General features: G+C 47.7%; 1 protein-coding gene across 1 annotated transcript; it reads right to left on the reverse strand.

The window, feature by feature from the left end:
* Positions 1-14,852: 14,852 nt before the first annotated feature.
* Positions 14,853-117,471, reverse strand: NDUFS5 (NADH:ubiquinone oxidoreductase subunit S5). Its single transcript, XM_085648364.1, has 3 exons — positions 117,174-117,471; positions 75,321-75,538; positions 14,853-15,098 (listed from the first exon to the last, which is right to left on the reverse strand). The coding sequence occupies exons 2-3, from the start codon at positions 75,534-75,536 to the stop codon at positions 14,991-14,993; spliced, it is 324 nt and encodes a 107-aa protein (XP_085504490.1). The 5' UTR covers positions 75,537-75,538; positions 117,174-117,471; the 3' UTR covers positions 14,853-14,990.
* Between the last annotated feature and the right edge of the window lie 4,425 nt (positions 117,472-121,896).

Genomic DNA, 121,896 nt, shown 5'->3' on the forward strand with positions numbered 1-121,896 from the left:
ACATACAGGCGTCACTCCCATGCATGGATGTTGATGCTGCCTGTGCCCCCAAACGCAGAATCCCTTCAAACTGGCTTTGACCAGTATGCAGATTCCTAGACTTGCGAACTTATTAGTGAAAAAGTCCAATTCACAGAACATGGAGGATGGAGGATGGGGGCAGGTGAGGAATCTGTGGTTAGCTAAGTCTCTACCAGAAAGAGCATTACCTAAGGTAAGTAACTTGTCCTTCTGATACAGACTTCTAACCATAGATTCCTCACTTTCGGACTAGATAACAGAGCAGTACATATTAGGAGGTGGGTCTGTGAATTGGCTCAAACTAAACAGTCCTGCAGAACCGAGCTGGTGAAATACCCTTCTTGGCGGACCTGGCTGTTGAGACAGTAGTGCTCTGTGAACATATGGCACAGCACCCACATAGCTGCCTAGCAGGTGCCCAGGAGAGGAACTCCGTGTGCCAAAACAATAGTAGTGGCATTGGCCCTGGTGGAATAGGCTTGCAGACCTTCTTGGGGCTGCTTTTTGGCTAGTGCGTCGCATATCTTGATGCGGAGAACAATCGAGAGAACAACCCCATCGGAAATGGTCTGCTTCTGCATAGTCTGGTCTTTCCCCCCTCCAGCAAACACCGTCAACAGCTGATCGTCCTCCTGGTGATCTCTAGCGTGGTTGATATAAAAGCTCAGTATTCTTTTGGGGCCAAGCAATGGAGTATCTCCTCTTCCTTAGAGGGGTAAGGTAGAGCATTAAACACCAGCAGGGTGATCATTTGACTAATGTGGAACGGTGTCTGTTCGCATCCACAGAACCAGTTCACTCAGCCGATGTGATGGCAACAAGTAATACAGTCTTGAAGGTGAGAAGCCACAAAGGACAACTGTGAAGCAGGTCAAGGGGAGTGCACCTTAACTATATAAGGACCAAGGTAAGGTCCCACTGTAGTATGAGAAAGGAGAGGGAGAAAACAGATGTTGTAGGCCTTTAAAAAAATAAAAACATCAAAAAGGAGATTTAAATAATGAGCTCTGGTCCAGCACCCATTAAAAAGGCTTAAAGGTACCCTTTAACTGTGCCTGGAGAGGGACAAAACAATAGAATGTCAGACACCATTGCCTGGAGTGGGCTAATCTGGCATGTGCTGCACCAAGCCAAAAATTTGTCTCAACAACTGGCGTATACTGTTTTTGTCAAGGGATGCTGTTGCTACCTGAAGCGCCTCCTGAAACTGGGCCCTGCTGCCGACGCACACGCGCTGGCCCCTGCCTCCAACTGCCAGGATACATGTCAGGGCAGAAGCTGCTTCAGTGTGCCCAGTGAGTACCTCAACATCCCTGGCTGTGTGAAAGGGGGGGAAAGAGTAGGCCCATAGCACTGTGGGCCAGAGTGATACTGCACTGAAGTGGAGCCAAGGAAGGAGGAGCCCACCTGCAACAAACATTCCTGGCCTGGATGGGGAGCATTGTGACACCTCAGGTGGTGAGAGCCCCAGGGAGGGGGAAAGCCCACATGCGCTGGAGTACTACACACGCCCCAAAAGAGGCTTTGAGGCTAGGAAGGACCCGGACATAAGGCAGGGCAGCAAAGATGGCTACAATACCACCCATAGAGCCATTCGTAGTGGAGGGGTCGCCCTCCTCGCTAGCGGCCACATTGAAGGACTGGGTGGACCACCTGCGCATCTTCTTCGAGGCTACCAAGGTCCACAAGGACCAGAAACGAGCAATGCTGATACACTTGGGAGGCAAAGTTATTCACAACATCATCAAAACGCTAGTAGAGGCCACCCCCAAGAGCCACCACACACTGATAAATGCACTCAACAAACACTTCGAACCGATGGCCAATCAAGACTACGAAAGGTTCATCTTCAGACAAGCGCGTCAGCTCCCCGAAGAATCACTAGACACGTATCACACCCGACTGAAAAACCTAGCGTCCACGTGTGGGTTTCGCGACGAAACAAAGGAAATTCGAGGGCACATAATCCAAGGCTGTGCGTCGGCCAAGCTCCGAGAACGCATATTAGAAGAGTCTGGAAAATCCCTGGTGGAAATACTAACTATGGGGTGGACCAAAGAACTGTCGAAAGCACGAGCGGCACACATGGAGGCAGCCCTCCAAGCACCAGTAATAACCGAGCCGGTAAACGCGGTAATGACCAAACCCCCACAGAGATGGGGCAAGAAAGGATCAGGGACGTCCTTCTCGGGACAATCCAAATCGTGTGGATACTGCGGAGGAGCACCACATCCGGCGGTCGAGTGCCCCGCAAAAGGCAAGAGGTGCTCGGGGTGCGGACAGTTTAACCACTTTGAGAAAGTGTGCCGGGCCAAGAAGTATCGCAAGCCCCGCCAAGTGGCGAACACCCTCACAGAAGAGGAACGAGGGCCCAGCGACATGGACGATGACGAGGAGGAAGAGAGGATAGTGCACAAAGTTCACATGATTGGCACCACAACCCGAAAAGCGAGGCGCCTACCCCAATGCAGCATTCGCGTGGGATCCCAGGATGTCACCGCAGTCGTGCAGGTGCCACAATCAACATCATGGCATCAACTCTACACAGCACCATGAATCCAAGGCCAGTCCTCCACCCCTCGACCATAACCGTCTTTGCATATGGTCAAGACTCTCCTCTGAAAATACGAGGCCGTTTCCGCACGACTGTATCCCACGGTGCACATTCCATCACCACCAACGTCTATGTCACCGAAGATGGCCAAGGATGCTCTTGGGGTGCCGAGCGGCCGAAGACCTGGGGGTAGTGACATTTGGTTTCGGGGTACACCAGGAATCCATTCAACACCTTCTCGCTGAATTCGCGGAAGTATTTCAGGGAATCGGAAGATTCAGAGGAAAAGAGATCCACCTCCACATTTACCCCACTGTCCAGCCCGTCGCATTGCGTCATTGGCGAATAGCGTTCCACATGCGGCCCCTGGTCGAGGAGGAGCTCAAGAAACTGAAGGCCGCCGGGATAATTGAGAAAGTGTCCGGCCCCACCCCGTGGGTGTCCCCGATCGTCGTCACTCAGAAACCCAAACAGCCGGGCGCGGGGAGGATCTGTGTTGACATGAGGCTGCCCAACGTCGCAATCAAGCGGGAAGGTCACATCACCCCCGCGATAGACGACCTAATCGGAGAGATGGCCGGAGCCGGTTGGTTCTCCAAGTTGGATCTGAGGTCCGGATACCATCAGCTGGTGCTGGATGAGGCGTCCCGCAATATCACAACATTCTCAACACATGTGGGGCTCCGGAGGTACACCCGGTTGAGTTTTGGGGTGTCCAGCGCGGCGGAAGTTTTCCAGAACATCATACAGGAGCTGATTGCGGACATCCCCGGGGTCATCAATGTCAGAGATGACATTATGATACACGCCAGAACCATCCAAGAACACAACAAACGCCTCCTCCAAGTATTACGCCGCCTGCGGGATGCTGGCCTCACTCCATCGAGAAAAGTGTGAATTCTTACGCCGGAAGCTACAATTCTTTGGCTACACATTCTCCACGGAGGGGGTCAATTCAGACCCAGACAATGTTCGGGATATAAAAGAGGCCATCGCCCCCACCAACGTCACCGAGGTCCGCAGTTTCCTCGGTATGGTAAATCACTGTGGGAGGTTCATTCGGGATCTAGCCAACCTAACCCTGCCACTGAGGGAACTTACCAAAGAGTCCACCGCCTGGAAGTGGAGCCCAGGCATTCGAGAAAATCAAGGAGGCTCTTTCGGAGGCCACCACGCTTGCCTTCTTTGACCCCAGGAAACTGACACTAGTCGCAGTGGATGCTGGCCCTGTGGGATTAGGGGCGGTGCTGTTGCAGGGAAGGAACTCGAATGAGGATTGGGCTCCCGTAGCGTTTGCCAGCAGATCCCTCACCGAAACAGAGCAAAGGTATTCCCAAATCGAATAGGAAGCCATCGCCATTCACTGGGGGTGCCGCCATTTTCACCTGTATGTCTACGGGAAGCCATTCGTGGTAGCGACAGACCACAAGCCGCTGGTAGCTCTCTTCTCAGGAACCTCGACCAAACCACCTCCAAGGATTGAGAAGTGGATGCTACAGTTCCAGAACTATAATTGCAAAGTAGAGTACCAGCCTGGTTCTCGGAACCCGGCTGACTACCTATCGCGACATCCCCGGGCCGCCACCGATCAGGAGATGGAAGATGCGGCTGACACCGAAGAGTACGTCCAGTGCGTAACAGCTCGCTCTTGCCCCATACCAATCTCCATGGAGAGCTTACATGAAGCAACGAGCCAAGACGACTGTCTGCAACGGGCCATGGTTGCTCTACGGAACGGCAACTGGCACAAAGCCAGGGAAGAATGGAGAGGTCTGACGGTCAACGAGCAACGGATTATGGACAGTCTGTATCATGTCCGAGATGAGATCACCGAAGATGACACGGGGTGTTTGTTGAGAGGACATCGGCTGGTGATTACGACGGCACTAACCCAATGAGTAGTTGACCTTGCCCACATTGGGCACCAAGGAATGGTCAAAACAAAGTCGCGACTTCGCACAAAGGTTTGGTTCCCGCCGATGGACGAACTCGTGGAGGCCACGGTCCGGGCCTGTGCAGCCTGCCAAGTAACCGGGGAAACACCCCAACCCGCTCCCGTCATTGTGGAGCCCAGACCGCGAGCCCCCTGGTCACGAGTGAGCTTAGACTTCGGCAGCCTTCCGGACGGTCGCCATACCCTCGTGGCCATTGATGACCACTCCAAGTACCCCGAAGTTGAAATAATATCCGTGCCCAGCGCTGCGGAAGTCATACCGAAACTTGAGAAAATCATGGCTGCTCATGGACTAATGCAAGAACTGAGAACGGCTAATGGGTCCCCATTTCAAAGCCAAGAATTTGCCTCGTACTTGCAAGCTTTAGGCATTCACCATCGCAGAATCACCCCTCGGTGGCCCCAGGCGAATGAAGAATGAAGATTCATGCGGACACTCAATAAAGTAATCCGGATTGCGCATGATAAAGCCCAGTCCCTGGAACTAGCTATATTTACGTTTCTCAGGAGCTACCGCCAAACGCCACACACCACCACTGGCATAGCCCCAGCTCACCTTCTAATGGGGCGAGTAGTCACTGACTCAATTCCTCATCACCCGGAGTGGCAGCCGGAAACCCCTAAGGACAGCCTAATTGATGCCTGGCGCCGGAAATCACATGCTCACGTCAGCCTCCGGCGGAGAGTCACGGTGCCACACATCCAAAGAGGGGATGCTGTGCTGCTCAAGAACCGAGTCACCCCACTCCACCCTGCCTGTTGCAATACCACAGGGCGATATTATTGTCCGTAAACACGTGAACCAGCCTCCCCTTAATAGATGGAAAGAAGGCTTTCAACGCCAAGTGGATGGCCCTCAGCTCCTAGAGATTGATATGGAGCCAGGACTCTGCTGGAGACCACAAACCTCTGCTCTCCACCTCTACCCTATGTTCTCCCCAACCCAGAAGTGACATCTTGGTCACCACTGACAACCCTGGGTGGAGTAGGGAGACGAGTCTGTTGCTGACCCAATCGCGATCCAGGAATCATCTCTGCAGATCGTTCGCAGTCTCTTCCAACATATGGATGTGGTGAGAGAGATCCCATTGATGTTTGAGCCCACTAAGACTTCAGATCCCATTGCACACCCTTCACATGTCACCTGGCATGCTTGACCAGGAGGAGGCCATGAGTCCCATCTGCCTCAGAGTCGAATTTGTTGAAATCTAGGGCAGAGACTGAAAGATCAGGTTTACAGCCTAAATGTCCTGGAGTATCCTTTCCAGAGGAAAAGCACAAAACAGAACCGTGTTCAGAATGGCTCCGATGAAGGGAAGTGTCTGAGGAGTCAGGTGTGACTTTAGCAATTTGATAGTGAACCCCAAAGATAACAGGAGGTTCGTCATAGTCTGGAGGTGGTTGACGACTGTCTGGGGAGAGCCAGCCTTCAACAACCTTTTGTCAAAATAGAGGCAGGCTGGAACCCCTGACCTCTGAAGATATGCTCCCCCACAGCCATCCCTTTGGTGCGACACCCACAGGCCACTGGTGAGACCAAAAAGGAACAAAGCAAATTGAAAATGTTCCTCTCGTACCATGAATCGCAGGTAGCGCCTGTGGACCCGCAAGATGGGTATATGCAAATACATGTCCCATAGACACACCACCATCCAGTCTCTAGGGCAGACAAGATGTGGGCCAGGGTGAGGATTTTGAATTTGTCCTTCTTGAAGAAGGTGTTGTGAGGATGGAAGTCTCAAATAGGATGAAAGAAGCCTCCATCATACATTGGCACCAGGAAGTAGTGGGAGTATCAACCTCAACCTAGTTCTAATGCTGCCACTCTCTCAATAGCCTTTTAGGTCAAAAGGGCCTGCAACTCCTGCCATAAAGCAGACAGATGGTCCTCCACCAGTTGGTTTGGGGATGGTGGAAGGTTCAGCGGAGCAGTCAGGGAGAGTCATCAGAGTGCAGCTTGGTTGCCCGAAGGAGCTTTATCACCAAAAGAAGGTAACTGCTGAGCTTGTTCTGCCCGGTTGCCAGTAGTCCAGTGGCAACTGGACATTTGCTGGACCAAAGAGGACTTGAGGAAAGTCAACCCCTGTGGCCAAAGTCGCTCCACCAGGACCGTTGACCAAGGAGTGGCCCCAGGAAGACACTGCTTGACTGCACAGCATCTTTGAGCATCATCAGCATCCTGTATCACTTGGATCAATATTACCTCATAGAAGTCAATGGCAAAGGACAAAGGGACCACTGAAACTGGAAACGGAGTGAAGACTGCTTTTCTTGTTTAATAAACTGTTTCTTTAGACCTTGATGGTCCTCATGACTGGCTCCCTGTCAGTGTTGGTCACCAAAATGAACTCTAAGTAACAGCATTCCACTCTGACCAAAGTTTTCTTAAAAACGTTTCTAAGTTTCAAATTGAGCGAATTTGCCAATGCTTGTTCACCCTTAAATGAAAGTCTTGATTCACTGTTTGTTGTAAAATTCATAACTCGTTAACCCTCCAATGGATTGTATTAGATCTCAGTGCCACTTTCGACACAGTATCCCATCATATTTTGGGGAAAGCCTTACAATCATTAGCCTTGGAGGGAATGGCACTAGAATGGTTTCACTCCTTTCTCAGTGATTGGACTTTCCAGGTCTCTTCAGGTATGGCCTTTTCGAATTCCCACACATCCCCATATTGTGTTCCCCAGGGCTCCGTGCTGAGTCCACTGCTAATTAACATATACATCGGCCCATTAGCGGAGGTGGTTGAAAAAGCAGGATTGTCCCCATTTTCCTACGCTGACAACACACAGATTATCTTTTCTCTCTCCACATCACAAGGACATGTGCACTCGGATCTTAATCAAGGACTGAGCAAAGTGGCCGCGTGGATGCAAAATAACCTGCTTAAATTAAATGGCGACAAGACAGAAGTCATTATCTTAGGCAAAAGACATGAGCTCTGGGGTCCTCAACACTGGCCCCATGAATTAGGCTAACAGTGATTAATGTAGGGGGATCTGAAAAGGAGGATATCAGGTCAGTGTGAAGAAAACGTGCACCTCTGGGAAGTGATAATTGTGAAAATTAGAGTGTTTTTTCACATGGGACCCAGCTGGGCACCATGGAGGGGAAGTGGGGGCCGACACTGGCTGTTGCACAGGTTGCAGAATATAGTGAAGGAATGTATTCATTCGGATCACAACAATCCACGTTGTATAATATGGCCTCAGGAGCAGGACGAAATTGTTCTGCCCTCTGTATTGGGAGATGAAGAATTGTGGCACTGAAGTACACGTCGATCTGTGTATCTGCCAATTGAGGCCTCCGAAAGATAACACTTGCGTCCGCTACGCGTGGTGCAGAACCGTCTGAGTCCATCTGCACGCGTGTAAAACGGACTCAAATGGTTCTTCTCTATATTCTGCAACCTGTGCAACAGCCAGTGTCGGCCCCTCCATGGGTGCCCGGCTGGGTCCCATGTGAGTAAACACCCTTCTTTTCACAATTATCACTTCCCAGAGGTGCACGTTTTCTTCACACTGACCTGATATCCTCCTTTTCAGATGCCCCTACATTAATAGGTCCTGAAGAGACCTCTCATTGCACTAGAGTACGAAACGCTAATAACAAAAGCAAAGCGAAACAATTTTTTCTAGCTCCTATTATTTAATAAGGATGCTGTGGTAATTATTCATTTCCTCTAACGGTCGACTTTACAAATGTTGAAAAACGATTGTATAAGTCACTAATATGTCACCACTGTATTTTTAGGTTCCATGTTCACTGGGGACACTTAATCACTGTTCTTTTGAAAGATTTGGAAAATTGTATTTATACTTATATAAATAATTACTATTGAATATTGAGCTGTGTATGTTTTTTTTTCTCCTTCTGACATCGATGTAACCCATAGACATTGCAATTGCGCATATTAGTACCACATCCTTTGTCATTTTTCCACACGAACCGCTGTTTCAATTTATAAAATATTTACCCTGGTTCCATGTGAGTAGGATTCCCTTGTTTCTTGTTTTCAACTTAAAGAAGATCTTATTGTAGATTCCTACGGCATTGCCCTCTATCTGGGAGCAGATGAGTAAACCATGCAGAGTCTGCAATTAGTTCAGAATGCAGCTGCAAGACTACTGTTCCAATTGCCTAAATTCTCTTCTATATCTGGGCATCTCCAGGAGTTACACTGTTTATCAGTGTCAAATCGGGTCAAATTTAAAGCGCTGTGTTACATGTTTAAAATCAAAATAGGGTTGGCCCCATAATATCTACAACACTTGATGAAACGACATAGGCCGCTTCGCCCCTGCGCTCTGCACAGTAAATTAGTTTTGTTGTCCACAAAATCTGACGGACCCGTATAAAAGGCCGGTCATTAGCCTATCTAGGACCAACCCTATGGAATTCTTTACCCGCTATTCTACGAGATGAGCCCTCTCTGCTCGCCTTCCGTAAAGGTCTGTAAACATGGCTGCACTTAAATTAGCTTGATTTACCTTCTCTGCTAGCCTATCTTGCTTGGCGCCGGAAAACTCTTTGGGGTAGCTGTGCGCCTTACAAATTCTAAAGAAATAAATCTTTTTCATTTTGGTTTCCATAAATTCACAAAAACATTATCTATTTTAATAAATCGGTGTTGGATTTCTTGAGTTTCTTTCTTCAATTGTTTTGGTACTGTTTAAATGCTTTACACTTGTTCCTTTGTCGAAATCTGACTGCTCGAAGCCACAGCTACCCAGGGTCGAGCTAAGGTTTGACAAACAAAATCTGACTGGTCCTGGAAAGGTTGGTAGTGTATTACACATTAAAGTCTCACAGCCATACCATATAATACACCCCAATCCCTCGCATAAAAAGCCCGTGCCTTGTGACTGAATGTGAATCAGCCCTAGCAGTCTATCATGGGCAAATCTCTCTTGTGCTGTCCCTTACCCATCACCTCTGGCATTTTGCAGATGATTGTGACATGTGACCGAACTACTGCGCAGTCATCTGAAACCCACTCTCTTATGCGGGGAGGGGTGAGAGATCTCCTATGTGCATATTCTAGGGGAAACGCAGGATACTGCCTCCTTACATAAATTTGTTGAACACTAAGGTATCCTACCACCCTTATTACGAGCCTTAGCTCAGTTAAGAACTTATTCCTTTGGAATGCGGAGAAGCCAAAAGGGTTTTTTATGGAACCTCACACTATAAACCAGGGTGGGTGCGGCAATATTCCAGGGAGCATTTTGAATGTTCCTTCTAACAGTCTTTAAAGATTAAAAATACCTAAGGGACAGACACTGGTTTCCCCTTATTGTTAGGTGCCTCTTGTATAATTAAAAACCTATACTTTGGGTATATATGGCGGGTGTGAGGGGACGTTGGGGGTGGGGGAAGGTTACTACCCCTGCACCCTAGTTTCATAATCAACATGTTTCAGCCCTTTTAACAGCCTTTCAAAGGTCCTGAGCTTTCATCAGGAAGATTCTTTTCAGTGCACTGTTATTGTAATTTTGTATTTTTAATCTTTAGACCCTGTTAGAGGGGATATTCAAAGTACTTCCTGGAATATGGTCGAGCCTACTCTGGTTTGTGAAACAGGACACCAACAGGGTGTGTGAAGTTCCAGGGTCCATAAAAAAACATTTTCAGGTTTCTTCCCATTCCGAAGAAATAAGTACTTAATGAGCTACGGCTCAGTCATTAGGGTGGTAGGATACCTTAGTGTTCATGAAACTAGTGCTCAAACCTACCAGCCTGCTGATGACAGTGCAGACATGCAATAGACCCTGCTCGCCTTTCAGCTATGATCTAGACAGGCGACTACAGTGCTGCTAAGTTCCCCTAGAAGTTGTGTGACACCATTAACTAGTCTCGCCATAGTCAGCAGCACATAGCCTTATGTGATTTGTAGTTTTGCTTTTTTAATTTATAGGAGTGGGCTGTCAGTCTCAGCATATGAAGTGCTTTTGATTAGCAAGCCAGAAACGGCTGGGGTTTTATTTAGCACATGACATGGGGCCAATAAACAGACGTGTGACTGACTCCACCACAGCCTCTTCAACCTTCCAAAGGCATATAACTTAGAAGCAGTCAGGCATACTGTTGTACCTGCTGCTCAGCCAGTGTGAGTGTGGTGTGGAATGTTGGTGTGGATGATGCTGCGGAATGTTGGGTGAGTGAGGCTGGCAGTTGGAGTATGGGCTGAGCAGCAGGAAGGCTGCTCCTGGTTGGGCTCTCTGTACCTTTTATCTGGAACCATCTACTTGAATAAATACTACCTTAAGTTTATCTGGAATTGGATCCACGGTTCATTACAACATTTTGGCGACTTTACTGGAGAGAACCTGCGTGTGCCACCTGTTTGGACTGTAACTATCAAGTTTGAAGTAACTGGATATCTGTGAAGTTGAACTTGAAGAAGCTGGCAGCCCTGAGCCCCACCAGTGACCACAAGACCGGTCTGCCCCACCGTGGGCGTGCCAGTTCCTGCTGGAATTCTCCTCTTCCTGTTAACTTTAACCTTGGAAGAGGTGTCTGTGTCGTATTTCCTTGGGTGAGTGTCTCCATCAAGCGGAGTTCCCCAGAGGAGCTACCAGTTTAGACTGTCCTTCCCTCCGTCTTTGTGGGAGCTACTTTTGGAATGCTGCTGCAGGCTGAGGTGTCCCAGTCAGGAAGAGCAACATGTTCACTGGGCTCTGTGTGGAAGTGTCACTAGCTAGTGTCCCCGGAGCCCATGTCACTAGCGGCGTTGTGGCGGAGGTGTTCCCTCACTTCGTGTGGGGTAGAACTACAAGTTCCAAGAGCCCGTGTTTGGAAGTGCGGTTGAGAAGAGTCCCGTGTGGGGATGAAGGACGAGTTCCCAGAGTCTGTGTTCTGTGAAGCAACTGGTGAGAGGAGTTTCTCCATGTTTGGGTGTGTCCCTAGGAAGGGGAGTTTCCTCGTTCCACGTTGGGGAGTGCGTCAAGGAGAGGCAGTACCGCAACTTGGAGGAGGAGTTTTGTCCCCTAACAGGCTGGTTGACTTTAGGTGCCGTGTTTGTAACCTCTGCTCCGGACTAAACTGTTCATTCCTTTGCCTCACGTTTCGAAACCTCAAACTGTCAACTGTCACTAACCTGAAACCGCCACTTTGCGTTCGTTGGTGTTGGCGCGAGCTCTGTCTTCGGCTTGCGCAGCGTCCTGCAGCTTCCACTATGTGATGCACGGATGTGCCAGGAGCCACCCAGTTCTATGTCATTTTGCGTGCCTTCAATGTCCTTTCATTTTCCACAGAAAGCAAAAATCCCGCAACTACGAGACTTTGTTCCTTGTCATCGGGGTCAGCACTTGGAACATTCAGAGGGGAGCCTCGGTACCAGCAGCGCGGTCTGGTTTTACGGTGCACTGTTTTTCCAATGCACAGTTTTCCTGTGCATTTTGCTTCGTGTTTCTGGCTCTGAGTCCATTACCTGTTCACACTCCCTTATCTTGTAGGGAAGCTGGTGAGGGGTTTCCTGTTGTCTCTTCTTTCAAAACTTTAGACACCCTCGTTCCTGATGACTCTTGTCTATACCTGGAGGAAATGTAAAGATTGTTGTGGAGCTTTGATCTTAATGCAGCAAATGTTCTTATGGCATTGTAGTCTTCTTATTGCTTCAGTTTGTCATTTGTTTTGTTTCACTCTGGGTGTTGACTGCTCCATCTCTATTTTCTCACATATTGTTTCCATTGGGAGTATGTGTGTGAGGTCTCTCTGAGAAACCCCTTGCCGTTGTTGTGGGAGATTTCTTCTCTCACTGTTTGGGGGGGGGGGGGTGGGGGGTGTGTGAAGGCTCTCTATTGCAGAGTCTCTCTAGCCTACCACTATTGTTGAGGTTGTGGGTTGACAGTGTTGTCACCTTTGTGGGCTATGTCTTTGAGTTGACCCATTGTGGTTGTGGTGGGAGTATGTGTATCTCTCACTGGTGTGTGTGTGTGTGTGTGTGTGTGTGAGGGCTTTTTGATTCAGGGCCTCTCTAGCCTACCACTACTTATGTGGTTGTGGGTTGACACTGTGTTGTCTCCTTTGTGTGCTATGTCTTTTAGTTGACCCCTTGTTGTTGTTGTAGGAGTATGTGTTTCTCTCACTGTTGGGGGGGTGTGTGTGTGTGAGAAGTCTCTCTGTTGTAGAGCCTCTCTGGCCTACCACTTTTTATGGTTGTGGGTTGACATTGGTTGGCCACCCTTGTGGGCGTTGGGTACGAGTCGACTTCGTCTTGAGTCACTCATGTTTTCCACCTTTGCGTAGTTGGTAGATGAATCTCTCTTCACCTTTAGCTTTGGCGTGGTTGCCAAGGTTTTTCTGTGTGCTTATCCTATCTTCCCTTCCTCCCTTTAGCTCAGAGGTTTGTCCTAGTTTGAACATGTGTTTGCTGTGGTGTGTTTTCTTCTGCACCGTTGTGGTTCGTTCCCCTCTGCGTTCACGTCATTTCGGCCCAGGCAGCTGGCATGTTTGTGGCTCAAGGGGTTGGCAGGTTGTACGTGGTGCAATCTGCTGGTTTGTTTGTTTTGTGTGGAAAGGGAGTGGATGTGAGTAAAGGTTGTCTTTTTGCTTAAAGGTTGTTATTTTCATCTTTGTGAGTACATGGGTGGGCATTGTCCTTTTTCATTATTGCATTGCCTTGTTGACATTCATGCAATTTGCCACTTTCTCCTGTCCTTTCCTGCATTGTGATGTTAACTTGCAAGCCCATTTTACTGTGTTTTCCTTGCTTTTTATCTTTTCTGGTTTGCTCTTAACCATCTTCCGGTCGTCGCATTGGATCCTTTCAGTTTTCTGTGCATGTTATTTTTACCATTATGTGCTTTTTCCTTGGACCATTGCATTGTGTTTTTGTTCACTATGAGGAAGGGAGAAGTGTTGTACCTGCTGCTCAGCCAGTGTGAGTGTGGTGTGGATGATGCTGCGGAATGTTAGGTGAGACTAGCAGTTGGAGTATGGACTTAAGTGACGGAAAAGTATGGCACTTTTCGTCCTTATCATTGTGCCGAGGGGATGGGACCACGGCTCTGCAGCACCCCAGTCAAGAGCGTAGGAGTACCCCCACCTCCTCTAGATATGATTGGATTCTTGATGATGACACCAGTCAGAGTTTTAACCCTGTAGAGTGTGAGGTTAGAGTAAGAGCTCCCTTGAGTGATCTGGGTGAGAGCTCCAACCTTGAAGAGAGTGATACCAGGCTAAGTGACCCTACGAGTGTGTTTCCCAAAGATTACCTCACTAATGACACTCCCGATGAGGAAACCCTCGATAGCACTCCACGTGACTCCATCACTTACAGTGCTAATGACACACCTCAGGCTCGAACTTCTGACATTACACAAGGTTGGCGGGACCATGGTCAAGGGACCTGTCACAAGAAGACACGGCAGAGAAATAAGTCTACCAAAAAAGTTACAAGATTTTGCATGTGATTAACCTATTTTCTCCTTGGTACCTCCCCTTCCTCATTCCTCCCCCTTCCCTCTCCTCTTGCGTCATTATACAAATTTTTGTAAATGAGGAGATGTGTTGTGTTTACTATTGTTCTAGGTCTCGCGTCCTGCCTCGCGCTGTCCCCTTGCCGCGCACCTTCGCCCACTGTACTATGACGTTCCCCAGTTCTATTATAGAACCTTGGGCGGTTGGAGGAGGACTGCTGTTCTGATGAGACACCCATTGGTGTCAGGGCTTTACTTCTAATAAAGACTGCTTCGCTTACCTGATCCTGGTGTTGTGGTCTTTGCAGTGGTGCTCTCTGTACCTTTTATCTGGAACCATCTACTTGAATAAATACTACCTTAAGTTTATCTGGAATTGGATCCTCGTTTCATTACAACACATACCATAAAAGCAACACCATATTATTAGCCAGACAAGTCATCCAAGTACTCGAACCATGAAGTGATCCGATTCCTTCTTATCACATGAAAAGCAAATGCTTACGAGGTCACTAACAACCGCTTCTTAAAGATTTCCAGCTTAACAGTAGTTCTAGAAGTGCGAAGGGACATTGTGACTCAATAAATTTAGTAATGAAGGCATAGTAACGAGGACTAATAACTTGATGTCATTGAAAACGAAACCTATCTAACCACCCATTAATCTAATTTCTCCAGTTTGGGACAAATCCTGCCATTCTAGTTTTCTCCCTTCTAAAATATCCTCCACTCCCATGCAAGTTTATGGAGTTACTTAAATCTCAATATTTTTATCCTCCAAATGTCCCGCTTAGAAGTTCCTAAATGTTGGCATGCTTACCTCCCTCACTGGCCCTCCAAGACACTGCCCCCACTCCCCCTGTCCGCCCCCACCCCAATAAAGTCTAGTCCACAGCACTTTGCACAGGTACGCTTTATTGGCAGCTGGGGGGTGCTGGAGCCGGACAAGACCAGGAGTTATAACACAACGAGGAGCCCAGAGCTGCGTCACTAGGGCGGCGCGCGCCTGAATGTTCATGTGGCGCCTTCGCCATGGCTAGGGCCCGACGGTCGATCTGTTTTCAGCATTGGTGTAAGAGGAGGTGTACTTCCCTTCCTTCTCCAGCTTCTGCTTCTGTTGTCGAATCTCGGCGAGGCGCTGGAGCTGCGAACGGAAAACACAATAATGAGAAGAAAGAAAGCAGTGTGTGTCCGGGGTGTAGGAAGCAGCTCAGACAGAACTGGGCGCTACAATCTCTGTTAGAGTTTTTCAGAATGTGTGAAGCACACAGTCAGTGTTTAATGGTCTCATTGCACGTTTTAGGCAGGCCTCGGCCTTTCAACTTGCTCCCTAGGTTACCATATTTTTAAACATGAGTTTTCGCACAGTCTAGCAAATCTTTACTTTGTGTTAAGCATACACGCTAATCCGCATTCCTCCGCCATGGAGCAAGCATAGGGCAGTGACAGTGACCCAGAAGTAAGCAGACTCCTTAATTGCGGTGTGAACGCTTTTTCGCTGCTAACTAGTGGAGGAGGTTTCACCTCTATTTTGAGTGTTATTTTATTTTGGCTTAACAGAGCACAATCTATTTTTTTTTAAAACTCTTTTTTATTATGTTTTTTGGGGTACATGTCAAACCAGACGTAAACTGATCATCCAAGACATACAACTCTTTACATTTTCTCTCATTCGAGTATATTTATGCAATAAATGCAGCAGAACAGTTTGTTTAATATATAGCGTTCCTAGGCCCTATCATCCTGAATCCCTACCATGAGTAGCGACTGGTCATGCAGATTGCATTTAGCCATACCCACCATAGCTTTTCCAGGGGCCCCAAACAGTTTCGAACTTGTGGGTGCAGCCGCAACACTAGTGTACATTTTTTTTTCTGTGCACCACTCCAAATCTTTCTCCCACTTCCTGAGCGAGGGCAAATGGGGTAACCCCCACAGCTGAGATATATTTCTTCGTGTCACTACAAGCACCACGTTACTAAACAGCTGTTGGTACCTGCCACAAGTGTTGCCCCCCATATTCCAAGGATATATAGAACATAACCTGACACTGGTATGGCATCACTTTCAAGAGGCTGAGATCAATTTCCAGCGTATTCCGAGGCGAGCACACAACAGAACTTTTACAGAAGCAATGAACGCAAATAAATTACAGAGGATTGCAATTATTCAGTTAAAGGTATTGGGATTAGGAGCGTTAATGAGAGGTGGAGGACGAGCAGTTGAGATCTGAATATACATAGGTATTACTTGACCGGCGCACACGACTAAGGGCACGTACAAAAAGGGTGGATATGGCCATCAAAGAAGGACAGACGTAGCTTATGAACAAGTCCCATTACTTGAAGGATCTTTCCTGTCCAATACCACACTAAATATGTATACTAGGCCGCAACTGTACATAAATAGTGTGAAACGTGTAACAATACTACAGCATCCTTCTACATAGGCAAGAAGGAATGGAGTGATTTTGGGGCTCCGCATCTAGGGGCGGCAGTCTACACAATATCCCCAACATCTTCGCATACTCAAAAATATCCGTGAACGACAAAAAACCCCCAAATAAACAGTGGAAAAAATACCTCCTCATCGTTTTGGAGTGAAGTTTGAAAGCTGCATTCATTTATATAGGACCCTGTGGTGTCTAGAGCTGTGTGGGACTGATGGTGGAAACAACTTGTATGCGCACCAGAGTATCTCCGTAGGACCTCCTGACGAGTGTCAGTGGTCACAGATCGAGGAAGTGAAGGTTGCGGACTTACTTCAGGTGTGAGGGCCTACCACAGAGGTGAAAGCGTGAACAGGTGGGATGTTTGAACCGTGCAGAGCAACCTCTGGAGGAGTTTGCAAATCCACTGCGGTCATCGCTAGAAGAGATAACACGCAGAGACTGCATTGCATCAGAGTGATTTTAGACCACTCTAGGAGACCCTTGGATCCAACAATCTTCATGCCGAATCGGACAGGCTCCAAATCTGTAAGCATATTTAATGCTGAATCTTACCCTTGTTTTTCCCTGAAGAAGGCACACCTGACCTAGCAGACACGCAGATAGGGCTACAATCCGACACACACCACCTGACTTAATAAACATAAAATAACTGTTACTGGAGACAAATGACTGAATGAAAGACAACTTAGGGACTGGAACCAACTATGGAATAAAGAAGTAAAGACATTTCACTTACATATTTTGAGATGGAAGAATAGAAGCGGTTAGGATAAATGTCTGAAGATACACTGAGATAAGTTCAATACAGGAGTGCCCACTTTAGATCATGCTTGTGAGTCAATTCTAAAGCTCTTGAAGATGATCCACTCCGATTGTCCCTCACTCTCAAAATATCTAATTAAATCAGCAATAAACTGGGGGGGGGGGGGGGGGCGTGGCTAGCAGCCGAGTAGAATGGCGGCTCAATATCGAGGCTCCCAAGCTCTCGCCACTAATCTGGCACATATCCTGATTAAATATTGTGTACTGACCCTGCGTACACGGGGTGTACAGGTCCCTGCATCCATCGGACATGAAAAGCTGAGCGGCAAAACTCCGCGGTGTGCAGAAATGCAGGAGTGACGAGCGGCCGCGGCGAACCGGCAGTGAAGATGGTGGTGGCATTGTACAACGTACAGGCAGCTCCGGAGCCCTTGTGACCAACACTGTTTCCCCGCAACTCCTGAGTGGTAATCGAGGCGCAAGCGAGGCGGTGAATGACCAGACAGCGGCATGTGAGCTCAGGGCAGGCAATGCGGTGAGTGGGTAGAGGCGGAGCAGCTGAAGAGACGCAGAGGTGGGTTGAAATCGAGGCCCCAGCGGGAGCGGCCTGCAGGGCCTACTGAAGCAACCTCTGCCCGTGAGGCCAGCGAAAGGTAGCGCAGGCCTCATGAGTGCCCCCACCCCCCGCCTTGATCCTAAAGCGCCTGATGGCAAATCCGCTGCAAGCCTGAAAGCGAGAGACACTGGCTGGGCAATTGATGAGGAGCCCCAGCGGACGCCCCTTTCCTCCGAGACTGCTTCTACAAGCGCGAGTGAGGTGACGCGATGGTGGCCATTGCGGGGCTACTATCCCACAGGATACGATGAGGGGGGGCCGGGTGAAGACCGGGTGCTCCCGAACGAAGTGATGCCCTATCGATAAACTTTCTGCTGGAGATAGAATCATACTAAGGAGGTGAGAGGGGAGACTGGGAGTTTCAGGCCCCCACCTATAACACAAGAGCCCGACTAATCACCAGAGGGGTCAACTTGGACTTAACTGGACATTGGCGTGACCCTAGACCCCGCGAGCCCACCACGCAAAAGAGGGCGGGAGGTCAAAGGTGGAAATAAAAGACAAAACATAAAAATAGAACAAGCATTTGCAATGCAATAGGTCTCGCATTTACGCGAGTTTAAGCTATTGGCATTGTAAATGACGATGCCTTTTATTTATGTTTGAAAAATGAAAACACAAATAAAAGGCATTGTTATTTGCAATGTGAATAGCTCAAACTCGCGTAAATGCGAGACCTATTGCATTGTAAATGCTTGTTGTAGCAGTGACCTGGTTTGTTTTGAAAAAAATAAGACCTTTGGCCTCACGCGGTTTGTTCATTTGCTGATGCTGGGAATAAAGAGATTGCAATCTTTACTGCCGATCTTTACTGCCGTGCGGCCTGCGAAAGTGAAAGCAAACGAGTGCTTTCAGGCCTCCAAATGGTGCGCGCGCCCGGCCGGCGCACATGCACTGTATTTGGAGGCCTGAAAGCACTCGTTTGCACTTCCAGATCCCCCATTTACAAAAGCTCTCGCGAGAGCAGCGCTACAGCGCTGTCTCAGGCGAGACCTAAAAAACGCTAGAGAGTAGTCCCTGGGAAACCAGACAGACTGCCAGTGGGATTGTCCTTTTCACTGGGCAGGAGGCAGAGATTACAGGGGCAGATCTCAGCAAGTAGCCTGCATTCGCTGTACCGCAGCCTAATCATGGCAAGCGGCAAAGGACCCAAAGCGTTGGCCCACAATAAGCTGGCCAAATTTGCTTGGAATAAAGCAGGGGACAAGCAGGACAGAGTACCGATGGAAGCGCCGGACAAAAGGAGCAGCCCCCAATCGCAACAAGATCTCACGCTACACGATATAATGGAAGCCATCACGGGGGCACGTACCTCCCTGGAAGCCCACATTGACTCTGTAAATGTGGAAGTGTCCCTACTCCGCGCAGATTTCCGCAACATGGATACGAAAGTCAAGGACCTGGGGGACAAGATGGCTGCACTATAGACTGATACAGCCCAACTCCTGAAACAAGTAAGCAAATTTCATGACCAACAAGCAAAGATGGCAAAACAACTGGATGAATATGAAGGAAGGGCACATAGGAACAACATACGCATTCTAGGTGTGCTGGAACGCGCAGAGGGGCCTGCGGCGGACCTATATTTGAAAGATCTGATCCTGAAACACTTACAGCCAAAAAGGCTTTTGAGCTACTTTTCCATTGAGAAAGCCCACCAGGTCCCAGGGGGGCACCCCCCCCCCCCATGTCCGCTCATCACCCTCGTTTTCAACTATAGAGACCGAGACACAATATTACATACGGCACAAGCTAATCCTCCGCTCAAACTAGACAATAGTGTGGTCACGTTCTTCCCTGACTTCACAGCCAAGGTCCAGGCCCAATGACGTAGCTTTCTGACAGTGAAAAAGGAGCTCCGAGATCATGAAGTAAAATATGCCATGCTGTTTCCGGCGAAGTTACGGGTAGAATCTGAGGGTAAGATGTGGTTCTTCTCCTCACCGGAAGACGCCTGGGACTGGTTGGAAGGTTGGCGCAGAGTTGGCGACCCGCACAGGGTACAAAATGGTGGACTACTATCGAACAACTCCAATCAGGGGACGGAGCTGGGAGAAGGCCCATCCCTGGTAGAAACGAGAGCGATGATGCGCAGTGGATTGGGACAGACATGTACTGATCGCAGATAAGTGACCTGTAGGGGATGGGGCAGTAGGGGTGAATTCTGAAAGTTTCTCTTGACCAAGCGGCAAATGCAGGCGGGGAGAAAGACTTGAACTGTATGCATATGTATAGCAGTGCACCGCGGAGATGAGCGGGGACCTGGGTGAGGCCGGAGAACATGCCTCAGATATTATTTTGAGTAGCAATGTAGATTTCGCCTAAGGCGAGGAAGGGAGGGCTGCCAGCCAGCACCTACGAGTATTCTGGGGGGGGGGAGGAAAGAGGTACTCTGTCTAGTAGGGGTGTGGGTAGTTCTAAATCCACTGGCAGGGGGGCAGGGAGGAGGGAGGGATGGGAGTTTGGGGAGGTGGATTGGGGGATTTAAGATTGTTTGAGTATACAAGTCACAGGTCAAATAATGACATGCCTAATTTCCACCATCGACGTTACCTTAAAGGGAAGATGGACACAGGCGGTGTTGTTGTATATGCATGCCTCTGTTCTGGCAAGTATACGCATGATGGGCCACATCACGGGAAACGTCATTCTCTGTGCTTACTTGGAGTGTAAATGGAATGGGCGACAAAATTAAATGGGGCATAGTGCAGCAATACTTAAAACGACAGGCCCCTGATTTGGTGTTATTACGAGAGATGCACATGGTGGGAAATAAATGCAAAGCCCTTACACGGTGGGGATATAAACTGCTGATACAAGCTGAATATACGTCTGGATCCCATGGGACGGGTATCCTGGTCAAAAAGAACCTGGAACTCACATCGACGTGCACATTGGCGGACCCACGAGGTAGATTTGCAGTACTGGAGGCGCAATGGGAGGGGAGGGCGCTCAATGTGGTTTCGGTGTACCTCCCACCGGCACTGGGTAAGGAGTCGCTGGTAGACTTGGGGAAGATATTAGCTGACCTTCCCATGTGCACCCTAATACTGGGAGGGGATCTTTAATATGACTATGGACGATCGGAGGGATAGATATCCACAACGGCCACTGTCATGACCCCCATACATATAGGGAGGAGTTTTCCACAGCCAAGGGTCTCACTGATGTGTGGCGTACATTACAGCCAGATGGAATTCAATATACCCACTACTCCAATGCTCACAAGAGTTCATCCCGCAGTGACTATTTCCTAACACACTCGGCATCCATCGGTCACTTCCCCTATCCCCATACCCTACAAAGAAGTATCTCAGATCACTCCCCAGTGAGGGTTGAACTTACAAATTATGGCTGCCAGCCGCGGGCCACAATAACTCTCAGCCCTTGGTTGCTAACAATCCCTGCTATCAAAGAGGAACTACTCACACAGACCGTCAACTACTTCAAAGAAAATGTGGGGTCAGTAAACTCGGCACAGATAGTATGGGAAGCCTTTAAGGCGGTACTGAAGGGTCAATCCCTGGCCCTTAAGGTAGGGTATGCAAAAAAAGACAGCAACAACTAGTCCACCTAGAAGGTGAACTCCAGCAGGTAGAAGACGAAAGTATCAATACCCCCTCGGAAGAGGTCATGCATCGCCAGATTCTTAAACAAAAGGAATATAAGATCCTGGTTAGAGAACAGATGAAGGCCAAACTCCTCCGCACTAAATAGGTTGTATGAACTGGGAGAGAGGGCGGTAAAATTACTAGCATGGTTGGAGAGGAGGGAACAGGGTGAGAGATAGGTGCCCTTAGGTTGACTCTTAGAGATGGGTTGCAGATCACACACCCAAAAGACACAGCGGATGCATTCGCGGACCACCTGGAACAAATTTACACCCCATCCACCACATACACGGCGGAGGACTCCCGCCAACTCCTCGCAGATCGTGACCTGCCGACACTCTCCGATAGTGGCAGACGCTTTAGACGAGTACTTGATAGACGACGAAATCCAACAGGCTATGAGTAAAATCCAATCAGGGAAGGCAATGGGGCCTATTGGGATCCCCATAGAATTCCTGAAAAAGGTTGCCACCTAGGCGGTGCCTCATTTGCGGGCCATGTATGACGAGAGCTACGAGACCGAGATCCTGCTGGAGGATCAGCGACTAGCATCTATCATCGTGATTCGAAAGCCGGGGAAACTCGCCGACGACTTCGGCTCCTACCGGCCAATTTCTTTGATCAACGCGGAAGCGAAAATCCTTGCGAAAATGCTAGCCTTACGCTTGGTCACGGTTATTTCATCACTAGTCCACCCGGACTGATCTGGCATTATGCCAGGGAGAAATACGGTGCTTAATATCGGACGTCTTCACAACATGCTCACGTGCAGAGTTTATAGAGGGAAACGCAGTGGTACAATCTCTTGATGCCTCAATGGCGTTTGATTCTATCAAATGGCAATACTTATTCGAAGTTTTGAGACGTATGGGCTTTGGTCCGAAATTCATGGGCGGGGTGAGGCTGCTATATACGGATATTCAGGGGCAAGTTAGAGTAAATAAATAAACGTCTCAAATAATCTCATTAAAAATGGGCACTAGACAGGGCTTTCCTCTAGCCCCCTAATTTTCTCCTAAATGCTGGAACCGCTGGCCTCCTGGGTCAGGCGTGACATTGTGGTAAGAGGGTTGAAGTGGGTGGAAGGGCATGATGACCGAAGATCGTTATATGCCAATGATATATTGCTGTATCTCGCCTCCCCATATAGGTCTATACATGGGGTATTAAATATATTCATGAACATTTGGAAATACTCAGGTTATGCTATAAACTGGAGCAAGTCAATACTATTTGTCCTCAAGGGCCAGGTTCCCCAGGTCCCCCCGGGATGCAGAGTAGAGGTAATCACAGAGGGTTTTCGATACTTGGGAATTTTCATAACCCCGGACTCCCATCTCTTTTATGATCGTAATCTCGCCGCTCCTCTTGCCCGGTTACATACGGATGTTAAGCACTGGCGATCCCTGCCCCTCTCTTTAGTGGGTCGAGCGGCTCTCTTTAAGATGCTGGCCCTTCCACGATTCCTCTATATCCTTCAGAACTGTCCTCACAGGGTCCCAGACGCATACTTCTCAGGGGTGGAGAGTGAAGTCCGGACGCTACTATGGGATGGTGGATCCCCTTGCATAATTATGAACAAGTTAAACAAGGGGTGGCACGACTGAGGCATTGCCCTCCCAGACATTAGACTATACTATTGGGCATTAAAGCTAATGGTAGTGAATCATTGGATCTATCACTCCCCTGTTGACCCAGCCTACTAGTTGGACAAGTACCAAATGGGGAGCGCGGGATACTTGGGAGCACTGTACTCGAAGGCTCGGAAAGGATAGTATTTCGGCCCCATAGCCCATTCAGTGGCAATATGGCACCAGGCAAACTCCCATCTCGGCTGGTTAAATGTCCTCACAGAGCCACACCATTGTGGTTTACCCAAACACTGGGACTTCTGTGTCACCAACCCGGGTTTGACAAATGGGATATCATCGGGATTTCCACGATAGGAGACTTGGTGAAGAAGGGCACACTCATTAAGTTTGGAGAATTGAGAGAGAAATATGATATGGCCTACTGAGATGTATTTAGCTATCTACTTATCCGACATGCCCTCACCACTGCTTGTCCTGACATGACGGACATACCAGACTCATCCCCCCTGGAAGACAGGCTACTGGACGGACCCTTGCTCACCAAAGCCATATCATTAACGTACAAAAAACTATGTAACAACCTACCCGACACGTTCCACAAACTTCGAGAGAAGTGGCAGGTGGCCCTTGGGCCATTGACGACGATGACTGGCAGGCGGCACTAATGTCCCCTCGGGAAGCCGCCATCACCCTTTGTTTTCGACTCATCCAACTCAAAATCTTGCATAGATCTTATCTGACTGGACTAACCCTAGCAAGTATAGGCTCAAGGACGAGTGCGCACTGCTTTCGGGGATGCCAACAAGATGAAACTTTTTATCATATGATTTGGGACTGTCCGGGGGTGAGACCGCTATGGGAGGAGGCCACGGGTCACATTCAGGATGCCCTGGGAAAGGAGCTCACTCTAACGCCAAGATTGGGGCTACTTAACATGTAGGATTAGACTGACCTAACAGAGGTAGAACAACAACTGACCACATTGGGATACACCTTAGTCAAACGTGAGATTGCAAGGGGTGGCGGACAGACCTTCACACCGACTGTGGGTAAGAGAGTATGCATGATAGCAGAAAAGGAGATTTTTAAAGCAAGAGGGTGCCCCAAGAAACGGGACAAGAAATGGGGCAAGTGGAATGCCTACCGAGGTGACTTATGTGTTTTCCCATCAGTGGAAATGGAACTACAGCGCACTGGAGAGCGACACATGGCCATACCATGATTGTAACTGATGTATCTTCCCTAATGGCTTTAGTATACTATGTAATTTGCCAAACTGTTGACTGGAAAATGTATGTGACCTCTATTAATGCGAAAATTAATAAAAAACATTTATTTAAAAAAAATCAGCAATAAACTCATTTAAAAATCAGCTATTCTTTGAATCTACTCAAATATGCCACTAAAAACTTCAAACACAATATTTAGAGAGAATCTACAGAAACACTAATCTCTGACCATTATCACTGCACCTAAAAAACGACCCCTAAAACTGGCCTACTACCTTTTACTCTCAACACTGACATAAAGGTAAACACTTCACAAATGGGCATAAACATTTATCTCGATGACCAACATACCATATGATCGAGGTCAATGGTCTCCTCCTCCTCTCACTTAAATGGCAACAACCGTATCTTAATTTTTAACAATGCCAAGCTCAGGGTCTCAATGGAATGATGTGAATCTGGCCTTAGTCAATTGCCTATTTCAATCTCTTAACCCATTCTCTGCTGCCCCTCTGTCTTTTCCTGCACCTAATTACTCCAATTACGAAAATATCACTACTGGTGCACAACCCTTCTCATTGGTCAGGACTTTGCCCTTCTGGAACCAGTTTCCCACCAATCCTGAACCAACTTCTTCCAACCATGAAAATTTCTCCATTTACCGCCCTACTTCTACAGGGTTTACCTCCTAACCGTCAATCCTACATTAACCTGAAAACTGGTGTGTAATCCACCTTTATACAGGTTTTTGAATATCCCATCCATAGCAGTCTACTTCCCTCTCATACCTCGTCTCACTGCTCTCACTCTCCTTGCTCCCACTCAAACATCCTCCCCCTTCCTCTCATTATTCAGCCCAGTCTAACACCCATCCTAGTCTTGTAGCTTCTAATTCTCTTTTCTTTTTCTCACATTCAGTAACTGCTTTCTACAGCTCCCCTTCACCTCCGCCGTTTCCTGTCTCTCTCTTCCTACACCCTAAATTCCTACCACCTACTTCCTTTGCCAGACCTCCCTCTGAGCCCCAGTCTAAACCTCCCTTCCCTTTGACACCTTCTGGTTCTCTACAAATAATACTTGAAAGTAAACCCTACTTACCTTCTGAACCTCCAGGTTCTCTGCAGCTAATATTTGAAACTAGTACTCTAAGCCCCACCCCCAGTCTAGAAGGCTGGTCCAGGCCTCCTCCCCCTGTCTCCCTGCACAATTCTCTTATCCGCTCTAACTCAACCAGATAAGAAAATGACACTTATCAGGGGGAGTGGCTCAATGGTCATGTTTAATGTTCACTGCTTGGAGATCTCATACTACTGTAAACTGTGACTAAATGTATCCCAATTTTTATGAAAATCTGGTGAAACAAACCCTCAATGTTTTAGAGCTCCTTCTTTCTCCACATACTACATTCTAATATGTGACAGTGAAGGCGGGCATGGTGGTGAGTAGCTGTCTCCATAGGACTTTGACAGGCTGTAGAAAATGTCCTACTGTTCACAACCATCTCTTCCAATGCCTAGCAATTACAACTTCTGCTCACAAGGCCTCTATGCTCCGACTAAATGAAATCTTTTATCCGCCTAGCGTAAATAGTTCATCGAAGAATGTATGGAATTTATCAGAACCCAATGGATAATTTCTGGGGCCAGCATCTTCACTGGGGTAATGCCAATGAGAAACCTGCTATTGTTTTTTAATAGTTTTGCAGTGACAACCACCTCTTCCTACACTGCCATATTCCACATTCTGTAAAGAAACCATCCTTGATCTGATAATCTCAAAGGATACACTACTCTTCACCTATGACCACACCTCAGTGGATTGGGCTGACCACTTTCAGATCCCTTTCATGTTGACCTTTGTCCACCAGAAAACCTCAAGTCATAGAAAAAAAGAAAATATATGGTTTTGTTACATTAAAAACATTTACATTAGTGGTCTTGCTAACAAGTTCAGTGTAGCCTTCCCATTCCTGGTTCTAAGCAAGATATTAATACCACAATTGCTTAATGCAATACGTACATGGAAGACCCTATAGATGAATATGGCCTGTTGAGAAGCAAGAAGACCAGAAAAATAGAGACAAGCCCCTTAGTCTCCTCACTCTAGATTTAGGCTGCCACCAGAAGCTATAAAGCTCATATTCCCAGAGCCAAGTCCTAGCATGTTAAATCGCTTCTAGCCGCTTTTAATAATCAGCAAAAACTTCTATTCAAAGTGATTAAACAGACAAATTTCTTGTACGCTAACAGCACTGTACACACTCCTGGAACCAAATATGAAGACTTTATGAACCTATTTTCTGAGAAAATAAAATCTATTGAATGGTCGCTTCCCCCATCGTCCAATAAGCCAAATGACTAAGCTGAACCGTAAAGCATAAAGGACCTATTCTTGCTCTGACATCTCGGAGACAGTTACCTGAAACTATGATTAAGATTAAAAAATTTAACCACTACACTGACACAGTGCCTGGAACGACTAGCAAGGAACTTGCCAAACATCTGTTACCTTACTGGACCCCTGCGCGCGAAAGGGTGCTTTGAAAAGCCTGGAGCCTTGAGGACAAATAATCAGCAATGCCAACACATAATGCATTGCCATAGTCAGAATTAAAGCTTCATTATATTTCTTCTCCGAGCTACTGGGATTCATCAGAATATTTTCTGGAGAATGCGTAATAGATGGAAAAAGGTCCCTCGAACCCTGGTTATTTGTTCTTGTAGGGAACAGTGTGTTATCAACAAGAAAACCTAAATTTGTTATCACTGGTGTGGGTGCTGGGCACAACCTAGCTGCCCACCGCAGCTCATTCAAAAGTTTTTCAGCACCTCCAAACAATAACATTTAAGAATTGTCTGCATTTAGTTTCAAGCAGTGAGCATGCAGCCATTCTGCTACTTCTGACAGGCACTCAACCAAATAGTTCCTTATTTCATCGCACTTCTCAGCAATAGAGATAAGTTGAGTGTTGTCGCCATACATGAGGATTTCAAATCCTCTTTTTTTTGCGATATTAGCTAGTGGTGCCAAGGTGGCGCAGAGGCAGGTCTTACAGATGAGCATATTATTTCAGTAATGCTCTTTCTAGTGAATTCTCTGTCTAACCGCAAACACAACAACTTCCCCCACGGTGCCAAACAGGATCAGGAAAAATCTGCAACAGTGTCTACATGCCCTTAGGTGGCGCAAATGGGGCTCTGTCTCAATCACAGATCTGTTGTGGAGCTATATAAAGGCACTACCCCTACGCGCTGGTGTCAGTTTTTCCAAGCCCTTATATGTGGAAACATGACAGATAAGACAGGTATGATAACTGTCAGTCAGCAGCTCTAACCTCGTTAATCCCAAAAGTCTACTCCACAAAGTCGGGAGGCAGGTGGGCAGCAAAGAATCTACAGGTAGAGAATTCACCAAAAAGAGCATTACCAAACATATTCTTCTGATGGATACTTCTACCAGCAGATTCCTCACCTTCTGAATCAGGGGTTGGGTCTGAGGAGTCGGCTTGCACCAGGAAGTCTTGCAGAACCAAAAGGGTAAAATGCCTGTAGTTGGGAGCCTTTGCCTTTGTGGAATGCACCCCAAGGCCCTCAAGAGGCTCCTTTTTGGCCAAGCCATAATTCAGATTGATGCAGAGGATAATTCATCAGGACAAGGTTTACTTCTGGATCACATTTTGGTTCTTCACACCAATTAAACCAATGAACAGCTGATTATCAATGCAATATTTCTTTGTTCCACCATTAAAGAAACTAAGGGCATTCAGTGGGTTCAAAAGGTAGAACCTCTCCTCCTTGGATGTGGTGAAGAGAAGAAAGGGGGAAACTTAAATGACAGCCTCATATGGAAGTGTGACACTACTCTAGAAAGAAAGGATGCATGTAATCAAATAACCAGTTCATCATGAAATCCATAGAGCACTAGCAAGTGCAACAGCCTCAGCACCCCAAGACAGAGCACGTGAGCCCACGTGTACCTGCTTGCTCCAGTATGACATAGAGGTGGGGTTGTCGGTGAGCGCCTGAAATAATTTGCCCCTGGTAAATGGCAGAAACATTTGGCGGCCCACCGAATGGCACGCAGCTCTGTAACCTGGTATTTGTAAAGCGTGAACTTATCACCCCTAAGGGTCTCAAGGGGCTGGGGGCCGTTGGGGAGATTAAGCGAGCAATTGCCCAGAGTCACAGGGTGCTGGGCTGAGCTGCTGCTGGCGCCGGGAATCGAATCGAGAGTCCCGTGCTCCGGAGTCAGCTGCCCTGGCCGCTGTGCCACACCTCTCCCCGCTCTGTAGGTTTATGTGGCAAATTTGCTTGGATGGGTACCAAAGATCCTGGATCTCCTTCTCACCCAGGTGGCCACCCTAGTCGAGGGACGATGTATCCATTGCTACTATAGCCACTAGTGGTAGAATGCAGACTGGCTTTCCACAAATTAGACTGGTATCCATCATACACCACCAGGTCCCAAAATACTTTGGTGGAGATGCAGTTCTTGTTCCACAGACATCAATAATACTGGGATAATTGCAGATGCAAGTCGACTGAAAAGCCCACATACAACACTGAGCAAAATGCACTTAACAGTATACATGAGGCTAACGGGCCCAACAGCCTCAAACCTTTCAAGCCTGGATGAGCAACCTTCATGTGAAACAGCAGAAACAAAGCCTGAATGTCCCAGACTCTAAGCAGGAGCATAAAGGTCTTTAAAGTGACATTGTCCAAGATCACTCAAAGGAACGGCAATATTGGAGTAGGTTGGAGGTGAGATCTGGACATGATGGAGAACCCACCTTTAACAAAAGTGCCATTGTCCAAGACTAGATGAGGCAAGCTCGACTATTACAGCCTGATTTCAAGGTACTGTAGCAAGTGCACTCAAGACCTGCGAACAAGAGCCATGACAACCGTAATGACTTTCATAAAAACTCGAGGGGCTGTTGAAAGATCAAAAGGCAGGACAGTGAATTGAAAGCAACTGAATGCCACCACAAAAAGAAGATATTTCCTTTGGACATTGAGGATCAGGCCAAGAAAGTATACTTACTGTAGGTCCAGGGACACTATGAAATCCTCGTGATGCAAGATCAACAGAACTTGTGTGAGTCATCATTTTGAACTTCTTCTTTGGGAGAAGCAAGTAAAAAAGGGTTTATAGAGTGGGCCGTCGGCAGTCACCCTTCATGGGGACCAGTAGATAACAGATGTAACACTTGAGCATCTGCTCTGCTTAAGGCATTATTTCGACTGTGACCGTGGCGAGCATCATCAGCAACCTCCTCGTCACTATCCTCATCATGTGGAGCAACGAGAGGCACCCGAATTGCATCAGAATCCGACCCAAATGCTGGCATCTCATCTCCTCAGTGGAGCTACTGGTTTGACCACTTCAAGAAAGAGCTGCAATTAAGGGATGGTAAAGCACGAAGGATTCAAACCCAGTGTTGGCACCAGGAGCCTGTGACAGTGCTGTTGGAATAGCATCCAGTGAGGACTTCGGCAGAGGTGTAGAGGGACAGCCTTGCATGGAGGGCGGAGTGGCAGACTCCAAGTACGCCAGAAGAAACTAGAGGAGGGCCCCCCACCAGAATTGCGACTGGGCATCCGGATAGCTCTGTAAAGCTGAAAATCATGCCAGACGGCACCAAAGCCACATAAAATATTTGCAAAGTGGACACTTTAAATAGTTTTTCTGGATCCAGTCCAGGGCCTGAAATGATCTCACAGGTGTGGAATCAGCGCGCAGAAGTATCCATGAGATGTTACAAAACTGGCATCAGATGATGCAGGTGGAGAAAATATCTACTGAAGAGATTGGCAAGGTAATGGGCAGGTTGCATTGGGATAACCAAGGCAGAATGAAAGAAAGAGGTCTTGGGAGCAATTCATGAGGGAAGGTAAATTGTCTCCTTTGTTTTTGGGAGCAAGTACCTAGGTGATGATCTGGATGTACTTTACATAGAGTGGCTAATTAAAGCTGAAATCAAAGCTGAAAGCAGATGGTGTAGAGCCGAACGGGGGCAGGGCAATGAGGCATTCCTACTCGAAGAGGTGGCGAGAAGTGTGCAAACTCAAAGTTACTCTTCTGTGTCAATATTGTAGAGAGGTCCAGAAGGATCACAAAAGAGGTAAGGTGGTTGTGGTATGCAGAAGTCAGATATGTAGGCGATAGCCGTGTGCCGTCTTAAATTGTGGTCCTTTCAGGTAGGATTCTCAAATCAAGAAGGAAGAAGCACTTCCATGCCAATACAAAAATGAAGCAAAACTTTAAAATGAAAATATGATGGAACTGTAGGACCACCTTTTGTTTGTGGAAGAACAAATAATGCACTTGTAATTGGAAAGTAATAACACTTCCTGAAGGGAAAACAGATTAGCTTATGAGCATATGCTAAAAAAAAAAAGTAATATTTTCTAACAAAATCTAATCCGTCCATGTGGACACTGAGCAGATGTTTAAACCAAGAGGCAACAGACCCATTTATGTCTAAGTCTCCAGGACCACAGTTTTAAATTTGAGACGTGAAGGGTAGTTTTTTTGACAGTGGCAAGGGGTATTATTTCTCCTACAGAGACAAAGGTGCAGATGTACAACAGTCTTTTGCAGTCGCAAACGGTAATTCGGCCAGTTTCTGCCCGCAAAAAACGTCAGCCCCATGTACAAACCATATTTAGCGAGTTGCTAACCTATTAGCGACTCACAAAATATGGTTTGCGACTCGACGGGGCATGCCAAGGGCGTCCCTTCCTAATAGCGAGTGCAAATGGCATGTACCATTATTTTGCGACCGCATTTTCGGTCGCATAACACTCGCAGTGTACCACCCTTTTCAAAAGGGTGGTAAACCATTCGCAAACGGTAAGGGGTCTCCAGGGGCCCTCTTCTTCTTTGTGAATGGGTGCGAAAATATATTTTAAGAGCAGGCAGTGGTCCCATGGACCACTGCCTGCCCTCATAAAAATTTAACTGCATTAAAAAAACTGCTTTATTGAAAAAGCAAGAGACACACAATTGATGGACGGAATGCAGAACAAATCAAAACATTCACCCACAGTCGAGAGATCTGGGTTCAATCCATCATTCTTATGCTCCTGGCTGAAGAGGGGTGAAACCCCGAAACCGGTCCTAGGATGCTTGTTTCCAGTCCAGGGAGGACCTGGCTTGGCAGTTCGGGCTGGACTGCTCCCATGAGGCACAGGGTCAAGATTGATTTGCATATGGCTAGGTTCAAACTGGAATGGCATGGTGAGCAAAAACATGATGGATTTAGGCCCAGATCTCTGTACTGGGGTGAATGTATGACATTGTTCTGCATTCTGACCATCAACTGTTTTTTCATTTGTCCCCCCAAGTGGGACGGGTATACCCAGACGTGGGTCGCGTGCTCTCCATGCCACTGGAATCAAGCTATCCTGGCTGAAGAGGGGTGAAACCCCGAAACCGGTCCTAGGATGCTTGTTTCCAGTCCAGGGAGGACCTGGCTCGGCAGTTCGGGCTGGACTGTTTCCATGAGGCACAGATTCAAGACTGATTTGCATATGGCTAGGTTCAAACTGGAATGGCATGGTGAGCAAAAAAGAGGGCTATACTGTCCTTTTAATGGACAGTATAGCCCTCTATGGCAGGCTATAAGGCTACATTAGAACACTGTTGAGCGCTCCACTGAAGACAATGGAGTAGCTTATAATGGCTGGTATAAGCCTGGAGCTTCAACATTCCAAAGTTTGTCTTAGTGTTTCTCACTTTTAAATTTAGAATCTTCTACCCTTGGTGGCTATACCAGTTGTTAAAGGCACTTGCCCTCGTTATAAGACCTCGCCTGCGGCTCGGGCCAATAACTCAGGTTCAGGGCCTTTAACACCCAGTAAAGCCTTTGGCAGAGGCATATAAAGCAATATTACAACCTACCAAACATCCAGCTCCTGCGTAACTATTCCAATTAACTATTGTTCAGCAGCATCTAAAAACTTTCTATTCACAATAACAAACTGATAAAGAGCAATAGCATTAGATGTTTTTAAGACAATCTCTGGTTTAATCTTCACAACATGCATCTATTTCATTAAGGGCGCTTGCCGATCTTGGTATCAAATGGGTGTCACATCCATCAGAACATGCACTACCTCCGTATTATATGCTCACTGAAATGGTAAGATGGAGTGGTCACCAAATTTAGGAATAACCTGTACATCAGATGTGCTACTATTATAAAAGAGTGTTTTCTGTCATTTGTTGCACTGAGGCCATTTTACGACCAATCACCACCGCAAGAGAGCAGCAACAGTGAACACATCTAAACTATTTCCTTTAATTCGCCAATTGTGAACTCTTTTTTGTTTAAATCACTCTAATGTCAAAAGCTACAATATTTGTTTTCTACTCCTTAATCTGGAGACCATTCCCTGGCATTCCAGAGCACACTGTAGTATGGAAAGTGTGTGATCCATTAAAATACTGTTGTCAGCATTGTCTAGAGCAAGGATGGGTTTGTGTCCCATGCCTGGTGAAGAGGCTATTCGCCTGAAAAAGTTTAGGTAACTTCGTTACAGAGATCATAAACAAATTTAGGGCACGAAAACGTCCTTGCTTTATTCCAATGAAACACACAACTCTTTTCGCTGCAACCACCATTCCTATGAATGTACACTCTTATCCAAGGTGAACTATACAGCAATTGGTCCACAATCAACAGTGAAAACACTTATGTGCCAAAACAAGACCATAGCTTTACTCTGTTCACTGATCAGAAGCTGTGGACAAGTCGACAAAAGTGAGAATGGATTAGTCTCATTATTCCTTAAAACCTTTCTTCTTACTACGAGAAGACAGTGACATTGTGTACACTTAAAGTACTTTTTCTTGAACACAGTGAGATCCTTTACTGAAAATGAGCCCATTATTTAACATACTTTAGGCAAGGGGCTCAGCACTGATACCGATACCCTCTTCACCTGATCCATTGCTTGAACACACCGGTTAAGTTAGGCACCAGCACCTCTCAAATGTCAAGGCGAATACTCTGGGCACCAATCGTGCACTATTCTTGTGGAATGCCTTATCACCTTTTTCACTGGTTACCCCAGGAAATACATTTCAGTTTTAGGGTTTACCCCCAATTCCAAAACAGTGTCCGTACTTGCGAATGGGCTTTAGCCATGAGACAGCCAACCTACTGCAGAAATCAAAATAGCATGGCAGTAAAGGGCTGCTTAGTCCCCATCACTGGGGTCCAGTTTCTTCATATGTCTGGAATGCACACAAAGCATGCCTGCTGTGTGTATGTAGAGTTTGTGGATCATGGGCCACTGGTAAGTTTTGGGGTCTATCAGACCCCATGTGTGTGTTGCACAAGATAGTGGTTTCATTTTTATTGAGCTGGTAATGTCCACCTGGGACATGCATGTACACCTGGCCCCCCTCTTCCTCCCTGAAACTTGTACCTGGTGGTGGGGTGCCGTCCAGTCCCGTACACAAGGCTTCCCCTTTCCCACTGAAACATACCCCCCCCCCCTCCATTTCCTAATTGGAGACCATTTCCCATGGCAATTGGAACGGTATAAGCCTCCAGAGTGATGCACATACACATCACAGCAGACCAGTACGAAGTGGTCTGATCGACTGGGCAGAAAAGCCAACAATATCTGTCCAGCAACAACAAAATGATGCTGCTCAACGACTGAATTAACCCAAACACCTCTGAATGTAGCAGACAATCCAGGTGGAGCTGGTAAGCCCCTTCAGAAGCCAGAACGATACAAGTAATAAACCCATCAATGTTACAGCTGTGATACTGTAGATGCCTACACAGCATTGTAGGAAAAAAGCCAACGGGAATTGGTTTCTGGTGTAACCTGGGAACAGAGCATGTACCTACCTACATGTCAAAGAGCTGGACTGCACCTGCCTCGGTACCCAGAGAGGCTTGCACAAGGCCCACATGATTGGAGACGCGGGAGGAAAGGTTGACAAACAGACTGCCCAGAAGTAATACGTTTACCCCAGCCCAGCTGCTCAGAAGAGAAGCAAGAAGGGCTTGGTCGAAGACCTGCTCAAAAGCCTTTACACATCAACAAGAGTGATCCTGCATCGCTTCAGACACATCCTGTGCCAAAAGGTCAGGATTCTTGTACACTTCTGTCCAGAATCCCATCATTTTGACCGCCTGCGTGAACCTGAGCACTCTTTCACACCGCCTTGTAGATATACAGGCGATGAAGCTGGATGAGGCGGCAAACTATTAGGACTCCTGACACTGCAACATGATTACAACTTGAACTGATGGTGGGTGTCCTGAGTGAAAGGCGGGGGAGTGGTACATGGTGCATCATAGCCTGCTGCCAGCAGGACAGGGAGCAGTCTCTTTTGGACGCTCATGGTGTAACTTGAGCTGCTAAGGATTTCGAGTGTCAGGGCCGCGGCCTGGGTGATGAACATGCCAGAGATTACATCTAATGCACTGACTGGTAGAATGGCAGTGGTGGCCATCCTGCTGGCAGACTAATGGGGTCCATATTGTGAAGTGATTAGGAGAGCTTACAGGCTCTTTCTCAGGTCTGTGAAAAACAGTGGGGCTGGCTGTGGAAAGTTGGAAGTGATGCTTCATTCACCAGACCTCAGGCAGAAAGTCATATGGGTGGCAGTCTAGAAGAAAACTGTTTGTGGAGGGAAGCCCATTACTACTCTCTCTAGATCTGAGCCCTGGTACTTTGACAAGGGAAAGAGAACGGATGCCTATATACGAAAAGAATCGTTGGCAAGGGGGACGGGCACATCGGTAGGCCATCCTGTGAGGCTTGGATTAGAGCAGAGGGGCAAGATGTTTTTATTTTCACAGATGTACTCTGCGTATTCCTACTGCAAAGCCCGGAGAGAGATTCTAGTTGACGGTTGTATGGTATGGCAGGTCTCTATAGGCCCAAGGTGGTGCAGGGTGCTGTGTACTGCCGAGCCCACATGGGTCCAGGGGGTAGACTCTCACACTGGGAAGGGGGCACGGGGGGATAAGGCAGCGAGGGAACGCAGTTTACAATAGTTAATACAGTTGTGTTGTACATTCTTTTGTTTCTCTGGTGTCTGCCTTCTCTTCCCTGACCGCAGGGACTCACTGAATAATGTCAAGTGATTGATTTGTGCAAGGAACATATCCAATACATACGTGATTTCTGTTGGATAGTGACTTCAATAAGGTGCTAGCTTAGTGATCGATTTAGATTTGTTTTTTGTTCTCACCCGCCTGCGGTTTTTAAGTGGGACATATCTCTACATTTCAAGAAACACATATAAACATAACTATTGGCCTATTTCTCTGCTGCTTCTTCTCTACAAAATGTTGTCAAGCCAGCTATTCATTTCCACTTACATCACCTCCTCAGAGCAAAAATGCATTACATTTCCATCTGGTTTCCATCCAGGGAATTCGACGAAATGCTCTACTTGCTCTACCTAATTTGGTTTTTCCACAGCAATTACCGAAAACTTTCTTCTACCGTGGTACTTTTAGATCTTGATGCTGTATTGATCATCCTCTCACATCATCTTCACATTCTTTGAGTATCTATAGATTTGCTCACTCATGATTGTAAACATATCTATCAGATCTTGTTTTCGGTCTCTGGAAAGTTTCCTCTTCATCACGTATATCTTTAAGCATACTGTTGCAGTGTTTAGTCCTTTACATTTACTCTTTACCCTATTCCATGCCTCCCATATTTCCTCTCTCGCCGTTTATGCATTTTTCTATACCAATCATTCTTCTTTAGCTATATGAGCATTTCTGTGTCAGGAAACAACAGGGGATGAGGAAATGGAGACCGCTTGTCAGAAGATCATGGAGGTATTCTCATTTATGACTGTGGCAGACCAGCCTTTGGAGGCTGGATTACCGTAACTGCACTACAGATTGAGTTCTGGGACATCCAGGTTGAGGCAGCAAGTAGCACTATTTATAAAACACAAGTTAGGCAAATGGATGCTGTGTGGAAACTCTCTTTGTTGCACTGGCTTTTCGCTTGCCATGCAGTTTGTTCACCAGCATGTCCATCACATTTGTTATTTTCCTCCTGTTCGGCTCTCTCGCTATTACGGACCTTTGCCTGCTTTCCTAACTTGGCTCTTGGATGTCGATTTGGCTTAGCTATATTGCTGTGTTTCACTTTGCACTGTTCCTTTTCCCTTGCAGTAAATCCTTGGCTTGCACACAAGCAGTACTACTGGCTTCCTACATTTCGGCTTAGGTACACCGCGGCCCACCATCTTGAAGTCTGTAATTACTTGCGGTGTTTCTTCATCACAGCAAATTTCTTAGGTTAAATATGATTGCTAAAGTCTTACATGCTCTTTCCCTTATCAGAGAATATAGGTAAATAACTTTGCTGTAACTTGTGCTAGTTGTTTTTATTCTCTTGCTGCATCCAATTCCCCTTTTCCTTTGGTATTATCTGCCTGAAGTTCCTCTTTGATTTGGACAGTTCTACATTCTCGGGGGGGGGGGGGGGGGGGGGGGGTGGGGTGGGGGGGGGTCATCCTGACATTCTGCTTTTCTTTTCTGCTGTAATAACTTGAGTGACATCTACATTTCTATGACTAAATCATTCAAAAACACAACTTAATTTCCTTTCTGCTTCTGATTCATTTTGTGTTTCTCCTTCAATTATTCCATCGGACTCGCACTGTTGGTATTATTGTTTGTTCTCGTTTAACATTCCAAAAATAAATCTCCAAAAGATCTGTTCTAACTTTCACATCTGCTACACGTTTTATACAATCTTGGGTACTGTTATTTTGAATTACTGGTACCCACTTGATGTAGGGCTTTCATATTATGCTATGCTTCCATTACAATTTATCAATCACATATATTATTTGGACTTATGAAATCCTAGCACATTACACCTTATTTAGCTGTGATACATTGATTGCCTATTTTGTATCATCTTCAATTTCATAATCTGTGCGTTGTTTTCAAACGTGTTAAAGAACTTGCTCTGTCATACCTCATTGACTTACTCCATCTCTGGTACCCATCCAGGGACAAATAGTCAGTTGAACAAGGTCTCCTTCTTAGTCCTCATCCTCCTTGCGCCGCTTTTCAAGTCTGGTCTACTGTTTTTCTTGATCCATAGTTGTGGAATAAATGTATGATGTCCATTATCTCCATTGGCAAATGTTCAAAAAGCAATAAAAGATTTAGTACGTTTAGCTTTTCCTCGTATATCGTTTATTCTTTTGCTTTTTCTGCTGTTTTTGGTCCTTCCTCCCCTGAAAAAAAACAATTTGAATCCTTCTCGTCTGTCGAATTATCGACCTAGCTCCCATCTACCAGTGTTTTTCCAAAGTTTTGGAAAAACATGTCATCGCCCAGCTCACTGCATTTGTGGATGCCCGCCAGTGCCTCCATCCTACACAGTCCGGCTTAAGGGCTTGGCACAGCACTGGGTTCGCCCTCCTTGGCGCGATTGAACATCTAAGACAATATCTGGATGAGGTAGGTACTGCCATGCTCATTCTATTGGATTTCAGCACAGCAATCAACACTGTGTCCCATTTTACTCACAAGCTATTGGCCTTTGCGTGCGCCTTTCTAAGAAAGACAGCACGCAATTGGCCAAAGGTGGGTGCATGTTCCGCCTTGTCTCTCCCCTGGCCTAGGAAGCTCGGGAGAGAGCAGCGGCCCCGCACCGTGCCTGCTGCATTCCTTAAATTCTTTGCAGTGCACGCGCACCACTCGCAGGATTTTTTTTTAATTCCTTTTAACGCGGGCGCACCACTCCTGGGCTTGTTTTTTTGGGTGTGTGGATTAGTTTCTTTTCCTGGTGTCTGCAAAGCAATGTATTTTTCTTGAGGAATAATTCTTTACCCGCTCGCCTCGTGCCTAGTTCGCCCCGTATCTCGGCCATTCCCCTCCACCACGTGCATCGTCGTTCCCACCCCCCCCCCCAGTCATTGTCCCCCTCCCACCCGCACCCCCTCCACGGCTCCTGTCAGACTTGTGCCCCTTCTCTAGCTTTCCCCCTCCCTCCCCCCCTCCAGGTGTCTGCCACTCTGTGGTGAAACATCCCCGAGCTTTCTTTGCGCGTGCAGCTCTTTTGACATGATTCCTTCTAATCTCTTACTTATGTGCTTTTTTGGTACACACTGCATGGAGTCACACAGAAAACTATCCTGTCCGATAGTTTTTAAGAGCGAGTGATAAAAACGACAAGCTATGTAGCTGCAATAACTGTTGAATCTTTACACCTAGCGAAGACTAAAATAAAAGCAGACGCCTGCCTGGCCCTTCAGAGTTGTATTTCTCAATTCATAGACTTTTTATTGTATTTTTTTCTTTTTGTTGTACGAGGCCCATCACACCCCTGATTCCTGACTTGAAACTCTGCTTGCAAGGTACCATTTGAGCTTTCAATTGCTGCTTGTATTTTGTGTTTGTTTTTCAATAGCACAGCAAGTGGCTTTGATTGTCCTTGAGAGGCAGGCAGGCTGCTCTTAGAGTTCTTTCTGAAACAGAAGCATGGCCTGCAGTGTTTGTTTTGGAGAAGGTGGACCTTTGATTGGTGACCAGTGTCTGGTGTAACTGCCGGTGATTGATTGTTTGGGCGCATTAGTGGTGCCTCCGTTTATTTTCTTACTGCTTAGGAAGCCAAACGAAGAGTGTGCTGAAAGTGGACTGTCTGCTGGGATTTGACTTTCAAACGCGTTGTGTGTGGAAGGAAAACAAGCATTGGCATAGCCAATAGGTCTCGCCTTTGGGACCTCATATGTGTTTAACCATGCAACAGTTGATGTTGTTGCACCAAGGATATTGTGCTGCATAACTAAATACTTATAAGGTCCCAAAGGCGAGACCTATTGGCTATGCCAATGCTTGTTCAATATGACGATGATACTCAGATAATCTTTTCTCTATCTTCGACACAGAGCCATTATCCATCTTTGTTGCACTTGGGCATGATGAAAATTTCGTTATGGATAAAAACAACTCACTCAAACCTAATGGTGACAGGGCAGAGGTCATGGTTCTGGGTAAGAACACCTCCCTTTGGGGCCTGAGACACTGGCAGAAGTCCTTAGGGACTCCACCTACTACGTCTATTAAGGTGAAATATCGGGGACTATGGGAACTGCCACCTGTTTTGCAGTCCTTAAATGGTCGAAAAAGAAACTTTGGCTAATTACTTTTGCGGTTGAAAGGACTGTAATTCAGGCTCTAGTCATATCCAGATTGGATTGTGGGAATGTGTTGTACACCTTGCTGCGGAAAAGACCTCTGTCCATCGTTTACAGATTGCTCAAAATGCTGCTACTAGGATGCTCTTTCCTTTACCCAAATATGCTTCCGATTCTCACTGACTCCAGGAACTGCACTGGCTTAAGGTTTCTAAATGCATTGAGTTCAAAGCATGATGTCATATGTTCAAGGCCAAACCTGGCCTGGTGCCAAGTTACATGCAGGAACTGGTAGTTCCTTATCAGCCCACGAGGTCCTTGAGATCCTCGACTCAAGCTTTGTTTACTGTACCAAGTTTTCTTCTAACTCATATGAAAGGCCGTTCCTTCGGCTACCTAGGCCCAAAATTGTGGAATTCTTTGATGGAGATTGCAAGTCATTTCTCACCTTTTGCAAAAATCTGAAGAAGTAGCTATTTTAAGTCATTGTTCTGGGACATTTGACCTGATTCTGCCCCGTGCCGGGAAACCCTTTTGGGGTAGCGGTGTGCATATGTCACAAACTATTATTATTATTATATTGCTTGTATTTCATGATTTTATATTTTTCTGTTTAATTTTGTATCAATGTTTGCTTGTTTACAACTGGGTTTTGAATAAAAGTGCAATAGAAATCTAAGTAAATGTTTTTAAAAATTGGAGTCATATCTCAGAGTGGACATTGAGATTACTGGATGTTGTTTTTAATCTAACACTAAATCAGAGTTTCTAACTTTCGCTACCTCCTGGAGTAAGCTTTGTCTGCTGGACCCGCCCTGTGAAAATCAAGTGCCACAAGGGAATAACACTTTTGTCAAATAAAAGCATATCTGTATTCTGGACCTGCTACGCCAGTAGTTAAAAAAAAAAAAAGAAGAATACCAACTGGTGTCTGCCCCAAAACAACACTAAGAAGCCCACACCCTAAGTAAAGGAGCATAGCCCCATAGCAAGGAATATGGTAATAGAGTGTAAGAGCCAGAATAATGCACTCTTATTCAGTGATTTGTTTCATCACTGTCGACTTAATTTACCCAATATTATTCTAAGGAAATCATCTGGTTCTCCAGAACCAACAATTCGGTAATATGCCAACAATATTTTCACTTGCTGGAGCTCATATTCCCTCCAAACCGTTTAAGTTGCTAAAAGGTGTGGGTGGTTTGGTAATGCATTCTTTTTGCTCGGGGTTGCCATGAACAGCACTTAGTTTCAATCTTTCAAAGACCCAGGGGAACTGGAATTAGATCAAACCCAGAGCTATGGATCCTTTCTGAATGGCTTTTAATTAAGGCGCATATACATGCGCTGGTACACCGTACCCGGGTCATTTCAAGCTGAAAGTTGCATTTCATCTTTATAATAGACCGAGGGGATGTCCTTGGTGGTTATAACTCAAAAAGTGGGATTCATCTTTGAAAGGACAAACACGGGAACAACATACAGTGTTTAACTATCATAGTCTAGTAACATTGTGTTGCTGAATTCAAGCCTCCTTATTTGATGGAATAACAGCAACATTTGCCTTTCCCAATGCACCTGAACCAAGTTATTATATGCAATAGATTTACAACTTGAGTTGACAGGAGTTTTGGTCCTATTGTTGTGGGGTGTTCTTTGCATTTTCTCTTTTTTTCCTTAATAATGGATGCACAGGTATGTAATGTCGAAGCGTCATTACTTTTTTGCTTGAGGAATTTTCTCGCACACTGCAGATTTAGAGTTTATTGCTCAGTTACTTATAAACTAGTTATCTTATTATGCTTTCCGGGCAGCCTGCTTTTAGGTCTCGCCTAATAGCACACATGCGCTGTTGCTGCAAGGGTATTTTACACAGTAAAGGGCTTGGAGCCCATCCTTTACTTGCCATTATTTGGCTTAATTGGCATTCTTTTTGTCTGCCTCCTAATGGCGCACGTCACTTCCTTTTATTTCTCTGGAACATGGACCAAGTACTAATTGATTCAGGGTACTCTTTTTTTCTACAATTTTCTGTCCATCATTTCCACCCTTCAGTTGCTTTTAACTTTTGTCTTACAGACTTGTTTGTTGTTGCCTTAATTTGTTTTGGAATTCAGTGCTTCCTTTTACAGCACCACACAAATGGCATAGAATAGTAAAGCAGTTTGTGACTGTTTTACAGATCACCGCTTTCTTTTATAGCACCAAACAAATGGCACAAAACATTAAAGCAGTCCTTGTGACTGCATGTGTTTGTTGGCTGCGCCTCTTCTCTCCGCATACAAAGTATATGTCTGTTTAAAGCATACATTAGTCTGAAACCGGACTCCCATAGTATTTCAAGACAAGAAGTCCAGTCACATGCTTAGGGTCAGGCTGCCACTAAGCAACATAAACATTTTGGACACATTTGTTCCTTTTCAAACACAAAGTATGTGGCTTTTTAAAGGGCCTCTATTTTGGGCAGGGATGCAGTTAATACATTTATCTTTAAAACCTCTGTCCTCAGTCTCATATGTATCACACTTCTTCTCTGTACATATAAAGTATGTAGCTGTTTAAAGTGCTTCAGTTTTGTGTAGCGCAGCATCTACTCCATTTCTCCTTAAAACCTGTGCCTATGTCCTCATTCTCTTATGTATTCTACTGAAATCGCTTTTAGGTACCCTATATTCATATGCACTTCGGTGCAAGACATGTAGTCTAACGGCCACAACTACACTCCACTCCAATCCTCCCCACTCCATCCAATGTACTCCACTCCAATTCGCCCCACTCCACTCCAATCTGCCCCACCCCACTCCAATTTAACCCACTCCACCCCAATCTACCCAACTCCACCCCAATCTATTCCACTCCACTCCGACCCACCCCACTCCACCCCAAACAAACCCACTCCAATCTACCCCACTCCACCTTACACTATTCCACTCCAATATACCTACTCCATTCCAATTTTCCCAACTCCAATCAACCCCATTCTACCCCACTCCACTCCAATCTACCCCACTCCACTCTAATCTACTACAATCTACCACTCTCTACTCCACACCACTCCAATTAACACCACTCCACCCCTGTCTACCCCACTCCACCCCAGTCTACCCCACTCCACCCCAGTCTACCCCACTCCACCCCAGTCTACCCCACTCCACCCCAGTCTACCCCACTCCACCCCAGTCTACCCCACTCCCCCACGCCAAACTACCCCACTCCAACCTTCCCAAATCTAACCCATTCTACCACAAGCCAATCTACCCCAATACACCTCGCCACACTAACTTTCAGCCATGCTTAACAGCAGCCATACTTGTGTACAACATGCCTAAAAACACATTGGTTTTTGCAGTCGGTCTCACATAGGTGAGACCTATTGGCTTTGCCAAGGCTTCTTTAACTGGTGGCTATACTGGCACATTCCACGTTTAATGTTTTCCACAATCAAACATTTAATGCTAGATATACTTGGGCCACAGGGAATAATGTCTACACTCACAGTTTGGGTGTAAATTAATATCGGTTTATTCAAAGGAGGACACGCCCAGTGTGGTATGGTACGGTCAAATGAAGCAAATGTTTGGGAACCCACCAAGTGGGTTAGAAGACCCCTCACACACCAACCTGGTTGGTGTCATGCTTCATCATCGGGGCCCCAACCGGGTGGCCGAGTGCCTCCCGGTTGTGCTGCGACGCCTGACTACAGCGGAGCTGGTGTGGTGCAGAAGTGTGATGTGGTGAAAGATTAAAAAATACCGCTGAGGATCCTTACCATAGAGAAATTTATTTTGGCGGCTCAGGGTATTGGTTAAAAGGCTATGTGGTGCAACTAAATGAAGAAGTAATTATCTTATTAGTTGACTAAGTGATGGGTCTACATGTTTCAGCTCTCTAGTAAAAAATAGTGGGGAGCTTTCGTCAGGACCAGTGAGGAGTGAGTGGCAAAAAGGTGTAGTGCCACGTGGTGAATAAAATTTAAAAATAGGGTTACCTACACACTCGCTAAGGTGTGTGGAACGCGGTGTCAACACATTAGCGGACACTTGGCGCAAACCTGTGGAAGGAAAAACAAGACAGCACACAATACATATTTAACATTTGATGCACTGAGTGGCAGGCGACATACTGGTAGGTTTTATTGTGCCGTGAGATATCAAACCTGTCTTCAATAAGCGTACCATAAGTGACACACATACCTATAAGGTGTATCATGTTGCTATGCAGAGGAGCGGAGGCAAGACCATTAGTAGTGCTAGATGATGCGTATAAACGGTCTGTGGACTAAAGGTGCCAAGTGGTAAATGCCGCGGCACTATGTGGTCCTCTCTGTGAAAATCATACAAACAGCCGCCAAGTGATGATTGCGGAACCTCAGAATGAGGAATGTACAGAATATGTGGCCCAAGGTGCGCTGAAAGTGAGTGGCTGCATGGAGCCTCTGAGCGCTGTAGAAGATGACTGGGCACAGACTAAAAACAGACAGACACTGCGCAAAAAGTAACAAAGGAGAAAGTTAATTACACTATGGCTGAGTGGCTGCGCTGTGCAGGATGCGGGAGGGGGGCGCTTCTTACAAACGAACTGTAGGTAAAAGGAACAGGTTAAGAGAGCGTAGATGGCAGGAATGGGCTCGTGTCCTGCTGCAACAATTCTGAGACACCTTACTTGGTTACGAAGCTGCCATCGCCGTGCACCTACTATGGTCTCCCGTCGTCCCGGATGCTGCCGGATCCCGGGGAGGGAGGAGGTTAAGTAGGGAGGGGCGCCATTAAGTACGTGCATTTGTGCTCGCTAGCTTGGGCGTCATGGGCTGTAATGCGCATGCGTGAGGGGGAAGCGAGATGCTTCCGCGCATACGCGGATGTTACTGCTAGACAGTGCAACCATTTATGTGACGCGCATGCGTGTAAGGATGGCCCGGAGCGCAGATGGTGGGTAGTGGCGCTCGGGGAATTGAAGTATATAAGTGAATCTATGGTCGAAGCAGGTATGCTTGATAGAGCTGGGTATTGCCAGGTGAACCCGCAGAGGGAGTATATAGAGAGGAGGCACGACTATATACACTGTGCAGTGCCTGGGGGCCGCCCGGGGGGGCAGTGCATGAGCGCTGGGCAGCGAGGAAAAAGGGGGCCAGATATCAATGCTATTGATGGGTGTCTGAGAAGATGAACCAGATAAGATGTAAGGTATGGCGAGGCCTATAGATAAAGGCTAGTGGCATCATCCCAAAGGGGTCAGGGCTTATTCAGGCTGTTCCGGGGGGCACGGGGGGCAGTGAATGAGCGCTGGGCAGCGGGGAAATCAGAGCCAGATATAAATGCTATTGATGGGTGTCTGAGAGGATGAACCCAGTATGGCGGAGCCTATAGATAAAGGCTGGTGGCATCGTCCCTAGGGAGTCAGGGCTTTCTCAGGCTGTTCCAAGGGATATTATCGTTCAAGCCGGTGATGTGGCTCGAAAGACGATAAATCCATCTTTGTTCCTGTTCTAGGAGGCGGGACTGGATATTGGGGATGTTGTTGTCCAAAGCCTCAATAATCACCCATCTCATGTCGTTAGTCGTGTGGCCTTTTTCCAGGAAGTGGTTTGTCATTCTGGTGGTGTTCTTCTTGCAGCGAATGGTGCTGCGGTGTTCACAGATGCGGGTTTTGACTTTGCGTGTGGTCATTCCTATGTAAGTTAGATCACATGGACATTTGATTCGGTATACAACATTCTCCGTGTTGCAGTTGGTGTGTTTACGTAACTCCCATGTTTTCCCAGGTTCCAAGTTGAGCTGCTTGGTTGTCTCTGTGATGTGGCATACACTGCAGTTGCCACAGGGGTAGTGCCCTTTGATATTGGGGAGGCCCCAAGCGTTAAGTACCGTGTGTGGAGGTCTGGTAGGTGCCAAAGGTCTAGTAGACACAATGGTGTCCCTGATGGATCTTGCCCTTTTGGTAGAGAGAAGGGGAGGGTCCCAATTCAGGTGGCCTGTACGGAGGATCTTCCAGTTCTTTTTAATGATCTGTGCCACTTTGTTGGACACTGTGTTATACGTGGTGACACATGTGAGTGGGGGAGGGGTGGGTTCCTTTGGGTACGTTGTGAGAAGACCCTCTCGGTTTTGATTTCTGGCCCTTTTGTTGGCAGTCTTTGTTATGTGCCTTGGGTAACCGCGTTCGTGCAGTTTAAGGCAGAGGTCTTGGGCTTGTGCTTTGTAGTCCTTGGGATCGCTACAGTTTCTGCGAAGTCGCAGAAATTGGCCATACGGGAGATTCTCCCGGAGGGCACGTGGGTGGAAGCTGGAAAAATGGAGGAGGGAGTTACGTGCGGTGGGTTTGAAGTGTGTTTTACTCATGAGACCCCCTGCCACTGCATATATGTCGAGATCCAGAAATGTGGTATGGTATCTGTCAAAGCTGTGTGTGAAGCGCAAGTTTTGGTCACACGTGTTTAACCAATCACAGAAGGAAATGAGGGTTTCGCTCGAACCTTCCCAGATAAGGAGAATGTCATCAATGTAGCGTTTGTAGAACTTGATGTGTGGATTGCGTGGCTGGTTGTTGTTGAGCAGATGTTTGGTCTCAAAGCTGAAAACATACAGGCCCGCTATGCTGGGAGCGAAAACGCTCCCCATTGATGAACCGTACTTCTGTAGGTAGAGCTTGCCCTCATATTCAAAGTAATTATCCTTGAGTGCGAGGGTAGCGCATTTCAGGACAAAAGAGGGGGGCGTGTGGTATTGCCAATCTGCCTCATTGAGGGCCTGTTCAAGAACACGTAGGGTATCATCTTGGGGGAGGCTGGTGTACAGGCTCTCCACGTCCAGTGATACCAGGAAGGATTTTTCGGGGTCGTAGTGAATGTTGGCTAAGAGTCCCAGCAGATCTTTAGTGTCTTTAAGATACGTGCTTGTGGACTGGACCAAAGGTTGTAAAAAATGATCACAGAAGCGTGAGAGGGGTTCCAGAAGGGACCCAATGCCTGAAACAATCGGGCGACCTGGGGGGGGAAACTTGTTCTTGTGAATCTTAGGAACAGTATAGAAGTATGGTATTTTTCCTTTGGTGGTGGTCAGGAATTTTGCCTCACTTTTGGAGATGTGCCCGCTTTGTTCGGCTTCTCCTACAAGGGTCTCGATTTTCGCTTTTAGTGAAGAGCTGGGATCATGATCGAGCAGCTCGTAGTTCTTAATGTCGTTGAGTAGACGTAGGCACTCCTGCTGGTAATCCTTTTTATTGAGGATTACCGTGCCACCCCCTTTGTCAGCAGGTTTAATGATTATGTCAGGGTTACTCTTCAGTGTTTGTAAGGCCAGTCGTTCTTGTTTACTGGTGTTTTGAAATGTGTGGGGTTCTTCAAGGGCTTCTACTTCCTTGAACACCGCTTGCTCGTATACCAAGATTTCCGGGGGGATAGAGCTCGGCGGGGGCACAAAGGTAGACTTAACTCGGAGGGTGGTGTCCCCCTGGTCAATAGGGTCAATAGGGTCAGGAAGGATCGGTGTATTCTTAATTAATATCCCCATGCTTCATGAAGCAATACTGCTGGGCTTTCAAATCCTATTAGGAAATATGCTCACCAAAAAGGCCAGGGGAGAAGCGGTCATCCTCAAGACCTTATCAACCACCAGCTTCCAATATTTTTCAGCTGCAGAAGGTTATCATTACTCATCTTTAGTTCACCTCTTTGAATGTAATCATACTCTTCCTACAGACCAAAGTACGCCCACGGAACCCAGACTTTTCAGAAGCTTTCCTGCACTCCATAGCTGGCATCAACATCAACCATAATGACTGTAATTGGGCAACGTGGACATTTTGGTCAATACACCTGACTTGTCACAAACTAGACCCTTCCTTTCGAATATAATAGCAATTAACTTCCTTCAGCTGGTCTCATGCATTCAGATGGACACAACCATGACACAATCTCTCTGCCCACCACATTAGAATGACCAGAATTCATCACCTTCTACTTCAACCTCCTCTCTGCTCCTATTTTATGACTATTACCAAGACTCAATTCAAGCTTAACCTCAAAGATCTCCAACTACAGCTTGAAAACACATTGGCAATCGACCTCAGATTAGAATTGCAACAGTTCAACCTCTGGTTCTCTAAAGCCTTCAACAAACTACACCATCTCACTCCTAGAATACCAACAGAAGGCCAGGTGGTTCTACTATGATATAACCAATGGAATGCAGAATAGTTGAAAATCAATGCATAAAATGGAACAGCACAAAAAAACGAACTCCACTGGCACCAAGGCATGCGCATAACTGCCATGAAGAAGCCAGTCGGACTGAACTTCTTCTATCACATCTCTGAAACTTCTATAAAACCTCACAGATTCCTCTCTGAAATCTATAGCCTAAAATGCACTGCCACCATAGTATTAATAACTCCTGCACTAAACTAAAAATAACTTGTGAGTTATAGTTACTTTAGGGCACGAGTTATGATCACATCAGATATTTGGTGATTTTCAGTGGTTTGTTCTTTTAAAATGGTATGTTTTTACTGATATTTCCACCTAACCATAGCGCAACTTTACTTTGGCCTTTGGTTTTTTCAGTTTATATTATATATTTATTCACACACATTCATTCATATTTATATGCACATTTACATACGCACACTGAAGTATGTCCCTATCGAAAATCTATACTGATGTGCATAACAGTTACAAATCCTACACAAATATACATGTAATGCATAAATATTCACATGATTTTTATTTAAACATAGATAGATACATGCATATATATGCATTCACATATACATACACAACGGTGCATCCCTGTACAAAGTTTAGATCCACATACATACACAATGCAAATTAATGCCTATATACAATGGCATATATAGATGTGTAAGATATAAATAATTTTAAACATAGCAGATGTTATATATTTTTTCGTTTAGGTCTTGTTCATACTATTGCTGTAGATTATTGCGTTATGAGTATTGTGATCATGTAGGAAAGAACAAGCTTGACTAGTCTTCTGATGCTGAGAGGATTCGTTCTCCGTAGACCTTATTTTTGGCGGTAACTAATTCCATAGTTTAGCCTCTTGCACAGAGAAAGACGTGCCTCCCATGCTTTTGTTCTTGTATGATGGTATTTTGCGACGGGTGCCAGTCTAAAGCGTAGGTTCCTGTGTAGGATTTATTTTGTGATTTTCTTCCCGATGAAAAGTACTCCATTGCCATTTATTCCTTACAGGTAATACAAAGTAGCTTGAAAGAGGATCTTTGACAACTGGTACCAGTGGAGGGCCTTCAAGGCGGGTGGAGACATGGGTTTATCGCTTTACACGCAGAAGGCGTGGTTCCTGAATATCCACTACAGAATATCATGGGCCACTAATATCGTAGACAGAATATCGAGGAACAAAATATGGAAAGGTTAAAATATGTATAGGTTTTCTATACCCAACTCCACATAAACATATCTTAACTATACGTATACCTTCAAGGTACAAAGAAATGGAGTTAAGAATAGTAAATCTGTACTTCCCTTTATGCACTTACCTTTCAATATTTTATCTACGATACAAGTGTGGCACAATATTTTTGCACTCAATATTCCAGAGTACAATCCATCTAGGAGTAGTCTTGCTGCAGGGTTCTGAACTCTCTGTAATCGTCTCATGACTGATAAAGGTGATCAGTGATATAGAGCATTAGCATAGTTTAGTTTTGATACGACAAGAGAAATTGTTGCTTGGACCCTGTGGGCGAATCCTAGGTGTGGGAAGATGCGTTTAAAACAAAATGGTAATCGTCCACCTCAGGCTCGGCTACCCAAAAAACTGCACTGAAACATGGCAACAAGAGTTGTTGGACAATGAAATGATCAAGTCCAGCGACACTGGTTTCCCAGTTAATCACTTCCCACCACAGGTATCCAAGAACATCCTCCTCTCTAAACTTTCTGCCTTCTCAAACAAAGTTATCAACAAATCCTAGGGGCCCAGCTAGTATTCGAACGACCATATGACGTTCTCCGTCAACGTCATCCTAAAGAAAAGAGGCCGTGATCCAATAGACCTGTCCATCTGCTGCCTGATCTCCAATAGTTGCGGTATTTAACTAAGATGATCAAATGAGCAAAGCAAAACTATATTTTGAAATGATGTTGCAAATATTACTTTTTGTGACTTTTTTCTTCATTGTTGTATCAATGAGTTGAATGAACCTCACACTCTGCACCTTTTCCCTATCATACTGTTTAGAGGACTAGCTAAAATGTTGGGCATTTAAAGTTGTTCTAAAATAAATCTGAGGAATGAACTGCTTTTAATTAATTTACTGAGCACACAGGCTGACATAGATCACTTCTAGGCATTTTGTCATCAGCCACACAACAAACAAGCACTGGAAAAGCCAAAAGGTCTCGCCTATGCAAGAGCTATTGGCTTTGCCAATATGTTTTAGCAATGTTGTACACCTGTGTGGCTGCTGTTGAGCATGGCTAAAAGTCTGTGGGGTAAAGGAGAGTGGCGTGGAGTGGAGTGTTATGGTGTGGCATACAGTAGAGATAAGTGGCATGGAGAGGAGTGAAGTGGAGTGCTATTGAGTAGTGTACAGTGTTGTGGAGCGTCGTGGAGGGAGTAGAGTGTTGTAGAGTGAAAGGGCCTAGAGTTGAGTGTGTTAGAGTGGAGAACAGTGTCAGAGCTTAGTGGAGTGGCATAGACTGTCGTGGAGTGGTGTAGAGCAGTGGAGTGGTGTACAGGGTGCGGAGTAGAGTGTTGTAGGATAGAGTGGCCTAGAGTGGAGTAGACTGTCAGAGTGGAGTGTTGTTGAGTGGCGTCGGGTACAGTGGCAGAGAGTGTCATAGAGCAGAGTGGCATAGTGTGTCAGAGTGGAGTGAGGTAAAGTGGCATAGAGGGAGTTGCGTAGAGTGTCAAAGACTGGAATAGTGTCTTCTTAGAATGGCATAGAGTGGAGTAGAGTGCTGTAGAGGTGCATATGGTGGAGAAAAGTGTCAGTGGAGCAGAGTTTAATGGAGTAAAGCATTATAAAGCGGAGTGTCGTAGAGTGGAGTATAGTAGTCAAGTGGCATAAAGTACAGTGCTGCAGAGTAGATTGGTGTAGAGTACATTGGTTTTGGGTAAAGTATTGTAGAGTGCATTGAATTAGAGTGCGATGGCATAGAGTAGAGTGAAGTAGCATAGAGTGAAGTGACAGTGGGGTGGTGCAGGTTAGAGTGCAGAGGTGTGGTGTGGAGTAGAGTGCAGTGGTGCAGAGTGCAGTATAGTGGCACGCAGTGGTGCAGAGTAGAGTGCAGGGGCATAGAGTGCAGTGGTTTAAAGGGCAGTGACAGAGTGCAGTGGTGCAGAGTAGAATAGAGTGGTGTAGAGTGCAGTGATGTAGAGTGCAATGGTGTAGAGTGACGTAATGTGCAGTAACACAGTAGAATGTTGTATAGTATACTGGCATAAAGTGCAGTGGTGCAAAGTAGTTGGTGTAGGCGCAGTGGTGTAGGGTGCACTGGTTTTGAGTAAAGTGGTGTAGAGTGCGTTGGCATAGAGTGCAGAGGTTTAAAGGGGAGCAGAGTGGTGCAGAGTACAGTGGCGTAGAGTCGATTGTTTCAGAATAGAGTTAAGTGGAGTAGTGCAGGGAAGAGTAAGTGGTGCAGGGTAGAATGCAGTGGCATAGAGTAGTGGTGTAGAGTGCAGTGGTGTAGAGTGGCGCACCGTTTATTGCAGAGGCAAAGAGTAGATTGTTTCAGAGTGGAGTGGAATAGAGTAGTGGTGTAGAGTGCATTTGCAAAGAGTACAGTTTTGCGGAGTGGCGCAGAGTGGAGTGGTGCATGGTAGAGTACACTGGCATAGAGTAGGGTGGTACTGAGTAGAGCAGAGAGGCGAGGTGTGGAGTGGTGCAGAGGAGAGTGCACTGGCATAGAGTAAAGTGGCGGAGAGTAGAGTGGCACAGAGTAGAGTGGCAGAGAATGCAGTGCAGCAGGGTGAAGTGCAGTGGTGTAGAGTGGTGTAGAGTGCACTGGCATAGAGTGGTGCAGAGTAAAGTGACAGAGGGCAATGGTGTGGCATAGAATAGAGCACAGTAATGTAAAGTGCAGTGGTGCAGAGAAGATGGGCATAGAGTGTAGTGGAGTAGGCTGTATTGGTTTCGAGTAAAGTGGTGTAGAGCGCAGTGGCGTTGATTGCGGAGTCGTAGAATAGAATAGCCTAGTGTAGAGTGGCATAGACTGAAGCGGCATAGAGTAGCTTGTTTCAGAGTACAGTGAAGTGGCGTAGAGTGCAGTGGTGTAGAGTGTCAAAGAGTGCAGGGTTGCAGAGTAGATTAGCGTGGCTTAGAGTGAAGTACAGTGGCATAGAGTTCAGTGGCGGAGAGAGCAGGTTTGCAAAGTAGAGTGACTTCGAGTGTAGTGGCATAGAGTGGAGCGGTGCACCGTACATTGGAGTGGAGCAGAGTGGAGTGATGCAAAGTAGCGTAGAGTGCATTGGCGTAGAGTAGTGCAGAATACAGTGTAGTGGCATGGAGAGCAGCGGCATAGAGTGCACTAATGTATAGTGGTATAGAGAGTAGTGACAGAGAACAGTAGTGCAGAGTTAAACTGAGTGGCGTAGAGTGCAGTGACAGAGTGCAATGGTGTAGAGTGATGTAGAGTACAGAGGCATGGAGTAGCATGTTGTAGAGCATAGAGAGGTAAAGTGCAGTGGTGCAAAGTAGTGAGTGTAGGTGCAGTGGCACAAGGTGCATCGGTTTTTAGTAAAGTGGTGTAGAGTGCAGTGGTTTAAAGTGGAATGGCATAGCGCAGAGTGCAGTAGAGTGGTGCATCATAGAGTGATGCGGCGTGGAGGGGTACAGAGTGCAGTGGCATAGAGTAGATTGTTTCAGAGTAGAGTAGAGTGGAGTAATGTAGGGTAGAGTGGAGTGGTATAGGGTAGTGGCATAGAGTGCATTGGCTTAGAGTGCAGTGTTGCAGAGTGGAGCAGAGTGGAGTGGCGCAGAGTGGAGTGGCCTAAACTGGGGTGGTGTAGACTGCAGTTGTGCATAGTAGAGTGGGGTAGAGTGCACTGACATAGATTAGAGTTGTGCAGAGTAGAGTACAGATGTGTATAGTACCGTGTCAGGGTGCAGTGGTGCATGGTAGATTAGAGAGGCATTGTGTGTAGTTTCGCAGAGTGCATTGGTGAAGAGTGCAGTAGAGTGCCGTAGAGTGGTGCAGAGAAGAGTGCAGTGGCATACAGTAAAGTGGCACAGAGTGGCATGGAGCTCAGTGGCACAGTGTTTGGAGTACAATGCTGCAGAATAGTGAGTCGCAGAGTAGAGTGGTACAGAGTAAAGTGACGTTGAGTACAATGGTATAGAGTATAGTGGCATAGAGTGTACTGTCGTACAGTATATTGGTTTTGAGTAAAGTGGTGTAACGCGCATTGGTGCAGTGGCGTAGAACAGAATGGCGTAGTGTGGAGTGGCATGGAGTGGAGTGGCACAGAATAGAGCGGCGTGCATGCAGTGGCATACAATAGCTTGTTTCAGAGTTGAGTGAAGTGGCGTAGAATGCAGTGGTATAGAGTTCAGTGTCACAGAGTTCAACGGTACAGATTAGATTAGAGTGGATTAGCGTAGAGTGCAGTGTCGTAGAGTGGAGCGATGCAGAGTAGAGTGGTGTAGAGTTCAGTGACGTAGAGTGCAGTGCCACAGAGCAGAGTGGCAGAGAGTGCAGTGTTGCCGAGTATATGGTCGTAGAGTGCAGTGGTGCAGAGTAGAGTTGCATGGAGAGCAGTGGCGTACAATAAAGTGATTCAGAGTAGAATAGGGTGCTGTAAAGTCCAGTTAGAGTGCAATGGTGTACAGTATAGTAGCGTAGTATCGTAGAGTGTAGTGGTGCAGAGTGCACTGGTTTTGAGTTAGGTGGTGTAGAGTGCATTGGCATAGAATGCAATAGTGTAGAGTGGAGTGGTGCCGAGTACAGTGGCATAGAGTAGATTGTTTCAGAGAAGAGTGCAGTGGTGGAGAGTAGATTAAACTGGCGTAGAGGGGATTGGCAACGGGCACATTGGCGTACAATGGAGTGGTTCAGAGCAGAGTGCATTGAGGAACAGTGCTGTGTTGCAGAGTAGAGTGGCCTAGAGTGAAGTGGCATGGAGTAGTGTTGAGTGTAGTGGTGAAGAGAGCAGTAGAGCATAGTAGAGTAGTGTGGGGTAGAGAGCATTGGCACAGAGTGGAGTGGTGTAGAGTAGAGAGGCGTACAGTGTAGTGGTGGAGATAGGAGTGCAGTGACAGTGTGGAGTGGAGCGGTGTAGTGTGGGGTGGTGCAGAGGAGGTTGCAGTGGTGCAGAGTGGTGCAGAGTTAAGTGGGGTAACATGGAGTACACAGGCTATGGTAGCGTACTGCGATTAGACAACACATCTTCAATTGAAATCACAATGATGTTTCAACTCACATGCAGTTTTACTGATCAAAGCATACAGTGCACAAACGATGTGTGGAAATGTCATCATCCATTGTATTGATTTGATCGATAGCACAGTTCACTTACATTTTGTTGTGTGCCAGAAAAAAAAAGATCATTCAGCCTTCTTCGAGCAGTCCCCAGTAGCCAGCATGATTGCCACATAAATGCTCTCACTTTGAAGTCAGAGAAAGAAAAATAAACACCAAGCTTCCTGGAAGACACAGCCTGACATTTAACCGCCGTCTTTAAATGCACAGCAAATGTGACAGGATAAGAACAAGATTTAAAGGCATGTTTACAGAAAGCGAGTTCCTGGAAGAATACAGTAAACAAGGTTTGGGCGATGGGAGGGACAAAGCTGGACAGCCTAAAGCAAATAAAGGAAGCAAATAGAAAGCCAGAAAATGTGAGTTACAAACCACAAAGTCAATGGTAAGCAACGGGCAGAATGCATTCCTATGTCAACTTTCAGAATGTCCCCAAGATGTCTTTATTAAACAAGACAGCTGCACTGTCTGGTATGGTGCAACCTAAAAATGGTCAATTTGTAACACTGTGATTAAAGGCACCTTCTTAAAGTAATTAGGAGGGATCTCTTGGCCCTAGTGGCAAGTACTGGAAATTTAAGTGACAGGTTTTTACAGATTTATTTTTGGACAAGTTGGTAAATTCACAGTCATGGATCCAGTGGCATGACCACACACTCATTTATGATACTGCCAATTCTGCTGCTTAAGGACCTCGCAGTATACTTAACAAAACGCAGCACTGATGCGCCCATTGTTCCAGCTTCAATTACAGATGAAACGCTACAGATAAGACTCGGACTACATAAGAAACACATCCTCAACTCTCTCAAGATCATCCACCACTCAACCCCACACACAGCCCACAGTATCCGGTCCGAGCCGAGGACCCTGACAATCCATATGTGCTAATTTCTGTGCAGAAGTGATACATGCTGTAACAAAGAGCTCTAAAGTGGTGAAGGGGAGATGTGAGAAATCACACCCATTTTGGCTTTACCCACTCACTACCGGTTTCTTTTGACTGGACTACTGGTTTTGAGAATTCACTAATCAGGTTCTCATTGTTTGCGCTTCCCTTAAAACGTAAAGATGAGTTGGAAAGACTCATACAAGTGCTCTAGTTGGACAAGAGTGCACTGTACTTAGTTTCTCAGAGGCAGGTCCACAACCTACATTTTGTACTGAGGATACCTAACAGAATAAGGGGGAGAAAAAGTCATGCTGGTTCCTTGTGCTAGACTCAGAGACAAGACAGTAAAACAATGTGTGGGCGGAGGTTGTGCCAGCCTAGTGCTGCAGCTTCCAAAGGCTACTACCTGGAGACAAGCTTTAGAGTGCTCCCAAGGGACAGAACGCGGCTGGTAATCTGAACATATGGGTAGGGCAGCCAGAATACAACTACACATGCTGCAGAACTTCGAAGTACAAGAGAGAGCCTTCTGGAACACTGGGCAACTGTTGCGACAGCTCTGACCAAGAACTACCATCTCATGGGAGGCCCCAGGGATACAACAAGGCACAGAAGATGGGACTTCTTATGAAACAGACCAGATTTAATTGGTTTGGCACTAGTTTTTCGAACATTCTTTGTTAGAACTGGGAAGTGATTGACAAAGCCAACTTCCTCTCACTGCATTCTCCTATCTTGAAGAACTCTATGAAGTTTGGAACACGTGAACTATGTTTGCCTGCATTAGGTCTCTGGCTCATCTAGCCCCTCCGGATTGCCAGACGGAAGGAGACAGCCTGGAGATGGGAGATGTGCTGTGCTACTGGATTGGAAGGAAGCATACCATAGCCACGTGTGAATTCATGCAGAGTGGAGAAAAAGTGTGGGATAGAATTGCTACTTTGAAACTCTATAGGGCCTATTCGCAAAGTATATTTTGTAATACATTTTGTAGTACTAAAATAATACTACAAAATACTATTCACAAACATATTCGCAGAGGTTCAGTCTCTGCCCTTCCTATTCATTTCTCGTAGGAGAACTGTGCCCCGACTGCAGAGTCTACGCACACTTGAATAAACGTTTTAGTAGTAAATGGGTGAGGGACATATGGGAGAGGCTGGAAAATGGGGAAGAGATTAGGGGGGAGTAATGAGGTGTTCAAGGATGGACGTCCACTCACCCACAAAAAGGTAAGCCCATTGCTTTTCACAAACTGCACTTCTAAACTTACTACAGCCACAAAAGGACTCAAAACAGTAGCAGAATACTCCAGTTCAGAGCTGGAGTAACCCCAGCACCACACATGGCCAACCACTGGTACTGTAACGTGTTATAATAGACAATAATGGCAGAAGGAACTTAGAATTGAGTTAAAAAATATTTCCTATAGGGCTTTATTTTAGTAATTAAAATAATTATAAATATAATTTAATGTCAAATAAATCTACAAATATCATTTAATTATAAAATATTGTAATAACCTTTTTAAAATGAACATTTAATGTAGCATAATGTTTAATAACTTATTAAATTACTTTGAATTCATTCTATACATCACTTTTATGAATTATTAATGCATAATAAAATGTTTGGATTGAAGGATTTTTGCAAAGTTAAATTATATTTATTTATAACTATTTTAAATAACTTAATTTAACATTATCTCCATTATTATCAATGGAAAGGGTGTTGCAGTATCAATAATTGGACAAATGTGGTGCTGGACTTATTACTGGTTCTTTTTTTGCAGCACTAACTTACACTCTTAACTTTGGTTCCACCACTTGTTTCAGGGGTGGAGACGTAAGCCTACACATTTGAGTAACTTTACACTCAGATTTTGTGAATAGCCTACAGTAGTTAAGGTTTTTTTTGTTTAAAAAAAAAATCTTTTGTTATTAGTAGTATGCAGATCTAGATCAATGTACAGATATCATGTTATAAACATTAATGCCATATACCAGTCATGAGAGCGGCTTGGTGCGGTTCCCTGATCATAGAGCGAATCCCTTAGGGGGCACCTCACAGGAGGTAATCTTACATTGTAATCCTGGCTCTATTGCGAGTGCAACATTTTAGGGACCCTTTGTACCCCACCACCAAAATGGCACATTTGTGGTTGCATCCTGTGATCCCATTACTACTTTTTAGATTTACTTATTTTCTGAAACAAAACAAAACGTACAAACTTATTATTGCTATTTGACAGCATCTGGCGGTATATGCGTTCTCCCATAGATTGCATTAGTAAGTCTTTCTTTGATATTTAGGCAAGGTTTTTTACGTGGTGCAGCATCTCGTGTCTCTGATCTCAGTACTCCGTTGGGGTGTGACTGAGCGGGGGTGAGGAGGGGCACGCCTATGGGGGCCCACGCTTAAGACGGATCAACAGTGGGGGCCTTGCTCATCTGCAGGGCCTCCCAAGCATTGACCTGTGAGTCTGCTGGATCTGAACATATGTGTATATGTGGCTCAGGAGTGCCGCCCCAGCGTCGGTGGAATCCGGATGTTATTATCGCTATGTGACTACGGGGGAGAAGACTGTGGGGGTGCGAGAGAGGGGACCCTACTAGAGTACCGCGCCATATGGATGACCCAGTTTCGTCAGCGGAGCAGTCAGTGTTGGTCCTGTCATGGTGATTTCTCCCCTGTGCACTGTTCAACATAATACCCCAGGTCTGTGTTCTCATCTGTGCGGGCCGACCAGAGCCGGAGTTCTTCCACTACTCCCCATTCGCAAAGATCCGCCCTCCCTTTCTCCGGGAGGGGGTACATAGCAGACTTCCAGTGAATAGCTATACGGCGTTTCGCTAATAGCAGCCCGAGCATAACAAATTTATGCTGCATACGGAGTTGGGAGTAATCCCAGGAGACATCGCTTAATTGAGGATTCAATTGAGAGCTTTGTTGCTCTTCGCAGAGTGTCTAGCACTATGCTCCAGGAGGAGCAGAGCCTGGGGCAGTCCCAGGTCACATGGACGAAGTGGGCCGGGGAGGGGCCACATTGTGGGCATTTAGGTGAGAGCAATGGGCCAAACCTCGCCAGGCGATCAGGGGTCAGGTAGGTGCGGTGTAGATAATTGAACTGTGTAAGTTTGAAATGGGTATTGTTCGAAACGTCTTGAACCAGCGCCAAGGCGTGTTCCCATTCCCCGTCTGTTAATGGAGTCTGGGTCAGGTCCAGTCTGCGGTCTGTTTTTAGGGCCTTGTTCAGCCGGGATATTAATCCTCAGAAGGATTCTGGGTCTAAGATCGTGCACAATGTACTTGATTCCACGGCTCACTCAGAAACGTGGTCCAGATTTCCCGAAACGTGCGGGTTATCTTTGCATACTGGAGGAAATGGCCCTCCAGGACCCCGTAATGTTCCCTGGCATCCTCAAAGGATAAAAAGGAGTCGCTGAGGTACAGATCCCCCGCAATGGTGCAGCCTCCTGCACTCCAGCTGGCCACATCCATTACGGATTGTATCCGACAGTATCCCAGAAGCCATTCCAGTGGGAGCCGCATGCATATGGGGCCTTTCGTAACACAAGGGCCACTGCCCGTTTCCAGGCCCAAGCAACCTGTTTCACTATGAATGGGCAATTCGGGGGCGTTCTAGCTCCCATCGACAGATACCTGGGGCGGGGCTACCTCAAGGCACCAGCGGCCAGCAGTCTTTTTTCCAAGCTCATGCCCACTGTGCACCATTGCGCAGCATATTGAAGGAGACCTGCAATATAATATAAGCGTAAGTACGGAAGCCCCAGGCCACCCTGATCCATGTCCAGCTTTAGGTCAGAATGAGTTCTGGAGGGTGTATAGACATCTGGGAAGTAGGACCATCTTCGCCAGAGCCACCTGCCCCATAACTGACAATGGTAACTGGTTCCAGAAGAGTATGGACTCTTTCAGGTTGTCGAGGATTTTCCCGGTATTCAGGGCGTACTAGGATTTGGGAGAGTGAGCTATCTGCATCCCTAGATAGAGAAAATAATCGCTCTTCCATGTTACTGCTATCGGTGGGAGTGCAGCTGCCTCACGTCCCGCAAAATCCGTCAGCGGGAACGCGACCGCTTTTGTAGGGTTAATTACCAGTCTGGACACTATAGCGAAATCGTCCAAGATGGCCAAGAGGGCCAGGATGGCCTCTGCCGGCCGACGCACGTATATCAATGTGTCATCCACATAAAGGGACACAATATGGGTCCGTCGGTCTACCTCCAGGCCCCAGCACTCCATGACTCTCCAGAGACGGATGTCAAGTGGCTCCATAGCAATCGCAAATAGGAGCGGGGATAGGGGGCAGCCCTGTCTTGTGCCCCGTTCGAAGTGATCAGCTCAGAGACCCACCCGCCCGTGCGCACCCTAGCTGTGGACCTCTGGTACACAAGTGGCACCCATGCCACGAACTCCGGGCCCAGCCCTATTCTAAGTAGAACTTGCCATAGATAATCTCATTTCAGGGTGTCAAAGGCTTTTTCAATGTCTAATGAAATTATTGCTGCTAGTGTCTCCAAGCCTGCAACCGAGTGCATTACATGTGCTAGACTTCGTAGGTTCTCGTGTGTGCCTCGGCCTGGCATAAACCTGCACTGGTCCTCGTGCACCAGGTGGGTCAACACCCTATTCAGCCTTGACACCAGCACCTTAGCCAGGACTTTGGTGTCCACTCCAAGCATGGAGAGGGGGCGGTATGAGCTCGGCGACGTGGGGTCTCTACCTGGTTTGAGTATCATTACTATTTGAGCTTCTCTCAGAGTTTGCGAGTATTCCCGTCTGCCTAGCCTCCCGTAGCATCTCCAGCAGGCCCGGGAGGAGCTGGTCTGCGTATGCCCTGTAGAACTCCATAGGGAGACCATCAGGCCCAGGGGCTTTTCCCCCTGCCATGTCCCGCACAGCCTCTTGGAGGTCCTCAAAGTCAATTTCCGCCCCCAGCATCTCACCCTGCTCCTCAGTAAGTTGCGTTACAACAAACAAATGATGGACGGAATGCTGACAATGCAGACATTCTCCCCCAGTCAAGAGATCTGGGTTAAATCCATCGTTCTTTTGCCCACTACACCACCCCAGTTTAGACATGGCCATATGCAAATCAGTCTTGACCCTGTGCCTCATGGGAACAGTCCAGCCCGAACTGCCAAGCCATGTCTTCCCTGGACCGGAATCAAGCATCCTAGGACCGGTTTCTGGCTATCAGCCGTCATCAGCCAGGATAGCTTGACTCCAGTGGCGTAGTGAGCACGGGTCCCACGTCTGGGAATACCCAGCCCACTTAGGGCGAAAAGCGTTACAACAAACAAATGATGGACGGAATGCTGACAATGCAGACATTCTCCCCCAGTCAAGAGATCTGGGTTAAATCCATCGTTCTTTTGCCCACTACACCACCCCAGTTTAGACATGGCCATATGCAAATCAGTCTTGACCCTGTGCCTCATGGGAACAGTCCAGCCCGAACTGCCAAGCCATGTCTTCCCTGGACTGGAATCAAGCATCCTAGGACCGGTTTCTGGCTATCAGCCGTCATCAGCCAGGATAGCTTGACTCCAGTGGCGTAGTGAGCACGGGTCCCACGTCTGGGAATACCCATCCCACTTAGGGCGAAAAGCGTTACAACAAACAAATGATGGACGGAATGCGGACAATGCAGACATTCTCCCCCAGTCAAGAGATCTGGGTTAAATCCATCGTTCTTTTGCCCACTACACCACCCCAGTTTAGACACGGCCATATGCAAATCAGTCTTGACCCTGTGCCTCATGGGAACAGTCCAGCCCGAACTGCCAAGCCATGTCTTCCCTGGACCGGAATCAAGCATCCTAGGACCGGTTTCTGGCTATCAGCCGTCATCAGCCAGGATAGCTTGACTCCAGTGGCGTAGTGAGCACGGGTCCCACGTCTGGGAATACCCATCCCACTTAGGGCGAAAAGCGTTACAACAAACAAATGATGGACGGAATGCTGACAATGCAGACATTCTCCCCCAGTCAAGAGATCTGGGTTAAATCCATCGTTCTTTTGCCCACTACACCACCCCAGTTTAGACATGGCCATATGCAAATCAGTCTTGACCCTGTGCCTCATGGGAACAGTCCAGCCCGAACTGCCAAGCCATGTCTTCCCTGGACCGGAATCAAGCATCCTAGGACCGGTTTCTGGCTATCAGCCGTCATCAGCCAGGATAGCTTGACTCCAGTGGCGTAGTGAGCACGGGTCCCACGTCTGGGAATACCCATCCCACTTAGGGCGAAAAGCGTTACAACAAACAAATGATGGACGGAATGCTGACAATGCAGACATTCTCCCCCAGTCAAGAGATCTGGGTTAAATCCATCGTTCTTTTGCCCACTACACCACCCCAGTTTAGACATGGCCATATGCAAATCAGTCTTGACCCTGTGCCTCATGGGAACAGTCCAGCCCGAACTGCCAAGCCATGTCTTCCCTGGACCGGAATCAAGCATCGTAGGACCGGTTTCTGGCTATCAGCCGTCATCAGCCAGGATAGCTTGACTCCAGTGGCGTAGTGAGCACGGGTCCCACGTCTGGGAATACCCATCCCACTTAGGGCGAAAAGCGTTACAACAAACAAATGATGGACGGAATGCTGACAATGCAGACATTCTCCCCCAGTCAAGAGATCTGGGTTAAATCCATCGTTCTTTTGCCCACTACACCACCCCAGTTTAGACATGGCCATATGCAAATCAGTCTTGACCCTGTGCCTCATGGGAACAGTCCAGCCCGAACTGCCAAGCCATGTCTTCCCTGGACCGGAATCAAGCATCCTAGGACCGGTTTCTGGCTATCAGCCGTCATCAGCCAGGATAGCTTGACTCCAGTGGCGTAGTGAGCACGGGTCTCACGTCTGGGAATACCCATCCCACTTAGGGCGAAAAGCGTTACAACAAACAAATGATGGACGGAATGCTGACAATGCAGACATTCTCCCCCAGTCAAGAGATCTGGGTTAAATCCATCGTTCTTTTGCCCACTACACCACCCCAGTTTAGACATGGCCATATGCAAATCAGTCTTGACCCTGTGCCTCATGGGAACAGTCCAGCCCAAACTGCCAAGCCAGATCTCTGTACTGGGGTGAATGTATGACATTGTTCTGCATTCTGTCCATCTATTGTTGTTTTTGCATTTATCACCCCGAGTGGGAAGGGTATGCTCAGACGTGAGTCCGAGCTCTTCATGCCACTGGAATCAAGCTATCCTGGCTGACGAGGGCTGAAAGCCCGAAACCGGTCCTAGGATGCTTGTTTCCAGTCCAGGGAGGACCTGGCTTGGCAGTTCGGGCTGGACTGTTCCCATGGGGCACAGGGTCAAGACTGATTTGCATATGGCTGGGTTCAAACTGGAATGGCATGGTGAGCAAAAAAATGATGGATTTAGGCCCAGATCTCTGTACTGGGGTGAATGTATGACATTGTTCTGCATTCTGTCCATCTATTGTTGTTTTTGCCTCAGTAAGTTGCAGCAGGGTTATTACGTCAAGGAATAGCACTATTCAAGCATCTCCAGCCCTTAGGCCCCTACTGTATATGCCTGCTAGATGACTGCGCAGTTGTAAATTTATTGTCGATTGCGTGTGTGTGAGGGACCCGTCTGGCTGACAATGAGTATGGTCGGGTGCTCCCTCTTGAGAAGCCATGCTAGCAGCTTCCCAGTTTTATGGCCTTCTTTATGCAGGAGCTGTTGGTATTCTTGTCTGACCAGACAGTCCAACCTGTCCCTGAGTTCACCTACTTGACGATGAGCCCTCAGCCGAACTACGTCCAGCACCCTTGAATTAGGGTTTGTACTTTGCAGAACGTTCAAGTCAGTCTCGGCAGCTGCTAGGACCGCCTTCAACTGTTGTCTCAACCCCCCACCTTTGATAAGCACTCCCCGCGCAGCACCACTTTTAATGTGTCCCCCTCCGTGCCCCTGGCATCCGGGTTACTTTGTCCTTCGATGTTCCTGGCTGTAGCTGCCAGAGCTTGACCACGGCACAGGCCTAACCCTCCCTGCACCCCACTGCAGTAGGACTGGAGCGTGATCTGACAGGTACCTCCAGCGTATGCTATGTAAGGCTGCCCGGGGGGGGGGGGGGTTGCGCAGCGGCCCGCCCCTTGGAGGGCGGCCGCCTTAGTGCCACAGGAAGGCACAGGGGTGGGAGGTCGAGTCCCTGGGCTAGTCCGGGGGAGACCCCAACAGATAGCTGTTTCCGGCGAGGGCGGGGAGGAGACAGGGGTACATATACTGTCGTCGTGGTCCGTCGTGTCGCTCTACTTTTCTCGGTGAGTCTGCCGGTTACTTCCCTCTCGCCCCGGCCTTGTCCCTGGGCAGTACCAGGAGACGGGGCCCTGTGGTTGGCGTACCACAGGCGGGGGGGGGCGCCGTGCTCGGGGATCGAGGTTGTGGCGGGGCACTGGACTTGTATAGCGTGGTGTGGGGAAGGGCGCCGCTTGTACGAACTCGAAGCGACAGCAAGGGGGCAATGCCATGGGTAGGTGCCTACTTGTGGGTGCGTGAGCGGGTCAACACAACTGTTCACGGCGTTTAGGCGCGTAATGTAAGGCCGCTCGTGCTCATCCGCCTTCCCCCCCCCCCTCTCTCACCTCTATCTGTAGGGGATGCGGAGGATCGCGGCGCTGTGTGTGGTATTATTACGCACTACACACTGTTGGTGTGCGTCGGTAGGTTGTGGTTGCTTACGATGTTTACCCCCTCACCCCCTCTCGGATTGCTTTGTCCACTCCCGGCCCGTTGGGGGCCTCGGGCGTGCTATTGCGATCGTCCGGGTGACCGCGGGGGGGGGGGGGGGGGGGGGGGGAGGGAAGGTGCGTCGCTGGGTCGGCCCCCATCAGGCCACAGTTGGTGTTCCCGGGGTTTCTAAAGCGCCGCCTTGGGGCTCTCGTGTATTTGGGGGCTCAGTTTCGATTATCACCGTTGAACTAAGGCCCTAATGTAACGTTCGAATTCACTCGGTGGCGAGGGAGGGCGGATGCAGCTGCGGGCGACGCAGAAAAGGGGTCGTCCGATACCTGGCCTGCTCCCAGTACCCGGGCTGTTTCCTGCAGCAATATTTCTTAATCTAATTTAACCCGTCTAAACTAAAGCGGACAGTAAAGTACCTCCCGGAGTCTCTTTTGCCGGTTCCGTTTCAAACTGGGAAAACACATTTGGCTTCCGGAGGCGCGGGCTCGGATCTTACTCCGGTGGAGGCCTGGCATCTCCGACGGGAAAAATCTATGGCATTTGGTTTCGATTCAGTTTATTTGCATTTGCGCAGTAGCATAAGGGTGAAGAATGCTGGCCTTTGAGCCTGCTGTCCTCCCGGTACGATTCCTCCCGGCGGCGGCAGCAACTATGAAGGGGTGCGTGCCTCGGTTTGCAAGTCCATGGGGGCTTCGTTTATTCTCCCGGTGCCTGCTCTCTCAGTGGGCGCCCACACGCCTGTTTCCCCTGGCTTGCCCCCCCCCTCCCATGCCAACAGGCGAGGCAGCACTAACCGCGATGATTCGGGCTCGCGTCGTGTGGTTTCTTTGTTAATCACCCGGTCGCCCCGGGCGGGAATGTGTAATGCTGAGTCTGGGCTCCAAATTCAAAACAAAAAAAAAGGGAATTTCACGCTCCGTCCCTAGTGCGCGTCTCTGCACCCGGAGCGCGAGTTGGCCTGCGCGTGGCTGCGAGCTGCGCTAGCCCCGTTGCGCACGGTGATCTTCCCGGGGATATGCCTCTCAGCCAGCCCCCCCCCCCCCCCCTCCCTGCATTTTGCTTGGTGGTTGTCGCGTTCGGGGCGGCGGCCCCGGCCCACCGAGGCGGGTTCACGCAACGCGGGGGGCCTACATGCGGCGCGCGCGCCCTCCCCGCAGACCCTACTGTGGCCCACCATCAGCGAGGGAGCGGATGTGGCTAAACGACGAGAGCACCCGAGCTTGAATCTGGGGAACGAGTTTCGAGTCTGGCAGGAGGCTCAAACATCCTGTGATTCTTGGCAAATCACTTACTTCCCCCATGCGAAAAAATGAATGTGTGTCTGTAATGCCACTGGGGCTCAAGTAAAGTACGGTTATCAAGGTTCTCACAGGACAAGGGTTCGAGTCTCGCAAACGCTGTCAAAGTGTCATAAGTTGGCAAAATTTCAAACTCTTCTTTCTCTCACCCCAGGCGTCCCCCCCAACCACTTTCAGCGCAGGTGTTTGTTGGGGGCATGCATGCAGGTTATAAAAGCAAGGAATTTAAAAAAAAAAAATAAAAAAAAATAATAATTTTGTTGGTTTACAACCCTCTCCTTTCTCCCTCCTAGATCGTGCCAAGGGTTAGGCGTACCAGACGAACACGCTTGCTGCCGGACAGGGGTGTAAGTGTGCCAAGGGGCGGGGAGGGTGTCCAGGGACTTATCCATCCCTCTTGAGCCTTGGCTAGGGAAAGGGTGGCACGATTTGCCACCGCTGTCTTCGCCGCTCACCGGAATCTGGCGGGCAGGGTGGCATATGCCTTGTTGCAATAGGTGTATCACGTGCCTCACATAGAAACTATGGGACCACATTCATGTTCACTGTAGTAGCACAGATAAGGATTAAGAACGCTTCAATTACCAGGCTGTGCCAACATATTTCCAGCTTAGAATGCTCTATTGTGCTCAGAGGCAGGGTTCTTGCAGAGAGGGTGAAGGTCAGTTGTGGAGCAAGAGGTGCGAGCAAAGCTAAGGGTTGAGTACCATCACCCTATGGGTCACTAGTCCCATATCCTCAGCAGGCTCCGCGACGAGCGCAGGGGCACTGGCGACCTGCGTGCGTTGGTTGGTTTCTGTGTATGGGTCGGGGGCATTACACCCTGAATCTCCTCCCTTCGGTCTGGGAGATTTTACCCCCCGAGGTGAGCCTGTGTCCATTGAGGGAGTTGTTTGGGACCTGGAAAGTCCCTAGCACTCACAGGCCTTGGGTTTGGTGTTGTGTGCCGGGTCTGGAAACGGCGTTTGTTGCTGGCTGTGAGATGTATTTTCCCCTTGCACCTCCTCGGAGGTGGCTTGTCCCTGCTCATTTGGGCACCCCCCCATCCCACTTCACCAGCTTGGTGCTGCGGCTCGCTATTGCATAGGCGGGGAGGGGGGGACATTGGGGCAGGGCACAGATGAATGACACCTCGCAGTGTTGGATGCCGCTAGCCGGGCGCTCTGCATCCGTCCGTTCTGGCTTATCTTATAGGCAGGCACAGGATCCATCTACAGTGAAGAGTCCTGCCTGTCCAAATCTTGGGCTAGGGTTTGGCCAGCTCTCCTGCGGTATTGTAACTCACCGGGGGAGCAGAGTGAGCAGTGTGGCTGAGGAGCTGCTGCTCCAGGGCCTGGTGTTCAGTTCATGGCAGGGGCGCCTGGTCTTTGCATAGCTGCGCCTTGAGAGGGGCTCCTCGCACGTCAGATACACGATGCATTGGGCTGGTTGCCTAAAATTCGGGGGAGGCTTACAAAAAAACAAACAAAAAAAAACGTCAGGACATCAGGCAGAGAGTCTGGTGATTTGGGTCTCGGCCACGTGCGTGCGGTCAGCCCATAGGGCCTAATCTTCGCCTACTGGTCAGACAGCTGTGGGTCCTCTGAGCAGCGGCCTGTTGGGAATATCTGAGAATGTGTTAGACATGGTGAGGGAGGCCAGGTTCGGGAACTGAACCCTGGATATGGTTGAGCCTTATTGCATCAACGTTTTCTTATTTCCGGGTATATTCTACCTTGGGTACTGTTGCTACACGGGTCTCTGCATTACAGCGCTTTCATTAAAGCACTATTAGTAGGTGGTGTGCAGTTGATAGGCGGGACACATTAGTGTTATTAAGAAGGTTGGTCGGTTGTTCCCTTCCCTTCATAAGAGCTTGGCTGTGTGTGTGTCATATCGTCCAACTTCCGTGACGGTACAAGTAAATTCAATGAAGAGTAGAATTATAGAGCAGGGATGAGCGTGCAGATGGAATTTTGGAGTGTTATTGGGTTACCTGCTTGCTAGCGTCATTCAAATTACACCCATGGATCGTGAGGTGTTGCTAGTTTAGATGACATCAGTAGGATTGATGAAAAGGAAGCCTGGCAAGTAAATAAAATGTTAGAAGTGGGTACTTCAGCACTGGAATGTAAATGTTTTAAATAGACCTGGGGAAGCAATGATCTGCTTGACTTTGCCTTGACACCAGTAATGACTACGGCTCTCTCTGTTGGTAATGCACATCCTTCATCGGGATGGGCACGGGGCCCGTAGGTATCCCATGTGCATTTTGATTCAAATAATATTTACACTGAAAGGACTTGGGAGTGTGGTGGCCGGTCTGTAGGCCACAGCCAGTGCCTGAGCATGCTGGGCAGCCCTGCAGACCAGTTTAACTCTGGAAAACACTCCAAGCTGCGCAGGGCTTCCTCGGTTCTGTCGGGGTCTTTTATATTAGCCGGGCACTCCTGGGACGCTTCACCACTATGGTCGGGAGCAGGGGGAGGTGTCACTTTGCATCCAGCACCTAGGCTAAGCAAAGAGTTACGCCTAAGGTTGAGTGGGTGTTAATGTAACCTGGTCGTTCATTGGGGCTCCTTAGGGTAGGATGACCTAGCGGCAAGGAACAGCCAGGGTGGTTTACGTGTGCTTCAGCGATCATGAAGAAAGTATGCATCGCAGGCCCTGGCTCACACGGAAGTGGGCAAAGATCACACACACTACAGATGCCGAGGCCTGCTCTGATGCCTGGCATTGGGGTGCCAGGTTACTTCTGAAATGGCTAGGCCTTCAGATGCTGAAAGGATGTCCGTTGTTATTTACTCGATTGTTAAACGATTGGTTATTTCCTGGGGTCATCCGCGGGTGGAGAGCGTTAGGCTCTTGTTGTCTTTCCATCGCGTCGGTTTGATGCGGGATGGTGGTTTTTGGGCACAGCCACGTGGTGGGTCTTTCTGTGTCTGACTGGGGATAGCCTTCCTTTAATCTCCCGGTTTGTCCACATGGTGGTAAGACGGGGGGGACCCAACTAGCCCTGTGCTGATTGAGTTGTTACTACGGTTATTAGTATTAAACACATCAGGTACTTGCGGTACTGTCATTTGCTCCCAAACAATAGGTACTCTAGGGCGCATGTCCTCCATTACACACATCGCCAGACAGGACTGCCCCTCCTCCCCCCCTCCTCCCCCCCCCCCCTCCAATTCTTGGAGCAATAGGGGTCCAAATTCTTGTGGGTTGGCAGGCTTGGACAGAGGTTGGTGGCGAGCCCCCACATCATTCGGTAGGAGGATTTCATAGAGTCTTGGGGCAAGTCACAGGCCGCTTCCTCTCGCTGTGTTTGTCTTCTAGGTGTGGTCGGGTCAAGAACGGAGGAGAGCAATCATCGCATGGTATATCTGGGCACGAAGGAACGCCAGGCAAGATTGTAGCGTAGGCAGATAGTGGTACTTATCGTGGACTGGATGTTGGTCTCAATGGCATGCCGCCATGCAAGGGGACCATGTACCTAGGTCACGTACATCAGGCAGTGACAGGTGAACTGGGACCATGTGTACTAGAATATACAGGAGTGGTTCCCACCAGGGTTGGTCAGATGGGAAGCTGTCATCTTTATTCTCACTGGCTACCCATACTCCATCACTCCTATTGTAAGCCGAGGATGCCTGTTGACGCTGTTAGACCTGCTATTAGTTATTACACTCACTTGTGTGCCTTGGCATGGTTTGTCTCGCATCAGGGCCAGTTTGGGGTTACTGGCGAATTGTTTGCTCCAGGGCTGAAGCGGGCGCTTCTAGAACAGGGCAAGATTGATTAGGCCAGGCAGCATGACCAGGTTTTTTCGGCACTGGCAGAATGGTGCAGGCTGCTAAGTAGTCCCAGTGCAGAACATAGATTTGTCAACATTCTGCTAGGAAATGATTAGTAGCAGGAAGGTATTGAACAATGGTGAGCAATTGGTTGTGGGTTCGTGCTCAACAGGAGCAAGGGAATTGCATTCTGTTCCATCAGGCTTCGGGCACCGTCTATAGCACCAGAAACTGTAAAGCTGCTATTTTCGCCCGGGTCTGGGCTGCCAATGTCATCCAACTTTGAGCCAGACACTGAGTAGGCAAAGGCATACTTGCGATGGTGCAACGGGCACTCAGCAGTAGAGTTAGATGTGTGCCATCATACACAGATATAACGTCAGTGTTAAAACGCAGGTTGTGGCTACACACAACCAGGCACTCTAGGGCAGCTGGGGCCGGAGTGTGCCAGTGCCAAGAGGGTGCGGGTTGCCTGGGTAGGGCTGCTGGTTTGGAGGGAGCACTAATGCGGATCCCCACAAGAGCACGTTTTGTTTCATAGAAGGCTGAATTGTTACTTTTGTGGCATGGTGCCAGTTGCTTTAGTTATGCGCAGGTTTCTTGGCAGTGTCAGGAACATTCAGAACGCAATGCTGGTGGTTATCCGGTTGTCATGCTGTTCAGAGGTATTTTAGCTCAGGCATGGCCAAGCATGGGTTATAGGCCGGTGGTCTGCCCTGGGATTCGTGTTAACAGGCAGGTAAAGCAGCAGAACTTGGAGGGGCTTGGGTTTGACCTCTGGATACTAGGGCGGACCCTGGTTGCTCACTTAGTAGCCCGCCCTTGAGTTCGACGAAACAGGTACCTTTGATGCGAGCATCGGTACCGGGTAACTTTTCCCGCCCTCCAGCACTGCCTGGCATCTATGCAGGTTGTGGAAGTGGCCTTCCAATGGGGGCTTATGGTCCATTGATTAAGGGAAACACCGGGGTAACACTTTTGGGCTACAAATCAGCAGGAGAACAATTGGCTTTCCAAGTATTCAAATAGAGAAGAATTTTACACGTTGTTTTCTGTGGTCACTCTGTCCTGTCTCTCCCTGGTATACTAGCAGAATTTTGGGAGGGCAAGGCTTTACATTTGGTGGTGACTGATGGAATACGATGGGCGTACTCCAACGGAGTGAAAGAGGAAGTAAGGCGGGCTTGCCAACTCTTACCTCCTCCCGCATGGGCACTGCCAGGCAGGAGTGTCTTGTCAAAGGGATTGTTCTTTAGCCATGGAAAGGCAACTTTGGACCATCGCCTATTTTAGGTTTATGGTCATTTCAGTCAAATCCACGGGGGAGTTTAGAAAGGATGGGGGAACGTGTCCTGATGGTGCACGCTGGCCGCCGGCCCGGTTGGGCGTAGACTTGTTTTAGCTGGACCTGGGAGAAGCCCGGTATCAGCATGCTGTAGGTAAAAAGGCCTACCGGGAGCCATGCGCAGTTGCGCATACCAAAGAGGTCTTGGCTTCATCAGGCATGGTCTTATACACGCCGAGTCCACAGGGTGCCTGGAGGGAGATGGGGTGCACCTCTCCAGTTTAGGCATGGACCTTTTCCTACTGGACCTAGGGGAAGCTTGGGCTGCAGCAGGTTGTAAGTAAACAGGTCTACCTTGGTGGGGGGCCCTGGTAGTGACGGTGGCCACTCCCAAAGCTGTGGAGGAGTTACAGGGCGATCCAGGGTCTGCACATACCAAGGGGTACATCATGCAGCAGCACCGCGGGGTGCTAAGCCAGGATACCCTGGGATGTTTTAGCGTGTCCCCTGGAAGAACGAAGGCGCCCCGTTAATCGAAAGGCGGTTGTGGGTCTGAGCAACCGGGGGCTGCCATGTATGCTCCGCCCACCCATCACGGGGGGGCGTGTGAAGCAAGTGGACTGGTGGTCCACGGATGGGAGGGGTGGACCCTCCCAATATTTGGTATACACCAGTTGGCGTTGCCATGGTGACTCTTGGCTTATCAGACGGGCAGGCGGCATAGGGCTGGCCTGCCCTGGGATCGCCCGTAAGATAACCCACCTTGTTTGCATATTGGTTATGCTAATAAACCTGCAGCAATATTTCGCCACTTACATTACAGTGTTGTGTGTTTTATTTATGTACTTATGTGCTTTGTGATAACTGTTGCCGATATTGGCACTATGGGGGGTTGCGCAGCGGCCCGCCCCTTGGAGGGCGGCCGCCTCAGTGCCACAGGAAGGCACAGGGGTGGGAGGTCGAGTCCCTGGGCTAGTCCGGGGGAGACCCCAACAGATAGCTGTTTCCGGCGAGGGCGGGGAGGAGACAGGGGTACATATACTGTCTCCGCCCCCTCTTGTCCGCTCGTTCGCCTTGCCCGCCCCTCCGCTTACCCGGCGTCCGGAGGGACTAAGGGGGGGGGGCAGGTTTTTTCTAACAATTTTACTTTGTGTTGCAGGAGGAGCTACAGGGCGATCCAGGGTCTGCACATACCAAGGGGTAAGCCAGGATACCCAGGGATGTTTTAGCGTGTCCCCTGGAAGAACGACGGCGCCCCGTTAACCGAAAGGCGGTTGTGGGTCTGAGCAACCGGGGGCTGCCATGTATGCTCCGCCCACCCGTCACAGGGGGCGTGTGAAGCAAGTGGACTGGTGGTCCACGGATGGGAGGGGTGGACCCTCCCAATATTTGGTATACACCAGTTGGCGTTGCCATGGTGACTCTAGGCTTATCAGACGGGCAGGCGGAATAGGGCTGGCCTGCCCTGGGATCGCCCGTAAGATAACCCACCTTGTTTGCATATTGGTTATGCTAATAAACCTGCAGCAATATTTCGCCACTTACATTACAGTGTCGTGTGTTTTATTTATGTACTTATGTACTTATGTGCTTTGTGATAACTGTTGCCGATATTGGCACTATGGGCATGCTCAGCCGTGTCTTCCGTAAGCAAGAAGCGATCAAGGCCGTCTTGCTGCACAACTACTCTCTGGGTGGACCAGGAAGGCTGCTTATTACGATGGCCTCATTTCCGTGTCCTGCGCAGCGACCAGGGCCCCGCAGGGGGTTTACCAGCGCCCCCCGAAGCCGGTATGCTTTCATACCCTCTGACTTCCAATCAGTCCCAGGCTGCTTCAGGGGTTGAGAACTAGTGAGCTTTGTCCCGATGAATTACTCTGAGTTTAGCCGGGATGTGATCCGCACAGGCCCTGTGTCGATCTCCCTCTTTCCTGATTTGACTCGGCCTGCCCCCTCTGGACGGGTTCGGTTGGACCTCGTATGCTTAGCCCTGGGGTTTCAGGGACCCGCAAGGGACCTTGGGGAGGGTTCGGCTCAGCAGGCCCACCAAAGTCTCTCTTCCAGGTCTCGTGATTAGGCCTCTGCACGCAGTCCCTCCTGCACAGCTGTGTGAGTCCATGGGGGGAGATGCGGGGTAGGCAGCAGTGTAGCCCCCCTTACCGATCCGCAGGATCCCCCTCACCTCAGTCTGTCATCTCCCGGTGTAGTGTTGTCTGCAGGTCTCCGCGCCCCCATCTGAAGAGGCTTCGGTGTTTGCAAAGGTCTTAGGCGGTGCAGGTACCCAGGAGGGGGAAAAAGCCACCGCTCCCAGACCCCGACCACGGCACTCCTATCTCAGTGCCTGCCGCCAGTCACCAACGCGGCCTGGCCCCAGGCCCTCGCCAGCGGCCGCTGGTCCCAGCGCCGGGCGCCCCGCTTGCCCCGTGGCCAGCGGTGCTCCGCTTCTTGGCAGCCAGAGTCACTCACAGGCCTCAGCACCCACGTGGCGCCTTCCTCAGGTTCTGCGCCGCTCCAAGGGTTTCGATGGTGGCGCTCTGCTTAGGGGGTGCCGAACCACAGTCTGTAGTGCTGACTGGGCACCGTTTCAGCTCCTCCGGCCACTGGGATTGCCTACGGGGCACCGCTACAGTTCGGTCTTGGCACCCAGTCTTTAGCTACTAGGCGCAGCGCCGGGCGCTCTGGCTCACTTCTCGGCCGGCGGTACTCCGTCATCTTGCACTGCGGCCCGGTCCCTCCGCCACCGTCAGTCGGCCGTCCGGGATCACCCGCTGCTTGCTACAGCTCCGCTCCAGTCGGTAGAAGGGCCACAGCAAACATGCTCAGGGCGTCCCTGTGGTCGAACAGCCCCAGCTGACGTCTTGCCGTCAGTAGTAAAGGTACTCGAAAATGTAAGAGTAAACTACTCACAAGTGTAAGATACCTTTGAAAATAGTCCCCTATATCTTTTGTGACCCATTCTATTTATTTGTTTTTACATTTTGGGCTCATTTTAAACATAAATAGGTTTTGTATTTTCCTAAACTTGTGTGGCAGCTTTACTGAGTGGCTTCTTGTTGCGTTATATCTGCTGATCCTACATGCACATTATATGAAGTAGCCTTCTGTCTTGGTCACACGCTACAGAAGGGTAGAAAAGGCTGTGTTAGAAAATCAGTGTTTACTAGAAAAACAGTGCTTGCCTGACCACGAGCGAGTTTTACACTGTAGTAGGAGAATTTTCCCAACGAGCAACAGAATTTCGAATAGGCGACATACTTGCATATACATTATTAAACAAATCTCTTTGATCATGAACTTTTCCTTATTTAAGATGTATTAAGTCATGGGCGGGAGGGAGTAGCTTTTTCCACTTAGAAAACTGCAGTAGACCTACGAATAAAAGCAAGCACCGCCTGTTATTTTCTATTCAGATATGATTTTGTTTTTAACTAAAGATGTGGTCCACAGGCCGTCAATGATGAGAATTTCCAAGAATTACACAATGGTGAATGATAGCGTTAAAGGGATACCGTTCCTCTTCCTTCATGAGCTTGGGTGGCGTTATAAGATCCAGCAGCTATTCGTGGAAGGGATGCTACAAAGAGATTTCCATGCACGGTCTGATCACCATAAAGTTTTGTTAGGGCAGGCTGATGGAAGGCAACCTGAATGTTAATAGTTTTAGGGCCTATATTACATATACAAACTGAGACGCTTCAACAACATTATTTACTGCGGTGTCACAACAATGATTTCACGGGCTTTCTGACACACAAATTGGTACAACAGTGCTTGGTGGCCCCATGTTAGGAAGGGAAGGATTAGCTGTAACTCTGTTATGATTGGGCTTCCAGCTAGCACAAGCACATCAGCAGCTGTGCCTTTGTGCAAGCCTGGCTTATTATTACAGTGGATTTTGTGGATAAGCGTATGCCCGCTGGAGGAAGCAACTCTATTTAGTGATGAATACCTAAATTATATTAAGATTTCTCATTTCATTCGTGTTTATTATTATGCTTGATAGCAAACTTTTTTCTGTTAATTAGCTTAACAATATAATTATGACCTTTTTGACAACTGTGTTTTTAGGTGTCTATATATAAATATACCAGCTATGATTCACAAAATGATAGAGAAAACGAATACATCAAATTATAAGACAGTACACGTTATAATACGGACTCTGAAACACGCTGCTCTGAATCGAACACCTTTCAGGGAAGAGCTGAAGAGCTTGCTCTTCAGCCAAAAGGGAAAAATGAAAACTCAGGAAATACTAGCCAGTCACAATATGTATGTGAGGCTAACAGATAATAAACTACTTCCGGTTTGAATTTCGAGCCTAAAATGTGGCCTGGAACATCAGCATGAGAAGATCCTAGATTGGATTCTACATCAGTTTTCTGCATTTATAATGTTAGGCAGAGGCCTCCAATCCCCACAGCACCCCACAATTGGGAAAGCCCGCGAACAAGTCCAAAGGCACATAGACAGGCAAGACTCACTGCCGAGCTGTGGCAGTGGTGCTCCTCCAACATCAGGCGTGACAAGTAGGCCTCTATTCTGTATCAGCCACAGCCTCAAATCACCTACTGCGTAAACTCCCTTTGCAGCGTGAATGCAATGCAGCCCCGTCCTCCTTGCTGCACTGGCCCATGGTCCGCCTGAGAACAGCCAAGCAGGCTCCATGGAGCGGTCTCCCCAAGGACGTAGCCGGATGCGCACCATGCCTAGATGGTGAAGGCATATTGTGTTCCTTCTGGCCCAGCCACAACACGTTCCACAGAAAGTGTAAAATGGCAACCGGCAGATCCTCTTGGTGAGTCCTAACAAGCTTCCTGCGTACTCCCTCTAGAAGTGTTATCATCTCCTAATGGATGATCTATAAGCAATGCAACACATTTTGGATCTCCTTAATGTACACGAGCTGGGTCAGTGTCTTGAATGCCAGCTCTGTAAGATGGTCTCTAGAACAGCTGTAGCAAGCCTGGGCTCTCCTGGTATATGCCTGCCACTCCAAGTGCAATGCTCCAACGCCAGGCCATGGTCTTCCCCTTATGATACCCAAAACAAATCAGCCTGTGGCCAAACATGAGGACCACACCTGCAATTATGCTAGAAAGATACTTCAAGGGAGTGACACCTTCACAGCAGTGTATAACAACCTATAATTCAGAGGCGTTTTCAACTAAGAATGTTAGCTATATTGAAAAGGGCCAATCATATAGGCACGTCTACGCATTTTACCAGAACATCAGTTACTTGTCATCAACTGCTGGTGGTCTTTAGGCATAGCTGAGGGCTTTCAGCAGGGTTTGAAAAATCCGGAGCAGATCTCCTATGAGTCAGCTTCCAAATGTACCCCCATTAACATTACTTAAATAGAACATGATTATTTTGCTGCTCATATTTATATTCATACACACAACTTTATAAACTACTTTTTGCAGGCATGCGATAACAGCTTTCTTTCCTGCATAAAGTAGAATCCTTCACGAGGCACACGGCCCTTACTTACCGTTTTTGTGCGGCTGATACATTCCTTGAAGTCCTCGAGCTCCAAAGCACACTCCTTCAGGGCGCGGGTCTGTCCGATGCCGTGTGCACACTCCACCCACTCCTTCTCGAAGGCATGGCACACGGCCGGCCGTTTGAAGGGCTGCTGCGAGCTCTGCAGGAGGAGCCATTTGTCTGCGTCGATTCCTAGCTTACTTTGGATGTCAAAGAAAGGCATGGCTGGGGGAAGAAGGATAAAGGGTTCGTCAGACACCAGGAACACGCGTGGCTTTGAAACATAGACGGCTGCAGAGATTCACGGAGATGCACTTTAGGACAAGAGGTTGTGCATGTAAGAGTTGCGCTTTCGTTTTGCACTTACTATTTTACCATGGCACAACAGTTAATACAATGATGGCCTGGTGTATAAACACATGAAAAAACTATTAACTGTTGGTGAATAACATCCTGGATATAATTAGTTTTTCTTCTTCAGAAATTGTTTGTATTAAACTTAGGGATTCATTTCGTACGGACTGATATGGTTCTCAGCAGGACTCACCAAGTTAGGCAAAATGGGTGTGACATCACCACAAGTGACATCACAGGAATTGACATCACTGCGTGCGACATCACAGGAACTCACATCACAGCCTGAGCGATCGTATGAAGCACCACAGGAAGAGGCATCACAAGCCATGACCTCACAGGAAGTGACATTAGATCTTAAAATCTCACATATGTTTAGCAGGTCTATCATGAGTACATTTGAGAGCATTACAATATTTAACAACTTAGATTTTGCATTGGGGTTGTGCCAAAATATTGATGCAATCCAGACGCAAAATCTGGACCTCAACTAATACATTTATTTGTATTAAACCCTGCCACAAAGAAACTTCCAACAAGGAGAAATGTGGCAGTAAATATGTTCTGCCTAATTGGTTGCAATGTCTACATTTTAAAACATTTTATGGGATTAAGGCACCTGCTGCGGAGATCTTTGTGTGCTAGCTAAATCTCAGGGAATAATAATAATGGTAACCTAACTCAGGAGGATAACATACTTGCTGGAGAGATCTGTGTTTTACCTAGTACTAAATCAAAGTAGCTTAGAGGGTTAATATGTCTCCCGCAAAGCACATTACGTAACACACAGATGATATATTTTGAAGTAAATGGGTACGTAGGTTGCTGCTTTTAACACAGAGATCCTTTTGCTACTTGCAGTTCATAAATTGTAATCCTTCTAATATATCACAGTGAGGTAAGAAGGAAATGAGGCTCCACACCTTGTAACCTTCACTGTCTTATGTAACACATCCTTTAGATTGATGTACTTACATGATTTACTGTCATTGTATAATGTGTACGTGTGATGTAAAGAGCTCTGACACGCTGCATTGGGATGAGTAGTGGCACTACGCTTCCCAATGCAGGGTGTCAGAGCACTTTGCATCAAACGTACACAAATAACATTTTAAAAACCACTATTTTGTTTTATTTCTTTGATAGCGCTTTAGCACTACTGTGGTGCTAAAGGGCGATGAAAGAAATAAAAACAAAATAGTGGCATTTAAATTGTTTAATTGTATAAATACTGGGGCGACCAACACATCTGACATTCTTACAGTATATGCATGTCTCTTATACACAGGGACTGGACAAAGCCAAAAGCATTTCTCTCTTCAAATGAAGTGATAAGCGGTGTGCCTTTATTTCACCTCCACTGTATTTGGGTGTGAGGCTCCCAATAGATCCCAGCCACGATACTCTAACAACAAGCATCTGCAATACAATAGGTCTCGCATTTACGCTAGTTTGATCTATTGGCATTATAAATGACGATGCCTTTTATTTATGTTTTGGTTTTTGAAACATAAATAAAAGGCATGGTCATTTACAATGCCAATAGCTTAAACTCTCGCAAATGCGAGACCTACTGCATTCCAAATGCTTGAAGGCATCTCGGAGTTGCCCCCTTCTGTCTCCCATGGCCCCTGAAGAGCTCTCTGTTTGCTATGAGTTAAATAAACAAGCCGGTGATCACAACTGCGCACAAGAGACCTTCCTGCCCTCCTGCAGTAAGTGAAATTCATTAAAGAAAATAGTGCTTACAGACTAAAGAAGACTTACCCCTGTAACATTTGCAGTAAAAGGTCCAGTACTCTTGCGAGGTTACAAATGTAGAAGCCAGCATTTAGGAAGGACAATGAAACAAGCCAATGGCAAATATGGGCAGAGAGTACATACTCCAATACAGCATGGCTCGCAGAGCAGTGCAAGCCCGGCCCAGGCTCGACCTAACAAGAGGCCTAACGGCCCCTTAACTTCGGCCTTTGTTATGGGCCCAGCTCGCATCTTACAAGCCCCTTACCCGTCTGCATGTTGCTGCTTGGGACAAAAAAGGGCAACGTGCAGACGCTGCTGAAAGTGTCCCGGTGTCAGAAAATGACACAGGGGCCAGTTCAGTATAGTGAAGTGCCAGTCCACTGAAAGCAGGCAGCTTTGCAGAAGGGTAGACGGAGTCTATCCTCTGGAAATAGTGAATAGATGGCATCTACCCGCTTATACCTTCGACTCGAGCCCTGTTCTCAGAGTTCTGTAATAGCTACATAATGCTCCTACGGTGTACCTTTAGTCGCTTGATAAACAGTTTAGCAGGCTTTTTTACCTTGCTGCATAGTTAACCTGGCCATATAACTTAGTCCTCCGTTGCCACATTATTCCAGTGGCTTTAGTACTAGGTAGGGAAGAGACAGGCCAAAAGCACCTCAGTCTTTTCTGACAAACGTTATAACCTGGAGCGTATTTTATTCAGCACAGTTCCGCGTGCGCATCAATGCGTAGCTCGCTTCTATCCGATGCACGGAGCTCGCAGCTGGCGCCGAGGGTGTTAAGAGCGCCTTGTTCGGATTCGCTGCTGCATGCAAGTCACGCGCACGGAGACCGGCAAAGCCATCTCAGCCTTTGCGACGTCAATAAAGGGTTCCATGCAAGAAGGGTGCAGTGAACACGATAGCTGGGGGTGGGAACGCGGCCAGAAGACCTTTTCGCACAAGGTCGTGTTGAAAGGCTTAACATGGAAACGGCGAAAAGACCGTCTGACAAAATAATGTTTTACTGAAATAGTGCAGCCTGTTATAACATGTATTTTACATAGGATAACGAGTTTCGGGTTTTTCTTTACATAGAATTGTAAAAGCAGTGAGCGTTTAAACATCCTACTATACCTAGGTGGACCAGAGAAAGCATTCTGCCAACCTGAGGCAATACACAACATACTTTAGCTGACTGAACGCATTTCACTGCAGACAACCAGAGTTCTTCGGCCAATCCAACAACTTTCACAGTCTATAAAATATCCAATTAAAGAACCATGGGCACCCATCAAAAAGCTTTGGCAAACCTAAGAACTTCTACCGTAAGGTCTTCAAAATGTTTTCATTATCGGTTTATAAAGTAAAGCACTAACCAGAGTGTACAAGACGGTGGCCACCACATTCAGTAAACACGCTCATGCGTGCATGCACACCAAGCTTGCACTATGCATACTCACCACGCGTGTGCACGGCAGTTGAACGACACAGGAGCCGTTTTATTTTTATTTTTTACTGATCCAAGATAGCAGACGCCTCTTTGATCAATAAATACAAAAATAAATTTTCACTAGCGCGGAAGCGCCTGTTTGAAAGTGGATCGGCCCAACAGCAAATGGGAGCTACCGAACCCTCCCAAAACTGTTTAAAAAAAAAAAAAAAAAAAAAAGTAGAATTTTAAAGCCCGAGAGGCATAGGGGAGCAAAGAAGAAGTAAGTGGGCGAGAGGGTAGAGGGGAAACAACAAGCAACAGGGAACGGGTGGCAGGCAGTGCAGGAAAGTAGGGGGATCCCGCCACATCCTGCTTCTGACACCTATTTCTGGGCCGGATCTGGGATGCAACCGATCCAAGGAGACATGCTGAATTTGTCCTAGTATTTTTTCCGGCGCACCACAAAACTCCACCTGTGTTTTCATCGACTGGGGAGGAGTTCTCTGCTTCTTCGGACAGTGTGCAGATTCGGGGAGGGAAAGAAGAAAGCATTGCTCCGTTTCGTCGGTATTTTGGATCAGGGACTGGGAAAGAGGCAGAAGGTGCAATGGGTTTGATTTTTGCCACCTCTCCTCGCACTTTGGGACGGTTGGAAAATGCTGCGCTTTGTTTCAAGGGCGGGAACCCATTACCTCCTCGTAAGTCTTCCTCGCCACATGATTAACGAAGTGAGCTTCAGCTCCACACCAGAACCCTCCAAAGCAAAAGTTAGCCTCCCATCCCTTTCCAACATGGCCGACCCATATCAACCTTTACCTCTATAAGAGGAGGGCCGGACCAAACCTCAGCCTGTTTTTTTGGTTCTGCGCTGCAGATTCTCCAGAGCAGGCTCTTTCTGGCAGTCCTTTTCCTCTTAACTCGTCTGTACCCGCCCCCACACTCCTTTGTGTCGCTCCTTCGTTTGGGGTCGCTCGCGGCATCCCCTGGTCTTTTTGTATGTGGTGGGGGCGCCCGACGGCCCGTTCTACGGTCCCGTAGCGTGCACCCGCTTCATTATTGTGTTGTTGTTCGGGGCCCAGAGGGGGCCTCGCTGCTCCTTCAGTGTTTGGATCCCGAGGGGCTGGCAGGTCAAAGGTGCTAAGTCTGCGGGGCTCCGCTTCCTTGGTTGGGGGGTCAGGCTCATTCGCATTGGCATTGGGCAGCTTCTGGTTGTGACGCAGGACTCGAGGGCCCTACCTCGATCATTCTGCTTGCTGTGAGTGGTTTCGGCGGGGCGCGGTTTGGATCCGTTCTGTTCCCTCGCCCGGTCTGGAGTAGGCGCACGAGCTGTCTGGAGCCGTGCTGATCGGCATTCAGTCTGGGGCCGCACGGCTGCCGAGGTCTCAGCAGTTCCCAGTCCCATGAGACACCTCTCACTAACCCAATCCCCAGTCCTGAGGGCGTGCGGCTTGTAGACTACCATGGGTCCTTTGGGTGGCACCAGTCCTTTGTATATTCCTGTCGGGGACTTTTCACTACCTTACATACTATGTTGGTGTTCTATCTCCTTCACTCACGATGCTTTCAGGGGGTGTATTTTTGGTAGGGTGTCTTGTTCACACCTTGCGCAATCCGTTTTTCTCCCACAGCGAAACTGAAAGTCTAATTTTCAGTGGGCGGAGTAAGCTGTTGGCCCTGCTCTGCTGCTGTTTCGGCATCTAACATTATTGTTGTGATGTTCCAGTGCGGTTTTAAGGGACCGTCGTAATCTGGGAGTGTGTTTTATATTTTGTATAGAGGAGTTTCCGGAAATGGGTTCAGTCACCGGTTGCAGCAGTGTGTTTGTGTTGCCTATCTGCCTTCATTAGTTCATGGTGATTTCTCCTTTCGGGGTGTGGATGTGTCACTTGTTTTCCCCCATTGTTACCTGGTGTTGTCGGGACTGCTTCTTTGCACAGTGTGTTAATGGACAAATGAGCTATTGCTCATGGGTCTGTCTTGTGCCTTTGGTGGCACCGGCTCAAACTGGTCAGGGGTTCGAATCCTACCTAAGCTCCACGTTACGGATCTGTTATTTCTGTACATGAATCTTCTACATGCTACTTTTGTTGCATGTACTCTTTGTGTTTCCTACCTGCTGGTCATATTTATTGTATTTATTCTGCCGTTCGTGCACTATATCATGCACTGCAGAACACATCATTGGGGCCTTCCAGGTGTTTTCTCGATTTCTCTTATTCTGGGATTGCCATCTGGGGGTCCATTGGGTATTGTTATTCACGTACTAGTGGAGCTGTATTATGCGACATTGTTGTCCGTCCTGATGATAGCACATACATCGGAGCTTGGGGCCTGTGGTCTGTCCTTCCTGCACCCGTTTCTTGTGCGTTGTCTGGCCTGGTCGATCCCTGGTTGGGCGTCCTCCTGGGGACTCCGGTGGTTGTGGGTTGCTGCGTGTCTGATGGGGGCGCTCTGCAGTTGGCACCTGTCCATCCGCAGTTGGCGCCTGTCCATCCTTCGCTGGGCGGTTTCTGTGCTCACCATGTGGGCTTTTGCTTCTGTTTCTGCTCCTGGAGGCTTGACATTTCTTGTCCGGGGCCGCAGCCGTGGCGCCCCCTCCTCCTCCTGCTTCCTGGGGCCGCTCTGGTTGGCCACGGGTGTCGGTTGTTGGGCTCCCCTGTTCATGGCCAAAGTGTTTTGGTTCGTTGGTTGGTCTACTGCCTTTGGATGGTGACGGCTTGGTCGGGCCAGGGGTTCGATGCACGCCTCTGCTACCACCGAGCTATAGCTCCATTGGTAGGTCTTGTGCCTCGGGGGGCACAGGCTCCAACGGCGCTGGGTTTCGGATCCGGCCCATGCTTTCAGAGGGGTGTGCGTTTTGTCCTGTTCTTGCAGGGTCGCTTTTTGGCTGTCTCCCTGGTCCTTATCCGGTGGGTCCTGTTCCTCCAGTTCCGGTTTACTGGTGGGGTATTGGTGTTTTCTTCATCCTGTTTCTGGTTCTTCCAGTGTTTGAGACGGGTCTGGTGGCTCGGTGGACTTCTGCGTCCACTGCTGGGGCCTGTGTTCTCCCTCTTGGTCCCTGGTTCAAATCCCCGTGGGTCTTCTCCGCCTTTCTTCCACCTGGGGTCGCAGTTTGAGTACCGTTGGGTAACACTAGACATCTGTTGTTCTGCGCCTAGATTCCTTGGGGTGAACGTGCGCTTTTCAAATACACATGTTTTGGGGTGGTCTACTTTGGTGAGGCCTTCCACGGGGAGTTTTTCGGGTGTTTTTGTGCCTTATTGACTGCGGTTCTTGCCTGGTCGGTCCGTTGGGGGTCCTCCCCGTCCTGTTGGTCTCAGGGCCTCTGGGCCTTCCCTGGTTCCGGTTCCTTCCCAGCTTCACCGGTTCCCACAGGTGTCCCTTCTCTTGCCCCGGTGGCCGCTTTCCGCCCTGTCTACTGGTGCGGCCGGGGTCTTCCTGTTCTGGTTTCCCCTTCCCGGGTGGTAGAGACCTTTGCCGTCCTATGGGGCGTGCTTGGGGTTCCCGGTCTGCACTGGGTCGGTTGTTCCACCTACTGGTGGGTTTTCTCGTCTGACTTCTTTTGGCCGTTCCTTGGCTTGTCTGGGGTTTGCCGCCGCCCTGCAGGTGCTGCTTGTTTCTGTTCTGGGCATTTTGTTTTCGCCTGCCTTGTTCTCCGGGAGGCTGCTGGGATGGCGCTTTTGGTTTTTTGGCACAGTTATACTGTCCTTGGTTGGGTCACTTTTGTTCCAGTCTCGGTTTGATTCCCCGGTGGTGGCTCTGTCTCCCTTCTCGTCTGGGCTCCCGGCTTTTCGCTTTCCTCTGGTTCCTTTGCTTACGTGGGTTCTGGGCTTGTTTGGCCTGGACGGGGCGTTTGACCTTGTTGGTAGTGCTCGCCTGGGTGCTTCTGCCTTGGGTGCTGCTGCTGCGGGTGTTGGTCCACGGAACTGTGGCTCAATGGTAGATATTTTGCTTCTGGGGGCGTTGGCTCGCACAGGCCTTGGGTTTGTATCCTGCCACTACTTCGAATTGTCCCCAGGTGGTATATGTTCGGCCGGTGCTTTTTTAATTGTCCGGGGGTGCTGGGATTTCCAGGTTCTCTTTCCCCGGCCAGGGCCCTGCGCTTCCTGTGCGGAATTTGCACCCTCTCCTTCTTCTGGTCCCTGGTTTTAGGGTACTGGGGCCAGCTGGCTCAGGTTTGCTCCCTGGAGGTGTTGACGTTGCTCGGGCTCGTTTCGCTCAGCTCTCCTGTCCTGCTCGCCTTTGGTGTGTTTCTGCCTGTGGCCTTCCCTCCATGTACGCTACTGTTCCTGTCGGCTCTCCGTTTTTCAGCTGGATCGGGCATGGTTGTTGGTTGTATGAGTGGCCATCTGGGTGCTCACTTCGGTGGCTCATTTACTACATATGGAGAATTGCAGGCCGGTTTACTTGGCCCCTGCGCGGGGCTGGTTCACTCAGTCGTGCTGCGTTCCCCTTGCTTCCGGGTTTGTTCTGCTTTCTTGGCGTGATGGCCCCTGGTGGGCATTCACGTTTTTTCGTTCTGGTGGCTTGGCCTTGGTCTGGTCCCTTCCGCTCTTCGGCTCCCGTGGGCGGCCTTGTGTGTCTTCCGCTTTTCACTGTTGGCCGATTGGTTTTCACTGGGTGGCCTGGTCGCTTCGGCGTCATTGCTGCGTCCTCCTGGGTCGGTTTTGCCTTGGGCCTGCCTGGATTCTCTCATTGGTGTCGCTCTCCCTTCTAGGGGGCCCTTTGTGCGACCGGTGTCCGGGTCCTGCCTGTTCTCTCCTTGCTGGTGGGGTTTTGGTGCTCTTCTTTTTGTTGTTCGGTTGGAGTGCTGGATTCCTTTCTGCGCCTCTTTTCGTTATTATGGCTCCTGCCAGTCTGGGTTGTTTCCGTCTGGTTCCTCCGCTTTGGTCCTCGGTTGCACCAGGCCTGGTGGGTTTTTGTTTCCTTCTTCCCCTCCGGTCGTTGGTTTTGGGATGATTCAGCTCTCTCGCTGTTGGTGGTCCGACGTACGGTATGGCTGTGTTTCGGTTGGCCTACGCCTCCTTACTACGGTGGCTCCTTGTTGTGTCACTGGGGGCGGGAGGGGGGTGCGCTCTCTTTTTCGGTTCCGAAGTCTGGGCTTTGGCTACCTTGTCGCTGTTGGCTGTCCAGTCTGGATGTGTTTGGACCGTCTTCCTACTGTCGGTTCTGGGGCCTGTTTGTTGTTGCTTTTGGCTCCGTATGGTTTCTTCCCGTGCCTTCTCTGTCCGCCTTCTGTCGTTGGTTCAGGCTTACTTCTGACTGGCCTGCGGGTCCGGTTTTTCAGCCCTTCCGGTGTCTCTCTGTCTCGGGCTGGTTCTTCCTGCTCGTGGTTGCCTCTCTTGGGTGGTTCCTTCCACTCATCGGTATTTTGGGTTTTCCCTGTTTCGTTGGCATCCCATTCTGGTCTTGGCTGCTTGTGAGTTTTTCCATGAAGCCACTTGGCTTTGGTATGTGCTCACTTCGTTAATCATGTGGCGAGGAAAACTTACGAGGAGGTAATGCCCCGGTTACTTACCGGTAATTTTCATTACTCCGAGTACAGTCTTCCTCGCCACATGAGTTCCCATCCCTCCCTCCCTGTTTTGCTATTGGCTTCATGTTTATGCTAGGTAGTTCTCAGGCTGAGGTTTGGGCCGGCCCTCCTCTTATAGAAGTCAAGGGTGATATGGGTTGGGGAGGCATGGGAGGCAAACTTTTTCTTTGGAGGGTTCCGGTGTGGAGCTGAAGCTCATTTTGTTAATCATGTGGCGAGGAAGACTATACTCGGAGTAATGAAGATTACCGGTAAGTAACCGGGGCATCACTCTTTACTATGTGGCACTAAAATGTAGTTTGGGAGAGGTGGTTGTTGCAGGAGTCCGCCGCTCCTCCGCCCTTTAACTATTTTGGATTTCATCTTGAGAAGGTGTGAATAGCCCCACCTGTGAACGAATGAATGAATGTGTTTGTGGCTTTGTTTTGAGACACCGCAGCAGATGGGGGAGGAGGGTGTTCACATCTCAACAATAGTGGAGCAGACTCAGTTGAATTCTGTGCTTTATTGTGTCAAAAGTGCACATGAAAGTCTGCCCGAATAAGTGTCTGACTTCATTTTGAAAGAGGTGGCAGAGGGATTTTGTGTCTGATATCCTTTGCAATACCTCAGTGCCTGCTGGTTGTAAAGTAAATATCCGGTACTACAGTACTAAGGAGCCGCGTGTCACAACCGACACCTTAAGCTAGTGTTGGCGTTTAACTCGCCGCAGTTTGCATTCTGGGGACGTGTAGTTTTGCTTCGAGTTGAACAAATAGAGTATACACAGCTGAACATGCTAAATACCTGTGCGTAATAGGCGTTGCTCCATTATCGGACTACAATTAAAACACACAGATGTTCTGAAAGAACATATTTCCCCTTAAAGATGGCTGTTATACTTTATATAATATCCAGTAGATGCTATTTCTAAAGTACTCTGCAGTGTTGACATAACCCTTCTCCCTCTGGCTCGGCTCGCACCTCGGCTCTCAGAGACAACACAGTCCAGTCCGGCTCTCCCTGTGAATTCTCTGCCTTGCCCAGTTGTTGATGGGGCTCTGGGTTCAGTTTCTTTGAGTGCATTGGAAGAGACTGGAGTAGGGACCTGTGTCTCGTTGTCCGTGTCACTACTAGCCATACTGTCCGTGTCACATAACTTCTAGACTTTGTAAGATCTCCTTGCCTTCAAAACCTGTGGGAACAAAGCACTCTTGCAGGAGATCACAGGGGGCTGGGCGAATCGGACCGGTGTCCCCAAAGTGAAAAGTTCGTAACACGAAAACACTACACCGCAGGCACTACAAACTGCTTTGTTTTAACTTATTAAATGTAGATGGTGTGTGGGAACCACAAACCTGAGCAGGTCATTTTCATCACAGCCAGGACTGGCGAGCAGGTCAAAGTATGTCTGTGATTGAAAACAGTTTTTGAAATGTCTGGCTTTGGCAGTGACACTGCTTTGAGCATATACAATTTTAGTGCTTGTTGCTAGGAGTTTCAGGTTAAAAGGTTATTACTTCTTATGTCAATTTTGCCCATCTGCGCCTTCTGCCTGTGCCTTTAATCTCAGGATGACAACCTATAGTTAAGGGTCACACGTTTGTTGTGTTCAGGATTGAGTAACGTCCCTCCCTTCTTCACACCTTCATTGTATTAATACAGGAGGCAGGCGTTTCAAAGCCTCTGGGGCCTAACAGGCGTGAGCTATGTTTTTAGGTTTCAGATTATTCAGCCACTCCCCCCCCCTCATTCCCACCATTGTTTCTTGATGATGTACAGGGGCTTGTATCTGCTGCACCCTGATGTTATTGTTCTGGTTCCGGATAATTGTTCTTCTGGGCGCTAGGCCCGCTGTAAACTATTGTTTTGGTAATATGCAATGACTGCACACCAGAGAAGCTCGAACCTTCAATGGAGATGTGCTGTAAATGGAGGCCATGTCTTAACTCGCCATTGTGTGATAAGTTGTGTAGAGTTGCTGCATGTTGCCACGTGGGAGTTGCACAGTGCAGCGGCATCATTCAATGCCACCTGTCCCTACGGTGCTGCTTGTAGCCAGGGCTGTTCCAAAGTTGTATTCTTTTGGCAACACTGCGAATGTCTAGCAAGTCTTGCACCATCACGTTTGTTAGTGACATTTTTACTAATGTGTTATACATGTGCTTATTTAACTCTAACAAAATGGTTCTGCGTGAGGTGCACTTTGCAGGAAACGGAGTTCTCCTGCGATGTGCAATTGTTCATTGACCCGCTTTGCGGAGGAAAAATCTGCATCTTTTTTGCAGCTTGGCTGACTTCGAATAGTAGAAAAGTATCTAGCTATTCTGAGGAGACCTTACTCGAGTGAAGGTAACCCTGAAAGCCTAACAAACTTTGTTCAGTGCAAACATCGGCAATGTCTAAAAACTTCACAGAAGTGGAAAAACTTTTGTATACCGTACTCACAAACCCTGCGAGTTAATCTACCTGCATTTTTCCCGAAGTAAGCAGGTTAGATATGTGTCCTTTGCCTATTATACTAGGGGCAGTACCCTGCTGGAGGGAGGAATGGAATACTTTCCTTGGGCCTCTGTTCACTCTAGTTCTGATTCTCACATTATGAAATCTAGACGATAGGCCCCATAGTGTAAAGAAAAGGCCTGGACTTAATGAGCTACTCACACATGGACATGGGAAACTTGAGAGTTCTGATACGATGCATGTCTAATGCTCCTAATAACTCTATATGTGGCACACATCTCCTGTGCTTGAGAGGTTAGGTAGAACACAGGTATCAATGACTGTTAAGACTCCAATCTTTTCCTGTAGATCACTCCAAAGTATAAGTCTTAGGAATGGACCCTACAAAAATCCATTTAGAACTGCCTTGTCTGTTCATGAAAAAATGGGCCAGAGAGGTTTCTCTAGTCCAATTTTTTGTCTAAAAAGCAGGTAGATTAAACTGGAATATGGGGGAAAATTCCGATGCCATCTCCTGATGAGATATATGTATGCAGTGTGGGACAGAGCCGCTTAGGTTCAAAAGTTTTGGAAGTGGGTGTGATAGGAAAACATTGTCTCATATGTCTACTGTTTATTTTTAAATAACGCAGATATGTAGCAAATATGCGTTGTGCACTCGATTATATATACACGCTTTTTCTGAGCGTGTGCTTACTTACAGATGTACAGCGTTAGCTATTTATAGCGAATATAAATACTGGTAGTAGTAATTTTGAAATCTGAATGGCAAGTGTTTAAATCCAGATTCCTTTAGAAAACAAGCATTGGCATAGCAAATAGGTCTCGCTTTTGGGACCGTATAAGTATTTAGTTATGCAGCACAATATCCTTGGTGCAACAACAACTGTTGCATGACAAAACATTTATAAGGTCCCAAAGGCGAGACCTATTGGCTATGCCAATGCTTGCTGCTGTTTTTGTGGTACTGCAATATATAGGGATGTTATTTGTCACAGTTTACAGTTTGGATTAGATCATTGATGACACTATTGGTCATAGGATCACGATGTCTCTAGTGACAACTTCTTGCTGCCCAGGTCATGCTGAGGGGTTCCTTTTCCGGTGGTTCTGCTGTCCTGATCGAGCCGAAGGTCCTGCTGCAGTTGTCTCCTCCCTTTGTGTGTGTGATTGTGTGTGTGTGTGGTTGTGTGTGGGTTTGGTTGTGTGTGGGTGTGGTTGCGGGTGTGGGTGGTTGTGGGTTTGGTTGTGTGTGGTTGTGTGCGTGTGTGGTTGTGTGGTTGTGTGTGTGGGGGGGGTTGTGGGTTGTGTGTGTGGGGGGTTGTGTGTGTGGGGTTGTGTGGTTGTGTGTGTGTGTGGTTGTGTGTGTGGTTGTGTGTGGGTGGTTGTGTGTGGTTGTGAGTGTGGATGTGTATGGTTGTGTGTGCTTGTGGGAGTAATTGTGTGTGTGGGTGTGTGTGGGGGTGTGTGTGGGTGTGTGTGTGGTTGTGTGTATGTGGTTGTGTGTGGTTGTGTGTGTGTGGTTGTGTGTGTGTGTGGTTGTGTGTGTGTGTGGTTGTGTGTGTGTGTGGTTGTGTGTGTGTGGTTGTGTGTGTGTGGTTGTGTGTGTGTGGTTGTGTGTGTGGTTGTGTGTGTGGGTGTGTGTGTGGTTCTTGTGTGTGTGGTTGTGTGTGGTTGTGTGTGTGGTTGTGTGTGGTTAAGTATGTGTGTGGTTGAGTGTGTGTGTGGTTGAGTGTGTGTGTGGTTGAGTGTGTGTGTGGTTGAGTGTGTGTGTGTGTGGTCGAGTGTGTGTGTGGTTGAGTGTGTGTGTGGTTGAGTGTGTGGTTGAGTGTGTGGGGGTGTGTGGGGGTGTGTGTGGGTGTGTGTGGGTGTGTGTGTGGGTGTGTGTGTGTGGTTGTGTGTGTGTGTGGTTGTGTGTGTGTGTGTGGTTGTGTGTGTGTGTGCTGGTGGGTGTGGTTGTGGGTGTGGCTGTGTGTGCAATTGTGTGGTGTTGTGTGTGTATGTAGTCGTGTGTGTGTGTGGTTGCGTGTATGTGGTTGTGTGTGTATGTGGTTGTGTGTATGTGGTTGTGTCTGTGTATGTGGTTGTGTCTGTGTGTGTGGTTGTGTCTGTGTGTGTGGTTGTGTGTTTGTGTGTGGGTGTGGTTGTGTGTGTTTGTGTGTGGGTGTGGTGTGTGTGGTTGTGTGTGGTTGTGGTTGGGTGTGGTTGTGTGTGTGTATGTGGCTGTGTGTGTTGTGTTTGTGTGTTGTGTTTGTGTGTGTGTTTGTGTGTGTGTTTGTGTGTGTGTGTGTTTATGTGTGTGTGTGTTTGTGTGTGTGGTTGTATCTGTGGTTGTGTGTAGTTTTGTGTGTGGTTGTGTGTGTGTGGTTGGGTGTGGTTGTGGGTGTGTGTGTGGTTGTGGGTGTGTGTGTGGTTGTGTGGGTGGTTGTGTGTGTATGTGGGTGTGTGTGTTGCGTTTGTGGTTGTGTGTTGCGTTTGTGGTTGTGTGTGTGGTTGTGTTTGTGTGTATGTGGTTGAGTGTGTGTGGGTGTGTGGTTGTGTGTGTGTGTGTGGTTGTGTGTGAGTGTGTGGTTGTGTGTGTAGGTGTGTGTGTAGGTGTGTGTGTGTGGTTGTGTGTGTGTGGTTGTGTGTGTGGTTGTAGGTGTGTGTGCTTGTGTGGGAGGTTGTGGGTGGTTGTGTGTGGTTGTGTGTGTGTGTGTGTATGTGGGTGTGTGTGTGTTGGACTTGGCCCTTTTTGCAGGGTCATCCCTAAACTTTTTGCCTTCCTCCTGTATTTTTTAGGTCTCGCCTGACCCAGCGCATGCGCTGGTCTGGCGAGACATTTTGTGAGGGCTCCAAAAAGTGCTACCAGGCCAGCCTAGAGCTACAGTGCATGTGCGCGGGTGCGCGCTTTACCGCGATTACTTTAACTTTCGCGGCCGCTTTGATGTTTGTTTGCGATCACTCGCTGCCGCACGGCCGCTTTGATGTTCTCCGTGAGGCTTCAATAGATTGCAGCAGTTAAAACAAGCATTGGCATAGCCAATAGGTCTCGCTTTTGGGACCTTATAAGTGTTTAGTTATGCAATTGTTGCATGGCTAAACACTTATAAGGTCCCAAAGGAGAGACCTATTGGCTATGCCAATGCTTGTTCTGACCTGTTGTTGGCTGTTTTATGACTCTGGGCACTTTACCACTGCTGATCAGTGCTAAAGTGCATATGCTCTCCCTATTGTAAATTGATATTGATTGGATTCCATGATTGGCTTATTTGGTTTGCTGTCAGACCCCAGTAAAGTGCACCAGGAGTGCCAAGGGCTTGTAAATCCAAATGCTGCTAGTGGGCTTGCAGCACTGGTTGTGCCACCCACAGAAACAGCCTTGTAAAATGTGTCTAAGGTCGGCCATTGCAGAACCTGCATGCAGTCTGGTACTGTCATGCTGACTGGGCAAGTGCACCCACTTGCCAGTCCCTAAACCTTCCCTTTTTCTTCATGCGAGTCACCCCTATGGTAGGCCCAAGGGCAGGGTGCATTGTAAGCATAAGGTAGGACAAGCCCTAAGATGTGTGTGGCATTTCCTAATAGTGAATTACAGCCATTTCGTTTTTCACTATTGTAAGGCTACCTGTTCTCCATAGGCCAGAATGGGCTGCTGGAATTATTACATTATATAATCCTAACAGACTCAGAGAACATGGTAGAAATTCAAGTTTAGTATGCCTGAACTCAGAATGATAAAATACATCTTTTTGTAAAGTTTATTTTAATATCCTGTGTTTGCAAATACCACTTTTAGAAAGTTAGTATTTGCTTGCCTAACCATTTCTGCCCGCCTCTGCTAGGATGTGTATCTGCTGTCTGGTTTCTGTGAGTGACAGAGCTAGGGAATTCCAGGAGACAGGCTGGGCAGCCAGGTGGTGAATAGGAAGATTACATCCAGATGGGTGGGAGGAGTACACCTGCACTCTGAATAGGGCTGTGCCTTTCCACCACACTGCTGGCTCCACCCCCTGGGGAGCGTCTGATGTCTCTGCCCTGCACACTGAAAGGAAAAGCCAGAGTCCAGTAAACAGAGTACTCCAGAACTGGGCAAAGGCCCCCTGGCCTGCAAGAACAAAAGATTTGCACTATAAATATTGGGGCTCTGCTCCCAAGAAATCAGATCCTGCTTGAACCAAGAAGAACCTCTGCCCGACGAGAAGGAACTGGAGAAGCTGCAAGGAGGAGTACTGTCCCTGACCTGGGTGACTGGCCTGCAGTGGTTGCCTTGCTGCGAGAGGAGAGGAAAAGACTAAAGGAACTTTTATCAACTTGTGCTTTCAACAATCTCCAAGGGCCTGGTTAGGACTGCGCCTCCTGCAAACCGGGGGTGGACGGGGCGCAGCTGCAACGAACGGGTGTTGGCAGGTAAGTGCCACTGAAGTCAGAGTGGCAGGCCGGGACCGTCTCACTTAAATAAATGTTGACAAGCGTCCCAGGTTTCCCAGTTTCACACGAGTAGCTCGTTTAATCAAGGTGTTTCTGATAGTAGTGACTTTGTAATGCATAAATGAGACTTTAGGTACCAGAACCCCAAAAAGACTGGCTTAGCTACCCGCATGTAAAGCATGTGAGCTTCGATGACTCAACCCCGCCCCCCCCCCCCCTTCCAATTTTTTCCCGGAGTCTTTATTGTGGTTGTCATTGTAAGACTGCCTCTGTATGTGTGACTTCAATCTCAAAATTACTTTTCACTTTTGGTGCTTTGCGAACCTTCTTGAATATGTTCATAGCTGTAAGCCATGTCCTATTATGGAGGATAATGCTATCAGTGGTAGTTACTTACTAATACGATCACACAAGCAACTGCTTGAAAAACCACGAACACGACAACCCTGCCTTAGTACTTTCGTAGCATTCCTCTGCATCTTCAGCATCAGCCCATCTGATTCTACACACCCACCCTCCCCGCAACAGTTAACTCGTTCCGTGCTCATGACGGAACCACACCGTCATGAGCCACGGTTGCCGTGTGCTCATGAAGGAGTGGTTCCGTCATGCTGCGGCCGTTGGCCTGTGCGGGCGATTAGCGCCGTGGGCGGAGTCATGACGGAACCACTCCGTCATGAGCACAGCCCAACCGTGGCTCATGACGGAGTGGCTCCGTCATGAGCACAGCGCCACCGCGCTGCCCCCAAACCCCCCCCAGCGCTGCGGCGGAATTTCCGCCGCAGCGAAGGGGTTAAAACTGGCACAAAAAGCAGCAGTGGAGCGCTGCTCACTACCTCCGAGTGCTGATGGTCAGTGGGTGGGGAATGTTTTTGTTTTTATTTTCAGATGAGAGCGCCAGGCAAAGCTGCATCATATTTCATCTTGGTTATAACTTGAACGTTTATGAGGAACTTGGTCTGAGCCACTCCAGGCATCTGACTCCAGCCAGGCCCGACCATTCATTGGCTCATCCACCTCTAGTAAGCAGTAGATAAAGCAGGGTCTTCTTAGTGTGTGGACAGGGTTAAAGATGCATGTGTATGGTTGTCAGGGTTAACTGACTGTTACATGTGTGGGCGACCTTACTGTTAGTTTTGTAAGTGCAAGTAGGAGATATCGTTTTTGTATTTGTGTGGTGTGCCAACCTTATAGTATTATTTGTGGATCAGTTCAGTTTGTCACTTTATCCAGAAGGTTTTCCCTTCTATAAAAGTAAATGCATATGTAACAGTCGACATTCCATCCGGTTATCAACATAAGTACATTATCAAACTATTATATATCAAATAAAAAACATATCTGTACGAAACGCTATGGATTAAAAAACGAAGGATAAAAATACAAAATAGCAGCGGATTGTTATAATGATAACATGCCACGTTCCCCCACAGCATGACTTAGAAATGTGCCTACGTGTAAACATGTTTCACTGTCAGCAGTTGGAAAATTGATTAAAACATTGCTCCACTCAGTCTAATGTTGCGATATGTCCTTTTAAACAGTGGAATCAAGAATAACCTTGTATACAATTCATAACATTTACAGAATAAATAAATAAAGTTTCATGGTTTGGCCTGACTTATTATTACAAGGGCAGGAATTGCAGCAAGATTTGCTTGGTACCCAAAAGGAAAACACAGTGAATATTGGACTGTGTCAGCTCTAAACCTAAATAACAGGGAGTGCTCCCTTCTCCCACAAGGCTGCTCGAAATAAACGGGTGATGACGGTGAGGAACTCTGGGACAGATATACGTTTATCAGTGGTTTCCCTACTACACTTCTAAAACAACTTTCTCGTTGGCATAATCTCTCTTTACAAAAGCTCTCTCCTTAACAATTTTTCCAAATTCCGATTTAATATATGCCAACCATGGAATTCGGAGTTCAGTATCACAGGAGATGCATGTAAGTAATGCCTGATCATTACTCCAAATGGATAACCAAAGTAACAAGCATTTGCAATGCAATCGGTCTCAAATTTACGTGAGTTTAAGCTATTGCCATTGTAAATGTTCTAAAAACGAAAACAAAAATAAAAGGTATTGTTATTTGCAATGTCATTAGCTCAAACTTGCATAAATGCGAGACCTATTGCATTGCAAATGCTTGTTTTTTTATTACAATGGGTGTCAGGGCTCCTGCACACATAGGAAGGGGATTTTATCCACGATCATGCCGGAGAGAGGAAAGGGCTAATCAACTCAGGTGCCATCTCACCCCCCCTCCCCTCTTCAGGACATCCCTTGCAGTAGCCCCCATCAGCAAGTCTTTGGCCCCACATCTGCATAACCAGTTTAGCTTCCCTTTGTCTTTCATACCAGCCCTCTTATATTTTAAAGGTATGTCTATGAACACACACCCATTGCATCACCGCACACAAGGGTTTAAAAAAACATAAAGATATACTTTTGTATAGCGCGGATTGGACCGGAGGGTGCTGGAGCGCTTTGCATGAGCACCGGTTGCATTGCACAAGAACGCATCAGTTTTTGTAGGCATCGGGAGATTGGAGTGCTTTGCCTGGAGTCTTAGGATGTTGGGTCGACGCCCAGCCTTAACCCTTATTCCCCAGCTCCGGATTTGGCACCTCTGACCTTAACGTCACACCCTCTCTAAGCAGTTTTATATAATGCAAATTGGTCAAGGGGCACTGGAGCACTTTAAATCGGCATCACACTTTTTTTTGCAAATCTAGGGCTCTTAATGTTTAATTGATGTATAAGATTGAAATCACATGTTTAAGCTGTCAGCCCTGGATATGGAACACTATGAATACATTTACTCTCTACAGTTTAAATTCTCTGACTACTTGCTAACTCAGAAAGCCTTCTCCCACTATACTCCTAAACACTGCATGAAAGAATTGCATTGATTTACTCTCGCTTGATTCCTCTCCTTTCTTTCTTCAGAGTGACCCTCTTCTTACCTTCCATCCACTGCACACCTTCTATTTCGGAGTATAGCCTCCTCTCAGTCTCATGCCTGCCTGCCTCAATCCTTCTTATTGTAATTCTGCAGTTGGCGGACACCTCATTTCATAGATCACAACCTCTCCACTTTAAATCCCTATCCCTGTGATCTAACATTAACTAATCTCAGCCAGCCTATCTATTCCGTCAACGGTTCACCCAAAGCCACAGAGCCCCCACTAATGATCACCCCTACCAGGTATTAATATATAACAAAGTAACTGGAGTAAATGCATGCAATGTTTCTTGAGAGCACATTACTAATCACAATAAACACTGGACTAACCACTAACTTTGGGTTGAGGAGTAGCATGTTACTCTCCGTAGAGCGCTTCAACGCCTCGTCAGGGGTAGTAAGCGCTATATAAATCAAATTACAATACAAAAAGGATTATTTCTATCTTTACAAGACTTGGGTCTGTAAATGAGTTTGGCCACTGAATTATAGTTTTTCTGAAATATCTCAGGGTATAATAATGGACACTTAATTTATGAGCCTACACTACATGTAAAGGCTTCCAATGGACTGTATCACATTATGCACGTTGATGTGATATAATGATAAACGCTATGCAGTTTGGTAAGATTGTTAGTTGTTGTGTCTTGTATATATAATAAATAGAAAAAGATCTACCCAACAATAAATGAACAATGAATTTCAAAAGGTAACACAAGTTTGGCTATTATACAGGATAAACTAAATATTATGTGTACTATGCTTGCCATGGGGAGAGTATGAATGCATTAAGAAAAGACTGACATCAAGAAATGCCAATACAATATAACAATAACGACACGTACGTTATTGAGATTAATTAAATACCACGAAGCTTGACCTTTCCCTTGGTGAACCAAAGCGCCACACCACGCTGTGCTCTAAAGCACACACAATAGCTAAACAGACATTTAACCGTATACTCTTGTATCCCACAGTCCTGAGATCTATGCTCCAAAGCAACACAACAGTCTCTTGAAACTGCACACCATTAGTTCATCCACTGATTTCCCTGCTCCACCACACAAATAATGGCCTCTGCACAAACACACTGTGCAAATGTCTCTTACACCAACCTAGATCTTTCCACACATCAGATCTTGTGCCCCTCTATACAACATACCACTGCTTCCTGCACCAACCTGGATATTGAGCACATTTGAAGAGCAACTCTTTTACTACTCAGAATGTATGTACTTGCAGCGATATTGAAATTACAGAAAATGAAATATGTATTTCAAGAGATGCCCATGATACAACACAAATACCACAAACAATAAAAGCATGCAGAAGATACAGCACATTATTAAACAAAATCACAACCCACCTCGAACACCACCTACTGGACAACAATCAATTAAGATTCAGGAAAAAAAATGCAGCACTGAAACAGCACTCATCGCAGCCACCAACGACATCTGGACCACCATTGTCTGAGGAGAAACAGCTGCTCTCATCCTGCTCAACCTCTTTGCAGCATTCAACACAGTCTCCCACAACACACTCATCAGAAGACTTCACGAGCTCGGCACCCGAGGACCTGCACTCAACTGGATCTGCTTCTTCCTCCTAGGAAGAACCCAAAAAGTCAGACTGACACCCTTCACCCGGCGTCGGAGGAAGCTGCATAAATTTTGCCCATGACTTTCTTAATGGTGGCAACATCGGGGGTAATACGGTCAGAGCTGCTCTCTCGACCTTTTTAAAAAATAATATTGTTTTATACTTGCTGAACTTTGCACATTGCCTATTTTATTTCTTTGTGTTTCCTGGGCACTTGCACGAGGGAACCAACCGCCCGGTACGAGCTGTGTTCAATGCTAGGCGGGTAGGAAGGTCCCGCGCACTACTTCCGGTCCAAGCACTTCAGACGCACGGGGCAGCGGTCTAGTTGCGGCACCCGACGTCGGAGGAAGCTGCATACATTTTGCATGATGGGACCGCGCAGCGGGCGCGCCGCTGGCCCGTTTGCGCCCGTCCACGCCCGATCGGGTCCAGGGGCCAGGACCCCTGCACCTTTTCCTCCAGGACGCCTCAGGTATTCTAGCACGCAATTGCTTCAGTTAAATAACTATCCCAGGGCCAACTGTCTCCACTTTTTACGAGCAGAAAACTCCACTTTAAAGTGTCCTTACTGCCCTTTCACTCTCCTCTCCCCATATCCGGCCACCCCCCCCCTTCAAGGGCTGCCTATAGAATTTTGCTTTTAAACTGTAGATCCCTCCCCAAGCACTCAACGGAAATTTCAATCCTACTCCGAGAATCTGCGCCTGAGGTTCTATTTTTAACTGAAACTTGGCTCAACGCTAGCTCTGAGCCTGACATAGAACAAACTCTGCCCCAGGGGTATGTGATTCAAAGGATGGACAGAACCACAGGCAAAGACGGAGGAATCGCGATCATCTATAAGGACCACCTTACATGCCACCTGCTTGGCAGTCCTCTCCTGGACTGCGAAAACATACGCGTCTCCTTAGAATTCTCCCCTCTCCATTCGCTCTCTGGCATTTTGATCTACCGCCCTCTGGGTGCGGTCGGCTGCTTTGGTATATTTCCGTTAGAAACAGCCATCGATCTAGCGGCACATCCGCCAATTTTATGATCCCCGGTGATCTTAACTTGCATTTCGATGATCCTGGATCCACTTCAGCTGTTGAACTAGCAAATGACCTTGCAACACTCCAGCTGGAGCAAAAAGTTCTTCTCCCCACACATGCGCAGGGACATTGTCTGGACCCAGTGTGCTCGAATCTGGAGAATCTCCAGGGAAACGACCCTATTCCAATTCCCTGGTATGATCACCTCCTGGTGCCCTTATCGTGGCATCCCCAAATACCCATCCCCCCCGCCCATCCAGCACGGACCCTTATTCAACCCTGGTCTAAGCTCCCCCAGGAGAACTGGATTCAAGAACTGGAAAAGAACAGATCTCAACCGGCCCCCTGCCCAGTCACAATGTAAAATAACTTCTGTAGCTGGATAGAGGACTCATTGAACAAGGTCCTCCCTAAAGCCCGGATCATATAAAAGAACAGAGCACACAGATCGCCCTGGTACTCTGCCGAATTACGCTTACTGAAACAAAGCTGTAAAACATAAGAAAGACAGTGGAGGAAAGACTTTGCTGCAGACAGCAAGCTCAATTACAGAAAGGCTATCTGCAAATATAGAGCTGAAATGAAGAAAGCTCAGGTATCCTTCTATGAGGAAAAAATTCGGCTAGCCGCCAATTCCCCCAGAGAGACCTTTTCTATCATAAAAAGGCTCCTCAAAACCCTATAGCCTCTACGACACCCCTTACAGGGGTTCACTCACACTGCACGGCACCCAAGCGGCGAGGCGATCACTGCGCGCTCCAGTAGGGCATACCCAGAGGCTGGTCCCGGACACACGCCTGCAGCCCTACTCAGGGTAGAGGCGAGTGGCCCGAGGGCCCACGAGACTGAGAGACCGAAAGGGATGTGACTGGACGCTCCTGATATGTAAGCCTCTATGATAATGGCGCTATCGCCTGTGCCTACGTGTATAATTGTTTATAAATGCCAATAAAAATGTTTTACAAAAAAAAAAAAAGGCTCCTCAAAAGCCAAGCCCCTGTAGCCCCCATTGTCCATTCTGGTACCCGCTGCGAAAGCCAGGCTGAGTTTTTTGACACTAAAATTCAGAACATCATTAATACACTCCCTCAAATTGATCTTGCATGCATGAACCCTCCCCCGACCCCCCCTCCACCAATCATCGTCTGGAGCTCTTTTCTCCCCTCCGATTGGACACGCTCCTGTCCCTAATGTCCACAGTAAAAAGTGGTTCACCTAGAGAGCCAGCTCCCATGAACATTATACTAAAGGCAGCAGCCACTATTGGCCCCACGATCACCCATGTGATCAATGCAACACTTAGTACTGGGGTAGTCCCTCCCCTCTGGAAAGGGGCAATGGTCAGAACTCTTCTTAAGAAGCCTCAACTGGATCCCGCAGACCTGGGCAACTATCGCCCTATCTCCCTTCTGCCTGGGATCGCAAAAATCACTGAAAAATATGTCAATCATATTCTTTCACATTTCCTTGAAACTTTCAATCTGCTACATCCGTCGCAAACAGGCTTCCGACCTCGGCAGAGCACGGAAACTGCCCTACTAGCGGTTGTGGAGGAAAGCAGGAAAATCCTAGATGCTAGAGGGTCAGCGACCATCATATTATTGGACCTGAGCGCGGCATTGGATATGGTGAACCACCAAGTCCTGATTCACCGTCTCACCAACTTGGGAGTAGCCGGAACGGCTCTGAGTTGGTTGCGCTCCTTCTTGAAAGGACGCTCGTTTCAGGTTTTTGAAGAAGGCATGTGCTCCAAACCTCGGCCTCTCCTGTGTGGCGTACCGCAGGGTTAATCTTTGAGCCCTACGCTTTTCAAAGCATATATGGCACCTCTGGCTTCAATCGTGGCTCCTTTTGGGATCCATATAGTCACCTACGCCGACGACACCCAATTGGTCGTAGCATTAAATCAACCCACACAACACTCCACGACCCTGAAAGCATGTCTTAAGGAAGTTGTAAATTGGATGGGATCTTCCCAGCTGAAACTAAATGGAGGAAAGACAGAGATTATGACTCTAGGCAACTTTGACAACACAACACTTGGGACTATCAGGCCAGCATGCATGGGCCCAGTACCGACCCCCAACCCAGAAATAAAGAGTCTGGGCATCTGGTTAGATCAGAATTTGACTTTCAAAACGCAAGCTAGAAAAACAGTTGCTACCTGTTTCGGCCTGATCAGAATGGCCAGGAATGTGCTTCCCCTGCTCCCTCCCCTAGCCAAGAAAATCATGGTCCAATCCCTCTTACTCTCTAGGTTGGACTATGGCAATGTTCTTTATCTGGGAGCCCCTACCTCTGTGATCAACAAACTTCAGACTGCCCAGAACTGCGCTGCCAGACTGCTGACGGGAACACCCAAATTCCTATCTGCCAAACCATCCCTCCGCCTCCTTCACTGGCTCCCAGTTAAAGAGCGAATCATCTTTAAATCCCTCTGCATTGTCCATAAATCCTTGCAGGGGAGGGGTCCTCCTCTCCTCTCGACGGTAATTCACCCTTATAAAGCAAGGAGACAGCTTAGCTCGGATGAGCTTCACCTAATTGACACCCCTAGAATCAAACGAGCCAGAAGTGGCGGCAGACTCTTTTCCCTGAATGCCGGTAGGCTCTGGAAGACTCTGCCCCTCCACCTCCGCAGGGAGTCTGACCATCTTGCCTTCCGGAAACAACTTAAAACCTTTCTGTTCCCTTAAATTCTGCTGCTCCGTCTGATCACTAGTCATGCCTAGCGCTGGGAGGCCTTATGATAGCCATGCGCTCTATAAATACTCTTTTCATTTCATTTCACTTTCATTTCATTCACATCAAAGACCAAGAGTCTGGTCTGCAGAGTCCCTCAAGGATCGTCTCTCAGCCCTACTCTGTTCAACGTCTACATGACTCTGCTCGCCAACTTCATCCGATCCCAAGGCATCACATTTCAACTTTAACAAGACGGAAGTACTGGTCTTCGGAAACAGGACTTCCTCTTGGGACGCCACCTGGTGGCTGACAGAGCTATGGACAAGAACCATCGCCCAAACCAGAAATCTGAGAATCATCATGGGTGACAAGCTTAACATGACAGCACAGGTCAAATGAGTGAGCGCTGCCTGCTTCCACATCCAAACGCATGCTATGAAAGATCTTCAGGTGTCTGCTACACAACACCGATGCACCGTCATGCAAGCACTCATCACAAGCAGACTCAACTACAGCAACGCACTCTACGCCGCAACCTCCAAGCTGCTCCTACGCAGACTGCAGACCATCTAAAACACCGCCGCAAGACTCACAGTTAACCTTCCATGCTGCACCCACATCTCACTCTACCTCAGAGAACTCCACTGGCACCCCATTCACAAACACATCCAATTCAAACTCCTCACTCACACTTACAATGCCTTGCACAACCATGGGCCAACATATCTGAACAGCTGTATACGCTTTCACCAGCCTGCCAGAAACCTCTGGTCAGTCTCACTCTCACTCACACACAACCCTCACATTCAGAAAAGCAGAGCAAGAGGTCACTCGTTCTCCTACATTGAACCCAAAACATGGAACGACCTCTCACAACACGTCAGAGCCTTCTCCTCATTTCTGGCGTTTCACAAAAAGTGAAAAAGTCCTGGCTCTTCGAATAATCTACGGAGATCACATGCTTACACACATGCTCAAGCGCCAAACAGTAACAAAAGAAGAAAGCAAGTGTGAGAAGGTGGCCTGGTATATGATGTCCACTAATTAAAGTGGGCACCTTGCACCAGTCCAAACAACCCTTATGGTGATTTAAGAGGTCAAAGATAACCTTAGAAAGCTATCCAAGTGGTAGCTGTGGAGAGCAGCCTTCAGGCTTAGTCTTGAAGGAATGTTAAGCAGCAGTTTTAGTGTTTAAGGACCCTTCCCAGTGGATTACGAAGAAACCCTTTAGAATATAGAAGGTTAGAGAGCCACCCCACCAGTGGATACCAAAGTACCAGAGTTAGCTATCCCAGGGAAGCCGGGTGCATAGGGTCGAAGTTGTGTCGGAAACTGCCGTCGTTCTCAATGGGAGTCTTCAAAGAAATGCCACTGCTGGAAAGAAGAAAAGTGTCCGGTGGAACCCATAGGTGGATGCTTGAAGGAAGGAACCTGAAAGCAGAGGGGACAGAGTCTGGATCACTCAGGAGTGACCAGGGGCTCAGTAGACAAATGCCCACCGATGTTGGGTGCTTCAGGTGCGTAGATGGATACCTTGACTCTGCAGCCACGGGGACCAGAAGACGTCGAAAATGACCAGGAGCCGGATATGAGCTGTCCCACGAAGGATGTCGAGTGCTGAGGGGGGTCAGTGTCCGGTGGGAGCACCAACAAGCCTTGGCAGCGGCAACCCATGAAAAAGGTTGAGGAAATTCACGGTCTGGCCCAGCAAGGACCAGGAGACTCACCAAATCAAGGGAGGTCAGGGCTGGCCTGGAGCAACCAGGGGGGCCCAAGAAAATCAGTGATGTCCCTCAAATGGACCAACAGGCCGAAGGCACTGGAGTCGCGAGTGGACCTCAAGCAGTTTCACAAGGTCACAGCTTGCAGGGCACTAAGTGCGAGGAGGCCGAAGTCATTTGTACAAAATGTGCGCAGAGATTGGGGCTATCGATAGCCCAATGCACTTAGCTGGAGAACGCCAACAAGCATATGCAATTGCAAAAGTACGCAGTGCACAGGGGTTCGGGTTATGCGGTCCCACGAGGGATACTGGCCTCAAACTCGATTAGAGGGCAGCTCGAACTCAAGGAACATAGGAACCCAGCTCCTGTATTGCTGGAGCCTTTGGAGTCCACAGGAGCTCAGGATCAGCAGACCGGTCAGTTGCGTTACGGTGCCTGCGAATGCAGGGGAGTGACTCCTTCACCCCAAGGGAGATACTTCAGTGTCTTTGATGCTCCACAGGTCCTGCACGGAGCCTGTATGGTGCACGGGCACAGATGAGGTTTTGGACAGAGAAGGAGACGAAGTCGGGCCCAGTCGAAGTCCAGAGTTTCCAGACGGTTGAAGATTAGTGGTTTCTTGTTCAGAATCTTGTCCACATCGAATCTAGGGTCCTACAGCCAGGTAAGCCTTTTTATACCCACAGGAGAGGGATGGACAGATTCAGGGGACCCTCCCAGGGGATACTCCCCTGTCGTTTGTCCAGTTTCGCACCAGAGCAGGAGCCAACGGCTCCCAGGACTGGTTTGAACTTGACTACGCACAGGGACACCAAGTGTGCCCCAGATGCAGACTTTCAGGCACTTTAGAAGTGCACCCACTCAGCCCTAATACACTAAATCCTGTCTGGGAGGTGGTCACACAACTCCCTGTGACAGGATGCCTATTGTATTGCCTTCCCCTCCTCTAGCTTAGCTCAGCAGCAGGAAGGCAGAAATGTGTCTCTGGTCGGCAGCAACCATTTTGTGCTGCCCGAGTCGAGAAGGCTTGAACCGGAAAGACTAGTGACCCCACAAAGCTCGCTTCAGAAGGGTGGAAACATACCCCCCACACCGGTTACCGGTGTGGTGGTATGATTCCAAGGTGTTTGATACCAAACACAACATTTTTTGTTGCAGCTGTTTTCAAGATAGCATTTTCCGCGAGCATATAATGCACCTCTACCTATATGGCTGGCTGACTGCATCACCAACAACCCGGGAGAATGGTCTCTGAAGGCTGCAGAGGGGCTCTGCTCATGCAGAGACACCCTCTCACGTAAAACCCAGCACCCCGCCTTCAGGATTGACAAGGCCTGCTAGAGAGGTGACCGATAGGTTTTAAGTGTAGTGACCTATAGATATAGTAAACCTATATATAAAGGTATGTGGTTCAAGCACCAGCTTACACAGGCTGTAAATTGCAGGCCTGTAGTTTCATTTTGCATGGCCTCTCATGGGTGGCATAATACATGCTTCAGGCCATGGGAGGACTCTGGGGTACCTATGCCCTGGGTACATGGGCACCATAAACCGCTATGAAGCCGGCATAGGAGGGAACTGCTCTAGACTGGATTGCGTCCTACCTTCGAAACAGAACTAATGTCATCCATACCCCACCTTTCTCGTCCAAACCGTACTCCACAAAAGCAGGGGTTCCTCAAGGTTCTATCATCTCGCCCATGCTTTTCAACATCTACATGAAGTCATTACCAGTACTGATCAATAAATTTCACCTCACGTGCTATAACTATGCAGATGACACACAAATACTCCCTTCAACTGGAATGCCCCAAAGACATTGGAAAATCACCAATTTTCAGCTGTCTCAGAGCCGTGGATCAGTGGATGACTTGGAGCCGTCTCAAATTGAATGCTTCAAAAACTGAAATACTCATGTGTGGCGATTGGAAACATTACAACCCGCTTGCCGCATGGCCTAATGAACTGGGATCACCGCCTAAAGTATCGAAGGAAGTAAGAAACCTCGGAATGACAATGGACTCCAAGCTGTCGATAAATGCCCAAGTGGACAAACTAGCAAGATCAAGCTTTGTCACTATAAAAACGCTGCGACGAATTTTCCTTCATTTGGAATTTTCACACAAGGTCCAAGCTACCATCTCCCTTGTTCTGTCCAAACTCGATTACGCCAATAGCCTCTACCACGGATGGTCTTTAACGACCATGAAAAGACTACAACGGATTCAGAACTCGGCTGCCAGACAACTCTTGCATATCAAACCACGAGACCACATCTCCCCTGCCTTGAAAGCCCTGCATTGGTTACCGGTTGCCAGAAGATCTACGTTCAAGCTGCTTTGTATCACCCACAAAGCAATACATGGAATGGGACCGCTCTTCATCAGGAATAAAATCACCAAACACATTCAACAAAGGAACCTCCGCTCTAAAGGAGCATCTCGCCTCAAAATCCCAAGATACAAGAAACAAGCATTGACATAGCCAATAGGTCTCGCCTTTGGGACCTTATAAGTATTTAGCCATGCAACAGTTGCATAACTAAATACTTATAAGGTCCCAAAAGCGATACCTATTGGCTATGCCAAGCGGCCGCGTAAGTGATCGCGATCAAACATCCAAGCGGCAGCGAAAGGGAAAGTACTCGCGTCAAGCGCGGCGCGCGCGGCCGCGCACATGCACTGTAGGTCTAAGCTGGCCTGGTAGCACTTTTTGGAGCCCCCTCAAAAAGTCTCGATAGACCAGCGCATGCGCTGGGTCAGGCGAGACCTAAAAAACCATGGGTGGCACACGCTTCTCTGTTCAAGCAGCTAAACTATGGAACTCTTTACCCCCCAATATAAGGTCCACCGACAACCACCTTATCTTCAGAAAACTACGCATGAATTGGCTCTTCCCCACATAAGCACCATAAGCAAAGAGAAATTTACAGCATATCCCTCTGTATATAAGCATTTGTTTTCACTATAGATATGTACCTATCTTTGTGTATTGCTTTGTATAAACATGTAAAATAATTATATTGTTGAGAGAAAGAAAAAAAAAATAATAATAATAATAAATAAATAAAAATCATCTTTGGTCTACATGTACATACTTCCATTGTGCATCTATGTACCTTCCATGTACTTGGATCTGTGTGGCTGTTACTTTTCTCCTGAAAAAGCATATCCAATGCACTACCCTATTTCTCATCCTGTGCCTCTATCAATATCTTTAATCTACATATACTTACCTCCTTTATGTATCTATATACTTTCAATGTACTTATGGATCTATATATTTATCACTTTCTTCTAATTTAGCATTTCCAATGCACTACCCTATTTTTCAGCCTATACTTCTCTCAATATATCTTCTAGCCCAACCTTCTGACTCATCTCAGACTTCTTTCTACTACTCTTTCCAATGCACTACCCTATCTCTCCTCCTATACATGCATCTATCAATATATCATCTATATCCACTCTCATTTATCCCAAACCCCATACCACTACTATGATACCCCAAATAACCCTTTCTGGACTCTCTCATACTCTACCCCTCCTTGCATCATCTGACACCTCTTTTACTATACAGATACCCTAAAACAAACCTTTCTAAACTCTTCCCTCTGACTCCTCCCATCCAAAAATCATTTTATTCATCCAAAAGACTCTTCCTACTGCTGAGACCTAAAAAATAAAATCCTTCACTCTTTTATCCCTCCACTATCCTTTTCAATCAAAATTAACAGACTAACAGGTTCACTTCTCAAATTCGATATTCAACTATACTAATTCACCACTAATCCTTTATGAGTTACAGAGTAGTGTGCTATTCGCCAATAAAACGTCTCAACACCCCATCAGGGTTACAAGCGCTATATAAATGCAAACCTTTTCCCTTTTCTACCCCTCCCCAACCCTTCTCAATCCAAATAACTGACTAACATATCCACCACTAAAATTACTTTCATGTTTCACCATACTAATTCAACACTAATCCTTATGGGGTCCAGAGTAGCGTGCTACTTGCGCTTCAAAACCCCATCAGGGGTAGCAAGCGCTATATAAATACAAACCTCTTTCCCTCTTCTATCCCGCCACCTACCCTTCTCTACCCAAATAACTGAATAACATATCCACTACTCAAATTACTTCATATTTTACTATACTAATTTTCAACACTAATCCTTTATGGGTTCCGGAGTAGTGTGCTACTCGCCAGAAAAGCGCTTCAACACCCATCAGGGGTAACCAGTGCTATATGAATGCAAACCTTTCTTCCCTTTTATCCCTCCGCTATCCTTTTCACTCCAAATAACTAACTAATACCCACCACTCAAATTACTTTTATATTTCACCATACTAATTCACCACTAATCCTTTATGGGCTTCCTGCATAGCGTGCTTCAACACCCCATCAGGGATAATAAGCGCTATATAAATACAAACCTTTTTTCCTCCTCTATCCTTCTGCTATCATTCCAAATCCAAATAACTGACTAACCTATCCACCACTTAAAATGTACTTGCATGTTTCACTATACTAATTCAACACTAATCCTCTATGGGTCCCGGAGTAGCGTGCTACTCACCGAAAAAGCGCTTTGACGCCTCGTCAGGGGTAGTAAGCGCTATATAAATGCAATGGGCTCGAAAAATCCGGAAAATTGTACTAGTCCTGCAGGTCTAGTGCCTTGGAAAATCCCCTCGACCTCACTTCAACCTACTTGACCTCCGTCTCTGAAAAAGGAGCAAAAGTGACAAGATAAGATTTAAAGGCATCTTTATTGCTCATTCCCTTTGTGAGCAATAAAAATACCTTTAATCTTGTTTTCTAGTCACTTTTGCTTCGTTTTCACAGACAGAGGACAAAAGTTAGTTTCTCTTCCTACTCGCCAGAAAGGGCGAGTAGGACCTAAAAATAGCTCGTCCTCATCAATTCTCCCTCGCAAATGCGAGCGGGCGAGTGGATTTGTCGAGCCCTGACAAGGGTACCCCAGTATCCAATCTGGAGTGACCTAAGTACATGCATAACATTTTAAGGAGAAAGCAGATAGACTGGGGTCCTGATTAGCAGGATCCCAGTCAGACTAGTCAAAAACAGTGTAACACCCAGCAAAAAGTGAGGGTAACCATTAAAAGCAGATCCTACTTTCCTACAGCATTTAAGAAAAATATCTTGCAAAAGTGAGCTAAAGGGAAAGTGTGTGAATGGTGGTGGGTGAAAGAAGCATATTGTAGAATTAAGACTATGCAGCCTTACTATCTGGCTACCCCGATATTCGTACAGCCGACCCGGGTCTTCTAAGGGAAGCTTTGAGCCGCGACATGTTTTACAAATGAAACACTAAGTACCCCTACTCTAACAATTTTGGTGACATTTCAAACTAACAGCACAGGTTGCTACAAACGTATGACTTTTTGCTTGTACTAGACCTCATCTATTGTTCATGTGGTCCTTGTTTTCCAAGAGACAGACTATGATGAATAGTTCTTCCCTTCTGCAGGTTGATGGCATACTTGAGCTTAGCTTATTTAACACACTGAGGCAGCTCACTGGATTCTAAATAACCCCTTCTTGTAGATGCCACATCCTACATCTTATGACGTCCATACATTTGAACAGACATTCTCTCTTAACATCAGGCTAACCACGGTTATCATCTTCCAGGTGTTTCCTCAATCTCCTTTTTTACTAGCACCACACTAAACCCACCATTATTTCTTCTCTACAGCAGTAGTTTCCTAATCCTCGGTGGCTACAGTTCAGGATTACAGTGAATGAGAAGTGAATAATCTTCTTTCGGCAACCCCTAAAAGCAGGCCGATCATGCTGTTATAGGTACTGATCAGGCGTCGGAGGGTTTCATTAGCCAGTTCCTTATGTTTTTAGTGCTCGTCACCACTGCAGAAATCTCAAATGAAAGGCAGACTCTCAGCTCATGTAGGTAGCTTATTTATTAAGCAAGGTTACAGATCTGGATGATGTCCCACCAGGAGCCAGACATCTTTCTGCTTGGTCTCCTCATCAACTGTCACTGGATCACATACTCCACATTCTATTCTTACCAAACACAAACCTTCCGTTCAAATGACATCTCGCAGCCAATCTAAGCAAGGACTCCTAATACAAAAGCTTAAGCACACTACACTTGGCAAATTTAAATCTTTGCTCTGCCTCCTCTTTTGCAGCGTGAAAGTTCAAGGAGTTGTTGTACATTAGCAGGGTAAAGACTAGTTAAACCCCTACTCCTCTATTATTACTGACTCATTTCGCTTCCTACAGCCCCCAACTCAATAGGATCAGAGTCCAAAATCCTTCTCTCTATTGCAACCTATATACATCTGTACTCAGGTGGGAGAGCCTTTTCTGACTGGGAAAGTAAGTGAAGGAACAACATTTCGCCTTACAACTAAACTCAAAAGCATCACTTGAAGCTTCGTATAACTGTAAAGACTCCGCCCAGTCATCATATTAATAGCAAAAACCTTTGTTAGCACCTTAGAGACAATGCAACAGCATATACCTAGAGTGACCAATCGTCCGTAAATTTCACGGACCGTCCGTCATTTCATTGCCCATCAGAATTCTTTTTATGGGCACTTTTTGTACGTAATTCTGAGGTTTCCAGGAATCTGCGATGCTCCACGCGAGAAGCCTCAGGAGTTTTACAGCACTCCTTGTTGGGAGCCGGCTCGCATTTCTTTGAAGTGAAAAGGTTTCAACAGCCCCTCCCAGACCTCGCAGACTGCCAGTTAGCCCCACTGTCATTGTGCATGTGGCCGATTCTCATACAGAATGACAATGGGCCATGCTGCAGTTACAGCATGTGGTGTGTCAGTGCCTGCATTCTGCTTCTGAAAACAACAGCTTACAACTATGGTGGAATCCATCAGCTTTCGGAAACATACATATTAGAAGTGTTCTTGCTAACATATTTAATAGTAGAATTCTGTCCGGTGGTCAAAAGGATGGATAAATAACAAACTAAATTCAACTTAAGTGCAAGTGAAACAGGTCCCATGCTTTGGGGTTCCAGGTGCGCTGCATTTTTAAATAGACGACAGGGCTAATGGCAAAGACATCTGTGTTCTTTGCCAGCCTGCAATTATTATGCCACCATAAAAATATCAATTTAACCCTGGCGATTAATGTATCTCCATGAGAGACATCTGAGCTTTGACTGATCCCAGTTTTAAAGAAGAGCAGAGGGATAATGTGCCTCTTGCAAAGCACAAAGTGTAACACGCAGTTCAAAAAATGTTTTTATGTAGATAGGTCTGTGGGTTCATTTGGATAATAATAAATGTGTATTGGTAAGAACAACCCCCAACCACTATGTTATATTTTAAACCCCGAGTTTGTATTTCTCCAGACCAAGCATTTTTAACATATAATCGGGGCACATTATGCACTTCTGCGACCGCTGTTTTTTTCTCATAATTATTGATTTGTCGCATTTACCATATAGCCCATTATCTGTTGCATAGTCTGCAAATTTTAACAACAACAAAATGTTTCTAGCTCGCATGGATTAAAAGTTACTAAAAGAGTGGCAAATTGTGTTCATGCGTAGTGGAAGGCCCTTCAATGGTCATCTTTCCGTTGATTAATTATGTATTTAATTGTAAAGCTGGAACTGATGAGGGAATTCTTTGCTCAGACTGTATCACCAAGTTACCGTATTAAAATTAATAAATAATAAAGTAATACTACAAAATATGTGCTGCATTATGATGCATAATTCGCCTTTACTTGCTGTATAATTTGGTCAATCCTGCCGCATAATTACATAATCATGGGAGAGAGTTTATGGAGAAAAGTGGAAAACTTTTGAATAGTGGTACTGAAGGAATCCTTGGAGAATGAGGTCTTTGGGCGGGCGGCACCAACAAAGTTTGTCACACCGGGTGGAACCAGCAGTAGAGCCGGCCCTGTCAGGGGCAAACTTATTATTCCTGTAGCCTATGTGGTGCCCCAGACCCTAAGACAAATGCATTTCAGGAGCTGATTGTGGGATGGACTGGTAGTAAGGCATAGTCTATAGACAGATTTCATTTTATTGTAATCCCTGTTCTGTACAGTTTTTATTTCAACATTTCCAGTTAATGGAGAATTAACAGCACAATTAGAAATGTATAACATAGCATGACTGGTTTGCACAAATCCCAAAACTTCTAATGCCCCATTGTGACCTGCCAGGAAAGTGCCCCGTGAAGCAGTCTTAGATGGATTTCTCCCTCATTACCAGCTGCCACCACACCGGTGCTCTGCCAGCCATATTTTGAGTTTGGCGGTCGGACTGCCGCAGGCCCGCTTCAACTGCCGGGGAACCACCGTCCCCCAGCAATGTTACAGCTGTGTGAGGCAGTAATATACTGGTGGTACAGCTGCAGAACCGCCAAGCATAATACGAGTTTCTTCACTGCCAGCCTTTTCATGGCAGTGAAACAGCCATGAAAAGGCTGGCCATGAGGGAACCAGGGGGGCCTTAAAGGGCCCCTGGTGCATCAAGTCCATGGGGATGCATGCAGGGGGGCACATAGTGTGTTGTGCAGGAACTTGCTTTGATGTTCCCATTGAGGTGCCTTTTTAATAGGCACCGCCTTGGGAACGCCAAAGGACTGTGCCAGATAAGAACTCGTAATCTGGCCGGCAGTGAGGTTTGGCAGTGTGGGAGCGGGAATGTGGCGTGCCACCCCGCTCCTCCACCACCACCGCCAAACTCACAATCAGGCCCTATGTGTTCAAGAATTGAGGGCGTATGTCAGGCAGTATCATCTGACAGATTTCTGCTTATTCCTTTAACATGTGAATTGGTGTTTACGAAATTCTCTAACTTTGCAGTCAAAGACAGAATAGTAAAGTGGACTAATTGACAGTCTTGTTGTGGTGGTAAAGGGCGTGTGAAAACAAGGGCTGTAAGCTGTCCGTTTTTTGTAACACACAACTTTCAAATACCTGTTAATCAACTGTGCAAAAGTTTCAAAACATATCAGTAGTTAGGAAACCATTAATGGACCACTTGTTTGCAATTCAGACACTTTACTTGGGGATGTTCAAATGATACATATTTGCTGAAACCACATTTCCACACATTATCATTTGTGAGCTATATAGTTTTATCAGTAAAACTGCATGTTCTCATTTTGCTTCCATGCAATGGAAAATGTTCTGTATATAAAAGACTGTGCCTCCTTCTGACCTACAATAATGTCTCAACAGTGTATTCAGTTGCTAGTCTGTAGCTCACTACTGTGCATCAATGAGAATCTGCAGTTCACAGCTCACACAAATGAAACAGACCAATCGGTATACTATTTCCCATATACAGATAAAATAAAGAGGGCTGATATAGGCAAGCCAGGGCATTTTATAGTAATGTCAACTCCTACCTAACCATTCTGGTCCACAATCATGCCATAACGATCAGCAATCTGCGGCCAATTATAGTTCATGCAGGCTAGTAAATAACTCTTTTCCTGCGTAATGCTCTTATCCTCACATAAGACCTGTCTGCTATGGGTCTTATTCATCACTCAGTACTGTACCAGCACCTAAACCAGTCATCACCAGCTGAACAGACATGGAATACCTGAAACTATCTGACAAATAAAGCTGGCCATTCGAAGGACTGCACTCTAGTCCAGCACTGCAGATCCCAATTAGATACATTATATGCATGCTGCTTTACAGCTCACAATGGCACTCAGATATTAGATGCTAGTAACAACGTCCATCCGAGCAGATCTGTTTGACCACTTCTCTAACCAAATTTGCCTGCTCAGGACCATGAACTGTAAATAAGATATATCAGACTGGACAACCCAGTGTAGTAGCTATATAAATAGATTATGATCATATGAAATACCACAAAAAAAAATCTGCATAGTTGCTTAAAGCTGCACGCATACCAAAACAAGCATTGACAATGCAATAGGTCTCGCCTTTGATTAAGATAAAGCCATTTGCTTTGCTATATCAACCTATTGCATCTCTAGCTCAAACGGATCAAAAGTTAAAAAAACAAATATGGCTACTCTACTTCCTGCGCACCGGAGCTCTATTCACAAAGGTTGACTGGCCATCTTTAAGTTGCTTATTGCTGAATTTGGGTGTTAAATTGTGAAGAAGAGAGGGAGCCATGATGGGACGCAGTTGGCACAAGCAAGTCACACAGGAACAGTACGTGTGTTTAACTTTCTCCTTGTCAGAGAAGTGCCTTAAGTGCAGGGTTACAATTTCTAGCACAAAATCAAAGACAGAGCTGGTCTCACACGAGCAGTGTTGTTGCATCAGGCAGACATAGGAGCAGAGAGACTAGGCCAGCATCCCATCGCATATGTGAACATGTAAGGCCTCAAAGTTCAGCTCATTAGAGAAACGGAGCGCCAGTGCATCAGGCTTCAAGGTGCTTCTCCGCGTGGAGCAATTCTTGACAGATATTCAACATCTTGAACAGAACAGAAGAGAGTGCATGAAGCTGCATCTTTTAGTGAAAGTGACCTGCCTATAAAAAGTAGTCAGGGACCGGAGGGGCAGTGTGGGGTGATGGCAAATATATAAGTATTGACCGAAAAGAGAATGAGTGCATGGGTCACTCTCCCAGCAGACATGGTGGAGGCATGCCATGTAAAGGAGTTTACACAAGAGCACAAGGGCAGCAGGGGTGAAGCTGGTGACCTTGTGCTTTGGCATACAGCTGGAGACAGGCAGAGGGGGCAAAAATCCCCCTCTGCTGCCTAGGCTCACATTCCAAAGGATGATGTCACGCTGAGTGCTGATGATCTGTAGCTTCTGAGTCACATATAGGCACACAAACACACATACATACACACAAAGACACAGGGGTGTGCACAAACACACAAAACATTCACACATGCAGAAACAAACACACACCAGAAACACAAACACACCTACACCTACATAAAAACAGACACTTGCACGCAAATACACAGACGAGTGCATAAACACACACAGAAATATACACACACACCAGAAGCTTAACCATATACAGACAAACATGCACACAAACATATACACAGACACACGTACACATAAACACACAGATGCAAGTGCATGCACAAACACGCACACAGAAATATGCACACACAAACATATACACAGATGCACCAGCATACAAACATATACACACAAACAATGTCGTAGGGTTAAACTGCCTATATGGTAAAACTATTGCAATGCAATGTGTGGTTTCTGGTGCTCGCCAGGTGTAGGAAGGTGCATTACATTATAAATCACCAATGGAATGCCCCATTCACTAGTCTGTGCCAGCCTCTGGGCAGGTGCAGCCTGGTTGGGTGGTCAGTGAAGGAGCAGCAACCGCGGCCAGCGACCAGGCAGTCACTCTTATTTACAGAAAAAACACAAGCATTGTGAATAGAGCAAGTTAAGGAGAAATCCACGCCAGGCAACCGACAGTCATGAAAAGAGACAAGGAGAGAGTGACAGAGACAAGGAGGGAGACAAATGGACATGAATGGGAGACGATAGGAAGAGCCGAAGATCGCATGGAAAGAGGCAGACACATGAAAGGGGAAATGAAGAGAGAGATGGATAGTGGCAGGCAGACAGGGGACAGGAAGAGCAAAGAGACCAGGTAGGGAGACGGCAATGAGACAGGAAAACAAGAAGTCAATACGAGTTATGCAAAGGTAGACAGAGTAGAAGACCGAAGATAAACATAACGAGGGGACTTCATGGACACATGGAGATTGCCTGCCCTTCTCCTTGTTGCTCTACTTGCCAGAGATGGATTGGGAGACAGAGAATGCCACAAAGAGGGACAGAAAAGAAAAGGAATAGAAGAAAAGCATTGAATGCTGCAGGCAGGTAGGTGAAAAGGTAGATGAGAAGACCGACTCAGGTGGTGATTGAGACACAAGGAGCGGGGCAGATGAATTGGGAGAACAGTAGACCATGGGACAATTGACGAAAGCCAGCAGCACAGACGTGTACCAGGTAAGGACATGCATTTTAGTGAAGCAGACAGGAACAAGGATCAGAGGAGATTATAACAGAAGTAGACAGATAGGAATGGAGACTTGAAAACAAAAGAACATGAACACACAAGGAACGTGGCTGACATTCAAAAAGGGGCAGATACTGAGGGGGATGCAGACACAGGAAGAGGAGGTGGGAGGAGAGACAGGAAAACATGTCCAACCAAAGGCAAGCAGTGAAGTGTTCCCAAGTGACCGGAAGGAGGAGCAGGCAATCCAAGAACAGGAAACGGAGAACCAGTAGGAGACAGACCTAGGGAAAGGGCGCAAAGACAAGAAGGTTGACAAGTAGAGAAGAGGAGCAGGCATAGATGGAACCAAGAGCAAGGTGCAGCGGGAAGGCACCGTGGTAGACAGCAATAGTATTATGAATGGGTAGTGAGCAGAGACACAGCAAAATGCAGGGAACAACTTGGTGATGGTATGCCCACAAGCATGCGGAGAACGCATAAGATGATTTGAATAGTGGGGTGGATCAGATGATCCATGCAAACACTTGAAACATTTGAGCTGAATGTTATTTGCTAATTAAATTACTTTGTAGTTTGGGATGTTTCGAGAGAATAGGCAAAGTCAGCAAATAAGCATACCAGAGTAAACAATGAACGTATTTGCTCATGACAGGGTTCAGCAGCATGCATGATGATCACAGAATAGATTAGTGCTAATCCAAGCAGTGGGCAAGGCAGAGACACCGGTCTATGTCCCCGGCACTTCCGGGCTTTGTAAATTAAACTAAGGGAGCAATGCACTCGAAATTTGTTCCATCCCACATAACGACATCAGTTGATTATTGAATGTGAGCAGCTACGGTGGGAAATGGGTTCAAATCTCGGCATCGGTTCTCCCCGTGCCTACAAAAAAATACAATTTAAATATGTGTGGCGCCTTTACAAATAAAACAATGGTAAACCTGAAATACGTACTTCTTGTTTCATAGAGGAGGACTATCAGCCTCCTTGCTGGCCTGCAGGCCTGTTCTCTGGTCCACACATGGCGGGCAAAAAGGTTTTAACAGATATGGCTAATACGCACACAATGGAAGAAGGGGGGAGGGAGGGAAATCAAAAGCATGCCGCCATGCGTGCGTGTGCACATTTTGTACACCCATACGCGGCAAGCTGCAATCGAATGCACGCCGCCATGCGCTTGCATGCACATTTTGAACACCCATACGTGGCGAGCTGCATACGCGAAGCTGCATTTTCGTTGCTAAGTCAACCAAAGCTTCGCAAGATGGCGTCGGACTGTCCACAGTCCGTACGGACACGCGCATGCTGCTTGCTATGGACAAATGGCAAGAGCAGCCATGTTTGTCCATGCAGATGCGTGCATGAAAGCCCTCGGCAGAATCGATTCCAAAATGTACTCGCAATAGCGAGTGCAGCGCATGCGCTGCTTTTGCCAGGCAAGACCTAAACAATGAAGTGCACGATTGTCTCAACCTGATTTAAACTCATTTTGACTTGTACTTATGTTGGTTGCCTATTTACTCACTTATACACTATTGCGCTGCCTCTTCTGATGTTTCTGTAAAACGTATCTGGTGCAGACATGCCAACCCTCCCGATTCAGGCGGGAGACTACCGATTTCAAGGCTAGTCTCCCGCCTCCTGCAAGCAAAAACCCGATTCCTCTGGGTTTCAGCAGACAGGGCTTGGTATTGTGTAACGTGCTAATTCTCAGCAATAGTCAGAGTGGCGATGCAGGGGCTCTAGAAGGGGTGAAAAACCAACAAAGCCTCATTAACAAGCGAATGGCCTTTTAAATACCTGTGAAGTACTCCGGAGTGGCTGTGTGTGTGCCCGGGAAGCTGTTTCAGCCCGGGCTGCCACACACGAGGGTTGGGGGGACCAGGGGTGTTGTATGCACTGCCAGCAACCTGCCAGTCCAGTGCACAACACTTGCATCACCCTCTCTCTGCCTGCCATTGCGCTCCATTCTTCTGAAAGGTAAGAAAACAAGCATTTGCAATGCAATAGGTCTCGCATTTATAAGAGTTTGAGCTATTGGCATTGTAAAATTACAATGCCTTTTATTTATGTTTTGGTTTTAAAACAAATAAAAGGCATTGTCATTTACGTCAGTAGCATAAACTCGCATAAAAGCAGTGTGTGGAGTGCAGCAGTGTGCAGCATGCAGCAGTGTGCGGCGTGCAGCAGTGTGCGGCGTGCAGCAGTGTGCGGCGTGCAGCAGTGTGCGGCGTGCAGCAGTGTGCGGCGTGCAGCAGTGTGCGGCGTGCAGCGGCGTGCAGCAGTGTGCGGCGTGCAGCAGTGTGCGGCGTGCAGCAGTGTAGTGCAGCATGCAGCAGTGTAGTGCAGCATGCAGCAGCGTAGTGCAGCATGTAGCAGTGAGTAATGCAGCAGTGTGCGGCATGCAGCAGTGTGTGCCGTGCAGCAATGTGTGGCGTGTAGCAGTGTTTCGTGTAGCATTGTGTGGCGTGCAGCAGTGTGTGGCGTGCAGCAGTGTGTGGCGTGCAGCAGTGTGTGGCGTGCAGCAGTGTGAGGCATGCAGCACTGTGTGGCGTGCAGCAGTGTGCGGCGTGCAGCAGTGTGCTGCGTCCAGCAGTGTGCTGCGTGCAGCAGTGTGAGGCGTGCAGCAGTGTGCGGCGTGCAGCAGTGTGCGGCGTGCAGCAGTGTGTAATGCAGCAGTGTGCGCAGCAGTGTGTGGCAGTGTGTGGCGTGCAGCAGTGTTTCGTGTAGCATTGTGCGGCGTGCAGCAGTGTGTGGCGTGCAGCAGTGTTTCGTGTAGCAGTGTGCTGCGTGCAGCAGTGTGCGGCTTGCAGCAGTGTGCGGCGTGCAGCAGTGTGTGGCGTGCAGCAGTGTGTGGCGTGCAGCAGTGTGTGGCGTGCAGCAGTGTGAGGCGTGCAGCAGTGTGAGGCGTGCAGCAGTGTGAGGCGTGCAGCAGTGTGCGGCGTGCAGCAGTGTGCGGCGTGCAGCAGTGTGCGGCGTGCTGCAGTGTGTAATGCAGCAGTGTGTAATGCAGCAGTGCGGCAGTGTGCGGCGTGCGGCAGTGTGCGGCGTGGTTTGTAAACAACAAGAAAAGCAGACATCAAAGGAAGGGTGGGAGGGAACGAGCATATGGGGTGTGAGTTATAACGAAAGTTAATTGTTGTAAGGGAGGATGCAGGAAGTGAGGCCGAGCGTGCGCTGGCGAAAGCAGTCTGCTGCTTTCAAGTCCGAAGCCAGATGCCAGCTTCGCGCTCGAATGCCTCACATGCACTGGCCATACATAAACCGCATTCCTAAGGTCTTGTACCCCTTACTAAATCTCTCTGAATGCGTGAGGCGGCGCACGCGCAGGAAGCAGCTGGTGGCAAATGGAATGCGCGTGGTTGTGGGCGTAACCGCCACCCGATCCGCCTGTGAAGCCTTTGGGAGCATTTTCTGAAGCCCCTACATAAGTCTCGCTGTGCGATCGCTTATGATAGCCAGGCGAGACCTAAAAACGTGCATTTGCGTTTCAAATGTCCGATCCTGTAGCAGCACACTTCCAAGGCCCATGCATGACAGTAACCCCGATTCAAGGCCCCATTCTCCCGATTTTTTTTTAAAGAAACTCCCACTTTGCTCTCCTGAAATGTTGGCATGTATGATCTGGAGTCCTGAATTTTGACCTTCTGTCCTGAAGTTTTTTACACTCACCGTTCGGAATTTGCACCAATGGCAGTTGGTCACCCTATATATACTCGGCAATATACCAAATGTACATTGCATAAAACAGATTCGAAAATTACATAACAAGATACATAAATCTAAATATTTCTGAAATTATGACAAAACAGCTGTAGACCATATGAAATCCTTACGGAATGCCCCATTTCTTCAGCAGGGAAGACCCGCTCCATTCTCAGGCTGTTCCCTGCACGCCCACCTTCCCAACACATAAAACCCCTGTCAAACCAGGGGGTGTGCACAAGGGCGAGCCTTACCTCCCCCTTCCAACAGACAATCCTTTGACGATGCTTCGCCTTCCTTCAAAAACAAACCAAATTCAAAACACGAAGGTCTCCGGTATTGAAGGACTTTTTTTGACAGACTTCAATTACCAAAGGCAACCGGAAAACACGTTTCTATTGATTGATGGACGAAACGAACAATCCCAAACCACCGTGAGTAGTTGTGCTGCGTCCGCAGAATGTGTGATTGGTTAGGAAAATAACCCGCCCCGGAAAAACAAGCCTCTTTCTTTCTTGCTCCGGAAGAGATCATTTAGCCGCTCCGGAAATGATGGATCAGACAGTACTGAGCCTGTTTCAGACACTGCCACAAAATCTTTTCTGCTCGACTGTCTTTGAACTCTGCACTGACAGCGCCATCTGCTGGAACAATAAGCGAGAGCTGCGAGACTCAGCACAAGGTCATTTACGATGATTAAGAGTTGTATGGAGAGGGCATACTTACATAAAGGTCAATATAGGGAGCAGTGCCACTGTGCCAGCATGAAAGGGTCTATCTGTCAGTCTAAAGGGAGTGGGTAAGCCGTGGGTTTTTATTCAGACAGACAAGGCTTGTATCTGAAACTGCACCAAAGGAATTGCAAATTGACAGTTTGTATTCACAGTTGCCATATTTTTCACAAAAAAAACTTGCCATTTTTGAGGGGATGATAATGGGGATTGTGCAAAGGGCAGGAGCTGCTACACTAAAACCACAAATAGAAGTTTATGCAAAATTCACAGTATTCTTTTTAAGAAAGCAATTGTGTATCTATTTGCTTCAAAACAATTAGAAATAGTGTAGGTAACATTAACATTCTTTGAACGGGTATGTGTTGCTCTTACTATAAATTTCAAAGGTGGGAAAATACCAGATTTTGAGGATATTCTTGATTTTTCTACGTGTTTTGCTTTAGGTGCTAAGACAACTCTATTTGCAGCCGACAGATACCACACCTTTACACGTTTTACTGATCAACCATGCTGCTTTACAAACAATATGTTATTTATGAGCTCCGGACGTCCCATGTAGGCAAACAAGTATGTTTTTGTAGAGTGTGGGGGGCCTGGATACAGAGAGACGGACACCACTTCGTTTTCATGTGTTTATTCAGGCATAAACATCGGAGCACCGGGAACAGCGTGCACTCGCCCTCAGGCTCGCCCTCAGGCTATCTTCACAGTAGCCAACATGGCCGCCGCGCTCCCAGCGTTCCCTGCCGTGACGCGGCAGGAACACTAGAGCGCTACACTACATATCTCCCTCCTTTATCGACACTGCAACAAACAATGAACAAAACATTACAGTGTCAAATAATAGTTCTTGCTGTAGGTGATTACGTTTTCATATCAAACTCTCGATACCTTTTGGGAAGTGCCACTGTCCTGCCAGCGCGGATGTGTCTCACTGGCGTGCATACCCTGGTATCTCTGCTACTTGCTACTACTGGGTAGGGCGTGGTTTTGTGTCTCTTGTGTTTGGCTCTCCTTTGCCGTAGCACACTCTCCTTGGACTTCTCATTGCACTATTGTCCTCTGCCTTCTTTGGTGTGCTAGTGGTGTTTTTCTCCTCCGTGTTGGTGCTCCTCATGTCGCTAATGGTTGCTTCCATTTCTGTATTAGTTTCTTCCCCCTCCAGGTTCTCCTCATCGTCTCTTCCAGGTTGCGTGTCACCTATCCTGGTCCAATTCAACACCGTATTGCACCTTGCCATTCCGTCCAACAACCATATTTTTCAGTCGCTTAACCGGGCTGATCTCGGGTAGACTTCCTGTACTTGTAATGGTGTGCTATACTTGCTGTCGCCCTTCCTTCTCAACTGAGCCAACTTCACTCTGACCCATTCCCCCTTTTCCAGTGACGCCTCCTGGACGTTGTGTCGCTTGTTGTAGTGGTCTGTGTAGATCCTTTGCGCCCTCTCCAAATTGCTACGCCATACCTCAGGAGACCATTTACTCTGCACGGTTTGTCGCTTCCATGCTACGTTGTCTCTTGTGAAGGGATCACGGCCTCTTAGTATTTTGAACGGACTGTATCCTGTCTATTTGGGGGTGATCCGGTACGCCCATACCATACTTTTGAGTTCAGCTTCCCAGTTCTTCCCAGCATTGATCGCTGCCTGTACCGACCCCGGGTTACGGCCAGGGGAGCCAACCATTCCGCGCTCTCTATGGGTTCAATCACTCCATTGTCCTCCAGGCGCTGCAGTTCTTGTTGCACTGCCTCCCTACAGTTGAACGGTATATTCCGCACTTTGTGGCTCACTGGCTGGGCACCCTCCTTGAGGCATATTTTGTGAGTGAACTTTGTCAGTTTGCCGATGGTGCGTTGAAAAAGACTGTTGGGAAGCTTGTCTTCCACGTGTTGATTTCGTCAGTTCGTGGGTAATCTGTCATCAACACTTGCGTTATGCCTCCTGGGTTGAGTTTGATCCCTAGTTCTCCTTGATCTACTCACCCTAACACTGAGGGTCCCTTCTCCCCCACGTATAGTTTCCCTTCAGCTATGCGCCTTTTGAACTCAAACTGTAGCGGGCAATACCCCCCCATGGGGATAGGTTCTCCTGTGAAGGGGACCGGATGTATGTCTGGAGGAAGGAGGTGTGTGTCTATGATCTTCGCAAAGTCTCTGTCCCAAATGCTGCGTTGTATGATGGTGTATGGAGACCCCGAGTCAGCAACCATGGAGACTTGAACACCACCGATGGACAGCTCACACAACGGTTTACGTGTCCTGATGCAGTCTGTGCCTAGGATCTGGTCATTAATGCATAGCACACTGTCTTCGTCTTCTTCGCCCCCACCTTCTTCCGTCTCTGAGTCTTGTGCCACATACTTGACTGCCGTTTTCCGGGGTTTGCGCCTACACACTTTCTCAAAGTGTCCCATTATTCCACAGTATAGGCATTTGGCTCTGAAGGCGGGAAACCGTTTGTCGTTGGCAGCGTGTGCCCAACTTCCACACCTATAGCAACTTTTCTTGTCCTCTCCTTGGGGTCTTTGGTTCGTGGCCGTTCTTGTGGTATGTTTCTGGGGCTCTCTTGGTCCACCCTATGTTGGCTGCCTCCGCTCTGGGGTGCTGGCTTCAGTTACCTTGCTTACTGTGGCTCTTCTGGCACTATCCTTTTTAGCGGCCTCTGCACACCTCTTCGAAAGTTCCGCTTTTTTGACCATCGCTACTATGTCCTTGAGCGGTGCGTAGCCGCTGACCCACAACTTCTCCTGTATGGATGTATTCACCGTGTGCATGATGATTTGGTCCCTTATGAAGTCATCATGGAGTCCCCCAAACTTACATGTGGTCGCCAACTTCTTCAGTGCCGCTACATAATCATCCACTGATTCTCCTACGTTTTGTTTCTATTGGAAGAAGTTGAAGCGATCGATCTCAGTGCACACCACTGGTTGATAGTGGCTATCCAGGTCTTCTATGGCATGTTGGAATACACGGGTCTTGTCTTTTTTACTAGGTTCATGTACAACCTGATGCCTTCTGGGCCTAAATTGTATAGCAGGATCTTCTTTTTCCGCTTGCTCGGAAAGACCTCGTCCCCTTCGTCCTCCAGCGCTGACAGGTAGTTCAGGAAGTATTCCTTCCAGTCTTCCCATCTCATGGCCGGTTCTCCCGGTTTCGGTAAGAAGGGAACCGGATTCGTGAGGGAGAAGGTTTGGGCGTACATGGCCGCTTGCCGTCTCAGTGGCTCCTCGTCCGCCCTGGGCGGTGGGCTCCCTGGTGCACTAAGCTCTCGCGAGCTCGTAGCCCTCGCAGGAGACGCAAGATCCTCTCCCCCCTTGGCCTGTCCTTGGTGCGCCAGGGTCACTTTTCCCCCTTGGCTTGGCGCTCTTCCAGTCGCTCTTGTGTGGCGCTAAGCGTGTTGTGTGTGGCCCCTTATGGCCCACTCTGGGAATGTTCCGGATGTAACGGTGATGAGAGGCCTGACACGGCGCTCCATTTATCTTCCTGGTGTCGTGCAGCACCCTGCCCTGCTCTGGTTCCCTCGTGGTGCCTTAGCATAAGGATAGGCCCTGCAGTGCTCAGGAACAGTGGTTGCTGGTTGCTGGGACGCTCTGTTATCAGGTTGGAGGAAGAGGAACCTCTGTGGGACCACCCCGCCCCCCTCTGTCACACTGTGGTCTGTGCCAGTGTGCCTGCCCTCTGCCTTTGGGCGCTTCTTCCTGCACTTGTGGGGGAGGGGCGCAGCTTCACTCACAGTTCTTTGGTGCTTCCTCACTCAGGTCTGGGTAAGTGCACTGCCTCTTCCTGGCCCCGATCCGCGCTGGTGCACCGCTTTATCTCCCTGCCGATCTTAAAGGGCGGGGCACCGCAGCCGCTCCTCTGCCGCGCTCCTGCTGTGTTCACACTCGCGGTCTGCGTATAGAGACGGACGGCGTAGCGGAACTAGATGTATGTGTGACCGCCTATCCCATCCTCGTCGCCACATTGTAGAGTGTGGGGAGCCTGGGTACAGAGAAACGGACACCACTTCATTTTCATGTGTTTATTCAGACATAAACATCGGAGCGCCGGGAACAGCGTGCGCTCGCCCTCAGGCTATCTTCACAGTGGCCAACATGGCCACCGTACTCCCAGCGTTCCCTGCCGTGACGCGGCAGGAGCGCTATACCACAGTTTTCTATGTTAAGTATGGTCATTCCATAAAGGCTGAAAAATTAGAGTAACAACTTCCATTTCAGCTCATTAAGAACACCGCTTACAG

Source organism: Triturus cristatus, chromosome 3_2 (genome assembly GCF_964204655.1).
Source record: "Triturus cristatus chromosome 3_2, aTriCri1.1, whole genome shotgun sequence".
NCBI classification, from domain to species: Eukaryota; Metazoa; Chordata; class Amphibia; order Caudata; family Salamandridae; genus Triturus; species Triturus cristatus.

Coding starts and splice junctions, on each gene's coding strand:
- NDUFS5 (XM_085648364.1), bottom strand. CDS start 75,536: ATGCCTTTCTTTGACATCCAAAGTAAGCTAGGAATCGACGCAGACAAA. Junction 15,099..75,320: donor GTATCAGCCGCACAAAAACG/GTAAGTAAGGGC, acceptor TTCCGTTCGCAG/CTCCAGCGCCTCGCCGAGAT.